A 144,179-nucleotide genomic window follows, 5' to 3' on the forward strand; every position below is an offset into this window, starting at 1 on the left:
CAACACTAATTCAGTGATTGAATGGTATCATGTTCTAATGCTGAAATAACATTGTGAACCCATGTAAGCACTTCATAATTTTATCTGCAGTTGAACTTGCATTATAATTGAATGTATAACTTTATATTGTATGGATGAAGAGAAGTTTTGCATTTAGAACTAAATCTCATTAATTAGAGAGGTTTTAGCAGTGGTGAAGGCAATGAATAAACAACATTTTTTTCCTTTATTCTGCTTACTTACTTAATGAACCATTACTAGTTTTGAGACATTTAATGGACTATTGGATAGTTCTATTTATCCACTAGATCATACAAGTATCTCTTTCACCACCACCATTCCAAGAAATCAGTCTGTCATCAGACCATCATTTTTTGCATAAACAGGAAAATGCAGGCTATGGTTCATTAAATTAGCAGTAAATTAATTTAAAACTACAAAAGAGGTAACAGGTTGTTTTTTTTATATTCTGGCTATATTTTTGCAATGTTTACTGTACCAGGTACATTCATGACAGTGCCAGGCAGTTACAAAGACTTAAGCAGAGCATTACATTGTATAGAATACTGCAATTGAGTAGGTACTAAATATTTACATCTTATCTAAAACATGTGCGACAAAGTCACAGCCAGTGCCCTGACAGTACTTTTAGAAATTATCATAGTAATACACTACCAGCTTATAGATTGAAAATACTGCTTTCAGAATTTTCTGAGCACAGTTGTGGATTCATCAGAGTGATAACACAAAAATAGCTGTCCCATTCTTCACTCCTACAAAGTTATCAGATTTAAATGATGTCCCACGTAGGCTTCAGCAAAATATGAGTGTATCAACTGAACACTTCCTAATAAAAATATACCTACCACTATTTTATTGCCTCCTAGATGTATTCCATTTCCACAGTTTTAAAAATTCTATTGAGAGCACCATTTCCTGGGGCCACTTACAATGGTACTTCATCATACAGCTATCACTGCTATTTGCCAACATTACACTAAATTCAAATTGTCCATTGTATGAGCCTTGAATCCAAAAAGAAAGTACTGTGCACCACCTATGAGTCCACTCAGATCCACTTATATTGGGTCCTATCCACTGACTGCTGGTCTAGGAGCAGGTGAACCTGATGAGGTAGAGACGGCAGCTGCAGCAGCGGCAGCTGCTGCTGCTTGCCTCTGCAGTTTGTTGTCAGTGGGTGTTGTAGGGAATCCAGGAGGCAGCTCATACAGGCTCCCAGCCTGAGCCTGAAGCCATGCCACCAGCCGTCGAAGCTCATCAAGGGCATTTGCCTAAACACAAGAGGAGACACTTGATTACTCTACACTTTAGCTACTCTGAGTACTGTCCTTTCACTCTATGTGTGTGTGTGTGTGTGTGTGTGTGTGTGTGTGTGTGTGAGAGAGAGAGAGAGAGAGAGAGAGAGAGAGAGAGAGAGAGAGAGAGAGAGAGAGGGGGAGGAATGGATGCAGATGTAAATGTTGTTATCATGTGCAGATGTACAATGTATGCACTTGTGTAGCTTCAGACTGCACTGTGTATCTTCAGAACAACTATTTACATTTTTGATGCCAGTTCAGTAGTGAGACATTTGCAAGTAATATGCGCCGAATTTATGATTTCACATCCAACAACAATGTATGCAAAAAGCTATGACATCAAAAGTAAGCTATTAGTTACTGCTGATACAGTCCAGACAAATATGGGTAGGATTGTGAAAGTCTTACTCTTCTCTTGAAACTTCATTCACTCATTCATTCATTCAAGGAGAGGTATGCATTAACAAAAGACAAGGAAATCATAGAAACATAATCTTTCACCTTTGTTAACAATAAACTATCACTGAATTGCTCAATGTTATTTGTGGTTACGCCAGCTAAATGTAAGTAAACGTTATAAATAAATCTGCTACTTTGGGGAAAAAACTGGTGCTTCCCCAGTTACATTACACAGCTGCTGTTTATCCCCAATTGGTAGCTTTTGTATGTGCTTGATTACATTGATATTTTTCAAAGAAATACTTACATTCATAAATACAGTGTCCAGTGTCCAGTGGCCTGTTCATAATATGTTACTTTACAATGAGTACTGCTACTTCCCATTTGGCTAACAGAACATTTCAGTCCTTGGATCAAGATAAACAAATAATTTGCAGAAGGGATGACTAATAAGGTATGTTTCTAGTTTTTAACTACGTGGGATTTCCAGTTTTTTGCTTTATGTTAGATGGAAGCCTGTTGAATACCTTGCATCAGAGTACACAACACTACTCTGAACCCTCCACAAGGAAGCAAAGTCTACATTAAAATTACTTATGGTGTCTTTTACTGTGTTTGTGCTGATCCAGTTGAGCTGAAACTGATTTTCACTGACAATAACAAAAATTAGTAGCACATTTATCTACTTTACTGCTCACTTCTGCTGGATAAAATACTTTATTTACTTTAGATACACTGCCCCAGACTTCCTTGAGATAAGAGGATCTGAAAGTATTATTAATGAGTCAAGACTTTCGTGTTTAGGTCAGTACAATGAGAGATATTTCTACAGGCAATACTTCAGCAAATGAGATTAGTTTATCTATGTATTGGTTCCATTTTAATGTGTTGGCAATTACACCCCAAAAATTTTACTCATAGTATTCCATTTTATATGTGATCTTAAATGTCTACTTCTGCTATTAACAGCTCATTATTGCTTATATGAGTTTTCTGGAGATTAAGGCTTAAACCATTATCTTTGAACCACTTGTAGGCCCAGCCAACTACCATATGAGCAATGCCTTCTAAGTTTCAGTTTGGGACTATAATTAATATGTTTGTGTCACCAGCAAGAAAACAAATGTAGTTTTTGAATTGCTCTTTTAAGTTGTTGGAAAACATTTTTGTAAGTCAGGAATAAGAGTGGGTTCAGTACTGACTCTTTTGGCATCCCACACATTATGTTCCCCTTCCTGAGGTTAGTTTCGCACCTATGACATACGCTGTTCACATGATCCTATACTTTCTTTTATGAAGATAAGACTCCACCCATACAAGATACTATAAAACATTTTTTTCTAAGTAGAATTTTGTGATTCACACACTCAAAGGCTTTAGAAAGGTCACAAAAAAAAAAAAAAAAAAAAAAAAAACACCCTGAGAGGCAATCAACAAAGTCTTCTCAGATTAATTAATCCATATACAGCATGCTATATAGGTCACTTTCTCAAAATCTTTTGAATAGACTGAGAGACTTGAAGGAATGCAAAGGTTTGTAATTAGAGGTGTTCTATTTATAGGTAATTATTGCTATGGTATGCTGAAATCTTTTGGGATATATTCTTTGACCCATTGATTACACAAAGAGCAAGTGTGGTCTTACCAAGCCAGCACAATATTTTAATATTGTACTACAAACACAGTCATATGTAGCAGAATTACTACATTTTAGTGACCTTATGAATACTGTAATCTCCTTGAAGGTTATGTTTTTTGAAAATAATATATGTTGATAGTTCATGTAGTGTCTGTGTAAATAAATTTAGTGCAGTTGTATTCTATTTATTACTGGGTTTAATATTTGCTGCCATTGAATTTGTTTGACAGTGTTTTAAATATATCAATACATAAAGTAAGGGAAAGGCCTTTTGCCTTTCTCCTATTTTATTTATTCTTCCATTCAGGAATCTCTATTATTGTTGCACATTGTCAATTTGGCTCTCTTCCATCCCATACTCTTTAACTTTTCTTTACCCATCTACAATCAATTTTTGCTTTTCCATTATTTTACATATTCTTCCACCCAGGAATTTCCATTATTTTTAAATGTGTCACCATTTCTGCAAGAGCTATACTGTGAGTACTCAATTTCATTTGTACTGCTATTATAGGTTGTTTCTTTTTCAATAGTCTTCTGGTAGGTTTCTGTCTTACTTGTAGTGTTTTAATTTTTGACTGTATTACATGTATTTCACCTTTCTTCAATAACAGATTGGAGGATTTTAGAACAATAAGGTTCTCTGAATTAAACAAAACTTGCTCATCCTAGGATTAGATACTATAATACTAGAAGTTGCGCATCCCTTATAATCGCTTCTATTCAATTTTACCCTTGTTTATTTTAGGGGAACACAAGACAGTTCTCTAGAAACATGTCTAAGAAAGAGAAAATTTTTCCATATACACTATCTGCTTTATAAATCTCTTGCCAGCATTATTCTTGTTATTTCTCTCTAAATTCTGTGGTGGCATTATTATTTACACTTTTGGGACACAACACTTTTCTACTATGACCTGGGGCTAAAAGGTCATTAATTTTTATTGTTAACTTTTGACCATCATTGGCTACGATTTGACGTTTGAATTACTGAAAATTGTCAGGGGAGAAACAAATTGTCAAAGACTGTTGTACTATGTCTTTCAGTCCTTGTGGTGAATTTTATTGTGGTAAATAATACAAAACTAAATTTAACCAACTTGAAGTGCCCTCAATGAGTACTATCTGATAGAAAATTGACATTAAAGATTCAACAAACAATGGTTTCTCAGTTTGATCTGCTTATGTCATTAAAATTACTTCTAATTCCTTTATGAAGGTTAAGACATTTCATGCTGGTGGCCTTCCAACTGTCTGATCTACAAGCATGTGTGTTTCATGAGCCAGTATTGTGTCACAGCATTCAAAGAGTTTTCAACACAATATTCATTGACCAGAAGGGTGTGGGACTTCACACAATTTTTTTTTTTTTGCATGTACAACCACTCATCTTTTCTTTTACTGGTACTATAGTAGTCCAATATTAGCTTATGGCCATTAAGTTGGATATGTTCAGTTTCAGTAATTTCCTCATCAAGCTATGATATTCACTACGTATATGCTGACTTTACATTTGTCCTTTCATTCTTCTGTGAAGATTATGAGAGTCGAACTTTTATATCAATGAGCCTTCAAAAGTTGTAACTGAAGGCACCAAATATGTTTTCTTTAATATCTATGGTTTTGTCCAGGCGACAATAGTTTGTTTTCCAAGTATCTGTTTCAAGTGTACTGTATTTGTCGTGCAATTCTGTCTTAGAGGTAAATTTACCCACTGCTTTGGTTAGCCTGTTTCCTGCACCCCTACAATTGTTGCAGGATCTTTTTTTTGAAGGGCCTTCCCCAAAGACCTCAATCACGAGTGACACTACTAAGCCCTCCACTTGGTTTAAAAATATTAGTTACCTGGTAATCATTTCCTAGAGAGTTTTGTAACAATTCTGTCATTCCCCTCCAGTGATTCTGGCTACACAATAAGACAATCTTAAGACTTTGGTTCCTAGCCTTAACTTACACTTCGAGTCCTGTACTTGTCAGACTGCTTCTAAATTTTTGAGTGTCTGGATGTTTTTGTCCACAGTATCCAAATCATGGAAGCTATTAGTAATAGTAACCTGTAACTATCAGACTTCTCAGTCCCCTGGAACACTTCACTGATTTAAAAGATTTTACTGTTATCCACACTTACGGTCTATGATTGACATTACTACTGCAACTTGCAGCTCACAGTCATGCTAATTCAACTTGTGCTACTGCCAAAGCAGTTCAAAGTTGCAAGATAAGGTGCTATTTTTCCTGTATTGCGTAGCATTAGTGATGGTCTCTGGGTCTCTAGAAGTTGCTAGCGTCATTACTCATATTGATTGTAATACAATACCCCATACAAATACTATGCTGCCATTTATCACACTGATTGTCATTTCTAATGATTCTGTGGTGGTTCCTTAAAGCACAACTATATCCTGCCTGTCAAATGTCTACTCTCAGATATGTAAATTTGCAATCTCTCTTTACCCTTACCTTTGCACTCCTAATCCCATGATGACCTCGTGCTATTAACGTCAAAAGTTTTAAGAGCACATTCTTTTCTTGCTTGGCTATGATTGGAACATATATCTTCTTCTCAGATATGTAAATTGAAGTCACTTGCTCATGTTCATCCTTATATGATGCAGGCTAATTGGAGGAACTGTCATAGGGATTCCAATCCAGTTTTGACTAATAGATATGCTGACTCATGAGAAACATTTGTGTGTATAATGTATAAATATTTCACACAATTTGTCTGAATTATGATGGATTAAAGTGAAGTTGTTAAAATGACACCATTGCTACCATGTCGACAACCACCATAACTTGAGAGAGAAGCACTGCATTGAGAGAGCAGCAGGCATGGCCAAAGTTTCATCTGGTGTTGTGGTCTAGTGGTGACTGGATCAAATCCCAGCTGGGTCCCTTTTTTTACTCTGTCTTTTAACCTAGCATTTACCTCTCAGTGATATGGAGATATGCATTTCAAAATAAGATGACAATTTCAGACTGCCAATTTCTACTTCTGTCAAATTAGCAATAACAACTTGCACTCTCTTAATGCACTGCAAATTCTTTGTAACAGTGGGCAGTAAGTTAATCAACTTTGAAGTATCATAACAAAAATAACCAATAACAAAAAGGTTATCATCTCATCATCAGGCTATGATACGAGATTTACAGTTTGAAAGAACAAAATATTTTTAACTAATAGTTTTCCTGCAATCATTTTAGAGCAGTTGCATAGTGAAAAAAACATGTGAATCCAAAATATGTGATGTTTTGTTTTTTATGCTATAAGCAAAAACATTTCAGCAACATTACAAACTTTGCTTCATTTACATACAGTACATTCTTCTGGCAACAGCAGATGACTCAACATTCAGCTTTCTGCCTACCTTGAATCAAACCTAGATGTAGATATGGTTTTTTGCATGGCACAGTGAAAACGTCTGCCATAAAGAGTCCTTGACAAAGAATTGTGACAATGAGTTTCAACAGTGCATCACAGTGTGTACTAAGTTTCATAAGTGGAATTGTGTAACATGAGCTAAACATGTACATCATGCTTATTTTTTTCTTTTATCTCTGCCAGCTCTTCCAGCCTCTGATACATATCTCCTTCTCTATCTATATAAATTGAAGTCACTTGCTCACATCTGTCTGTATATGGAGGCTAATCTCAGAAACAGCTGTAGGGATTTTGATCTTGTTTTTACTAAAAGGTAGACTGATTTACAAGGAAGGTTTTGTATGCTGATACCCATTCTCTGTATATATACATTGAAATTGCCTGCTCACTTCTGGCTGTAGATCTGGGCTAATCTCAGAAACGAATTAAGGAATTCTAATTTAGTTTTTACTGCTAGATTGATTCATGAGGAAAGTTCATGTATATGATTTACAAATACTTCGTGGAAATTTGCTGAACTCTGATGAATAAAGCTCACCACTGCTGTGAAACTTTTGTTATGGCCATCTAGCGGTGAATGGTCAAACTTGGAAGTACAGCTCCATGTGCCTTGATGTAGCCACAGCCAAACAGCACCCATGAATGCTGCAGCTGCTTTGATGTACTGACAATAGGTGGTTCATGTTTGGCATGATGCAGTACAGTCAGTGTGGATTTGACTTAATTGTTCACATAGTATATCTTTGGATACTTTGAAATTGTACATAAAACTGGTAAATGGATCTTCACAACTACAGGCTTATAAACATTGAGGGATTTGTGAGCTTCTTGAAGAAGGAAATAGACATTGGCCCGATCTTGACACCTTAAATTCATAGGATGAAATGGGATTCAGAAATTCCTTGTAGATGAAAGCAGATGATTTTGAAAGACTTCTATGGATAGTTGGGGATGCATTTTGGAAAAAGATGACTATTTCATAATGTCAGTGTCAATTTACATTGTTGTTGTTGTTGTTGTCTTCAGTCTTGAGACTGGTTTGATGCAGCTCTCCATGCTACTCTATCCTGTACAAGCTTCTTCATCTCCCAGTACTTACTGCAATCTACATCCTTCTGAATCTGCTTAGTGTATTCTGCATGCCCTCGGGAAAAATTATGGCTGTAGTTTCCCCTTGCTTTCAGCCGTTCACAGTACCAGCACATTAAGGCCGTTTTGGTTAGTGTTACAAGGCCAGATCAGTCAATCATCCAGACTGTTGCCCCTGCAACTACCGAAAAGGCTGCTGCTCCTCTTCAGGAACCACACGTTTGTCTGGCCTCTCAACAGATACCCCTCCATTGTGGTTGCACCTACGGTACGGCCATCTGTATCGCTGAGGCACGCAAGCCTCCCCACCAACGGCAAGATCCATGGTTCATGGGGGTAGGCAATTAGCAATCACAATTCACTCTCATAATTCACTGCACATCCTTCAAACAACAGGCAGTACCGTAACTTCGAAATGCTGCAAGCAATTCATTGTGAACAATTGCACAGCGAAAAAACTTGACATTTAGCAGCAGGGCATGGTGAAAAAGTCAGCCGCTAAGAAGGAATTGTGACAATGAGTCTCAGAAATGAATCATTGTGCACTAAAGTTTACAAGAGGAGTGCTGTCATGGGCTATGTACCTAGATCAAGTGTGGTTTTTTTCTTTTCATTTTCATTTTTTTTCTTTGTGGCCTTCAGACATGATCACTCAGCCAGCCTCAGATATATGATACACTACAAATTAAAAGATGTATAATAACACATACACACACATACAGCCATGAGTCACACAGAAAACTTACGTTGCTTGTAATGTATTAATTTCATCACATTATGTGTAAACGGACTGAACTACGATGAACTGAAGTCCCCTGCCATGTATATGAAGTCTGGTCCCTACTGTAGGGATTTTGACATGGTTTCCATTAGTAGATAGACTGAGACATGAGGAATGCTTCTGTACATCATTATTACCTCTACAATGGACAAGTCATCTGGCCATAGATACATAGTGTTACATGTGCAAAGCTGAGGTGGGTTGCTAGTATTCCATAAATTGGTGACCTAAATTGAAGCTTCACAGTTTCATATGCCACCGCTGACTTCATTGTAATTAGCACTGGTGAACCAGAAGGAGCAGGAAATTGGTTGTGGTCTTTCCGAAGACACCACTTCTGTATTACCATAACATGACTTCAGAGGACCATGATAATCTTGATCAAGATAGTCACATGAAAATTGGAGCTCAACTCCTCTGAATACCAGTTGGTAAGGAAGATAAAGCAGGGACAGAAATTTGCAGAGGTCAAAGTTTTGGAGTAGGGTAGGGTTGGGCTGATATATTGTGAAGGAGTCAATGGGCTTTATGGACTAGTGAAGAAAAGTGAAGTGGAGTACTCCAGATTTTCGAAACAGAATTTTAAAAATACAGCATTTTTGAAACAGTTTAAGGAGATTGATTTTAAGCCATCATCATCATAATGTGCGCCCCCCCCCCCCCCCCCTCCCCCATCTGCCTGTGCTATTCCCTTTTGGCTGTGGCTCTGTTTCCATTTTCCCACAGGCTTATGAGTATACAAGCATACTCCACTAGAAAAAGTGTGATATATACCACAGTCTACCTGATAAAACTGGCATTTATTATTCTTCTTGCTTCTGATTCTTCAGATGTACTAAGAGAAAAAAGGTTGCTTTTAAAATTATTAATTTGCCTCAATCTCTCAAATTTTAGTGTTTTGATACCTAAATAACAGATAAAACAATGGGGAATAAAATATGTTTTGAATATTCTGTGATACAGAATCGTCCGCAGCTCGTGGTCGTGCGATAGCGTTCTCGCTTCCCGCGCCCGGGTTCCCGGGTTCGATTCCCGGCGGGGTCAGGGATTTTCTCTGCCTCGTGATGACCGGGTGTTGTATGCTGTCCTTAGGTTAGTTAGGTTTAAGTAGTTCTAAGTTCTAGGGGACTGATGACCATAGATGTTAAGTCCCATAGTGCTCAGAGCCATTTGAACCATTTTTGATATAGAATCTCAGACTTTTAGTGCAGTCATTCACATAATCCAAAACACTTTAGTTGCATCAACTGCCAGTGCCTTTTGATAAGCATTTCAACAGATTTTTCACCTTGAACAAATGATCATATGAACAGCCATTTCATTTCTTTGAACCTGATTTTGAAGCATCTTTCCAGCCTGTTTTGAATAATAGACCGAAAGCAATGGGTTACACATATTTTTTGCAGGCAAACTTTTTAATAGATTTATCTGACATTCTATTAACTCCATCAATGAATCAAATAAATGAATGAACTCTGTCATTTGGCTCATTTATTAAACTCTGTAGAAAATTTTGGTCTGTACTCCAACATATACACTGAATGGGCAAAATGAGCTTAATAGTGCATTGGTCGACAAAGAATGCAATACAGCGGCAGTTCTGCATGGCGTGGATTCAAAAAAACTTCGGAAAGTTTCTGGAGGTATATGCCACCATACATCTACGCGCAAAATCAGGCAATCAGTTTAAATTACAGACAAACAGTTTTTGTGTACAGAGGTGGCGCCTACTAATACCATACTAGATGTGTCATGTTGGGTTCAGATCAAGCGAATTTCATGGCCATGACAACCTCATAAGTTCACTATCAAGCTCCTCAAACTGGCCTTGTGACATGGATGGTTAGTGTTCTGAAATATGCCACTGCCATCAGGAAAGACATCAATTGTCAAGGGATGTAAGTGGTCTGCAATAATGTTTATGCAGTTCACAACTGTCAGTGTGCCTTCGGTTCCTGTCACGGGTCCCATGAAAGCCTAGGTGAATTGGGCAGTCATTTGCCTTGACAATAGTGTATCTAGACACAACCACTGATCTTATGTAACAAGAAATGTGATACATTTGTGCATTCAACACATCTGCATTGATTCACCATCCTGTACCCATTGCAATAATTACTGATAATGTCATTAGGAGAACATAGGGATTTTATGCTGTGGACCACCATATTTAACAAGTGCACTGAATGATGTGCTCTGAAGCACTTATGCTGGCAGCAGCACTATACTCTCTAGTCAGATCTGCCACAGATTGCCACTCTTCCTACTTTATGGAATGGGAAGCCTCTGACCTCAATATTCTTTGATAAGGCATGGACATCTACCACTACATCACCTACCTGGCCTTAACCACTTTCCCTTGATCCTCAAGACAACATAAAGTGAAAAGAAACTAGTTTCACCTTTTCCCAGACCCCTGTTCCAAGGTGCTGGGCCATAACAATCCGCTCTTTGTCAACGTCACTTATGTCAGTGTATTTCCCCATTTGCTAGAATGATTTCCCATTTGCCTCTGCTCTGTTTGTATACTTTCATTACTAAATCGCATGCCTGCAATGCTGCCAAACAACATTCAAACTCTTGGTGGGCTGTGGTCCTAACATTTTGACTCATTGATATGTGTTGCCTTGATTAGGCAAGTAAAGATACATGGCTAACGAGCAGCCTCAAGTAGTTTTTGATTTATGCTTTACTCAGTTAATATTAAGGCTTTTTCCTATTTATGTACATTATGTTGTATTGCATCAGTTTTTTTACTATTTTAGTTACAATGTTTTATTTATGTATGCTTCCTGGATGCATTTTTTTATTACTAATATTTTGTTGTTTATACAACTCTTCTTGCATTGAATTTCACATTTTTAATTATGTTTATCATATCCAAAAATGAGTCAGACAAATCAGTAACTAAAAACTATTCTCATGGAAAGAAAAAACAGTGTAAAGCAGTATGTGAAAATTTGTAAAAGGCTACTAAATATTTCAGTGCACAGTGCATTTGAAAAGGCAGAAGAAGATGCACATGTAAAATTGAGGCTGTGTATCATAACAGAAATCCTGGCAACTCATGGACAGAGCAGGACTTTGTTTCAAGATTTTCTCAAGGTATATTACACTGAAAGATAATTTTTACTGATCATTTATGTTTTAAACGTAATAAAGGTCTGTCATGAACAATTTCTAAAAATTCCCTAATTATTGGTAAATAATTCCTGAACCAGTGCTAATCAAATAAAATGTTGCGTTCCTATACCAGTCAGTCACAAGTACCAGCAGTAGACTAAGCATGAACACGGAAACTACCAGTTTGAAGGGTTAAAACAGTGTACCAGACTGAGACTCAAATTCTGAACCTTAGTTTTTGCAGACACGTTTCTTACCAACTTAGCAGTCCAGTCACAGCTTAACACACACTCTATTAGTTTAAATTGTCCCATTCCCTCTCTCCTACTTTCAAACTTCACACAGGCTTTCCTGCATACACTGCTGTACAAGCAATGTCTTCTAGTCAACACACTGATAGGTACTTCAGTCTTTGTGGGACTCTATATTTTATATTCTCCTGTTTCCCTTTTATGAGTGGTTGCATCAACAAGGCATAGCCTTTTGAAGAAATGAATGTGTTTAGTTTTCTCCCATGGTGCAGTTTGTTAATATTGACCATGCTTTATTTTCAGCAGGTAATACTCCATCTATATAATGGAATATGATTAATACTATTAACATTTTCTTTTTCTGAGCAAAATTTTATAGTCTACATCTACATCTACATCTACATTCATACTCCGCAAGCCACCTGACGGTGTGTGGCGGAGGGTACCTCGAGTACCTCTATCGGTTCTCCCATCTATTCCATTCTCGTATTGTTCGTGGAAAGAAGGATTGTCGGTATGCCTCTGTGTGGGCTCTAATCTCTCTGATTTTATCCTCATGGTCTCTTCGCGAGATATACGTAGGAGGGAGCAATATACTGCTTGACTCTTCGGTGAAGGTATGTTCTCGAAACTTTGACAAAAGCCCGTACCGAGCTACTGAGCGTCTCTCCTGCAGAGTCTTCCACTGGAGTTTATCTATCATCTCCGTAACGCTTTCGCGATTACTAAATGATCCTGTAACGAAGCGTGCTGCTCTCCGTTGGATCTTCTCTATATCTTCTATCAACCCTACCTGGTACGGATCCCACACTGCTGAGCAGTATTCAAGCAGTGGGCGAACAAGCGTACTGTAACCTACTTCCTTTGTTTTCGGATTGCATTTCCTTAGGATTCTTCCAATGAATCTCAGTCTGACATCTGCTTGACCGACGATCAACATTATATGATCATTCCATTTTAAATCACTCCTAATGCGTACTCCCAGATAATTTATGGTATTAACTGCTTCCAGTTGCTGACCTGCTATTTTGTAGCTAAATGATAAAGGATTTATCTTTCTGTGTATTCACAGCACATTACACTTGTCTACATTGAGATTCAGTTGCCATTCCCTGCACCATGCGTCAATTCGCTGCAGATCCTCCTGCATTTCAGTACAATTTTCCATTGTTGCAACCTCTCGATACACCACAGCATCATCCGCAAAAAGCCTCAGTGAACTTCCAATGTCATCCACAAGGTCATTTATGTATATTGTGAATAGCAACGGTCCTATGACACTCCCCTGCAGCACACCTGAAATCACTCTTACTTCGGAAGACTTCTCTCCATTGAGAATGACATGCTGCGTCCTGTTATTTAGGAACTCCTCAATCCAATCACACAATTGGTCTGATAGTCCATATGCTCTTACTTTGTTCATTAAATGACTGTGGGGAACTGTATCGAACGCCTTGCGGAAGTCAAGAAACACGACATCTACCTGTGAACCCGTATCTATGGCCCTCTGAGTCTCGTGGACGAATAGCGCTTGCTGGGTTTCACATGACCGTCTTTCTCGAAACCCATGCTGATTCCTACAGAGTAGATTTCTAGTCTCCAGAAAAGTCATTATACTCGAACACAATACGTGTTCCAAAATTCTACAACTGATTGACGTTAGAGATATAGGTCTATAGTTCTGCACATTTGCTCGACGTCCCTTCTTGAAAACGGGGATGACCTGTGCCCTTTTCCAATCCTTTGGAACGCTACGCTCTTCTAGAGACCTACGGTACACCGCTGCAAGAAGGGGGGCAAGTTTCTTCACGTACTCTGTGTAAAATTGAACTGGTATCCCATCAGGTCCAGAGGCCTTTCCTCTTTTGAGCGATTTTAATTGTTTCTCTATCCCTCTGTCGTCTATTTCGATATCTACCATTTTGTCATCTGTGCGACAATCTAGAGAAGGAACTACAGTGCAATCTTCCTCTGTGAAACAAATTTGGAAAAAGACATTTAGTATTTCGGCCTTTAGTCTGTCATCCTCTGTTTCAGTACCATTTTGGTCACAGAGTGTCTGGACATTTTGTTTTGATCCACCTACCGCTTTGACATAAGACCAAAATTTCTTAGGATTTTCTGCCAAGTCAGTACATAGAACTTTACTTTCGAATTCATTGAACGCCTCTCGCATAGCCCTCCTCACACTACATTTCGCTTCACGTAATTTTTGTTTGTCTGCAAGGCTTTGGCTATGTTTATGTTTGCTGTGAAGTTCCCTTTGCTTCCGCAGCAGTTTTCTAACTCTGTTGTTGTACCACGGTGGCTCTTTTCCATCTCTTACGATCTTGCTTGGCACATACTCATCTAACGCATTATGTACGACGGTTTTGAACTTTGTCCACTGATCCTCAACACTATCTGTACTTGAGACAAAACTTTTGTGTTGAGCCAACAGGTACTCTGAAATCTGCTTTTTGTCACTTTTTCTAATTCCTATTTACGGCTGAAATCATTGATGCCGTAACCGCTTTATGATCGCTGATTCCCTGTTCTGCGTTAACTTTTTCAAATAGTTCGGGTCTGTTTGTCACCAGAAGGTCTAATATGTTATCGCCACGAGTCGGTTCTCTGTTTAACTGCTCAAGGTAGTTTTCAGATAAAGCATTTAAAAAAATTTCACTGGATTCTTTGTCCCTGCCACCCGTTATGAACGTCTGAGTCTCCCAGTCTATATCCGGCAAATTAAAATCTCCACCCAGAACTATAACATGGTGGGGAAATCTACTCGAAATATTTTCCAAATTATCCTTCAGGTGCTCAGCCACAACAGCTGCTGAGCCAGGGGGCCTATAGAGACATCCAATTACCATGTCTGAGCCTGCTTTAACTGTGACCTTCACCCAAATCATTTCACATTTCGGATCTCCGTCAATTTCCTTCGATACTATTGCACTTCTTATCGCTATAAACACGCCTCCCCCTTCACTGTCCAGCCTGTCTCTGCGGTATACATTCCAATCTGAGTTTAGGATTTCATTACTATTTACATCTGGTTTCAGCCAATTGGTGTGGATAGTCCACATAATCAAAGGCAATAGTGCATACAAACAAATATTTTTTGTGGCTTATCTCTGCCAGAACTTCACATGTGAGGCATTTAATGATTTTATATATGAAATATCAGACTAGGAGATACAGTAGTCCTGCTCTGAAAAATAAGACAGCATCATATTGAACCAAAAATTCTCAAGAATTTTTTATATAGCTGGATGGAGTCAGATGAGCCTGTAAGCGAAGATGAATTGCTGTATCTCAATTCTGATATATAATACCATGATAGCATATTCTCTCTATCAGAAAGTGTGTTCTTAGACACTGACTGGTTACAAAGATTACTTTGTGATTGCCCTTTCAAGCAAGCACAAAGATTTTAAGGTCCTGATACAAACACTGACATAACCAGAAGTATTATCACTAGATAATCTCCTTATCTACAACTTCTGTCCCCTTGCATTCATCAGTAGCAGTATCAGAAACTTCATCTGCTGATGACTTTCCATCAGTGGCTCAAGACTTCTCATCAGTATTAGACCCTCCACAATCTTCAGCACTGCAAGCACCACCTGATGTGTCTTCACCATAATCAGTATTAACAGAGGTATGAAGAAGAAGCGCAAGAACCAGGAGACGCATAGCACTACAGGGTTATTGGTACCCAGCCTCAATTACAGAACTAACTTAAGTCAGAAACCTGCAGGAAGACGTCCTATAATCTCTAATTGCAATTTACAACAATACAGTGGCATCAGAACAAAGAGTTTAGGACACAGAAAACTTTGTATTTTTCACCAAAAAGTAATGGGCCTAAGAGACAAACTGAACCAGTTGTCTGTCTGCTTTAATTACCATGATACAATAGACAATGCCCATATATTATGTTTTGCTGAACACCATTTGAAGGAAAGGACTGAAATTATGTAACTATACAAGTACAGATTAGCAGCTTATTACACTAGGAATACAATCAATAAAGGTAGAATAATAATGTGTGTTAAAAATAATATTGAAAAAAGTATTGTGTTGGTCAACCCTTTGAGGCTTGCTGCATTTAACTCTATGTTAATACCCTGGCTATTTATGTGATTACTGTTTACAGACCTCCTTCAGGAAAACTTAGTATATTCATGAAGCAAGTAGAATCACTTATAACTCACGTGTTCTCAAAAACCAAGGAAATAATCATGCTTCATGACTTCAATGTAAATTTTTGTACTTTTAATAATGATAGAGCAGATTTTGAGAATGTAATGAGCTCTTTTAACATGAGGATTGTTGTTGACTTTTCCAAAAGAGTGACAAAGGACTGCACAGGTCTCATTGACAAGATTTTTGTAGCCAGTAACAAAACTGATAACATATGTGTTACAAAAATCTGAAATGGCCTTTCTGGCCATGGTGGGCAGCTGTTGAAAATTCAACATGTATGTCCTGCTAACAACAATAATTTTTATTAATAAATCTTTTAGACTAATCAACAGTGAGAATCTGGAAACCTTCAGCAGATATTTGCATCTGCTACAATGGGGCACAGCATATAAGGCTAAAAATGTCAACAACAAATTTAACCTATTCCTAAATGAATTTATTATCCTTTTTGAAGCTGTATTTCCTAAAAGAATGTCAAAAAATCCCAGCCTAAGTGATTACAGGAGACAATGGTTTACTAAGGGAATCAAAACAGACTGTAAAACAAAGAGAATGCTTTTTTTTCACTCAGAAATTCTAACAAACCCCAGGATACGGAGCACCACAAATTATAGTGTCATATCCTAAAGAATGTAATTTAAAAAAATCAAAGAGCATGTTTGTTAAATCTGAAACTGACAGTTCAAATGATAAATTAAAAACAGTATGGAAAGTGGTCGAAAGGGAGACAGGAAAAATTTCAGAAGATACAGTGTCGAAATGTGTCATAATGGAAGTATGGTAGATGATGATGATATAACTGACAATATCTTCAACAACCATTTTTTGATAGAGTGGATCAAACTGGTTGTAAAGGGTCTATGCTTGAAGCCACTAACCTCCTACAAAAAGCAGTGCAGAATGAAATTAGTCAGATGTGTATACTCTATTTTACAATTAATGAGACTGAGAAGGTTGAAAGCCAAATGAAAAATAAAAATTCCATTGGTGTGGATAATATGTCTATGAAATTACTGTAGCACTGCTGCAAATTTATTCTTAATGTTCTCTGTCACATATATAATGAGTCTATAAATCAAAGTACTGATTCAAATATGCAATTGTTAAACCATTGTTCAAACAAGGTGGTAAAGCTGAGGTTTCCAACTAACAGCCAATTTAAATGCTAACAAGTCTTTCCAAAATCCTAAAGAAATTTGTGTTCAAGAGAATCATAGATCATCTTAATAAACATAAAAACCCCAGTACAAATCAGTTTGGATTCCAAAAGGGCATTTCACCTGAACTTGCCATTTTATCACTTGTCAAACAACTCCTCAAATCCATAAATGATGAAATTTCAGCAGATGGAATTTTTTGTGATCTGTCTAAAGTATTTGACACCATAGATCACAAAATTCTATTTACAAGGCTGAGCATTATGGCTTAAATGGTAAAGTAAGGATGTGGCTCGAGTCAAATCTAGAGGTCACAAGGCAGAAGGTAATATTGAATAATTCTGCAGTGCCACCTGTCTGCTCTGATTCAGATACAGTGACATGTGGAGTACCACAGGGCTCAGTGCTTGGTCCTGTATTTTGCTAATCTTCATCAATGATTTGCGATAGTATTTGACACAAAAAGCACACTTCTCCTTATTTGCAGATGACACACCCAGTGTGATTGACAAAGCACCCAACTGCACAAGATAACTCTGTGACCACTACATTCAAAGAAGTTCTTCATTGGTTCATTTCAAACGATCTGTACCTCATTGTTAACAAGACTCAAACATTCAGATTCAAACAGCAAACAAAAAGTTGGAAAATATTGAAACAAAATGTGGTGACAAAGAAATGTTATGAGCTGATTCTTCCGAATTCCTGGGATACACACTAATATCAATCTAAACTGGTCAGTTCATATCACTGGCCTATGTAAAAGACGGAATTCAGCAGCATTTGCCATTTGCTCAGTTGAATCTGTTTGTGACTTGGAAACAATCAAAGTTGCATATTTTGGATATTTCCATTCACTTATTGTGTTCTTGGGAAACCAATCATGAGCAAATAAAGTCTTTATTGCACAAAAGAGAGTCATCAGAGTACGGATAGAGTGCACTCTAGATGCTCTTGCAGAAAAACAGTTAGGGATCCTCCCCATGCCATGCTAGTACATTTTTTCACTAATGTGCTTTGTGAACAATAATCATACAATTTACAGAACAAATACTGAATACTATGATCATGATACAAGAAGTAAACATGATCTTCACAAAGATATAAAAAATCTCAGCATGTTAAAGAAAGCAGTACATTATTCATGTATAAAAGTATACAATAAACTTTGAGTTTGGTCTAACAGTCACTGGGGATAAGACTAAATACAAAAACTGCTAAAATGTTATCTTTTGAATAGTTCTTTCTATTCTTTACAGGAATTTTTGACAGTGTGTAATAACTAGTGGAATGTGTTTAACTTTAAGCATTCCTATAAGAAATGACTATTAGAAATTCCTATAAGAAATGTCACACTGAAATATCAATTGTTGAAAGAATGCTTTTTATATGAATACAGTGTAAGCCTATAATTTTTTTGTGTAACCATCTGTGTTCTTATTTGAACACTTGAACCTGATGTATCAATTTACATTTGATTTAGATTGTAAGCCTCATGACCATTTACATATGGTTATTACTGTAATAATGTGACAAAGTCTACATCCCAGTGATACAATCACATCAAGGATCCATGGAACTCATAAATAAATAATGAAATAAAAATAAGTCCTTATTCCTCATATTTTTGTAAGTAATGTCTGCCTGTGGTGTAAACTGAATTTGTCAAAGTATGTTTGATACACTCCTACTTGGTTATTTATTAGCAAGGGCAATGTTTGCTGCTGCTCCTTTTCATGACTAATGACGTCCCCCTCCCCCTCCCCGTCCTTCTCTCTCAATACCTTTATCTTTCTTGTAATGTCCTTTTCCTTTTTTATTTCCTCTTTATGCCAGCAATAAGGAATAAAACTATGAGTGGGTACAACACAAGGGAAGTTCTGGCCAAAACTTGTAGTGGTCTGGTTTGGCTGATGATTATAAACCAGCTGACACCAAATCTACAGAACAAGAGCTTCTTCTTCAATATTTAAATGATAATGGTGAAAAGAAGAGACAAAGCAGAAATTAAAACAGAAAGAGTATTGACACTGGGACAACAGAGCCTCAAAGTAGAGGAATCAAATAAAAATCATGCAATGAAACAGAAAGAAAGAGAATGTAACAATGTAAACTCTTAAGTAGGAGGCTACCACTCATTAAAAAAATTAAGCATATAACAGTGGGCTAGATAAACATAATTTGGAACTAGTGACATGAAATGCAAGAATAGTTATTAAAACAACAAATATAAGGAATGAGAAAAAAATAAATCCATGATGAATGCATAAATAAGACGTTAGTAGCTGAAATAGTATTAGTACTGTATGATTTCCATGGACCTGAATGAATTCATCAAAGATGAGTGTTCATTAAGGATTTGAGGATATTCACCAAAATATACAAATTTAGGAGGCACTTTAAGAAAATACTAAACGCCATTTCTGGAAGAGCAGGAATTTTTCAGAACATTTACAGTTACTACCTCAAGCACATTGTCTTTGTTATTATTTGTATATCATTGACCATTTTTACCCTTTACAAACTTAATTATGTCCACAATGCATTAACTGTATACAATAACTGTGAATATCAGTTCAAGCTGATTTACAACTTTATCAGAACATGTAAGGTTTGTTGTTTCTTGTTTCAAACTAAAGACAATTTTGCAAACCCTTTTTTATTGTACATTGGATCCATAATTTTTAATGGTTACAAGTAAATAGCATGCATCAATATTTTTTGTTTTTCTGTGTAGTGATTCAGTAAAAAAAAAAAAAAAAAAACTAATTCTTCTTCGGAAAATAAGGCAACTCTCATGAATAACTGGTGTGAAAATGGGTTCTCAACTGCAAGAAGAGAACCAAAGTGTGTGAACAACAACCAGTTTATGGCCAAAAACCAATTTGAGATTCTTTCCCCGAGTGAAGCAAATGGAGTGGAAAGTAAAAACAAACCTTTAAAACAATTATAAAGTAAGATCTCTAATAAACAAAGATTAAAACAACACTGGTTAGAAATTATGATGGGCAAGTACTTCATATGTCAAAAGATAGAAACAGCATCAAAAACACAAGCCGCCCCCCCCCCCCCCCCCCCCCAACAGCAAAAGCAGTAGCTTCATCAGAGGTAATACCATCAACAACAAACAATACAGACATGGAAGCTTCATTGGCAAATTCAGTATCAACACTAGCAGCAGCTTCATAGTCATCAATAGCAGCGCAGCATCACAAATTAATGGAGTAGCACACATGGGAAAAGGGTGCCCCTTCCCATCTGCTGAATTCCTTAAATGCAGGTGTGAGGAAAAAGAAGCCACCAAGATAAGTAGCAGTGACTACAAGGTCAAGAAGGCAGGACACAAAGTAATACCAAAAACGTACAATCAATCGGGAAAGGGGGGGGGGGGGGGGGGGGGGGGGATGGAGGAAGAAAAAAAGAAAATGAAATAGAATCAGAACTGAAACTAAATTTGATTTTTGGATATTTGATCAAAATGTTCAATATGCTAAAAAAGCAGAGGATGAAGAAGTCATATGTGCTGCTGAGGTAGAAAATATTTTCGTAATGACAGAGCATGGACCGATTGAAAATGAAGTTGTTGTTGTTGTGGTCTTCAGTTCTGAGACTGGTTTGATGCAGCTCTCCATGCAACTCTATCCTGTGCAAGCTTCTTCATCTCCAAGTACCTACTGCAACCTACATCCTTCTGTATCTATTTGGTGTGTTCATCTCTTGGTCTCCCTCTACGATTTTTACCCTCCACGCTGCCCTCCAATAACAAATTGGTGATCCCATGATGCCTCAGAACATGTCCTACCAACCGATCCCTTCTTCTAGTCAAGTTGTGCCACAAACTCCTCTTCTCTCCAATTTATTCAATACCTCCTCATTAGTTATGTGATCTACCCATCTAATCTTCAGCATTCTTCTGTAGCACCACATTTCGAAAGCTTCTATTCTCTTCTTGTCTAAACTATTTATCGTCCATGTTTCATTCCCATACATGACTACACTCAATACAAATACTTTCAGAAACGACTTCCTGACACTTAAATCAGTACTTGATGTTAACAAATTTCTCTTCTTCAGAAACTCTTTCCTTGCCATTGCCAGTCTACATTTTATATCCTCTCTACTTCGACCGTCATCAGTTATTTTGCTCCCCAAATAGCAAAACTCCTTTACTACTTTAAGTGTCTCATTTCCTAGTCTAATTCCCTCAGCATCACCTGACTTAGTTCGACTACATTCCATTATCCTCATTTTGCTTTTGTTGATGTTCATCTTATACCCTCCTTTCAAGACACTGTCCATTCCGTTCAGCTGCTCTTCCAAGTCTTTTGCTGTCTCTGACAGAATTACAATGTCATCGGTGAACCTCAAAGTTTTTATTTCTTCTCCATGAATTTTAATACCTACTCCAAATTTTTCTTTTGATGCCTTCACTGTTTACTCAATATAGAGATTGAATAACATCGGGGAGAAACTACAACCCTGTCTCACTCCCTTCCCAACCACTGCTTCCCTTTGATGTCCCTTGATTCTTATAACTGCCATCTGGTTTCTGTACAAATTCTAAATAGCTTTTCGCTCCCTGTATTTTACCCCTGCCACCTTCAGAATTTGAAAGAGAGTATTCCAGTCATTATCATCAAAAGATTTCTCTAAGTCTACAAATGCTAGAAACGTAGGTTTGCCTTTCCTTAATCTAGCTTCTAAGATAAATTGTAGGGTCAGTATTGCCTCACGTGTTCTGATATTTCTATGGATCTTCCCCGAGGTCGGCTTCTGCTACTTTTTCCATTCGTCTGTAAAGAATTCGCGTTAGTATTTTGCAGCCGTGACTTATTAAACTGATAGTTCATTAATTTTCACATCTGTCAACATCTGCTTTCTTTGGGATTGGAATTATTATATTCTTCTTGAAGTCTGAGGGTATTTCACCTGTTTCATACATCTTGCTCACCAGATGGTAGAGTTTTGTCAGGACTGGCTCTCCCAAGGCTGTCAGTAGTTCTAATGCAATGTTGGAGGGAGGGAATGAAGTAAAGATGTACAATTTACTGGGTTAGAAAAGTGTCATACTTTTGCAGAACTGAACACAAAAGTGGTCCACCACTGTAACTGAGGGATTAGGTTGTCTGACTGTCATGTCGAGGACCCATGCTAAATTCTTGGTACTGCCATGGATTTTTCCATGATGGGAGGACTGGAACGATGGGCCCTCAGCATCATAATGCCAATTGATGAACTATGTGATTCAGAGGTAGTGGTTCCTGTGCCTGAAAGTTGACAACGGCTGAGAGAGCAGTGTGCTGACCCGTGTTCCTCCATACCACATCCATGTGATTCCACATGGCAGAGGGCAACAAGGTGGCCACCTAACATTATGTGGCCTTCAGGATTCGATCGTGGAGTTTAGTCTTTTTAGAACATAAAAGTGGTGAGTTAACATTTCATGGGGGTAGCGGCATTAAGTCAGTGTGTTCAATGGCTAATAAAAATTTGTAAAGAAATGTGTTGTTAAGTAGCAGTAATTCAAACAAATTTTCAGAAGGGAAGATCTAGGATAAAAGATTTTGTTACAGAACTTGAGAGTATTTCTTGATAAAACTATTATAGAATGTCCATACTTAATAGTAGCTGATAATGTAAACAAAAATACCTGTACATTGAAAAGGAGCAGTGGTACAATATGTTTTCATCATATTGTAAATACACATAGTATGAAGCTGCATATAAACAGCTCACAAGGTGCACTGAATCATCAGACACATTAATAGAGTGTGTTTTTTACAAAACTTATTCTTAAATAAATCAAAATGTAATTAATACACTCATTTCAGATCACAATGATCAGTTAATTGAGCTACAGGATAAGAACATAGAAATTGGTGAAGTAGTTGTAGAGTGTAGGCTCACCTATGCTAGAAGTCTCAACATACTGAATATGTTATTCACATCAGAACACTAGAAGATTGTCTACAAAAATAATATAGAAGAAATCAGAAAAACTTTCATTTCACCTTTAAATAACCTTATAACTACAACTTGTACAAATGTCTAAAGAAACATAAATGTACGTCTTAGTAAGATTTGGACAGAGAACATAGATGATAGATTGGAACGGTAGAGAGACAGCTTGAAGGTGGTTCGTTGAACCCTCTGTCAAGCACTTTATTGTGAATAACAGAGTAATCATTTAGATGTAGATGTAGAACATTTAAATGATTTATATGGAAGATATCTGGAATTTAACAGTCAAGCAAACTGTGTGATGTACAAATGTAGGAAGGAAGAAAGTATCAGGATAAGGCAAGTAAAATCCAGACATTATAAACATCAAATTGGAATCTCTTCAAATTTGTTTATAAGACAGTTGGGTCATAGATAAATACAAACAATAATTAGTCTCATGTAATGCCTCCTGACATATCAGTGGATCAATCAATAAAAGTATGCATACGTCCAGTGGGGTCACCAATTGTGGCGTGAAGTGATATATCAACTGGTGCCAGATTTAAGGACTTGTCAAGGATCATCTTGGCTTCACTTGTCTTAATTGCTGATGTGCACTACATGCTTTCTGGTGGCTTTATTTATGATGATCTTGTGATAATTGGCTATTTTCTGGAGACTGATTTTTCAGTGTCCAAGAGCAATTCCTATTCTCTACCAAGCCCTTCTATATACCATGGCTTGATACTTGCCACTCAATTTCTTGCTAGTCTTTGAGGATGACTTTAGTAACTTGCCATTGAACAGTAGAGCTTTGACCTAGTCTGACTTACTTTTGTGATTTGAATTGCTCCCTGGACTGCTGTACTCTAATATGCTTAAGATGACTCTATCAAGCTTTCCACTTTTAGAAAAATGGAAACAAGTACTTTCTCACAATGCATCTATTCCAGTAAAGCATGAATCCTGAGTTTCTAAAATTGTGGCAACAGCAACAACAACTGCAGCCACAGCAACAGTTACAATAACAGTGGGAACTCCAGCAACAGCAGCTGTATGAATAGTAGTGGGATTTCCACCAACAAAAGCAGGAATTCCTGTTACAACTGTAAGAAAACCAACAACAGGCTGCAGGTGCAGTTTCCTCACCCATTCATTTGCTTTGACACAGAAAAGGAGAGATGAAAGATATATTTATGTCATTTTGTTCTTCACTGCAAGGCAAGTCAAGTAACTGACTGGAATGCTTGTGTGCGCTCTTACTGTTGTGTGGAAATGAACTGTATGAAGTGGTGCAAAAACTAGACAGACCCTTGAACCCCAGTGATTTGTGCTTTTCTGATGTTTATGGTTTCCTGTTTCTGATGTTTATGGTTTCCTGGCTGACTATTACGGTCACCAAATCCATGTAGTTATAACTAGGCTCAAGTTTAATCAATGTGCTAAGCAATGTTTAAGTCATACACAGCATGAGCTGCTTACTTGCAAGGTTTAGCATGCAAGTGTTGTTTTCTCTGTAAACAGTGTGGCACATCATATGTGGAATCCTTAATGCCTGATATAATTATACATCTTGCTCCTGATAAAGAAGTTAGTGTGAAGGCTTTAGCATCATCTGATCCAATCATGAGTGATGTGCCAAAAATTTCCGGAGCTCATGAAGTAACTGCATCAGCACAAGCTATGTCTCATGGTTCCTCTGTGTCAGCATTTTTTGTAGTATTAGTTGCTGTTGTGCTCTATGATCCAGTCAACATCATCATCCAATTTCCTGAGCACATGTTTGTCGGGTAGTCCGATTTAACAGTCATTGCAGTAGTTAACTATCTAACATCCTTGTCATTGGTAAATGCACAAAAAACAGAAGTGTTATGTGCACTGTCAGTGTTCCCCAAAATGAGCAGAAGGTAATACACCAATTTTCTCCCTGTCATTGTTAACGTGTCCCAGGAAAGTTCATGCTGTCAAATTGTGTCCAGATAGTGTCTCACAATATCAGTGGCATCACTGCCTTTCTGTGACACCATCTGTTTTGCTTGTCTCAGACCAGTCCATCTAGCCAGTGTAACCCTCGGCTGGCATGCGTCAATAACATCAGTCACCAGTGGGCTGCACACTGTCTTCCTGGTGCCTGTAGCAACAGGAGATGGGATGAAGAAGCCCATGTTGCAACTAGGGTAACAACAGGTTTTCATTTGGACACAGGTGTTGCTGTGTCTCTGATTTATGAGGACACATATGAGAACATTGGCTTACCACAGCTGAGGTTCCCTCAGTACAGAGTGATAACATACAATGACCAGTTGATTCTGCTGTGGGGTCAGATCATAGTCCGTGCTAAGTATAAAAAGGCAGCTTGGCAATTGACCCTGCGAGTAGTCAACTCTTGGATGACAACTAACATATTTGGCTAGACACTTGTGTGCTTTTTGGTTTTCAAATTAAGGGCCAAGTGAATACAGTTTCAATTGCAGTACCTTTCACAGAATTGATGTGTTATGTATGCAATATAACCAACTGTTTGAACCTACATTAGGTTGTACAATAGGGTTCCAGGCCCATGTATCCTTAAAGCTACAGGCAGTCCCTGTGTTTTGTAGGGCTTTTCCAGTGTCTTTCACCATGCATGAGCAAGATAAAACAGGACCAGATAAGTTGTGAAGTGTGGGAGTTATATTTCTAGTATTATCTAGCTAGTAGGCTATGCAGATAGTCATAGTTAAGAAACAAAGTGGGTCATTTAGAATTTGTGGTGATTTTAAGTCTAGTGTTAATGCTAAAGCAAATGTCGATCTATGTCCAGTTTCTTGGCTGGAGGAATTGTTGGAAAAATTGGCTGGGGGTCATTATTTTTCAGAGAGAGTTCTCATTGATAGCTCCTTTCAATCAATATGTCAATTGGGATATATTGTTCGAGAAGGTTGGGGTTGCAAGGGCTCCCTTGATATTTCTGAGATATCTTGAGCAACTGATTCAAAGTATCCTAAACTGTGTTAGTTATTTAGATGACTTGCTAATTACTGGGACCTTACGAGAACAGCAACAGTGCAACATTCAGATGATGTTTGTATGGCTCCAGGCCCATGGTCTACATTGTCACCTCAATAATTTAGTTTCTTTGAGCTAAGTGTCAAGTATCTCGGAAACATATTAAGAAAAGATGGCTCATGTCCACATAGGATTAAGTGGATGCAGTCACTAACTTACCAGCTCCTAAGAACCTCAAAGGACTAGTCGTTCCTTGACAAAGTAAATTTTTATGTGAAGTTCATTCCCAACATGGTCCAGATTTCCCAGCCACTTAATCAACTGTGTAAAAAAAGGTTTTAAATTTGCTTGATCAGAGGCATGCCAAAGGCTTTTGTTACATATTAAATACATGTTTCGAGCTGATAAATAAATAAATTTAAAAAATGCCTTAGTTTGGCCCCTAGCTTAGCAACATTCCATCCTGGCAAATGTTTAATGCTTGCCACTGATGTTTCATATTATGATATCAGAGCCATGCTGTCCCACAAACACTCTGACAGCACATAACTTCCCAATATATTTGCAACTAAAACATTAAATTTGGCACAGAGGAATTATTTGTAAACTGAGAAAAAGGTGATGCCTATCAATATGGTGTCAGGAAGTTTCAGAGGAATTATTTGTAAATTGAGAAAGAGGCAATGCCTATCAATATGCTGTAAGGAAGTTTTGTATGTATCTCTATGGTACCAAGTTCCACCTGATCTCCGATCTCGAGCCCCTTATTTTAATGTTCAGTCCCCATTTGAAACTTCCCAATAAGAAAGTGCAGCAGCTGCAACAGTGGGCATTATTCCTAAGTAACTATATCTAAAACATCCATTATCAGCCCACCATACAGCACACAAATGTTGATGCACTTTCTGGTATGGTCCGGATGCAGAGTTTGACATCCATGAAGTGCTATGTTTTGCCTTAGATGCAAACCAGTGACACACTGTTGAAGAATTCCTGACTATGGCATGCAAAGTAGCAGCAGCAACATGCTGTGATCTGTTACTCTGCTGTATGGTGGGGTTGGTCAGAACACCAGCATAAGAGCAACAACTGGAAATGGTGTACCTATTTTTCCTTACTGCACAGGCTTAAGGCCACTGAGTGTATTATTTAGTTAGCTAGATATGATTCTGAATGCTGGGTGGTAGTTTCTCCTGCTCTTTGGCTGCACATGCTGAAACTTCCCCACACTGACATTGGGGAATGTGCAGAATGAAGGCAATGGTGCGGCATCAAGTTTATTGGCATAGCCTTGATGCTGCCATGGAACCCAAAATCCAGAACTACCAGGCCTGCAGCCATAATCAGTCAGCCCCAGCACAATGTTTCGACTCTAAGCAGTGCCTTGATTACTGCTGCCAAAAGGCGCATGTTGATTTCACTGGACCATTCCAGGGAGCAATTTGGATGATGTGGCATGGGTGGCTATCATTACCACAGAAGCTACCATCTGTGCCCTATCCATCATGTTTGCAATAGAGGGTGCACCTTCCAACATGATTTCTGACAATGGCTTTCAATTCACAACATCAGCATTTCAGGATTTTTGTAAATGCAACAACACTGAACATCTGAGCACCGCTCGTTTTCATCCTGCAACCAATTTAGAATCCTTGCCTATGGTCAGGCCTTCAAGACACAGATGCACAACATAAAGATGGCACCCAACCATGGGAAAGCATTCACCAGCTTCCTCTTCACCTACTGATCCACCCCTGTAAATCGATGTAGTCCAGTTGAAATGACACATGGGTGCAGATCCTGCACATTCTTTGACCTGTTGTACCCAGCTCCATGACCCCACCACTTAAACACACAGCAGTATCATGGCATGGACCTCCATATCTGGCCTTGCACATTCAGTGAGGATCCTGGATGGACCAAAGGCTTTTTCATCAACACTAGGGGGTGGCCAGTCAGGAGCTCTATCAGTCATCAAAATCTGCAACAAGGCATCCCCCTTCCCCTCAGCCAGTATCTGGGCATGACTTAAATGCAACCACGTCAACGATAAGCCTGCCACCTACCACTATAATGTCTGCCCTCATGTTCAGTGTCAACAGGGTGTCAATAATGAGCAACAATGAAAGCCAACAGAGGTGGAGCCATGTCCACTCCCTAGGCCACTTTCAGCTCCCACCAATACCACTGACACACTCAGCACATAACCAACAGAGGTGGGTCCTTTTTACCTCAGGTGCCCATGGAGGCTGAATTGTTGTCTCCATCACCTCCGCAGTTGGAACCGATTCCCCTGCAGGCAATCCCAAGCTGCACTCTTGAACCCATTGATCAGTGATCCCACTGATTGCGCCAGCATCTGACGCAGCGAATCATGTCGACGTTTCATGAGAGCCTTTGCCAGGCTTCCAGCATCTCTCTCTCTCACCGTTCTTTGATGAAGGACTTTAATCTGGTTTAGTGCCTAGCAGAGATTTGGATTTCCTGCCCAGTATAAGTATGGATATGGAGAACAGGTCAGAGATACTCGGGCTACGTACTTGAGTCGCAGGTTGCTCCTATGTGAGGTACTGCCATGGCAAGCATGTCATGTGGGATCATCCACTGACATAAAATTGCCTGTAAATACCCTGGCCCAACACTTGTCAATCAGTCTCTTGCTAGTCTTTGAAGTCATTATTTATACACCATTGAACAGTACAGTTTTGACCTTACCAGATTTATTTTTGTGATTTGTATTGCTCCCTGGACTTTTGTATATGCTTAAAATGGCCTTGCTATGCTTTTGAAATGTTTAGAAATGTGGCAATGAGCACTTTCTCACTGCCCAACTATCCCTGTGAAGCATGGATTCTGAGTTTCTAAAATTGTGGCAACAGCAGTTGCAGATGCGACAGCAACAACGACTGCAGCAGCAGTAACAGCTATAAAAACAAAGGGAGCTACAGCAGCAGCAACAGCAACAGCAGCTGTACGAACACCAGTGGGACTTCCACCAGTAACCTTTCAAAAATTTCTGGAACAAACTATTGCAAATATTCCACAGCACATCAATTACCAATATGATGTAGTGGTGACAAGAAGAACTTAGGGCAAGGATATACTGAATATCTGGCAAGTATTTTCAGTTCTTTTGAAAACCACTTACTGTTGAACTTGTCAAAAAGCTCCTATTTCATCCTACTATTAAGCATATACAACAGCCAGGATTGTGTTAAACTGGTGTCATAGAATGCGGCAGTCATTTCCCATATTCCAGTTCCAAAGAACATAAATGATTTGCAGATTTTTAAGGGAAAGGTTGCATATTATGACTGATATGCCTCAATTTGTGACAATAACCCATCCACTGAATTAACTGTGGAGAAAAGGAATCCCTTTCCATTGAGAAAAAGAATCCCTTTCCAGTGGTCTGAGGATTGTCACCATACATTTCTTATGATGAAGCAATGCCTGCTCCACGCCTAACCTTGTATCGGTCTTATTTACCACTTGTGTTAGCCACAGATATGTCACCGAGATGTCTAGGAATGGCCTATCATGTTTTCCTTTAAGATGCTGACTACAGTACAAGAAAATTATTCACAGTTAGAGAAGGAGGCACTGGAAATTATATTTGGTACCCAGATGTTCTGCAGTTTCCTCTATGACAACAAATTTCAGTGGGTTACATATCATAAGCTGTTGTTGTCCATATTTGGCTTAAGTCAAAGTTGACAGGACAGACATTTCTGAGGTTATGATACTGGGCTCTTTTCTTATCAAATTACTTTTCTGATATTCTCCCTTGCTTCCTCATCATATTTATAAGTTTGTCGGTCTCCTTGCGGAGAGTGGTTTCTACTTTTATTAAAGTGATTCCTGTAGGTATTTCATGGGTTCCTAGCACTTTGTAATTTTATTGACACTTGACTAGCTTCAATACTCCCAGTTACTTGGGTTCTTCCATCTTTCGTCCAGCAGTATAAAAGGGTGGTGTCTCATTCCCAGTGGGATTACGTTCTGAAATTTCATTAAAATATTCTTGCCATCCAGCCAGACTACCTTGTTTAACTGTCAGCAAATTTCTCTCTTTAGTCTTACACACTGTTACTTTAGGTCCATATTCATGAGTTTCTGCTTTAATTTTCTTATAAAATTTCCTGTTTCATTCCTACAGTAATGTTCTTCCATCTCTACCTTTCTCTCCTTTCATTGTGTATTAGTCTGCCTCCATAACTGAGTGGCCAGTGCACTGACTGCCATGCACCGGGCCCACATTTAACTCCCAGCCACGTCAGAGATTTTATATGCTCATGGATTGGGTGTTGTGGCATCTTCATCTTGCATTTGGTGGCCAAACAACCCTAGATGGGGCTCCTGGCCAATAATGCCATATGATCATTTCTGTTCTGTTCTTTTTTTTTTTTTTTCATTGTATATTGCTGTCCCATTACCTGTCTGCTGTATTCATCATCATACCAGTCTTCATTTCTGAATTTGCTTGATTCCCTCATTATTTCATGTGTCATTACCAGAATACCATTTTAACAGAGTTCCTTCTGTATCTAAAATGGCATGCTCTACTGAGAAACCATTACATAATTTCCGAAACTCAAACCTATCAGAATTAAACAAGAAAAATTACCCTTTTGGAATATTATATAATCCTGACACAAGCCCTTTGATTGTGCAGGCAGTAAAATTCTCCTATGGAAACTAAAATTATATGATTTTAATGCTTTCTCCTCGAATGGATGGAGTCATCTTTTCACAATAGAAAATAGAGAGTCGCATTAGCACATGATATGACATGAATAAGATTAAGTTCAGAATGGGGAGACATTAAATACTGGACTCTGCAAGCCTACATAAATGATTTATCTGGGACATTAGAGGACTTTTAAAATATGACCATGTTTACTGATGAGACAAGTATGTCGATAAAGTTCTCAAACACACCCATACCAGACACAGCTATGACAATAATAAAACAAGCTTATGACTGGTTAACATCTACCAAACTAACTCATAATCTTATAAAAATCTTACCATGCAATTCCAAACAAATCAAAATGACCTACAGCTACCAGAAGTAGAGATTAGTGAGCATAGAACACTGGTGGTGCAGAAAAAAAGAGGAGAGGCGAAAATGGCCCAGAATTCTTCTGGTAAAGTAGGTTAAGTTTTCAAAATGAAGATTCAATTTATATGAAATGGAAAGTTTACAGCAATGTGTGTTTTCATTTGTGACAATGAGACATTGACTTCACGTGGAATTCATTCAAAACCTGTGGTTTTCTCAGTGGATAAAAGAACCTTTTTAGGAACCTTGCCATTATCACTTGAGTGTGCTGCAGTCAGCTGCAGTAATGACAGGTCTAGAACAGAAGCCTGTATTAAAGTGATGCTTTACAAATCAGTGAAGAGATCTAGCACATGTTGCAAGTTCAATCACTTCAGTCTTGCTGACTCCCGTATTTTCACTCCTTTGGAGACTGAGTGATAGAGTATTCAGACAACCCAAGAAGTTCCAACTCAGTCTGACAGTACAGGGAATAAGGTGCAAGCTAAGTGTTTGGAAGAAAAATTTTAAAAACCAAAGAAGTAGCAGTGATAGGAAGAGTATGTCAGCATTGGTTCAGAGCTCTTTGCGAACTGATCACCAGGTAAATATTATTTTTAAGCCAGGTTCAGGACTCAATGACATCACCTTTGACTTAGCCTCCTCGGCCAAGGATCTTGGAAAAAAAGATGATGTAATAATAGTAGGGGGGTGCAAGTAATGGTGTAACAGTTTAGACTAATTTATTACCCCACACATCACTCTTTTGTTTACAGTTCCATTCTTATTGCAACATTGCCACTTTGGCTTTCTGTATTATTGGTACCGACTGTGCTTCTGCATTGTGCAAGCACATGCTAAGCAGCAACCATTATTTCCATAGGTACAATCCAGTTGAGGTTGAAATCTACTCTATGAAAATATAAATGATACTTTTCTTATTTGTCATCATAAAGTGGTTTTCTTTGTTTTAGACAGAATGGAGCAACATTTGAAGGATGATCAGATTTTGGAGTTATTGTTAGCTAGTGAAGATTCTGATTCATTGGATACACCAGATTCTTTTCAAGTTGTGGCCAAGTCTAGTGACTACAAAACAGAAATATCTGATCACGAAACTGATGATGAAATACAGGACAATGAAGAGGCAGAGGAAGAGAATGTTCATTGAGAAAACCAAGAAATAGTAAGACAGTCTGGGTATCTTTATGGAAAAACCATTATAAATAAGAATAGCAAGATAGTGCATCAAGATGTATAAAAATTTTTGGCATAGCACTGACCAAAGCAAATATCAAAGAGAGGAAAATGAATTCCAAGATTTTTTCTAGGGACACACAGATGAAAAAGAATAATGGCCTTTGCAAAAAATTTGAAAATGACAGCAGAGTTGACATATCTGTGGTGCAAGTTGAGGCTGGACCGAGTCAGCTAAAAAGTCATAAATGTCATATGTATGTGCACACATTAAAGACACAACAGCTACCAGAACATGTTCTAAATGTCAAAAATATGTTTTCCATTGACAAAAATGTATGTCTTAAGGATACAGGGTACTTTTCTGGCTCAATATTACGTAAAAATCAACACTTATTTCTTTCAGGCACTGTTTATAATGTATGTGTTTTACAGGTTTTTTGTTGATATCAGGTACTGCAGCACACTTTTTAAACAAATTAGAAGTATTTTGAATATTTTGGAACCTGCTTAGGGTTATTACAAAAATTACAAAGAAATTGATGCAATTTTTTTCCCAAAATGCTTCCTCAAATTGAGGTACCATTTAATCAAATGTTATACATTTGAAGGAGACCAAATTTTTATCAGATATGCATGACATGATGGCTGAGGTACTAGACCTATTTAATTCCACATATTATGTGTATTACAAGAATAAAAAATATTGCATCTTAAATGTTAATTTTTATAATTTATTTCCTAATAAAAACGTTATTTTTTCTATAATTTACTTGATTCTGCAGTAAAGATTAGGTCTACTACATAAGTATGGACTATTGCAAGTTACAGAAAAAAATCAGAGCAATGCTTTATAAACTTTAGGAAATATTTGAACCCTGAGGTTAGGTTAGGTTACGTTGGGTTAGGTTTCGGAAAAATACAACTAGCAGGAAATTGTGAATGAGGATATGAGTCCAATTAAGCTGTGCCTCAGAACATTCCTAAAGCTTAGTCTTCATCTTGAAGCATTTCGTCATCTTCAAGCTTCCTCTTGACATTCCTTTTAGCACATCTTGCTTCTTTTGTAACTTGAAGAGCGAATCTTTCAGCTTCATGCACCCATTACTGAAACATATCACTGCATCTAGTACACAAACTTTAATTGCATTTAGTCCTACAAAAATGTTCTTGGGTAATCTTTCCCATATGCAATGGTTGAAACTTTCATTTGTATTCTGAGAGCCCCCATGAAGACACTTACTAAGAAAATTCATTCATAACAGGCTCAGGAAGAGAATGCTTATAATGGTATATTTGACCACTTTCTTTTGCTTTTTGGTAAACACACCAAAAATCTCCTCCTTTACGGCCAAGTCCGTGAACAGGATGGTCATCTGTGGACAACATATGAAAGTAGGTAGCCCATACAGATTTTCTCATTGCTGTAACATCATTCAGAGGTGCAGTTCATCTAATGGCCAGTCTGTAATAATGCTGAAGGAGGTCTATTTCAGTTTCTGTCAAACTGCCTCGGCCAGACAGAGATTTTCTATCAGATAGACCAATGTCCCTGGTGCCTCTAATATTTACAGTTTCTTCTACTGCACGTTTCATAGATGCTTTATACACAACTGTCAAGGCACCTAAAAGTATTTTTATGTTCTTACTGAACTACTGGGAGGAGGAGGAAGGTCCATCAAACAACAAAACGTTTGAGCAGCCCCTTTTCCTTTTCCTATTGCATGCACTGCATAGACTAACTTCAAATTCACATCATATGAATTATGCACAATGTTCCAAGTCATTTTTGAGGTAGATTTATTGCAGGATCTACACAGAACAACTAATTTTGACGCTAAACCCTTCCTGCTACTTTGTTGTTCAGTTATTTCCAGACAGCCTACACCATCCCATTGTTTACATTTCGCCACTTCCTTTATCAAAGAAGATAAGATGCCCACATCATCAACAACAAATCCACTACAAACAGTGTCACTCTTAGCACAAAAATTGAATAACTAGGTGGTGTGCCATGTGGGAGTTTCTTCCCTGAAGAACTGATACATAGGTCACTTTCAACAGTGTGGCTTGCTTGATTTGTGAACTGGTGACCATGGAATTTACTTTTATTGAATTTCTTGGTGAGTGGCATACTTCATATTTATTGCACACTAAAGGATACGTACTTCCACAAATATATGTAACACTTGGGCTACAAACATTCAGTAACACGTGAACAAACTGTTTCAGTGTAACAAAAGTAAATACAAGCAAAGATAATCATTTAAAGACTCTAAAAACCTGCACTGTTACCAACATATACAATGTATCATATGTATAATTGCTGGAAACACAAAGTTCACAGTTCTTTTCGAAATAATACTGGTTTTTGTAACAGAAATAAAGGGGACATGGCGGCATACATGACCGTAACTTTAAAATCTGGCATATATAGGTCATTTTTCATTTGAAACACTATAATATATATATCAATGTAATCAGGAAAGACTATAGAATTTAATAAAGTCATAAAAAATTTTCGATTTTTCAACCATTTATAAGTACCCTGTATCCTTAACTGTGATGAATGAAAATAAGTGCTTGGATGATTTGTCATTTTTACTGAAAGTCATTGTTTGTTTTTTCTTTATAGTTTACTTAACTGATAACTATCTGATCTCAAAACATGCTTCTGAACATTGTTGAAGAAGATTTTCATACTTAAGTTAGTTCCAAAAACCCCGTTTAAGAAGCCAATGTTAATGTAAGAGCCTTAATTGTTGGTAAGATCATATCTTCTTTTCTTCATATAGAGTGATTTTTCATAAATAGAAGCTTTTCTTTTATTGATCCCTTAACCAGCAGTTTATGGAAAAGCAGAAGTTAATAAGTTGGTTGGTGACTTTTTTTGTTTTTTTTTGTCAGAAACTTCACCATGACCTTAATAATGTCAGTCTAAATAGTGAGAGTAGTTAAGGGTTAATTATATAGTTGAGGATTGCATGAGGCACATGAGGCAGATGAAAATACTCCTCACATTAAAATGAACATTGTCAGTTTTGAATGGAATGATAAGATTTGGGTGGTGCATGGGATGTGTTAATTCAGAACTTGGATTAAGCTTTATTTTTAATTTACTCAATCAAATTTAGACAGCATAAGTGTGAATAGCACCAAGCAATATAGGGATAATGCATTGCTAATACAGTGTATAGATTAGGTTTCTAAGATTTCTTTGTCTTTTGCTAATGTATACCTTGACTTATTCCATGCCCCATAAAGTTCTCATGGTTGATGTGATCTACAGAGCATGATGAATGAATGAATTGGGATTATTACACTTATTACACATTTACTCTCTAGTGATATTTTTAGTTAACAATAAGAGTGAATTTAGGATGAACTGTGAAACTCAAAATCACAGCAATAGAAGTAAAAATAGTTCCCATCTAGATTGCATATGGTTCTGAATGGATTTTTATATTCTGCTACAGAAGTCGATTGCCAGTTGCTGACAGGCATCTGATAGCAAGTTGTTAACCCCCAGATATTCAAAAACAAAGCACAAGAGTACTTTATCGCTCAGTCATTCTATAATTTATCACACTATTTAGGTGTTACAACCATGTGTGGGTCTTAGCCTCTTCAACAAGTTTCCTCCACTATGCCCCCTCCAGCACAGTTCTCTACTGTTCTCAAACTCTGAGAGATTTTATATCTTCTTCCACATTGTCTATCCCCTTCTTTTGTGGCCTTCCACTCTGTCTTCTTCCAGTTGGCTTCTATTCAAAAACCTATTTAGTTGTTTATCCAGCACCCATCCTAAGGACTTGTTCAAGCCAAGCTGTTCTCTTATTTCTTATCATTCTTACAATGTCAGCTCCTTGTATGAGGTGATCCACCTCAGTGTTCATTCTCGATCTCCAGAAACCATTGTTATCCAGAACTGTACCATAGATCTTGTGCAGAACCCTGCATTCAGGTATCTTGAGGTGCTGCTGATCAGCATGTTTCATATCTGTAGGTTACAACTGGCCCAACCATTAGCTCATAAATTTGAAGTTTCTGCTAGCTATTAATATTAGATCCCATGTAGTCAAAGTTCTGCACACGTTCAAGACTGATACCAGCTGCTTATAGTTTATCCAAGTTATTATTTTCCTTCCTGGTGATATTCACACTTTTAGTCCTCTTCTCATTAATAGCAAGGCCTCTAGGTAGGATGGCTTCTTTCAACTCACCTATTTTCTCTCTAGGGAAACTTTTCTTCTACTACAAGTTACTGCATCATCAGCATATGCACATATCTGGGCTGATTTTGCATGTATGTAACCAGATATTTGAAGCTTTTGATGGCTGCTTCAAGAGTTAGACTAAAAAACATTGTAAAGAGGGCTGTCTTGACTTCTTTACTAATGCTAATTTACTGAGTTCTCCATCCATTTGCACTGCAGCCTTGCAGCCAGCCGATGTTGCTCAGTTAAGTGAAACATACTTAGATGGTATACCAAGCAGTAGCAAATCATCCAGCATTTCTTCCAAATCAAGACTATCTATAGCCTGGTTGAAGTCTACATAGAGGTTATGAAGCTTAATATTATGCTCAAATGCCTTTTCATGTATTTGCCTCAGCACAAATATCTGATCTGTTGTTGACCTATTAGGCCTTTCAGAAGCATGTTTGATAAGGCTACGTGATGAAACAAACGTAATAAAAGTATGAGGGTTGCACAGTTTGCTTCTGTGAATAAGTTAAAAGACAGTAAGCACCTGTTTCCCAAGGAAAATATCTACAAAGGAACTGGAAAAAAGCAGGAACAAATGAAGCAAACCAAACAGACCATATTCCGTTAATGAAGACGTGGGCATCTCGTATGTAAAATGTGCACATTTTTGGTTTGCTCCTTAGAAAAGGAGCTTGCTGCAATTCTGACCATTATCTAGTAGGAGCCAAAATGAGGCAGAAACTTGCTATGGCTGCCAAAGGGAGTAGTACCAGAATAAAGACATGGAATTGTAGAACAACTGAAAGATAGGTCTACTGTTCAAAGACTGTTAGAACTGATCGTGACTGGAGTTACAAATGAAAGACGGTGAACTATTAAAATTACCATTCTGACAATAGCATATGAAATACTGGGGAAAACAAGCAGATTAAGATACAAAGGCTAGTATGATGATTAATGCAGACAGGCAGTGGAAGAGAAAAATGGAAGCAAGACTGGAATGCTTAAACTGAAAGACTAGATCAAATCAGGCATTATACAGGGTGAGTCACTAACTATTGCCACCAAGAATAACTCCAAAAGTATGATAGGAGCTGAAAAGTTTGGGGGACAAAAGGTGCATGGGACAATGGGGGCCATAGTATGATGTTGGTTTTTTGTTGCTAGGTGGGGTCGCTTCAGACATATGAAGGTCAACTTTTTTTTTTTTTTTTTTTAAATGAGATGCTATAGTTTGGTATTTATTTTTTGATAGCAGCTATCCAGACAAATCCAATGATGTGTACCAGTAAGGTCTTTGAAGGTCAACAAAGGTCAAAAAGGTGGCATGAATGTCCATTTACAGAAGGTGTTCGAAGTGATGACCATTGGTATCAACGCAGTGCTGCAATCTTTTTATAATGGATTGAGTTGTATTCCTTATCACATCGGCACTTATCGAAGCACATGCTCTGACAATTTTCTCTTCATATCTTCAGGTGTAGTTGGAACGTCTTTATAAACAATGTCTTTTACGAATCCCCACAAGAAAAAAATCCAGAAGCATCAAGTCTGGCGAACAAGCCGGCCATGACACATCTCCTCTGTGTCCAATCCAATGATTTGGGAATTGTCTCAACAACTAATTTCTAGCCATCACGAAAAATGTGCTGGATACCCATCGTGTCGATACCACATTCTGTTCCTTGTTCCTAAAGGTATTTCTTCCAATAACAAACCTAATGCTTCTTGCAGGAATGTGGTGTACTTCTTACCATTAAGATTTCCTTCAATGAAATAGGGGTCTATTATTCTGTCCTCCAGAATCCCACATCATACATTCACCGACCATGGTTTTTGGTGTGCAACTTGCCACAGCCAACATGGATTTTCAGTTGCCCAATAATGCATGCTATGCAAATTAACATTTCCCTGGTTCATGAATGTAGCCTCGTCAGTAAATAAAATCAAATTAATAAATGTGTCATTCCTCTGAATCTTAAGTTGAGCCCATCAGCAGAATTCAATGTGATGCATACAATCTGTACCAATTAATTCTTGGTGGAGACTGATATGGTAAGGATGATATTTATGGTGATGCAGAACATGAACAACACTGCTCTGGTTCACGCCAGATTCCCTTGCGATTTGACGTGAACTAACACAAGGAGCTCGAACCACAGTGGCAAGAGTACCAACTTCTATTTCCTCATTAGTAACTTTCCTTTGCCGGATATGTTAAAGCTCCAATTGTTCTCAATTTATCATACACATATTTAAATGTATGACATGTAGAGTGAGTACATTGAGGATATCTTTCAGCATATATGAGAAGGATATTGACTTGTTCTTTGAAAGAATACTTTGTGCACATTTTCTCGATTCAATGATACTAGTCTTACCATTCCTATTAGTGTTGTATTGCAAAACCATTGAATGACGTTTACATGTCAATGGCATGTGAGATGGATATGCTGTATTCAGTGAATATTTACTATTTGCACAATATATTTACTATATTTAGTATTTGCACTATATATGAGAGAGAACTGTCAGAGCATGTGCTTTGATAAGTGCTGAAGTGATAAGATTGCCACTCAATCCATGAAAGAAGATTGCAGCACTGCATTGATAACAATGGTCATCACTTTGAACACTTTCTGTAAATGGATGTTCATCCCACCTTTTTGACCTTTGTTGACCTTCAAAGACCTTACACATAATTGGATTTGTCTCGATAGCTGCTATCAGAAAATAAGTACCAAACTATAGCATCCCATTTAAAAAACAAAGCCCACCTTTTATCTCTGACATGACCTCACCTAGCAACAAAAACACCAATGCCATATTATGGCCCCCCATTGTCCCACGCAACATTTGTCCCACAAACTTTTCAGCAACTATCATACTTCCAGTGTTATTCTAGATAGCAATAGGTAGTGACTCACCTTGTATCATGAAAAGAGTACAGAGGCAGCAAGCATATGCAGGAGAAAAAAAGGGAAGCATAAGGATAAAGATAGAAGAGCTGAAAGATCACTATCAAAGGAATGAGAGCAGAATGTTTTATAAGAAAGTTAAAGAAGGAACTCAAGAATACAGACTGAAAATAAAAGCATGTAAGGACAAAGAGTAGAATTTTCTGACAATAAGCAAGATGTTCTGGATAGGTGGAGAGCATAATTCAAGGGGATTCTGGAAGGGAATTCTACCAGGTGTGTGCAGCCACTCTGCTGCACTGCAGATCCAAAGATAGAAGAGTCCATATTGGAGGAGATACAGAAAGTTGTGCGCTGTCTAAAAAACTATAAAGCACCAGAAATGATGGACTAACAGCAGAATTGTTGAAAAATGAGTGAATTGGTCTCCATAAGCGAATACACAAATTTATCAAATTAATATGGGATCAGAGATGAATCCCAGACCTTATGGGTAATCCAACTGATCCATAAGAAATGAGACAACACTTCTTGCTGAATTACCAAGGAATTAACCTGTTGAATCTAACTTATAAGGTTTTCTCTAGTATTATCAATAATAGGCTAGTTCCATATGCAGGAGAGATTCTGGAGGAATATCAGCATGGATTTTGGCCTAGTAGATCAACGCTATTTAAAACTCATCAGTGGAAATTCTGGTTACAACTAATGTTCTAATTAAACAGGTTTCTAGCTTTTCCATTATTAGCTATAGTTGTCTTTGCAGTCAGTGGTTTCATGAATGCTTTACATGAATGTGACACATGAAGTAATAGATAAAAATGGCAGCTGTGTAGTTTTGGTGGAGGAACAGTGTCTCTTGTCTGAAGTAACCGCTTTACAGAAGTAGACTACAGTGGCAGCTTCTCCCTGTTCTGCAGACTTGACTCATTGTACAGCCTTGAATAATCTCTTTCATAATGGAATTAATACAACGTGATGTGAATAAATGAATGACTGAGATGTAGGTATGGAATTACTAGGCATGTCAGGAAAACAAACAAGAGAGCAAGAGATAATTGCAATGAAAATGAAGTACAAGCAGGCAGGATAACTAAACAGGAAAGTAGATGGAAGATGGACCTAGAACGTTTGAGAAGGTGACCTAGTGGAAAGAGGAAGATGACATTAAGCAGCATGCAGCAGCAGCATGAATGCATACTGCTGAAAACCTTTATCTAGGGAAAAACGTAGAGGAAGCCTTTACACAGAAGTGGATGTCAAATGGCATATAACCAACATAGAGACAGATTGAGAGGCCAGCACTTACCTCCAGGAGACGAAAATTCTGCTACTGGTGATAAAAATTTTCAAAATAGAAAATAGTAATTCTATATGCATGTCTTTTCAGCTATAGTAAGATTTTGTCCTCCTAAAAGTAAGTACCATACAACTCAGCCCCCTTATTATTTTAGCTATACAGCATCACAACCAAGCACATAGATCACACAAAACATATCAGTGAAAGCATGAGAAATTTCTCTAAGATGTGAATAAAAAGCAAATAAGAATAATGCTGTAGAAAGTTGTCAGAAGGGCAATGGAGACTTTTAATCACATTTTGTCTCCTATGTACTCGTAACTTAAGCAAACACGGAATATGAAAATTACATTATGAGATGAAGAATGAAATACATAACACATGTTGTGCATGAGAATATCCTAGGATTAGCAGAAAGAACAAAATAAAATATCACAGATAAGCAATTCTCGTGACTTAAATACATTATCATGTGAGTGGATTCTTCCAAATTTTAAATAAAATCAGGGTGTTTCTAAAAATATATTGGATTAAATTTAGACAAAATGTTTCATAGGGCATATGTTCCGCAGCGTGTCAGTAATTGTGAGGTATGGGTGCCGTAAAAATGTGGCACAGATATCCCTATTGCAACATACTGCAGTGACAGATTTTCTGTAACAACACCTGTACAACCTCATATGAAGTACAAAAAATGTGCCCCTGCAGTGTACCTCATCATTTGGTTCACAGCGGATGAGATCTTAGTCAACTTCAGTTTGAGTGTAATTTGCTTTTTTTAACTACACCTATCAAAGACAATACTGGTTCCCATGAGCTCACTGAAGTTAAGCACTGGCAGGCTTGGCTAGCACTCGGATGGGTCACCATCTGGGTCTGCTGAGTGCTGTTGGCAAGCAGGGTGTACTCAGCCCTTGTGAAACCAACTGAGGGGCTACTTGATTGAGAACTACTGCCGCCAGTCACGAAAACTGACAACGGCTGGGAGAGTGGTGTGCTGACCACATTCCCCTCTGTATCTGCATCTGGTGATGCCTAAGGGTTGAGGGTGACATGGTGGCCATTCAGTATCATTGGGCGTGCAAGGCCTTTTCAGACAGTGTTTGTTTGTTTTTATACAAGACAATGGGACCCAGAACTGAAATCTCATGCATTTATGTGTTTAGTCTCCTTATATTAACTTACAGGGTGTCTGGTTATGGAGTCACACAAAAAAATTAATGACATGAATGATCTGAAAAAGTTATGTTAATACCTGTAGAGCTGTTCAAGTGGATATGGGTATCATCAACCTGCACCAATTATAAAAGCATGTTTTAATGCAGAGTGAAGATTTTGTGATTTTGTTTATTAATATGGAATTAAAGCAAAGATCAATATTGAGGTTAACTTTATAGCTATTATTCATCATAGTTCTGGTCAAAGAAAACCATCATAATGACCAGGAGAGCGGTGTGCTGACCACACGTCCCTCCTATCTGCATCCTCATCTGAGGATGATACGGTGGTCGGATGGTCCCGTTGGACCACTTGTGGCCTGAAGACGGAGTGAGTGCTATTAGTCATAGTTTCATTGAAGTTGCTTTTGCACTCCATTATTAAAATAAGCCAGTTCCAAAAGGACTAGTCTGATAAAGAATCTGTACAGTGGTGATTCTTGGCAATACTTCGCATACATGAAACATTGCCAACACTCACATCAAGCATAAAAATGTTAGGACTGACTGTGACTTTGAGCAGAACCCTTTGACTCTGTATGCCACATATGAAAATACCAAACAGGTAATTACATTGAAGAGAAAAAACTTCCATGAACACATACATGAGTTGTGTAAATATTTTTCCCAGAAACTAAGGTGTGGGGTTTTGTGTATGTGCTTGTGGGAACACTGTATACCAACACAGATGAAAGTTTCAGATTTACAAATTGCACCAGCCATCCAAAAAATTATGAGACAGGTTTTATTCCTTGTGTATAAGTGATGTCACCATAGTAACTGTGGTGGCAGCTCTAACTAACAACTGTAAATAACAGATGTGCATTTGACTATTCAGTTTTTAAGTACACGTTGTGTGTTCATATTATGTCAACATTGCTGTATCACAAATCACAATGGAATAACACATCTAAATCAAGTGTTCAAGGCATTCTCCAGAATGTTTTGAAATAGAAGAAAGTGTGTGTACAAAGTTTGTCCTGCACTCCTTGACTCCTGAACAAAAACAGTGTTGCATTGACACCTACTGTGACTGACTGCAATGCAAAAAGCAGACAATTTTTTCTATAAAAAATCATCATGGGTGATGAGATGTGGTGCTATAAACACGAAATTACCATAAAAACATGAAGTGCAGAAATTCACATGGAGGATCAACACTTGGACAGCTTAAGAGACATTTAAGCCAGTGAGATGTGTAAGTTGAGCAATATGCCAAAGAAAGACTTTTCTCACATTTTCACATTGTACAAATTTCCTACACATTATAGTCACGTAGAGGGAGACTATGTTGAACACTTGAAGCATTAAAGTTACCATCTTAACTTTTCTCTATTTTTTATTAATCCAATCTGAAAACTTTTTAGACTTACAGGGTAGATCATAAATTATCGTATTATAAGCACAGTGCTGCCAGCAACATAGAATAACTAGGTACAGATCTTAGGCTATTAGGACTGAGGGCTTTTTTTAATTATAAATCTGAGAAGAACTTTTTTTGTGATATTTCTGGTCTCATCACAACCACTCATTTTATCATGGGAACAAGGGTTTTTAATTTATGGGGTAGGGTGCTTAATGAAACAGAACAAATTCTACTATCAAGAACAAAAAGAAATAACAAAAGTTATCTTGTTAATTTGTGTACACTAAAGCTATTGTTAGCATTGCTTATTGTTCTTCTACATGTGGAATGAATTCAAATCTGTGTGTAAACTGAATTGCTACGTGTCTGTTTGCAAGACATCATTTGACCATTCATAAAAAATTTTTTGGTTGACTATGAAAACAGTTTTATTATGTCTGCAAGTCATGAATTAAGGGTATGTACCACTAGGTATCTAAAGGCCTTATTTACAAGTCAATTAAACTTCTAATCACAGACCTGCATTAGTATATAGTTTTTAGCCAATAGTAGAGTGGCTATCTTGGACAGCTTCCGGACTGATGGTGAATGTGCATAGGGGATGACACTACGAAGTTCATCCAAGGCATCATTAAGATCATGCATCCGCCGTCGCTCACGTGCATTGATGTTCAGCCGCACCAGCTTTCCCTGGCGGGCTTTGGCTTTGTTGGCAGCCCCAGAGGAGACACCTACACCATTATTGGGGATCCCTGGAATGTTCCCACGTTGTTGCTGTTGATTTTGGTGTTGCTGATGGTGATGTGACCTACAAACATACAAATTTTAATGAAATAGTATATTATTAAATTATCTTTGTGTTTCTAAACAGTGAACACTAAAATAGCTTAAAACTATGGAAGTGAAGTTTTCATTCTAAAGAAAGTCTATACTTCGTGGAAACTTTTATTTCATTTATGAGCTCTTTGTAACAAGTTCACATGTTTCAAAGATAAAAATTAGTATGATATCCCACAGTTCAAATTTATATGTAAGATAAAATCACCAGATGTCAGTTCAGAGAAAATCAGCAGATGTCTCCTCAGGTTTAAATATTAACTGAAAACAGTATGATGCAAGAATATATGGCACTTACGCTGATTATATTCTAAGAACGTCTTTAAATAGTATAACAATGGAAATATTGGGGATAATCACTCATTGTATAGTTCTGGGACTGAATGGCAGACATGCCCATGAATGAGACTGAGCTCACTGCAAAGTTTTCAGGCCAAGTCCTCCATCAGAGTTAAAAGACCAATAGTCACAAATACTCAGACACACAAACAGACACTGAAGGGAGAAGAGAGTGATTTCTTAATATAGGATACTAGGATACTAGGTATCTCCTAGATGGAGATGTCATAACTCCTGCATTGATTTTTTAAAAATGCAACAGTACACTTTTTTAACAAAATTTGAAAGGTCTTGAAACGAAGAGTATAGTGATACAAACCTTGTTAATGTTAGCCTTCAAACTTTTTCAAAATATCAGGGAAATTGTAAGGCAAGGTGGCTGGAAGGAACTATTATGGTACAAACATCAACAAGAGGGGCACTCATGCTATAATCTGTCATTTTACCAAGCTTTTTGACTGCTATTTCCTTCCACAAAAGCTGCTCCCTAAAACATAAGGATGTACGTACATTTGAAAGAGTTTTCCTAAACCCCTTCCAATCCTCAAGAAATTAGTTATAACTCCATTTACAATAATCTTAGCTGAATCTGTATTTAAATTGTATGAAGTAAGGCCAAGAGGAAATATGTGTTACCTTAGTAGTGTAACTCTACCTTGTTGCTGACAGTAGCTGATGCTAGCTGCTGTGGCTTTTAGTTGTAGAACACCATCTGAGTCTTTTTGTGAAAGGATTAAATCCCAGATATAACAAGCACTGTAATGCTGTACCCATATTTTAAACAGCGTTTGAATGCCATTAAAAAGTATACCATTCCATTTAAAAAAAAAACCTACTTGTATAAATATTTCTGTTGCTAAGAAAATTACATAACCTGTGTGTACCATCATTTCTGAAAAACCTCATTTTGTTATCTGGCAATGGTCATGAAATAAAGGGTTGCTGCACCTGTTGCAACAACATGTGTTATTTCATATGTTGCACTGCCTTTCATGTTGCAGAATTTACCACCGGAGGAGCTGGAGTGGGTGGCAAAAAGACAAAAACCAAGAACAATGGAGGAAAAAAATCAAAATTTCATGAACAAAGCAAGGATTATTTGGAAAATTATTAGGTATTGAAGCAATAAGCTCAATAATGTACATGATATTCATTTCCATGATGACAATAGCTGCAAGAGAGATTGTGTGTAATAAAAATCATTGGCTGCTAAATTCAGTGAATTATTCCTAACAGTACTTGAAAACCCAGGAACAAGAAAGCACCTATCAAAGGCACATCTGCTAAACTTGCTTTGTCAAGCATGCATACTCCACCACAGCAGATGCCAAATCCTCTGTCAGAGAGATGACAAAAATCAAGTCACCACAAAATAGTAGCTCTCTGGCAGACAAGATATTAAGATCATCTGATGACTTGGTAGTGCCATTAGCAAGTTATCTATGAAAAACGACGAGTGAAGACTGTAAGTCTGAAATATGAAGTAGTAACACCAATTTATAAATGTGGAGCTAAGCAACTGATCTCTGATTATAAACCCATCTTCTTCCTCCCCTGTTCTCAAAAAGTGTCAATAAGGAAATTTACAGAAGAATACTGAACCATCTTTCTGAAAATAGTTTTCAACAATAACTCAGGTTGGCTACCATAAAGATTTCTATACTGAGAAAAACAATATACAGGGTGAATCATCTAAAACCTTCACCACAAATATTGTGGAAATTGGAAGTGCTATTGATGTACGGTTTTCACAGAATGAATTGGTAGCCAGGGGCTCATATTGTCAGCCAATCAACAGATAGCAATTATACTTAGAAAGTATTTTTTGTCCAGACATATACTTTTTTAAATGGAACTATGCCTATTGATTTAAAAAACTAAAAATTAGGCAAATTAAAATGTCAGTGGTGTTTGTCACAGGATTCTAGTACAATTCATTTTTGAGATATCATAGTTTGAAAAGTTTCCACAATGATACTTGTTTGTGCCATTCAACTGGCATAGCTGCTAAGTACGATGTTGTTATGTTTGCTTACAGTGTTCTTATGTATTCCTTGAGAGCACTGCAACTTGCCAGTCAGTTACGGTGTGGTAGTCCAACCAGTACTTCATGAGTGGACGATGGGATTTACCAATGCAGAGAAAGCTGACATGCTCATGGTGTATGGGGAATGTAGGAAGAATGCAGTTAATTTTTGTACAGTGTATGTGGCAAGATATCCCAGTACATGTCAGCCATCTTGGCAATTATTTATCAGCCTCTTAAACAAGTTATGTGAAAGCGATAGTGTAACACCTAGACAACATAACAGAAGGGAAAAAAGAAAAATGTCGTGTGACTAGGGCCTCCCGTCAGGTAGACCGTTTGCCGGGTGCAAGTCTTTCGATTTGATGCCATTTCAGTGACTTGCGTGTTGATGGGGATGAAATGAATAACAGAAGGAAACAAGTGACAACAGAAGAAGGAGGCAATGAATGTTCTTGCTGCTGTAGCAGTTGATCCAGATGTTATCTCCTGTGCAATCGCACAAGGAAGTGGCATGAGTCAGGCAAGTGTCCTGTGCATTCTCCATTGACAAAGGTTGCATCTCTGTCACATCTCTCTCTATCAAGAGCTGCATGCAAATGACTGTGAGAATCATGGTAACTTCTGTGTATTGGTTTTAAGACAGGCTACTTGAGATGTATCATGTATCTAGTTTAGCGATGAAGCCACATTTGTCAGTCATGAACAGGTAAACCATAGAAACATGCATTATTGGCCCATTAAGCTTCATCAAGTGGAATGTCAGTGTCCATGGAATGTAAATGTGTGGTGTGGGATAGTGAACCATCAACTCATAGGCCCATTTTTCATACACACAACACTGAACACACGTAAGTATCGCAGCCTCCTAACAGACCATCTTCTACAGTTACTAGAAGACATTTCTCTGCAGACTAAGAGGAACCTCTGGTACAAACATGATGGCTGTGCACCCCATAGTGCACAAAGTACTGCAGAATGTCTTCACAGATTGTTTCCAAATTGTTAGATTGGATGCAGAGGACCTGTAACTTGACTGGTACGTTCCCCAAATTTGACACCTGTAGACTTTTTTCTGTGGAGAAAGCTGAAAGACATTGTTTAGAAGGACATATATACTACACCCTATGATATTCAATGACATATTACTGCAGCCTGCTTGGACATGACCGCTGAAATGCTAGCACGTGTGCAACAATGGTTCCATACCAGAATGTTCAAATGTGTGTGAATTCCTAAGGGACCAAACTGCTCAGGTCATCGGGCCCTAGACTTACACACTACTTAAACTAACATATACTAAGAACAACACATGCACACCCATGCCTGAGGGAGGACTCGAACCTCCAGCGGGAGGGGCCGCATACCAGAATGGAAGCGTGTATTGCTGCTGCTGGTGGACAGTTTGAAAACAACCTGTAATGGTCAATTGATCCATAATTGGTCAGAATCCACACAACATTCTATGCACTTGTGGTTTTCTTTAGTGTAAGCTACCATGGGTATTGTACAAGTGTTGGTGTGACAATTTTTCAAAATAGTATATCTCCTAAATTACTTGCACTTGGCTCCTGCAACCAACACCTCTAACGTTCTAATTTACCCTACATTCAGTTTGTTAATGTCAATAGGTATTGTTCCATTTAAAAAGTGTATGTTTTCTAAAAAAATGCACTTCCTAAGTGTTATTACAATCTGTTGATTGGTTAACAATATGAGCCCCTGACTACCAATCCATTCTGTGAAAACCGCACATTAACAGCACTTTCCATTTCCGCACTATTTTTGGTGGAAGTTTTACAATCTCATGAAGTAAATTCTAGCAGAACTAAAATAAACTGTTGGCATTTTCTGAGGCCATACCAAGGCCTTTGATTGGGCAGGTATGGCTAAAATGGTATGGCTAATGTGGTATTCTTTTATTTTGTTTTTGAATATTTTTGGATTTTCAGTTTCCTGCAAAATGTCTCCTGGCAACCTGTTATAATATTTTGGAGCAGAGTATAAAATTCTTATCTTATTAATAGAAAACAGAGGGTCACATTAACAAATGACACAACATGAATAAGATTAAATTCAGAGTGGAGCATTGCAACATGACTTCGAAGGGGTGACAAACTGTTCTTGCATTGAACAGCAGATTGACATCATAGAGAGGGAAGCAGTTGTCAGCCTGAAGTTCAGGTACCGTAGAGCAAGAAGACATATTCCAAGTTCAAAACCACTTATTTAACATGCTGGCAAAGAGGAACATTCCAGCCAGCACTCCTGAAACCCAAAGTTGTCAAATCAGGGCTTCTGAAGAACCTTGTTAAACAAGAAAATTGGGACAAATGAAGTCTTTATCGCTCATTGGTTACACCCTGCCATTCCATTCTGCTGTGAGTTCTGGGATGAGAGTGCTTCTTTTGGAGAAATACTAACCAGCCAGCTCACATATATACACCCCTCTCCACCCCCTCCCCCAAGTCAGATTCTCATTTTCAGATGTTAATTGTATACAACAGTATCCATGTGCAGTCTGTGCCAGCTGATGACCATGAGATAAAGACCACTCGCAGTACAATATGACGCAACTATTCGCCATCCTCAGACTTTGCTGCCAGTAGCTACAGGCCCCCAGCTGAGCTGAAGTCTGCATGGTGTCAGATTGGTGCCTCTGCATCACTGGATCACATGCTGGGTGACTACCTTCTGTTGTCAGCCCCCTTTCTTGTGGACAGTGCATTCAAGCCTAGGCCAACTTGCTACTCAGCTACATGGTTGCTATCATCCAACCTGTAGGGGCCTCTGTTGGTGCAGATCACCACCTGGACAGACACACACCATCATATTCTGTCATGCTGGGCTCCAAAGTTTAAACACTGTCTATCTTGTTGTGTTGTTGCTGTGGCCATGGAGCAGCCAAGCTACAAGAAACTGCCATTGTCATCCCTCACTGATGGCACAGTGCTTCTGTCAAGCCTCTATGAATGTGCAGATGTCAGGAGCTGCAGCTTCCCATACATGTCACCTGACAGGTAGGCAAATCACTGATGCTGGCATGCTGCACACCTGTGGCCTCCTATGTCATGAGGTGAACTACCTTCTCTTCAGCTGTGGCTCCATCCTTGTAATTGACATGAATAAAAAACTATTATAAACAGGGATGTTTTGCTGGTGGTTCACCATATGATTCCAGTCACCACCATACCTGCAGCCAACATCCGGGCAGGGAATGGCACTCTATCCTGATTTGCCATAAGCTGATTAACTTTTTACTTCAGGGTCATGTCCCAACCCCTGCATTTTGGCATCAGAAGTGGCTACCAACCGTGGAGGAAAAATTGGGTTCTGAGAGCTCTACATTTGGATGTCAGAAGTATTTCGATGTCGACAGCTGCCATTCATTGTGAGAATTCTCCAGCTATGACATCACCTCAGCTCTGAGTTGCATCTTTGACAGTACTAATATGTTGACGGAACTTGTTATTTTTATTGCCTCTTATATTCCTGTGCTAAGACGTAGGAATATGGAGGTACAGTTTTGAAAGCAGAAGGATGTGCTGATTTGCCTCAGTTCAAGAGTAACACTAGAGAAGACTATTTATGGCCAGTGGGATGCAAGCAGTGTAATTCTCGGTCAGTACCTGTGACATGTAGTATGTGCTGCTGTTATGGGCTTGAGACACACCAATGTTCAGAGGTGAAATGGTTGCTCATTCATCATTTGAATTATTTCTATTCTTTTGTGTGTTCTTTGCTGTATCTTTTTTTTTATGGATAAAGTTTTCACTGATGGCATGTGTCTAATTGTATTCATATGTGCAGTGTGAAGAAAGATAGTGTTCTGAAAAGCATAAAAATGTGGGTTAGTTTAGAATGGGCAATGTATAACATGGTGAACAAGGAGTATGGCTCATCATTGTGAAGCTTGTAAAGTAGTAAGTATGAGCAGCCATTAAGGTGGAAAGATACCACAGGGGGCTACTCTGGACGAAATGTTACAAATTTTAGTGGCCCAAGTACCATGGTTACAAGCAGAAAGTGTAAGTATGTCTAGGAAAGTAAAGGCTGTGGGAGCAGACCAGGCAGCTATAAAAGAGAAAGTAAAAGTTGAGGAAAGGAACATAGTTTGCACAGTAGAATTACTCCAGAGTATGGGGAGAAAAAGCAGCAGGAGTGGGACAATTGGTTGGTTGAAAACAGGCACATGTATGGTTTAAGATGGCTCAGGGCCAATGCCTACTGCACAGTCTCTCTTAACTCAAGTGTCATTAAAATGTCAAGAAGTGTGTATGCCCTGACTAGTATCAATAATGCAGATAATAAGATTAAAACTATATGGGATGTTGTCAAATGGGAGACAGGACAGGTAGCTGCTGTAGAAGATACCACAACAATTCAACTAAATGACTAATGTTGTGACTGATAATTCACAAGTTGTGAGCACTTTTAACCATCACTTTCTAAATGTAGCAGCAAAAATGTGATTAAATAGTTCAGTTGAAGAAGCAAGGGAATATATTTAAAAAAGTTATTCTACAAAACTTTAAGCAACTACAAGTAGTGATAAAAATTCTAAAAAAACAAAAGCTCATATGATGTTGATGGAATTTCAAATGAATTATTAAAAGTTGTTCTAACTTAATAAGTAACGTCCTTAGTGACAGGGTCAGTAATAGAACGTTTTTGCACACAAACAAGTTATCATTTGGCATCCCACCCTCCTTCCCTATTTTCCCTTGTACACTTTCACTCATGTCAGTTTCCACCACCAATTGTGATATGCACTGTATACAAATCTTGCATTTCAGCACTGCTGATGCTCCTCTCAATTGGATGCCCCAAATGGCTGTTACTAATTGTGATACATCCTGTACAGAAATCTTACAGTAACAGCACCTCTGGCACACCTCTTGGCTTGGCACCCCAAGCAGTGGCTTGTGTCACATGTGCCTTAAAACAGCCCTGCTTAGTGATATACACAATGAATCACTGGCATAGGGACATTTTTCACACTGGTTAAAATATGCAATTGTTAAATCTCTTCATAAGAAAGGTGGCAAGAAAGACTTAAATAATTGTCATTCAATCTCCTTATTTACATACTTTTCCAAAATCTTCAGAAAAGTAATGTACACAAGAGAAGTTGCACATTCAGGTTGAAACAATTTACTTAGAATATCACACTTCGATTCTAGAAGGTTTGCTCATCTGAGAATGCTATTTATACATTCACTCATCAAAAATTACACGCATTATATAATAAAATATCAACATTTGGAATTTTTTTGGTATCTTTCCAAGGGATCTAATTGGTTAGATCATGTTACACTCCTATAAAAACTCAAGTTTTATGGAATTGATGGATGTATGCACAGGTGGTTTTGAATCATACTTAACAAACGGAAAGCAAAATGTTGTGCTTAATAATTCAAATGAAGTTGGAAGTGTAAAAATGTTTAGTGTGATGGGAGAAACTACAAAGGGAGTTCCTTAGAATTCAGTTTTAAGTCCACTCCTATTTCTTATATAATGTGTAGGGAAACAATGTAACCAAAAGTGTAGGGCAGAAAGGCAGCATCAAATGAAGGGATTTGAGTGTAGGAACTAGAGGTCACAGCTGTATATTTACGGCACTACATGCATCAACATCAGTTTCAGCTTTGTGACAGTCTTCAAGTCAGAAACTTGTTTGTTTGCCAGATGTAAACAAACTGCACTCTACACACTGTCGCCAGGTGGAACTGATGTACAATGCAGAACACTGGTTTTAAGTACCCTTTCAACATACTCATTTCATACAGTGGACCAAGTAGAGTAAGTGTTGTGAAGCAGGAATACGAAATATGGTTTCACATGGAATAGCTAAGTGACATGCACTAAGCATATAGCACTGCTTATAGCAATGCAATGGCGGCTCATAGGATTTACCGGGAATGTTATCCACATCACAGAGTGACTCAGAATCATAATTTTTTGTCAGTTGACAGATGTATGAGAGAGATCTTTGTGGGCTAATAAGTATGATACAGGCAGGAGATGGACTATTTGTACAACTGAGTTTGACAAAGATGTGTTACATTGCATACAGCAAGACCAAATGGCAAGAACCAGATGAATCGCTCATGAACTTGACATGGACTATCGTCATGTATGGCATGTCTTTCATGAGACTGGTCTACATCCTTTCCAGTGACAAAAGGTACAAGCCGTAGGTCCAGGTGACTTCCCTAGGTGTCTGGAATTTGTTGATTTGTCCCTACAATGAGTAGCACGACAGTCACATATGATGTTTACTGACAAGGCCTGCTTCACCCATGAAGGCATTTACAATTCACAACAGCCACATCTGAGCACTGCAGAATCCTTATGCAACATATATCCTTGGTCACCAAGAGCAATTAACTGTAAACATGCATGTGGGAATTGCGGATGACTTGCTCATTAGCTCCCACATGCTACCTCAAAGACTGAATGCTCACACACATTTACAGTCTGCCTCTTTGAGAAAAATGGTACTGTGTAGTACAGCCTTTAAACACAAAGATGTACATAAAATGACATGGACATCTCCAGATGGAAATACTTTTAAGCAAACTGATCATTCCTTAATACATAAAAGACATACATCCAACATAACTGGTGTTAGAAGCTATAGGGTCACTAATGTTCTCTCTGATCATTGCCTTGTTATAACAGCAATAAGAAGCTGAATATCTAATGCAAGGAAGATCTCTTTCAAGAAAATTTCATGTTCATAAGCTCAAGGAGTTCAAGATCATTCAAATATTTTCTGACCTTCTCAAGGAGAACATGGCATACATTCCTGACAGTGAGAGAATTGAGAAAATATGGAAGAACCTAGAAGACACTCTTACAAAATCTGCTGATGAGGGTATAGAAGAATAGATCAAGCCATACGCAATGGCTGGTCTGATGAAAACTAGACACAATTAACAGCAATTAAAAATGAGATCTACAGGAGAATGCAAATGGTAAACCAAACCTGAAGATATGTAGAAGATTATAGAACTGCAAGAAGAGAAGAAAAGAGGTTACTCAAAAACAGAAAGAGAGAGAATGACAGGAAAGAACTGAAAGAAATGCAACAGCTATAAAGGATGACTGAGGTGAGAGCTTTTTATCAAAAGTCATATAAGAGCTGATAGGATTTCCAGTCTAGGACAAATTTATGTAGCAATTTAGGTGTGCAGTGAAGAAGAAATATTTATATAGCACTTCAGGTGTGTAGTGATGAAGAAATATATGAAAGATGAGCTCATCGTTTTGATGAACAGCTGAATGAGGGTTTAGCTGAGAACCAAGGAACCTTGGAACCTTACCCTGTGTAAATACAAGGAACTCAGAAACAGAGAAACCAGCACAAACTGCTGAGAAAGTGGAGGCTGCCATCAGCAAGATACAGATAGTAAGACCCCAGGAATGGACCTAATACAAGCAGAACTCCTAAAAAATGCTGTAAAGGAATTTTTTAAACTTTTCCATGAGCTTGTAATTAAAATTTAGATAGATGAAAGTATTGCTGATAAATGGAACAAGAGTATCATATTCACAAGTCATAAGAAAGGCCACACCATGGAGTGTTCTAACAATAGGGAATTTGCTATTACCTATTGCATATAAAATATTCTCGAGCATTCTCTTTTGTAGGCTTGCACCCAATGTTGAAAATAATGTTAGTGACTGTCAAGGAAGATCTACTGTTGATCAGGTTTCACGATATGGCTGATACTAGAAAAGTGTAAAGAATTTGGGACAGATACACATCAACTCTTTATAGACTTCAGATTAGCCTATGGCAGTATTGACAGAAAGGAGCTGTATATAACAATGGAAGAGCGAGAGATTTCTAATAAATTTATTTCCTTAGTAAAAAGCAGCTATGGAAAACACTTGGTGGACTCAGATTTAAATACATAATATGTTACAAAGTCCTGTGATCACAAAAAATGGAGCAAAGCAAAGAGGTACATTACCCTAGTTTCTATTTAATATAGCTTAAAAATGTTGCAACAGATGCAGGCATCAGTACAAGACAGAGTGTTCTCTATAAATCCAATCAGGTGGTGGCATATGCAACTGATATTGATATAATTGTACGAATGCATAGGACAGTGAAAGAAGACTTAACAAGCCTACTGGGATGATAAATCTACAGGCACATGAAGTGAAAACTAAGTATAAGGCCGTAACTAAGAAAGATTATCATAATGAACATCATTCGTAAAACTGGTTCATGTAAGTTTAATGTTGTGTGTGGTAAACTATAAAAATGATATCAGCTGCAAAATCCAAAAATTAATATTGTCCATTGACAAGCACTACCATGCCCTCATAAATAAATAAAAAAAAAATAAAGTTATAATGTATTAAGCTTTATTGTTAGTGAGGCCAGTGGTAACGTACAGTGCTCAAGTATGGACATTAACAGAATTTGATGAAAAGCAACTTCATATATCTGAAAGAAAGATATTGAGAAAAATTCATGGGCTAGTGGAAGAAAATGATTTCTGGAGTAGAAGATTCAGTTGTGAATTATATAAGGTATATAATGATACAGACATTTTCAGCTATGTTAAGATTAAAAGGCTGGAATGGACAGGGTATGTACTAGGAGCTAATGACAGATTGATTAAAAAGATACTCAACCCAGAGCCTGAAGGAAATGGGAGAGTTGATAGACCAAAGCTAAGGTGGGAGGAATGTGTCAGAGATGAGATAAGTAAAACTGGGATTCACAATTGGAAGTATTTGGCACTGAATAGGAAAGAATGCAATAATCTTCTACAGAAGGCCAAGGTTCACAAATGGTTGTCATGCCAATGATTATGATAATGATGATGGTGGTGGTGGTGGTGATGGTGGTGGTGATGGTGGTTGTGATGATGATGCTGCGTATGAACTAGACCACATGCTCATTTTCATTTTGTAGCTTTTAGAGTTGTGACATTAGAAGACCTAAAAGACTGTATACCAGGTCAGTAGGAAGGCAGTGGGGTTTCAGAACCAAAAAAATGTGCATACCGACCATTCATTGGAATGTGGCAGATGGAGGTCTAGAATGTGAAAATGGGGGCCATGTCCCCTCACATCCTCTTCCCTTGTCTATACTGCTTTTATGTTTCCTATATTTAATTTCATGTCACACAAAAGAGAAAGTTATTAGCTAATAAGCATAAAGAGTACAAATTTTCTGAAGAGTTCTTACTTTCCCGGTCCCAAATAATCCCACACACCATTAATTGTGAGTTCTTTTAAAAGGGGTTGGATGTCAAACTGGCCAAATGGGTGCAGAAGAGGCACCACAGAATATTTTAATTCCCACTGTCCTGAATATAGGTTTGATGGCTTCCCCTACAAAATATGCATGTCTGAATTGTGAAATACAGTGTCGTGCGATAGAAGAATGCTGTGTGAAGAGGCGTGCCACTGCACTTTGGCACACTTAAGACCAAATAACATGACTTACTTTCCTCGAACATATATTTCTTATAGGCCTATATCAAACTCTTCAGAAAAATATACGCTACAAAATGAACACATTTTTGAAAAATCGATGTTTTTAAAATGTTTGACATCCTATCTCAAGCACTTGAGGGGGAAGGGCGGGACGCCACTATCAAGTTTTTGTCCTGGTTTGGAAACATCGTAGATGCCAGACTGCTTAAGGGTAGGCCCTACTCACCCATAAAAGTCTCACGGAGGAGTCTGGGAATTAATTAAATTAACATACTTTAATGGACTTGTGAAAATTATCAGTATTGAGGTAGGAGTTTATAATAAATAAATGAAGGAAAATCCACCACAAAAATTCCCTCTTATCACTTTGAAACTGCAGATCACATGTGCGTTTCTTTGTCTCTGTGTACAAATTGGAAAAAAAATCACTGGTTGGACTGCACACGTTTTACGTTCGTCACCAGAAGAATAATGTGTGGTGGCGTAGGTATGGCATGAAAGGAGGGAAGAGGAGGGAGTGTCAGAATACTGCCTCTTCTCACATTAAGTTTATCACACTGTCTTCACATTCTTTAAATGTTGGATTTTTGTTACTATGGGGCAGAACGAAAGTTTGTCCATTGCTGTAGCACCAAGCCAGATCAGTCATGCCGGCAACTGTTGGGCATTGTGGGCCAGTGTGGGTGTATGTCATTGTCCAATGGACCGCATGTGGCTTGTGCTTACATAGCCATGAGACTAAACTGCTCACAGAAAGATTTGCATCACCTGCTTATTGATAAAAAAAATTATTCAGATAGTTAAAGGAGATGAAACTTCATTTTGATGACGGACTGGAACTTGATAGTAGGAAAAGGAAGAGAAGGAAAAATAGTAGGTGAATATGGACTGGGGGAAAGGAATGAAAGAGGAAGCTGTCCGGTAGAATTTTGCACGGAGCATAACATTTAATCATCGCTAACACTTGATTTAAGAACCATAAAAGGCTGTGTATGTAGAAGAGACCTGGAGGTAGTGGAAGGTTTCATATTAATTATTTAATGGTTAGAAAGAGATTTAGGAACCATATTTTAAGTTGTAAGACATTTGCTGGGGCAGATGTGGACTCTGACCCCAATTTATTGGTTATGAACTATAGATTAAAACTGAAGAAATTACAAAAAGGTAGGAAATTAAGGAGATGGGATCTGGATAATTTGAAAGGACCAGAGATTGCTCATAGTTTTAGAGGGGATTAAAACTGAAAAAATTGAAAAAAGGTAGGAAATTAAGGAGATGGGACCTGGATAATTTGAAAGGAACAGAGGTTGCTTAGAGTTTCAGAGGGACCAGGTTGACTAGAACAGTGGAAAGGAATACAGTAGAAAAATAATGGGTAGCTTTAAGAGATGAAATAGGGAAGGCAGCAGAGGATTACATAGGTAAAAAGACAAGGCCTGGAAGAAACCCTTGGCTAGTGCAAGATATTTTGAATTTAATTGATGAAATAAGAAAATTTAAAAATGCAGCAAATATAGCGTGAGAAAGGTAATACGCATGTTTTAAGAATGAGACTGACAGGAAGTGAAAAATGGCTAAGCACAAATGTCTAAAGGACAAATGTAAGGATGTTGAAGTGTATTTCACAAGGGAAAAGTTAGATACCACCTACAGGAAAATTAAAGTGCCCTCTGAGGAAAAGACAGGCAGCTGTATGAATATCAACAGCTCAGATGGAAAACCATTCTTAAGGAAAAATCGAAATTTTTTATGACTTTATTAAATTCCATAGTCTTTCCTGATTTTTATATATATATATATATATATATATATATATATATCAATATAATGGAAGGAAACATTCCACGTGGGAAAAATTATATATAAAAACAAAGATGAGGTGACTTACCGAACAAAAGCGCTGGCAGGTCGATAGACACACAAACAAACACAAACATACACACAAAATTCAAGCTTTCGCAACAAACTGTTGCCTCATCAGGAAAGAGGGAAGGAGAGGGGAAGACGAAAGGAAGTGGGTTTTAAGGGAGAGGGTAAGGAGTCATTCCAATCCCGGGAGCGGAAAGACTTACCTTAGGGGGAAAAAAGGACAGGTATACACTCGTACACACGCACATATCCATCCACACATACAGACACAACTGTATGTGTGGATGGATATGTGCGTGTGTACGAGTGTATACCTGTCCTTTTTTCCCCCTAAGGTAAGTCTTTCCGCTCCCGGGATTGGAATGACTCCTTACCCTCTCCCTTAAAACCCACTTCCTTTCGTCTTCCCCTCTCCTTCCCTCTTTCCTGATGAGGCAACAGTTTGTTGCGAAAGCTTGAATTTTGTGTGTATGTTTGTGTTTGTTTGTGTGTCTATCGACCTGCCAGCGCTTTTGTTCGGTAAGTCACCTCATCTTTGTTTTTTTATATATATATATATATATATATATATATATATATATATATATATATATATATATATATATATATATATACCAAAGATGAGGTGACTTACCGAATGAAAGCGCTGGCAGATCGATAGACACACAAACATACACACAAAATTCAAGCTTTCGCAACATTCTGTTGCCTCATCAGGAAAGAGGGAAGGAGAGGGAAAGACAGAAGGAAGTGGGTTTTAAGGGTGAGGGTAAGGAGTCATTCCAATCCTGGGAGCGGAAAGACTTACCTTGGGGGAAAAAAGGACAGGTATACACTCGCACACACACACATATCCATCCACACATACAGACACAAGCAGACATATATACCTGTCCTTTTTTCCCCCAAGGTTAGTCTTTCCGCTCACGGGATTGGAATGACTCCTTACCCTCACCCTTAAAACCCACTTCCTTCCGTCTTTCCCTCTCCTTCCCTCTTTCCTGATGAGGCAACAGTTTGTTGCGAAAGCTTGAATTTTGTGTGTATGCTTGTGTTTGTTTGTGTGTCTATCCTCCTGCCAGCAATTTCGTTCGGTAAGTCACCTCATCTTTATTTTTATATATAATTTTTCCCACGTGGAATGTTTCCCTCTATTATATATATGTATGTATGTGTGTGTATATATATATATATATATATATATATATATATATATATATATATATATATATATATATATGAAAAATGACCTATATATACCAAATTTTAAAGCTCCACTCATGTATGCCACCATGCCCCCTTTATTTCTGTTACAGAAACCAGTATTATTTCAAAAAGAACTGGGACCTTATGTTTCCAGAGATTAGATGTATGATACATTATATATTTTGGTAACAGTGCAGGTTTCAAGTGTCTGTAAATGATTATCTCTGCTAGTATTTATTTTTGTTTCACTGATGCACTTTTTCCACGTGTTAGTAAATGTTTGTTGCACAAGGGCTACATACATTTGTGGATGTGTATATCCTTTAGTGCGCAATAAATACGAACTTTGCCACACATCTAGAAATTCAGTAAAAGGAAATTCCGTGGTAACCAGTTCACAAACAAAGCAAGCTACACAGTTGATAGTAACCTATGTATTAGTTCTTCAGGGAAGAAACTCCCATGTGGCATGCTGCCTGGTGATTCAAATTTTTGTGTTAACAATAACGCTGTTTGTGGTGGATTTGTTATTGCTGATGTGGGCATCGTATCTTATTTGATAAAGGAAGTGGTGAAACGTAATCAATGTGACGGTGTAGGCTGTCTGTAAATAACTGAACAACAAAGTAGCAGAAAGGGTTTAGCGCCAAAATTAATTGTTCTATTCAGATCCTGCAATAAATCTACCTTGAAATTGACTTTGAACATTGTGCATAATTCATATGATGTGAATTTGAAGTTAGTGTATGCAGTGAGTGCAATAAGAAAAGGATAAAAGGCTGTTCAAACATTTTGTGGTTTGATGGACCTTCCTCCTCCTCCCAGTAGGTACAGCAAGTACATAAAAATACTTTTAGGTGGCTTGACGTTTGTGTCTAAATCATCTATGAAACGTGCATTAGAAGAAACTGTAAATATTAGTGGAACCAGGGGCATTGCTGTTGCACTTGATGGGACATGGCAATATCGAGGACATTGTTTGTTGAATGGTGTTGTAAGTGCTACTTCTCTGAAGAATGGAAAAGTTGTTGATGCTGAGTGCTTATCTAAGTATTGCCACATCTGCCATGGTAACACTGAAGGAAATATTGAACATCAGTGTTCTAAGAATTATGATGGTTACAGTGGAGGTATGTAGTGTGATGGAGCTCTAAAAATATTTCAGAGGTCGGTGCCCGTTTATAACATTAGATATACGAAGTACCTAGGTGATGGGGACTCTAATTCTTTCAATAAAATTAATGAGTTCAATGTTTATGGTGATACTGAGGTAACAAAACTGGAGTGTTGTGGACATGTGCAAAAGAGGATGGGTGCTAGACTGAGGAAGCTATGAAGAGAAATGAAAGAAAAGATGTTATCTGATGGAAAATCTCTGTCTGACTGAGGCAGATTGACAGAAACTGAAATAGACATTTGTCAGACTTATTATGGGCTGGCCATTAGACGAACTGCACCTCTGAATGATGTTACAGCAATGAGAAAAGCTGTATGGGCCACCTACTTTCATAAGTTGTCCACAGATGCCCACCCTGTTCACAGACTTTGCCCTAAAGGAGCAGCTTATTGGTGTGGTTACCAAAAGCAAAAGAAAGTGGTCAAATTTACCATCATAAGCATTTTCTTCCTGAGCCTGTTATGAATGAAATTTTTAGAGACCTGAGTGACCCTGTTTTGCTTAGTAAATGTCTTCATGGGGGCACTCAGAATATAAATGAAAGTTTCAACCACTTCATATGGGAAAGATTACCCAAGAATGTTTTTGTTGGACTAAATACATTAAAAGTTGGTGTACTAGATACAGTGATATGTGTTCAATGATGGAGTGACAGGAAGGTTGTAAGTCCTGACAAATTTAGGCATAGAATGTGGCTCTAATATGGGTAATCAATTGCATGTGTGTGACAGACAACGGGTGCATGAAGCTGAAAGATGCGCTCTTCAAGTTACCAAAGGAGCAAGAAGTGCTAAAAGGAATGCCAAGAGAAAGGTTGAAGATGAAGAAATGCTGCAGGATGAAAACTATGCTACAGGGATGTTCTGAGGTGCAGTTTAATTGGACTCATATCTTCATTCGCAATTTCCCGCAAGTTTTACTTTCCAGAAGTCAGGTACAAGTATTTCCTAAAGTTTATAAATCATTGCTCTAATTTTTTTCTATAGCTTGCAATAGTCCATACTTAAATAGTAGACCTAAGCTTAATTGCAGAATCAACAAAATTATAGAAAAATAACATTTTATTAGGAAAAAAATTATAAAAATTAAAATGTAAATTGTGATTATTTTTATCCTTGTAACATACATAATAGGTGGAATTAAATAGGTCTAGTACCTCAGCCATCAAGTCATGCATATCTGGTAAAAATTTGGTCTCCTTCTAACGTATAACATTGGATTAAATGGTACCTCAATGTGAGGAACCATTTTGGGGAAAAAATGCATCAATTTCTTTGTCATTTTTTTAAATAACCCTAAGCAGTTTCAGAAATATTCAAAATACTTCTAATTTGTTTAGAAAGTGTTCTGCTTTATCTGATTTCAACAAAACATCTGTAAGACATATATAAACATATTATAAATAGTTCCTGAAAGAAATAGGTGTTGATTTTTACATAATATTAAACTGGAAAAGTACCCTGTATCCTTAAGCAAAGAAAGGAAAGCTGAAAAGTGGAAGGAGTATATCAAGGGTATATACAAGGGATATGAACTTAAAGCCAATATGATACAAAAGAAAGTGGATATAGACGACATGAGATTGGAGCTATGATACTGCGACAAAAATTTGACACAGCTGTGAAAGATCTAAGTCAAAACAAGTCCCCGTCAGTAGATGATATTCCATCAGAATTACTGATAGCCATGACAAAACTCTTCTTCCATCTGGTGTGCAATATGTATAGGACAAGCGAAATACCCTCGTACTTCAAGAAGAATATAGTAATTCCAGTTCCAAAGAAATCAACTGCTGATAGTTGTGAAAATTACCGAACTATTAGTTTAATAAGTCATGGTTGCAAAATACTAAGACAAATTCTTGATAGAAGAATGGAGAAAATGGCAGAAGCCAACCTCGGGGAAGATTAGATTGGTTTCCGGAGAAATGTAGGGACATGTGAGGCAACACCAACATTACGACTTATCTTAGAAAATAGGTTAAGGAAAGACAAAACTACATTTATATCATCTGTAGTCTCAGAGAAAGGTGTTGACAATGTTGACTGGAACACTCTCTTTGAAATTCTGAAGGTAACAGGGGTAAAATACAGGGAGCGAAGGGCTATTTACAACTTGTACAGAAACCAGACAGCAGTTGTAGAGTTGAGGGGCATGAAAGGGGAACACTGACTAAGAAGGCAGTGAGACAGGGTTGTGGCCTATCCCCGATGGTACTCAATCTGTACATTGAAGAAGCAGTAAAGGAAACCAAAGAAAAGTGTGGAGTAGGACTTAAAGTTCAGGGAAAATAAATAAAAACTTTTGAGATTTGCCAATGACATTGTAATTCTGTTAGAGGCTGTCAAGGACTTGGAAAAGCAGTTGAACAGAATGGGCAGTGTCTTGAAAGGAGGATAAAGGATGAACATCAACAAAAGCAAAACAAGGACAATGGAATGTAGTCGAATTAAATCAGGTGATGCTAAGGGAGTTAGATTAGTGAACAAGATACTTAAAGCAGTAGATGAATTTTGCTATTTAGGCAGCAAAATAACTGATGATGGGAGAAATAGAGAGAATATAAAATGTAGATTGGCAACTGCAAGAAAAAAGTTTCTGAAGAAGAGACATTTGTTAACATAGAATATAGATTTAAACGTTAGGAAGTGTTTTCTGAAGGTATTTGTTTGGAGTGTAGTAGTCATGTATGGAAGTGAAACATGGACGATAAACAGTTTAGACAAAAAGACAATAGAAGCTTTCCAAACATGGTGCTACAGAAGAATATTGAAGATTAGGTGAGTCGATCAGATAACATATGAGGAGGTACTGAATAGGGCGGGGGTATTGGTCGATAGGACACAGACTTCAACGGACCACCAATTTAGTGGCTACTGAAAGGAAGTGTGGGAGTTAAAAATCGTAGATGGGACCAAGAGATGAATATAGTAAGCAGACGGAGAAGGAGCTGCATCAAACCAGTCTTCAACAACTGTAATAAACATTCTGATGGACATAGCTATTTTTTTTTTAACTGCAATGTGTAGGTTTTCTGCTAAAACTGACTGCTCCGAAAAAGAAAACGCTACGCTACACTGTGAAAATGTGCGGTTTCGTTTTCTGTGTCACTGCCACTTTTAATTACTGGGTAAATTGTTTCTCCTACACATACTGTTTCTCCTTATACATATATATTTTTTTAAATGTATACACAACTATATGCTATTCTGTTTACTTCCTCACAGTTGCTTTTAACATAAAACAGGAAAGTTGCATTTATGGCTTACCGGCTTATGATTATAATACTACCACGAAATCTGAATCGTCTGAAACTTTGTAATCCTACCCCTTCTTAGATTAAAACTATGCAAAATACTGTCCTCAAAGAACCAGCAGTAAGAAAGGTCTCTCTCATATCCAGTACACCAATGATCCCATCCGATGTACACATTCATGTTAAGTGACTTCAGTTCCGAATAAAAGTTCATTTGTAATAACAATAAACAAGGCTGAAGCTCAGAGGGAGAAAGGTGAAAAGCAGATTGACAAAGAGGGGCGAGAGAGGAAATGGACTTAGAGAGGGGGGAGGAAGGGAGTATCAGAGGAAGGGGGAGGAGGAGGTGGTGAGAGATTGAGGGGGTGGAGAGGAAGGAGATGGACAGAGAAATGGGGGAGGGGGATGTGGACAAAAAGAGAGGAGGGTGGAGGAGATGCGCAGAGGGAGGAGAGAGAAGGAGATTAGCATGTATGTCCAATTCCCATAAATATTCAGCAATTGTTAAGTGTTGCCGGGTTTGCTAGTGTAATTATAATCACACGGTTATTCAACAACACCTAGACAAAACCGTTACACTTCTTCGAAACACTAGAACTAGTGCGTTTATTTCGTTACAGTACTGATTGCACAGTGTGAGCCGAGCCGCTGCAATGTTGGTGTAGCTTAGCTGAACACATAGAAATAATAAGCGCATTATGTTCATCTACATCTACCTGATTATTCTGATATTCACAACAAAGTGCGTGTCAGAGGGTTCAATGAACCACCTTCAAGCTGTCTCTCTACCGTCCCATTCTCGAACGGCGTGCGGGAAGAACGAGCACTTAAATTTTTCTGTGCGAGCCCTGATTTGTCTTAGTTTATCTTGATGATCATGTCTCCCTATGAAGGTGGGTGCCAACATAATGTTTCCGCAATCGGAGGAGAAAATTGGTGATAGAAATTTTGTGAGAAGATCCCGTCGCAACGAAAATCGCCTTTGTTTTAATGATTGCCACTTCAATTCACGTATCATGTCTGTGGCACTATCTTCCCTATTTCGCGACAATACAAAACGGGCTGGCCTTCTTTGAACTTTTTCGATGTCATCCGTCAGTACCACTTGATGCGGATCCCAACCGCACAGCAATACTCCAGAATATGGCGGGCAAGCATGGTGTAAGCAGTCTCTTTAGTAGACCTGTTGCACCATCTAAGTGTTCTTACAATGAATCGCAGTCTTCGGTTTGCTCTATCCACAACATTATCTATGTGATCGTTCCAATTTAGGTTATTTGTAATTGTAATACTTAAATATTTAGTTGAATTTACAGCCTTCAGATTTGTGTGACTTATCGCTTAATCGAAATTTAGCGGATTTCTTTTAGTACTCATGTAAATAACTTCACACTTTTCTTTCTTTAAGGTTCATCACCACTTTTCGCACCACACAGATATCTAAGTCATTTTGCAATTCGTTTTGGTCGTCTGACGACTTTACAAGACGGTAAACGACAGTATCATCTGCAAACAATCTAAGGGGGCTACTCAGATTGTCTCTTATGTCGTTAATATAGATCAGGAACAAAAGAGGACCTATAACACTTCCTTGGAGATACGCCGGATATTACTTCTCTTTTACTCGATGACTATCTATCTATTACAACGAACTGTGAGGTTTCTGACAGCAAAGCACGAATCCAGTCGCATAACTGAGGCGATATTCCATAGGCATGCGGTTTGATTAGAAGACACTTGTGAGGAAGGGTGTCGAAAGTCTTCCAGAAATCTAAAAATATGGTATCAATTTGGCATCCCCTGTCGATAACACTCATTACTTCATGAGCATAAAGAGCTAATTGTGTTTCACAACAACGGTATTTTCTGAATACGTGCTGTGTGTCAATAAATCGTTTTCTTCGAGGTAATTTATTAATAATGTTCGAACACAGTTTATGTTCCAAAACACCACTGCAAATCGACGTTAGTGATATGGGCCTGTAATTCAGCGAATTACTCCTATTTCCCTCTATTGGGTACTGGTGTGACAGAGCAATTTTCCAGTCTTTAGATACGGAACTTCCTATGAGCGAGCGGTTGTATGTAATTGCTAAATATGGAGATATTGTATCAACATACTCCTAAAGAAACCTGACTGGTATACAATCTGGACCGGAGGCCTTGCCTTATTTAAGTGATTTAAGCTGCTTTGGTATACCGAGGATATCTTCTTCTATGTTTCTCATCTTGGCAGTTGTTTTTGATTGAAATTTAGGAATATTTACGTCATCTTCTTTGGTGCAGGAGTTTCGGAAAACCGTGTTTAATAACTCTGCTTTAGTGGAACTGTCATCAGTGTCTTCACCGTTGTCATCGCGCAGTGAAGATATTTATTGCCACTATTGTGCTTTATGTTTCACAAGAATCTCTTTGGGTTTCTGCCAGATTCCGAGACTCAGTTTAGTTGTGGAAATTATTAAAGCATCTCCCATTGAAGTACGCGCTATATTTCTAACTTATGCTAAACTTTGCCAATCTTGGAGATTTTGCGTTCTGTTAAATTTGGGATGCTTCTGTCGTTGCTTCTGCAACAGCGATCTGACCCGTTTTGCGCACCATGGGGGATCAGTACCATCACTTATTAATTTATGTGGTATATATCTCTCGATTGCCGACAATACTGTCTCTCTGAAATTTAATCGGGCATTGTGAGCCCATCCGAACCAATGTGCGTGTAGCTTAGCTGAGCATAGAGGGACTTGAGCGTGCGCGGCTGTTGGTCACGGGTCGTGTGCGTGTTTTTCTGCCACAACAGATATAAAGTAGCTTCGGAGGGGTATGTAATAACAGAGAGTAACGGGGTGTATCAATAATAGTACGTTATTGTTTTACTCACTCTACGGGAGTAGAAAGTGCGTGAAGTTTCCAGGTAGTATCTAAGTATAGTAATATAATATAGAGCTTTGTCTAGATGTTCCATAAAAGAGCCACTGTCCAAGCCGTTTTCTGCGAGTCATTTCTTAGAAAAAAAAAGGAGATAATGAAAAATGGACGGCCAACTTGGGAACTACCGTCATGGTTCCCGCGCGGGGAGGCGTGCAGTCTAGGGCGTCTTGTCACGGTTCGCGCGGCTCCCGCCGTCGGAGGTTCGAGTCCTCCCTCGGGCATAGGTATGTGTGTTGTCCTTAGCTTAAGTTAGTTTAAGTTAGATTACTTAGTGCGTAAGCCTAGGGACCAATGACCTCAACAGTTTGGTCCCATAGTCCTTACCACACATTTCCAAATTTTTTCTGTCATGGTTGACGAAACGTCAACTGTGGCAAATGGAACACAGTTTTCTGTTGTCCGGCGTTATATATATGAAGGAGGGATAAACAAAAGATTCTTTGACTCCTGTGATGTAAGTACTGAGGAACACACTAACGCTTCTGGAGAACTTACCCGGCACTTCTTATCAGAATTCGGATGTAATGAAAAACTGACTGCACAAACGTTTGACAGTGCGGCGGCTTTGGTGGGAAATCTAAAGGTGGCGAAGCAACAATCAGTCACACATGCTGAAGCCATACTTTTTCATTGTTACGCCCACGTACTAAACCTCTTTTGTCTCAAACCGTCAGCAAAAAACCGGAGTGTCGAATATTTTCTAGTTCGTTTAATGAATATGCAGCTTGCTTTTCAAGATTAAATTTTGGAAATTCCTTCGACGCCATTTGATTGAAAAATTAGCTGACTAGCGTACAGTACAGAAGAGTTCAGAAATAAAACCATGAGCGAACTTGCAAAACTACTGAGCACTAATACCATGCTAAACAAAAGTTTTCAGCATCTTAATATGTTATAACCGCTGTGAGTATGTCTTCAGTAGAAAGGTCGTTTCAGCGCTGAAGGGAATCAAAAGCTGCTGTAGAAATTCTGTTGATGATGCGAGATTGTCCCATTTTGGAATTATTTCAGTCGAAGCTCGCCTACTAGGAGAACTCAGAAGGTTCAAATGGCTCTGAGCACTATGGGACTTAACATCTGAGGTCATCAGTCCCCTAGAACTTAGAACTACTTAAACCTAACTAACCTAAGGACATCACACACAACCATGCCCGAGGTAGGATTCGAACCGTAGCGGTCGCTCGGTTCCAGACTGTAGCGCCTAGAACCCCTCGGCTACTCCGGCCGGCTATGTCTAATAATTTATATATATATATATATATATATATATATATATATATATATATATATATATATATATATAATGAAATTATATAATATGTAATATAACATTATATAAACTGCTTCGGCTATCTGATGGTCACCGCACGCCACTGACTAACCGCATACTTGCTGACGTGAAGCATAACTTTTATCGCTCTCCAACTGTAGATCATGTACATTCTTAATTTGGGGGCAAGGGGAAGGCACGAACCATTGTGCGTAGTGGTGGAAATTTAAAGCACTGTTGAAATTATTACAGAAATGCGTCATAACTGGTAGACAAAATACTACAAATAAGTACACATTATACCTGAATTCAAAATCAGTGTAAGGAACAGAAAATGGGACTGCACAAGCATATCAAATTAATTAGATTACCATATCACTAACTTTAATCTGAAGCGGTCAGTGTCTGGGACAAGATATACCAAAAAATGACTTTTTGAAGAGTTTTGTTAACAAATTGGCGCAAATAATCTCACACTATAGTACTAGGGAATAATTTCGTATTAATGAGTTGCAGACCAAATTGGAACGGAGTGTGTAAGTAAAAGTCTTTTGTCAGTTTAGTGGATTTAGTAAATTAGAGTTATGTCGAATGTATTCTTCAAACATTCGAAAATACACACAATTTTATACCAGTGATTATTCTTTCCAGTGTTTTTAAAACACTCCACAATCTTGCGCACATAATTCTTAACACTGTTAGCACTTTCATTTCGCATAAAAACTGGCTGTGCGAGGCGGGGCTTTTGGTAATGTGGGGACCATAGCATGTGTTACATGTGCTGATAGATAAACCGCATATGATGCCAGTGCTTGACTTGAGAATGTCAGTGCCATGATGGAGTGGTGTATTGTGGCTTTCGAGGCCTTTGTGATTTTGGGGACAAGTGTGGATAGGTGCCCCTAAGGTTTTTAGAAGTGGGAGCTGCACAGTTTTTAGAAGTTGGAGCTGCGTATGTCAGAGACTAAGAGGAAGATACTGGAGAGAAGAGGATACTGCCCGGAAGATTTGTTCGTGCATAAGATCTGTAGCGTAGTCGTGGGAGAGGAATGTTTGGATGAGGTTGTCGGTGTAGACGTTGAAGGGTACAGTAGTGTAGCGGATACATTTGCCACAGATACCTAGGTTATATGGAAGGGAATGTTTGGTGTGGAAAGAGTGGCAGCTGTCAAAGTACAGGTATTGTGGCTCATTAGTAAGTTTAATATAGAGTAAAGTTGGGATGTAAGCTTTACTGAGGGGAAGGTCAACACCGAGGAAGTTGGCTTCGGATTTAGAAGAGGACCAGGTGGATTTTAGTAGGAAAAAGAAGTTACGGTGTTGCAGAAAGCGAAGGAGTGCAGACCACAAAGATGCCCTCGATAAACCTGCAGCAGGCCAGGGGTCCAAATTCTCGATCTTGAGGCTGAGCTTTTAAGGCGGACTGTGGAGTGTTCACGCACCTCTGGGCACAAGGCGAATGCAGGAATAAATGTGCAATTCTTCTCTCCTGAACTTGTAACACATATGAACCAGCACGGTATGCTCGTCTGTTGGGCCAGTGGCTGATTTTCCTCTAAAGTCCGGAAAAGCACAGAGGGTAGCTATGTTAGTCTTTAGAAGCTCCAACGGTAGGCGGGTGTTGGGGCTTCTCTGGGTAAAAGTAGGCGGATCAGGAAAGAAGGCCTACGTGCACTCAGTGTGCTTTCCAAGAGATCTCGTCAGAGATGTGGAGGAGGATCTGCTGGCGGCTATAGAATGTACTGAGTGTAACCGGCTGCAAATCGTATCTCATGTCAGCACGAACGTCGCTTACCGCCAAGCTTGTTTCCTTTAGACCAGTTGCTCCCAATCTTTGTGAGAACATTACCTCTGAGCGTCATCAGATATTAGCTGTTACCCCCTTCAGCCCTTCCCCCTTCATCGACAACATTAGTGCCTAACTAAACTTTGGTATGAAAAATAATTTTCTTTGAATACTTTTTTTAATGACGAAATATTAATGATTTTCTTGTGTTCGTGTGAGTTTTATTAAACCACAAGCTTATGAATCAATGAGGCAATTGGTACTGTTTATTTATAGCAACCTTTGCGATTGATACTTACAATTCCTTCTCCGGAAAGAAGGCTAACTTTCCACACTGATCGCAGGCGCTTGTTACGAATCACGCTTCCTCTGGATTCCTCTCCCTAACGACATTTGTTTCACTCACACCCTAAACCATTATCTAAAATCAAGTTAAAGTGTATGCTGTATATATTCAAAATCAAGTTAAAATGTGTACACTATACTTATTGTTTGTAAATCACTTGGTTGCTAGACTCCCAATTTCTATTAGTCAGAAGTAACAAGACTTCAGGCTGCTAGTGTTTGCGTCCTACCGCTGCCACTAAATAACAACAATAATAATAATGTGTTGGGCTCACACCAATTTAGTCGCTATTGCATAGTTATTTTTGTGTTGTGCTGTCAGTCAGTTTACGTATTCATTGTGAAATGAATAATGAAGCAATTCCTGATCCATTGTGAGATATTTAAGCACATGTGATGCATATGTCTCGATTTTACTGTCGTAAGTGCATGGCATGAAGTACAAAGTATGTGTGATGGGTTGACTATGTGAGGAAGACGTTGATCAAACGTTTCTTTCACAAGCTCCTGTTTCACAAGATACTGTTAGTATTTCGGGAAATCGGGGGGGGGGGGGGGGTAGGGGGGGCAGGGGGGCGGGACAGTGGACAAGTATGGGTAGGATTCGCATTCTGAGGGTTCCATACAAACTTAATTATGTATACAGATAATAATAATAATTTCGTGTGGGCCAATAGCCTGGCGCAAGTCTTTCTGTTGGATGCCACTTTGGCGATTTGCGTGTCCCTAAAATCCCCCGTGCTCCGACCAGGGAAAGGGGACCTACAGTTTAATGTGGAATCCGAAAAACGCATTTTTTTTTTGTGATTTCTCACAATGGTGAGAGCTGCGGTTAGATTAAGACCGAAAAACTTTTGATCCGACCGAGATTCGATGCCAGGACGTTTCGATTTCCAGGCATACGTTTTAACACTTTTGTTTCTCCAACGTGCAATTTTAAATTTACAGTGCACGATGCACACCACTTTTTTTACTTTATTTTTTTTAAAAAAAGGCGCAACCGTCCTTTTTCCTCTAGTCCTGTTCCACTTCAGGCCTTGGCCTCCAACACCCATACTACCCCAAAACTTATCTAACCTACAAACAAAAACAGTATCTAATGACCGAGCGTGTTAGAGCAGTGGTTAAGAAATGGTTCAAATGGCTCTGAGCACTATGGGACTTAACATCTGTGGTCATCAGTCCCCTAGAACTTAGAACTACTTAAACCTAACTAACCTAGGGACATCACACACATCCATGCCCGAGGTAGGATTCGAACCTGCGACCGTAGCAGTCCCGCGGTTCCGGACTGCACGGCCACCACGGCCGGCAGTGGTTAACACACTGGACCCGTATTCAGGACGGCGGTTCAAACCCGCGTCCGACCATCCTGATTTAGGTTTTCCATGATTTCCCTAATCGCTTCAGGCAAATGCCGGAGGGAAACTTTGAAGCACGACCGACTTCCTTCCCCATCCTTACCTAATTTCGATGGAACCGATGACCTCTCTTTTTGGTCCCCTCCCACAAACCAACCAATCATCAACCAGCCAGTATCTAATGCCACTGCCACTTTCAGCCTAAAAGCTGTAACGGTCAAATTGGTGTCTGTTCCTTCAGACATGCAAGCACATAACGCGAAGATACAGACACTGTATAAACACAGACGGTGTAACCATCAATGACGTATCCATACCTCGACCTGCTAAAATAACGATAAAATATTTGTCTCCCCCTATGCGGGAGTCATGAAATGTGAGAGAGTAATAGTTGTGAACTCCGCGAAATACGGCAGTTTGGATCTATCCTGGAGGTGTGCTCGGGTAGCCGTAGTTGTTAAAGCGACCGCTTGTGATAAATGGAAAATGTGGGTTCGAGTTCTGGGCCGATATAGACGTGCTTGTGTCGCAGACATCTGACGTCAATCCAGATTCGCAAAATGTGAATCCATTTCGTTAGATGATGTGAACGGGGGATGTTGCACTGTTAGTATTATTGACAATTCATGTGCGTGCGCGACGCGTACCGATACGCTACAATGGTATAAATCTTGAGGCGGAAGCAACATAGATTCCTGAATGTACATTACAGGAACGGTCATCGTCAAATATAGTGCACATTTGTTGCAAGGAATATGAAATTTAATTAAGTCTGTTGTAAAACAAAGTAATGTGTGGAACAAATGATCTTCAAAACATTTAGTAAAAGTTCCTGATTGTGTCTCATTTTCGATTTAAATACAAATGCAAATACTGTTCTTAATCAAATAATCACACTTCGTCGGGTAATTACAGTGTTATACTATTGAGATTGCTGGGGGTGGCAGCACTTTGAAACAGAGAACGGCAGACAAGGAATATTCTGAATGGTGCCAGCTTTTAACTATCAGTACTTGGGGGTAGTCAGCCAACTTACAAGCCCTTGCTATAGCTACTAGCCTACTGTGGGGCTCGTAACACCCTGCTTGATGTAGGTTACCAATTAATAATAAGATCGGTACGTATGTGGCTCGAGGTGCCGCCACACAGTGTAAGTATTGGCTCTGGAGCAAAAAGGTTAGACGACCACTAACCTGTAACCTTAAATTATTTACACCGCCAAGGGACCGTAGACCATAGTATGTGACATAAATTCCACTTGATACCTATACCAGTTCCTGAGAAAAAGGGTCTTAACAGTCGGACAGATAGAGAGACAGACGGACGACAAAGAGATCCTATAAGGGGTTTGTTTAAACCATAATAAACGTAACTGTTTGTAATCTATGTAATCAGTAGCGCAGTCTCATGATGTAGTGATAATAGCAATGGTACTTAAAAAATAATTTGGTTTCGTGGCCGAAACACAATCGAACACTTTTCATTTTTATCGTTTATAAAATTTCATTCTACCCCTCAGGGAGTAAATTAACCGTGGGTTTGGAACCACTGATTTAGTAAGTGTTAGGTGAACTGATGATGTCAGCTAGCCTTGCACGAGTGGGAGCACGATCCACCATTTGCAGCATTATACACAAAATTGATCGCAGCCCTATGGTCTGGAGACAGTGGCGGATACATATGGGGGGGGGGGGGGGTGCACGCCTCCCCCTTGCGGGGCCGGCCGCATTTGCCACCCGCGCCGAGTCGAGCGACATGTTGCTGTTATTCAATTCGCAGCTGATATCGGAACAGTTTGCAAAGTTCTTAAAGAAATACAGTGTTGGAGGGATAGAACAACGGCTGCCAGAGCCAATATCCTCCTCCTTCGAGCTCTCTCTAATTGAGAGTTTATTATCACTCTGTTTACACTGAGTGACATTATGAGCATAACATATCCAGTCAGCAAAATCTTACAAGACACTAGCTTGGACGTCGCGATGGCAAAAACAAAATTTGATTCGACGCTGAAGGTGTACGACGGCATGAGAGCTAATGCTGATAGCCACCTTGCTCGTATTGTTGAAGAGGCGAAGGCAGTTATGGAAGAGTTGGACGTGGAGATGAGTGTTCTTCGTCTTACAGGCAGACAAAGACACAGGGAAAACTGCGATCATATTGGGAAAGAATTATTTTTATTCCAACACTGGACCATGTTACGACTGGCATGAGAGAACGTTTTGCTGAAGAAAATATTTATCATTTAAAATTCAACATACTTTTGCCGTCACAACTACTGAAACATGACGGTAATGATCTGGCACATAAATTGAATCAGTGCTTAACTGAAATACCGTTCTTTGAAGAAGAATCAATCTTTGTGATTAAAAAGAGACTAATGGGAGAGATTCTTCAATACAAGCAAACGAGCATAGACGCCCAAGATCGTGGTTCTGTTATGCAAGCGTTGTCTGTTTGTCCTACATCTGATTGTCCTACTTTACACACGCTGTACAAAATATTTGCTTGTTACCCGCGTCGGTTGCTACAGTAGAAAGAAGTTTTCCCAACATTGCGGCGTTCAAAGACATGGCTGAGGTCGACAATGAAGGAGGATCGACTTAATGGTTTAGCTCTGTTGAACACTCACCCTGACACTGATTGCCCTATTGATGATGCAATTAACCAATTTGCCAGGAAGAATAGGCGCATATAATTCATCATTTACGGAAGAGAACCACAATTGTAACTTTTTTATATCATAAGATGGCATTTTCTTGTATATGTGTATAACCAGTTTAAATAAAACTTTCTTAAACTTTGCACGTGACTAGATTATTTTTTTATTACGGTAAAAGTAAAGGTAGCTCAACATATGTTTAGCGCCCCCCTTGAGGTTTTTCTGTATCCGCCACTGTCTGGAGATGAGTGGAAGGCCTAAACCACAGGCCCAAGAGATTTGTAAGCTGCTACACGGGTAGCAAAGTACATGTTCCGTGAATTGTTTTAAAAACTTCTTCATACTGTTAATGGTGTATCACCTGCCGTAATCGGAGAAATTCATCCGCGCTTACACTAAAAAGAGAACTTTCGTCCTTGTAGATAGGAATGAGAAAAATTAATGTGATACTGCTGCAGCAATCAGCATCCGTGGTAAGGTCACCAAATTAGTTTCGCTTATTAAAACTGATAACGCCACAATAAATTACGAACAGACAGCCGGCTCTAGCAGGAAGCGAACACCAGCGAAAGCCAAAGATAAGCTACACGCCAATGGTGGCGGCACATTTTTTTGCCGTAAATTACCCGAGTATGTCCAAGGAGGTTCCTAATCTGAAATAACATAGGTGAAGGTAAGCTCAAATGTGGGTCAAATATGGTAAGTGGACAGATACTTTTACAGATTATCTGGCTATGGAGCCTTAGGGAACAGAGCTTCAGAGAAAAACGTCGCGAATAAGTTTTCTGATCCTGCTATTGTAACTGGAAGAGATTTCAATCATGCAATTAAAACTGGTTGCAGAAACAGGGCTTTTGTGAGATTGTCGAAAATGTCTTATCTGAAAATTACTTCGGGTAGTTAGAAAAACGACTCGGGAGGACAACGTGTTCGATTTCCGAGTAACAGATCTGAACCTATGGAAAAATTTAACACAGAGGTGGGCTTCAGCTATATAAGACTCTTACAGCATCAATTGGTTAAGTGTTGCAATAAATTTTAGGAAAGGTAAAAAAAAACCACAGTAATCAATTTCAAGATTATGAATGGTCAGTACCAAATATTCAGCTATGGGGACAGCGACTTGAAACATAAATTGATTAAAAAAAACGTTGTACAACATATCGTAGACTTGTTATACCAAGCAAGGTTTGGTGGCTTCGAAAGACCCGTCTTGGTTCGACAGCTAATAAGTTGCTGCGAAAGTTAACAGACCTCGATCACAGCTTTAACCGAAATCACAACTTTGTTGACGAACAAAGGTTGAACGAAGCAAAAATGAGCGTACGGAGAGCAATGCGAGAAGCGTTCAATGAATTAGAAAGTAAATTTTGGTATTGCGTAAAATCAGTCAAATATTGTCAGTTCAGTCACTCAATGAGCGCAATGACACTGAAACGGAAGATCTACATCTACAACTACATGGATACTCGGAAAATCACATTTAAGTGCCTGGCAGAGAGCTTATCGAACCACTTTCACAATTCTCTATTATTCCAATCCCCTATAGCGCGCGGAAAGAAAGAAAACGTTTATCTTTCCGTACGAGCTCTGATTTCCATTATTTTATCGTGATGATTGTTTCTCCCTATGTAGGTCGGCGTCAAAAAAAATTTTCACATTCAGAGGAGAAAGGAGAGAATTTAGTGAGAAGATTCCTCCGCAACAAAATATGCCTTTGTTTTAGTAATGTCCGTCCCAAATCCTGTATCATTTCAGTGACACTCTCTCCCCTGTTTCTCGACAATACAAAACGTGCTGCTCTTCTCTGGACTTTCTCGATGTGCTCCGTCAATCCTATCTGGTAAGGATCCCACACTGCGCAGCAGTATTCTGAAAGAGGACAGACAAGCGTGGTGTAGGCAGTCTCCTTAGTAGACCTGTTACATTTTCTAAGAGTCCTGCCAATAAAACGCAATCTTTGGTTAGTCTTCTCCTCAGAATTTTCTATGTGCTCTTTCCAGTTAACATTGTTCATAATTGTAATTCCTAGGTATTTAATTGAATTTACGGCCTTTAGATTTGACTGATTTATCGTGTAACCGAAGTTAACGGATTCCTTTTAGCACTCATGTGGATGATCTCGCACTTTTCGTTATTTAGAGTCAATTGCCAATCTTCGCACCATACAGATATCTTTTCTAAATCGTTTTGCAATTTGCTTTGATCTTCTGATGACTTTATTAGTCGATAAACGAGAGCGTCATCTGTAAACAACCTAAGACGGCTGCTCAGATTGTTTCCCAAATCGTTTATATAGATACGGAGCAGAAAAAGGGCCTATAACACTACCTTGGGGAACGCTAGAAATCACTTCTGTTTTACTCGATGACTTTCCGTCAATTACTACTATCTGTGACCCCTCTGACAAGAAATCACGAATCCAGTCACATAACTGAGACGATATTCCATAAGCACGCAATTTCACTACAAACCGCTTGTGTGGCACAGTGTCAAAAGCCTTCCAGAAAACCAGAAATACGGAATCAATCTGAAATCCCTTGTCAGTAGGACTCAACACATCGTGTGAGTAAAGAGCTAGTTGTGCTTCACAAGAACGATGTTTTCTAAATCGGTGTTGACAGTTTGTCAATAGACCGTTTTCTTCTAGGTAATTCACAATGTTCGAAAACTACGAGCACATACGTTCCAAAATCCTGCTGCAGATCGACGATAATGATATGGGCCTGTAACTAGTGGATTACCTTTCTTGAATATTGGTGTGACCTGTGCAACTTTTCAGTCGTTGGGTACGAATCTTTCGTCGAGCGAATGGTTGTATATGATTGTTAAGTATGGAGATATTGCATCAGCATACTCTCAAAAGAACCTACTTGATATACAGTCTGGTCAAGAAGACTTGCTTGTGTTAAGTGATTTAAGTTGCGTCACTACACCCAGAATATCTGCTTCTACGTTACTCATGTTGGCAGCTGTTGTTGATTCGAATTCTGGAATATTTACTTCGCCTTCTTTGGTGAAGGGATTTCGGAAGGCTGTGTTTAGTAACTATGCTTTGGCAGCACTTTCTTCATAGTATCTCCGCTGCTATCGCACAGGGAAGGCATTGGTTGTGTCTTACTGCTAGCATACGAGCAGAATCTCTTTGGATTTTTTACCAGGTTTCGTTGTGAAAACTGTTATAAGCGTCTCGCCTTGAAGTCCGCGATAAATTTCGAGCTTCTGTAAAAGATCGCCAATGTTGGAGATTTTGCGTCTGTTCAAATTTGACATGTTTTTTTCGTTGTTTCTGACAAAGAGGAGGTCGAAATATTGAATTCAGTTTTCAGAAATTGCTTCGTTGCGGAAGATCTGAGTAGTGTTCCTATTTTCAGTCACCGGATAAATGCAGCAATAGCATATACTGAGATAAGCGATCACGCAATAGAAAATGAACTAAAATCGCTGAACAAAAGAAAGGAATATTGGTGTTTAACGTTATGTATACATCGAGGTCATTAGAGACGGAGCACAAGCTCGAAGTGAGAAAGGGTTGAGAAGGAAATTGGCTATGCCCTTTCAAGGCTTTTGCCGTAAGCCGTAAGCAATTTAGGGAAATCATGGAAAACCTTAATATGGATGGCCAGGAATCGCTGTACAGTGAAAACGCATGACTATGCATCACTATTTCCAGTTCAGAACGGAGCTTTATATTCTGATACAAAAATCTATAAAAGGTTAACAGTAGGTATCAGACATTAATCTAAAAACCTAGAGATATCAAACAACAACGTTAGACAATACTAGTACCTCATTACCTACTCTTACAATTTATCTAAAGATTTGGATTGAGGTACAGTCTTTGTCTTCTAGGGGTGTGCTATAGCTCCCTATATATCGCTCCCGTAGGGACAGCAAAGCACAGATTACACTAATTACAGTGCAGACTGAAGGATTTATTTAGTCGTTTCTCCCCTGTTCCTCTTTGCGAAATGAACGGAAAAAATCCTAATATGTGGTTCAATGGAAATTATTCTCTGCTATGCAGTTCAAAATGGTTAGCGGAATATGGATGTAGAACTAATTGACCGTGTTATTGACAATGCTCTCATGATTAGGGAATGGTAAGGACTATAACGCACTAGGGAGCCTTGTTGCAGTAGCCTGGCTAAGGCAGCCAAAATGTTGAGCAACCGGGTTAGACAGCCAGCTTTAGCAGCCAGCTGACGGTCAGTCGTGAAAAGGCATGACTGTGTATCACTATTCCCAGTCCAAACTAGAGCTTTATATTCTGTTGCAAAAATGCTTTATATTCTGATACAACAAAAATCTGCCTTGGTTGATGGTGTGCGGGCAAGCTTTGAGAGACTGCGAGAAACTTTAAGGTAGTATCAACTGAACTGTTGGAAATTAAACTTTCGTGTGAAATGCAAATAATTGGTTGCCCCAGTCGTTTCGGTCTCGCCGGTTTTTGTGTGCTGCTCGCATTCTAAATTCCCGTAGCGCTTGGAGCATTAAAACTTTTCACCTTTAGGAGAGCAAATTGTCTTTTGAGTTATCCGAGCAGAGTGTGACACAGACGAGCCTGCAGGTTGCGTTGTTGTATTCGACCACGAACGGCACCTGTGCAGTGCCCTCAGTACTTTGTGTCAGTCGTGATTCTAACAGCTGTGGGTGCATTATGTCAGCATGAAGTGAATTAAAACGTGGGCAAATTGTTGGGGTTCGTATGGTGGGTGTTCCCGTAACCAAGGTTACCGAAGTGTTTGGTGCTTCAAAAGGCACCACACTGAAGATTTATACTGCATGCAGGGAAATCGAGAAAACATCATCTGGTAATTCACAAAGCGGATTAAAGAGTGTGTCGAGTGATTGTGACAGACGGCCATTGAGGACGACTGAGACAGAAAATAAAGGACGAAAGCTGCAAAAGTCACTGCAGAACTGAATGTCGCGCTCGCAGACCCTCTTAGCACCAAAACAGCACGAAAGGAGCTCCATAAGCAGAAAATAACAGGGCCAGCTGGAAATCCAAAACAACTGATCAGTGATGCAAATTCCAATAACAGGAAAAGGTAGTGCCGAAGCCATAAAACCTGGACTATGAAGTAATGGAAGAAAGTCATTTGGTCGGATGAGTCTTGTTTCGCACTTTTCCAACTTCTGGCCGAGTTCACGTCCCAAGAGTGAAACGTGGTGTGGTTTTGGTGATAATTTGGGCAGCCATATCGTGGTATTCGATGGGACCCATGGGTTCTATGGAGGGCAGCAATACTGCCAAGGATTATGTAACCATTTTGGCTGGCTGATCACGCTCATCACATTACAAACCTTTGTTCCCTAACGGTGATGCTGTGTTGCAAGGTGACAGCGCACATGTCCAGACAGCTCGCATTGTCGCATTTTCCCTGGTCACGAGTCACCAGATCTCAGTATTATTGAGTCTTTGTGATCTACTTCGGAAAGAAGGGTGATTGTTGCTATCCACTTCCATCATCGTGACATTATGCCATTATTTTGCAGGAAAACTGAGATAAGATTCCCTTGAAAACAATACAGAACCTGTCTTATCCATTCCGAGACGTCTGTAAGGTGCTTTGACTGCCAACGGCTTCCCTATACCGTATTACGCATAGTGATGTGTTTCTTGTGTTTCGATATTTCTGTTCACCCCAGGGTGACTTCCACAAACGTTCAAACAACCCCAAAGCGACGTTTATGATGCTGAGACAACTAATTTAATACGGTATATGATACCATATGAGGAAGTATTGAGTAGAATTGGGGAGAAGAGGAGCTGGTGGCACAACTTGACAAAAAGAAGGGACCGGTTGGTAGGACGTGTTCTGAGGCATCAAGGGATCACAAATTTAGCATTGGAGGGCAGCGTGGAGGGTAAAAATCGTAGAGGGAGACCAAGAGATGAATACACTAAGCAGATTCAGAAGGATGTAGGTTGCAGTAAGTACTGGGAGATGAAGAAGCTTGCACAGGATAGAGTAGCATGGAGAGCTGCATCAAACCAGTCTCAGGACTGAAGACCACAACAACAACAATCATACATAGGGCCGGAAATGTGAAATACCCCAAAAATTGATGACAAGTGTTGAATATGTGACATCACCAGATGAAGTAAATCGCGGCACGTGATGCGATTGGTCTTGTCGATCCTGCCATTGTCGAGAGGAGGCAGTGCTACACATCACTCCACTAGGCTACTCTGTTTTTCGAGCACCTTTTGTAAATGTTGGCTGTTGTAAACGTAGAAGTTACAATATTACTACACTCGCTGTAACCAAGTAAAAACTGTTATTATTTTTTATTTCTCTCCTTTTGTCCCTTCTTTTTTATTTACATACTTTATTTCGTAAAGAAAACGTAGGTCATTTATTGGTGGCGGTGCAGTTCGGAAGCTTATACTTGTTTACTTACAACGCAATACAGTATGTTTTTGTTGTACTGTACTCTGCAATTAACCAGCGGAGACCGCGAGACAGGTACGCAAAATAATAAATCTTACATCAATATAAACACATAACTGTGCAACACTATACAAAAGAACACTGCCTGACAGACGCAAGTTTCGAAACCTGAGCCGCAAGCGCTAAACTCGCGGGCGGTGTCACGGAGACACACCAAGTTGAATATTTGACTTCAGTTGGGGTCATCAGGTGCGACAGACCGACAAGTTGCACCGCTTCACCTTCGGAGAGGTACGTCATCTAGTGACATGAGGTCTTGAACATTTGTCATCCACTTTTGCGGTATTTCCCGACATTTGAGGCCCCACGTCTCTATGGTAATTACTTGTCTCAGTGTCACCTACGTCGCTTCGGGGGTTTTCAAACGTTAATAAGAATCCAGTATATATAAAAACTGGTAGGGAAAAAATGAATACATCCTTTTAGAGGTTTACAATTAGCTCAAAATTTATTGCTGCAACAGTGCTCATGAAGTTCATTAGATAGTTACATTTACAGATCAACAGCGCAAGTGGTTCTGAGGTACCGGGTATCGACCCATGCTGAAACACCCATATTAGTACGTGGTGTAGCCTCCATGGGCGGCAGTGCAAGTGCTGATTCTGGCGTTCAGTCGATCGTACAGGTGGCGAATACTGCCCTGGGTTACGTTGTGCCACGCCTGCTACAACTGCTCACGTATGTCTTTGTTGGTTAATGAGTCACAGGAGTAACTTCTCGTGCCATCTTATCCCACACTTGCTCCATTGGAGACAAGCCCGGAGATCGTGTTGGCCAGGGAAGTTGTTGCACGTCTTGCAGAGCATGTTGTGGTTACCGAGCAGTATGTGGGCGAACATTATCCTGTTGGAACAACACATCACCTTTCTGTTGCAAGAACAGAAAAAAACAGGCCTAACAAAATTATGCATGTTCTTAGCGCTGGTTAGCGACCCTTCCAGAAACACCAAAGGTGAACGAGAGTTGTAAATTACCGCACCCCAGACCAGAAGGCCTGGGATAGGGTTAGTGTATTTTGGACGAATGCAGTCTATGAGACAGCACTGACCAGATACACGTCGTATGCGCTAACGACAGTCACTTGCGTTAGGCAGAAGCTGCTTTCTTCGCTGAAGATCACGGCGCGGCATTCCACATCTTCCAAGTGTTCCTCTGACGGCACCAGTCGGAGTGCGCACGTCGGTGCTGTGGCGTAGTGGAAGACGGGCTAGAGGTGTTTGCGACCTAGTCCTACTGCTAATAACCGGTTCGCCACAGTTCGTGTTGACACGTCTGGGTTCACAAGCTCTCTTATCTGTGCTGTGGTAGCTGTACGATCTGCCATTACTGTACTTACAATACCACGATCCTGGCGGGCGTCTGTGCTGCGTGGACGTCCAGAACCTTGTCTACGGGTGTGAGAATGTTCACGTGATCACTGATACCAGCATCATTACACAACTGACGCAGCATGTCCAACTCGTGTGACAATTCTCCGAAAAGATCATCCCGACACTAGGAAGGCCACAGTCTGGACCTTTCGTGGCTGTAGGAAACACGAGTGCGTCTTTGTGGCATGGATGTCTGCTTGCTTCACACGTTTGCACCACACTGAGCCTTCCGGTTGTGAGCATCGTTTATTAAAGGGTAGACACAGATGGCGATCTAGTAGATTATCAGTAAACCTGCTGTCCCCCAGGTGGCATATGCCATTCTCGGCTCACAATCGACGTCGTCTTTGCAGATGTACTACTTTTTCCGGCAGTGTATATGTAATAAATAGTGAACTTTTAATTTTCGCCGTACTCTCTCACTCCCTTAAAGTAGAAAGAGTTTGATTTTCAGCGACCACGAGTTGAAAGAGAACTGCAAATTGCGAGTATGTCGGTTAAAACTATTTCTAGGTTGCTCATGTCGTAATTTATAGGCCTTGACAACACCGCTGTAGGACCAATAAACCTCTGCCACCCCACAAGCCAAATGATTTACAAATGAATATTATCCTTCACGACAAGTGCGCGACGCCAAGTTGCGAATCGAACGAAGGAAAACTCAGTGTTTTCGGCTGGGAGATTTTTCAACATCCTGCCTACAGTCCGGACTTAGCACGAAGCAACTCTCGTCTCCTCTTCAAGGTGAAGGCCTGGCTGGCTACTCAGCATTTCACGACTTACGATGAGTTCAAGGATGCTGTCAAGAACTGGCGGGAGCACTAGGTGATACTATTCTTTGATGAAGAGATGAGGAAGCTGGTGTCACTGTAGGAGAAATGTTTGTACTTGGGTGGCGATTATGTGGAGAGCTAATGTCAATATGTAGGCACGAACTATATATAAAAATTATCTTTTTTAAAATACCCAATTGGAAGTTAATTTATGAATAGCTCTGGTAATATTCCTCCCGCAACACCCAGTACAGTTGGGTACTACCCGCTCCTGTCTGCCTGTATCGTACCTGCGCGCCGCGGCGGGGCTGTTCTCGTCGGGCGCGCCGTGGTGAGAGGCGAGCAGCCCGTGCGCCAGCGGATGCTGCTGTGCTGGCGGCGGGTGGTGGGGCGGCACCACCGACGTCTGCGGCTGCGGGGGTGGCGGGGGCGGGAAGTAGAATCCGGGCACCGCGCCCAGCGGCGTGCGCCGGCCCGCGACCGCCCCCGCCACCGACACCGCGTCGCCGCCCTCGCCGCCGAAGCCGAACACGCCCGTCGCCTCCATGGACGCCTCGGCTCCCCTGGCCTGTCTGAAACAAGACGCCTTCTGTAACTGGCAGCCTGCCCGTAAAGCGCAACCCTGCTGCGAGTCACATCTCTACATCTATATTCTCTGTATAAACTTTATACCAAGGGCACATTTTTGTATCTCATACATGCAGGTTTTTTTCACGTAACGGTTCACGAATGGAGCCCGGGAACCGTGACTGCTTATACGCCTATATGGGTGCATTAGTATGTGATTACAGATGCAGTATTCTTTGGTTTCCGAAAGATGTTTTACTTAGTACCGAAAATAGTCATCTTATTATTACCGAAAATAGTCATATGAGGTATCAAGCGAAATTTGTAACTGAACTGAGGATTGCTTGGTACGGAGGACGCAGTATGTTCGATGAAGAGACATCGATAAATGAAGTAACTTCAGGTGTGCATTGGAACCCTTGCTATTCATGTAGTATATTAACGAACTCGCAGACAACACTGATAATAACCTCAGATTTTCCTCAGGTGATGTAGTTATCTATGAGGGCGTCCTGAAAAGTAACGCTTCAGAATTTTTAATGTGAAAACACTTGAGGGTTTTTAAATAAAACAAACGCTATTAACATTCTACATCTTTATTCTTCATGTCCATATATCTGCAGCCCTATGCCGCGTGAGGCTTCGACTTGCAGCGTGCAACATGCCGATGTGCAACGCAACTGTGTCGTTGTGTGAGAAACAGCCTCCTGTAATAGAGTTCCGAATTCGAATATTTCGTCCGCATATGGAGCACCCTCTCCTTCAGCATAACAATGGCAGAGCATATGCGAGCGCTGCTACATCTGCAACAATCCGACACCTTGGGTTCGTTGTCGTCGAACATCCTCCATAAAGTCCTGACTTGGCCCCATCCGATTTTCATGTTTCCAAAATTTCTAGAGCACCTCAGATTGCTCCACAATGTGATGAACAGGCGCAAGTAGACGTGAGGTTGTGGCTCCGCCAACAAAGTCAAACATTCCACAGTGACGGTATCAACAAACTGATCTCAAGATTGGAGAAATGTCTTCGTCGACAGGGTGAATATGTTAAGAAATAAATATGTAGGCACGAAGGATAAAGATATAGAATTATAATAACGTTGTTGTATTTAAAATAGCTTTAATAGTTTACACACAAAAATTAGGAGTCATTACTTTTCAGCACGCTCAAATGTAATGGGCATTGTATGAAAAAACTGCACAGATATTCAGTCGAATCTTGATAAGATTTCAAAGTGGTGTAAAGATTAGCAACTCACTTTCAATGTTCAGAAACTTAAAATCGCGCACTTCACAAAAATGTAAATTATAATAAAAAAAGCGGACAAGTGCGAGTAGGAATCGCGCTTTGAGGGTTCCATAAAAACTTATATTTATAGATAGTTCATCTACAGGTTCTGATGAGCGAGTTCGCGAGTATCAAAACCTGTCACATAAATGGCCTTTTCTTTTGATTGCGCAGGCATAGAAGCTTAAATCTTTTACACTGGCAGGGACCGTAGACCTTACCATTTGACATAAATTTCAACTTGATATCTCTACGAGTTTCTGAGAAAAAGCTCTTAACAGACGGACAGAGAGACGAACAACAAAGTGGTCATATAAGACTTGTGTTTTTACCAACTAATGTACGCAATCCAAAAATACTCTATGATTACAATATCAACGAGTAACAATAAATTGGAATCGGCCAACTCATACAAATACCTGGGTGTTAACAATTTGTAGGGATATGGAATGGAACTATAACAAAGACTCAGTCGTAGTTAAGCAGGTGATACTCTTCGGTTCATCGGTAGAATTCTAGGGACATGCAGTAAGGCTACAAAGGAAACTACTAATAAAACACTCCTGCGCCCCACCGCAGCATATTGCTTTACTGCATGAGACTCGTACCAGATAGAACTAACAGGGGGTAATGAACGTATACGAAGAAGGTCAGCACGAATGGTCACAGGTTTGTTTGGACCATGGGGCAGCGTCACGGAGAAGCTGAAGAAAATGGCAGGCGCTTGAAAATCACCGCAAATTATCCTGAGAAGGCTTACTAACAAAATTTTCTGTGATCAGTTTAGTTGATGAATACCCTACTTCAAGCGCGCACAGAGGCGTTTAAAGAACAGCTTTTTCCGAGGTGTTTAAACAACAACTTTTGTCGCGCTCCATTCTTGAATGGAACAGGAAGAAATCCTGCTAACTGGAACAATGTGGAGTAACCTCTTCCATGCGCTTCACAGTGATTTACAGGGCTTGGTATTTGGTCCTATACTATTTTCATTGTGTGTCAATAATGTGTCTCACCTAGTGCAGATATCTCATGCAGGCTGATTAACTTCAGTTGTATGTAAGTGCAAAACCAATAAACCTGAAGACAGCTACCGAGAATTTCTATACCGACCTGTTTGCACTATCAAAATGGGTGCAGGATAGCCATACCAAACCCATTCTCGTCATTCTAGGCTCATTAGCCCGAAATATAGGGAATCCTTATCATCTTTAACCATAAATGGGACAAATATCAACTTCTCTCCCTCAGCAAAGACGGTAGGAGTAATAATAGATGAAAATCTGAATTGAACTGTAAACGTAACTGAAATGTGCAAGAAGATAGCACCTCACCATGCTCCAGAGAAAAACTGTTCCCTCTTGACCTGAAAAAAGAAACCTTGCTCAAATACTTATACTTCCAATTATTGATTACAGCGATGTTATCTGAGGAAAGCTCAAGGTGCCCGAAACTGGTTATGAATGCCTGTATCCGTAATATCTGTGCTGTTCAATCTCTGATTATGTTTCACCGTCGTATGCACAGCTATCCTGGCTGGGTGCATACAGTAGCACAGATTCCGGTACCCTCTGTGTTCTCTACTGTCTTATCAAATTCCATCATGTCTCTCCTCGACCTTCACGTCCTTGTCTGAACAACACGGCAGAAACACCCGTTCCCATCAGAGCAAAATCCTTTCTATCCCACTGCATCGCACAGCCACTTCCTTGAAGTCATTCTATCGAGAAGGAACCCGACTCTGCTATAACCACCGCATTATACTGGAGAGCTCAATAATATCTCAAGCTTCAGAAGACGATGTAAGACGCAGAATTCTAGAAGCGATACAAAATAGGAGAATCACTTAAAATGAGCGAAGATGTATGGAAGACTTAACAGATTTTTCTAAGAAGGCTGTGCGGCCATTATGCAGCCACCATCGTATGTCTCGCGGTGAGATCATGAGAGTAAGGTGGGAGAGATTGGGGCAAGTACAGAGTCATTTTCTTCTCACTCAATACGCAAATGGAATAGGGAAGAAAATCGATAACATGTACCGTGCGCTACGCACTGTTTGGTGACTTGTGGAGTACATTTATACATTGCCGAAAAAAAATACAACACACTTTATCAGTAACAGTTTTCTGTTGCACCAGGATAGAATGTGTGCATACTGAGGAGTTGTAGCTGCAGTGGGTATGGATGTATTACCCAGCTGTGACGTATGAAAATTTGGCTGAAATGGTTAAGGTGACTGCTCGTAATAAACGGGCAATCCGGATTGAAGTCCGGTCTGGCACAAATTTTCATATGCCAGTTGCGTAATACATCTATATCCAGTGCAGCTGATGTCATGGAATTCGCATGGATAATTTGGAGTATTATTTCATACAGCTGCTGATCGTCAGATGCTAAGTATGTTGAGGTTAGTAATTCATTTGTCACGATCAAAGACGATCAGATGGCGCTCAGTAGACCTGTCTGTCCATCCTCTGTTTTGACTCTTCAGGCAATAACTGTGCAGAGATTAGAGGTGAACAGTGTCTGCAATATTCATTTTAGGGTGCAGTCATGCCCTACGGAGGAGTACGTACTACTGTTGAATAGCTTCAGCCGTTTGAACGGAGTCGGATTGTGGGCTTGCAGGACGTATTGACGGATTGCTTCTCAAGTTGACTATTATGTATCGGCGTGTGCCGCTGCCTTCAACAGCGGTCTGTGGAGCATGCCTACACCTGTAGACCGGGTTCTGCCACGTCCGAATAGTACAGACGCACGTCAAGATAGACGCATTGAGCAGTAGTGGCCGACCGAACATCATCCGGGGACGAAGTCAGTACACACGTTGTACCAGCTGTGCCATCATCTCTGTGTCATCAGTGATTTTTGTATGTTGAACAACCAAACGTTTCGTTTGCAGATGACGAACTATCAGTGCAGACACCATACAGATGGTTCTGCGAAACTACAATGGAGAGAAGTCTTCCGAAGTAAGAGTGATTTCAGGTGTGCCGCAGGGGAGTGTCGTAGGACCGTTGCTATTCACAATATACATAAATGACCTTGTGGATGACATCGGAAGTTCACTGAGACTTTTTGCTGATGATGGTGTGGTATATCGAGAGGTTGTAACAATGGAAAATTGTACTGAAATGCAGGAGGATCTGCAGCGAATTGACGCATGGTGCAGGGTATGGCAATTGAATCTCAATGTAGCCAAGTGTAATGTGCTACGAATACATAGGAAGATAGATCCCTTATCATTTAGCTACAATATAGCAGGTAAGCAACTGGAAGCAGTTAATTCCATAAATTATCTGGGAGTACGCATTAGGAGTGATTTAAAATGGAATGTTCATATAGAGTTGATCGTTGGTAAAGCAGATGCCAGACTGAGATTCATTGGAAGAATCCTAAGGAAATGCAATCCGAAAACAAAGGAAGTAGGTTACAGTACGCTTGTTCACCCACTGCTTGAATACTGCTCAGCAGTGTGGGATCCGTACCAGATAGGGTTGATAGAAGAGATAGAGAAGATCCAACGGAGAGCAGCGCGCTTCGTTACAGGATCATTTAGTTATCGCGAAAGCGTTACGGAGATGATGGATAAACTCCAGTGGAAGACTCTGCAGGAGAGACGCTCAGTAGCTCGGTACGGGCTTTTGTTGAAGTTTCGAGAACACACGTTCACCGAAGAGTCAGCTCCCTCCTACGTATATCTCGCGAAGAGACCATGCGGATAAAATCAGAGAGATTAGAGCCCACACAGAAGCTTACGAACAATACGAGACTGGAATAGAAGGGAGAGCCGATAGAGGTACTCAAAGTACCCTCCTTGCGGAGTATGGATGTAGATGTAGAGAAGCTAAAATGTGTTCTTTTTTACAGTTTCAGTTAAAAGCCCACTGGTGATGTACAGGGGTGCCGAAACATGTTTGGGTAACAAGAAAATGTTTTGCATAAAAGGCGGAACCTATATCCAACAGTTTAAACTGCAAACACGGAAAAACATACAAGAGATGTAAATTCAAAAGATGAATAGTGCTATGCTGGATAATACTCGTAGATTCCACGCTGAAACCCGGGTTTGCAAATTCCTAAGCAGAGCAGGTTTTTAAGAAATGTGATGTCTTTCTTAGAGGGTCTGCTTTTTGAAGATTACACTCTCTTTCAATCAAATAAAGCTGCGACCAACTGTGCCGCTCTTTCCTGTGGACCTATGTGCCCTGCTATATAGCCCACGCAATTGAGCACTATTCCAGCATCGGGCCAACACGTATTCTATTCTGCAAGCAGTCTCTTTTGCAGGCCAACTACAATTTCCTGAGATCGCACCAATCAACTGAGACCCATAATTTCCCTTCCTACAGCTGAACTTATGTGATCGTCGCACTTCTTATCTATCCACGTTTTACTTCCACATATTCGTAAAACATTATTAACTTATGACTCACTAGATTAATAATCAAAGGGCTGTTGCGTTTTGAGAAGTGCACAATGTTACATTTCTCTGTATCGTAGCTGGCTGATGTCTTGGTAAGATCTCACTTGATGTTACTACAAATTCTATCACGTGAACCTTCCTCACAAAATAACACAGTTCCTATCTGCGATAAAACTGTATTTACAAGTAACAGTCCTACCATCTGTTGCTAGAGGAGTAAAACTTTATGTTATATTGTGCTATGATCAAAAATGGCTCTGAGTACTATGGGACTCAACTGCTGAGGTCATTAGTCCACTAGAACTTAGAACTAGTTAAACCTAACTAACCTAAGGACATCACAAACATCCATGCCCGAGGCAGGATTCGAACCTGCGACCGTAGCGGTCGTGCGGTTCCAGACTGCAGCGCCTTTAACCGCGCGGCCACTTCGGCCGGCTGTGCTATGATCACGGTTTGCTTTGGACGTGTTTCTATCTAGCAGTCAGTATCATCGGAGACCATGTTTCCACCCGAGCGGCAAAATGAAGTGTCGAAAAAGAAAAGAAAAAAATTAAGTAGCCGAGCGCTCGCGTCAAAATATGTGTGCAAAGTTATGTCATATGCATTAGAATTCACTGTGAAATTTAGGCTGTTGTTTTAGGTTCCTGCTTAACCAGCACGTCGGAAATCGGGTCTTTTTGAGAAAATAGAAAAATATTTTTGAAACCGTCATTTTAAAAGGCATTGCCGTGAGTGAATGAGCGCTCGGTTAGGTCTCCCCACCATTTTCCCAGCAGCATAAACATACAAGCTATAAATGTCGTACACATACTAGTGATATAGGTAGAATCAACGAAAAAACCGGAAGAAAGCTTCTGCTACATAACATGAAATAATCACTATTGCAACATACATTTAATTCTTCTACAACCCGTCTTACAGTTAGTGCTGGTTCAGCTGTGCGACTTGCATTTTTGCTACATGTTATATTACAAAAATAAATATGTTAAGTCAATCAATTCTCTCTACGGGGTACATCCTTCTCTTCGTTAAGTAAAAATGACGAAAGTCGCTGAAAATAATGTCTTTTTGGAGGCGATATCTGTTTTTCTGTCCGAGGTGTGCAACCCGCATACATAACATCAGAGAAGAGAGGAGATTCTAATCAACCGTTATTATCGTACTGCAACCAAAAGAATATTAACATAACAGAGTAAAGAGTTTTTAAAAAAAAAAAAAAAGACAGCTGGTGCCAGCGGAAGCAGACTGCCATTTGAACAAATATGGAAATAAGACATAAAACTGTCTGATAACGGTACACTATCGAAACATGTGTACTGAGAAGGGAAAATAATGCGAAGAACCTTTTTTTTCTCAAGACAGTAACCTCAAATAAAAATACCAAATAAATTCGTTATTAAGAGAATTATGACAAAAAATACTGAACTTTAGTCTTCCAAAAGGATCGTCAAAGAAAAAAAATTAATTATCTTAGTTATATGTTGGAATCTGTATAAAAATATTATCTTTAATTGTCCTATGATTCGTCCATTCCTGCTCAAGTAAGTGCCAGTTAGGAAAAAGACCTTCACGAGAAACTGAATAGTATCTCAGCATAAAATTCGGCATTTGTTGCAGACTGTACAAGATGTTCATATAATTAGCAGAACACAGGCTACTGCTTGTTTTGAAAATGACACGCATTATTTCAGATGAAAACAAACAGCGAAACCTTTCATGACGTATTAAAAAGCGTGCAAATCTCAATATCTCAGGATCTGTCACATGCCTACTTTACAGCAATAAAAAGAAAGTAACAGAGCCCAATATAGACGGAAAGCGGAACCTACAGATACCTCTTGCATCACATGAATGAATATATCATCAGCAAATTGCTAACTTTACCAATATGCGTTCCACAGCACATATTCATTAACGCTACTTTTTACCTAAAGACAAAACTGCCGTATACGCACAGCTACGTTTTTAACTCTTACCAAAAAACAAAGAGCCGTGACAGATGTGCTGAAGAGGTTGTAGAAGCACGACAGCCCTCAGAAAGCTCTGGCGCCGGTGAGTCACGTGCGTCCCCCAAAAGCAGCCAGCTGCGCTTCTCGTTCGAGATCGATGGATGCCGAACTCTTTGTTTGCATCATATGTTTTTCGTTCATCTCTCTTTGCTTAGATGGTGTCCTAACCCAAGGCGCACTTCCAAAAAAACTAACTTATTGATAGTGCCCAAGCATTTTTCAGCAAGACAAAAAAAAAAATTCATATGTAAACAGCAGGGCTAATTTACCACACAGTTTTTTTATTATTATTTTGCATATAACTTAGTGACAGTACTCACTTCGTATGTAGACTGATGTGTCACGTAGTCTGCTGTTTATTGACGTTAAGAGATAGCAGTGGTCGTTATTCACTGCATCATACCAACAATGATACAACAATAACAACTATGGCTGACAGCACTAACTGATGTTATGCTCAGAAGTTGTCACGCTGAATTTTCAACTCACAGACAGCACACCTTCCACCCGATACAGTGCAGTCAGCAGCATTTGCCGAAACAGAATAAGAAACAGCGCAAAATTCCGTATTTACAAAAATCGCGCACTTTCGACTTGTTGTCGGAACAGAATTTTTGTCACTCACCGATGCGGACGCGTCGAAGCGATCCTGCTAGACGCGTGCTGCAGCGTCACCTTCTTTGGTCCAAGCGCCCTCCGCGAGATTGTTCATGCACCCTCCGCCAGATGTCATACAAGTGGCATTAGGAACTGGTCGCAGGATACCAAAGGCTTTTATGGTAATTTGTCGCTTTATAATTTTCACATACTACATACTATCTAGGAAGGTGTGTAAGAAATTGTTTTGGCTGCTCGTTGTCTGAAAAAAAAAATGACTCTGTTCGGAAATAGGCTGTTGCGTTACAGTGTATACGCTAGATAGCAGCACCGTCGTTAATAGCGAGAACTCCCGATAGATGGCGACTGTCGTGGACGCCGCGGCGCTTGCGGAGGAAGAGAGGTCAAGGGTCGGGTTCTGGTAGCTGGGCGACACAATAGCAGCATTATCACTGGTACGGCGACGGCGCGGCCGCACAAAAGAGAGCGACGGAGAACAAAGGACCACTGACGGGATGGAGGGAGGGCGGTTGCCACGGTGACGCAGCTTCCCGCAGCGTGCTGCCCTCTGCCAGTAGGGTGGTGGCTCCAGCGCTCTTCCAGTATTTATGCGCCTTATCTGTCTACTTCGTTCTGCGTCGCCAGACGAGACCGAAGCACAGAACGCAGGTTACGGAGAAAAATGTGTGTTGGGGGAATACTAAAGCGACCCCAGCAGGCTCGTAGGAGAGAAGTCCTAACATGTCATCCCGTAAACAGACGCCTCTCCTTCCACCGTTTGTATGCTGAATGGGCAATCTGTCATGTTCTCTTTCCCTCGTAGAGAAAGCGCGCGGCGCGCCGCATCCTCAATGATTCGTCCCCTCTTTTTCTTGTTTTAGCAAGGTACTTTGGTACTGACATGCAGTCTAGCTTATGAATTTATGAAAGGAAATTGGTTCAATTTTTTTCTTTTTCGACTTGTGTTTTCGGACATAAGATTCTTCCGTCGTAGCAATGAATCCAGCGAGAAGCAGCATCCTACTCCATAAAATGCCATTCAGAAAGGTGTAACAAAGAAAATCGATACCAATCTATGGATCCTACCATGTCTCGATCGCAACTGGTAGTTTTATAAAATAGCTAACCTGCATTCAATTAGTTTTTTTTTACATGACCACTAATAACTGTAACACAGAATAGATACGTGAACAACAGCTGTGAATATTAATTTCAGAAGCTTTTCTATTGCGCAAGAAATGAAAATACACATGTCAAAAAAAGTTTTGCGTCACCTCGGTTCCGAGAGTTCCGGAACCTGTACAGACAATTGGAATAGAGATTAACATAAACAACATTCCCGCCCTTTTTATTGCTTATGAAAACCACACACTGCACGTTGTACCACCAGACAGCGAGACCTTCAGAGGTGGTGGTCCATATTGGTACACACACCGGTACCTCAGATACCCAGTAACACGTCCTCTTGCATTGCCTGTATTCGTCGTGGCATACTATCCGCATGTTCATCAAGGCACTGTTGATCCAGATTGTCCCACTCCTCAACGGTAATTCGGCGTAGATCCCTCAGAGAGTTTGGTGGGTCCCGTCGTTCATAAACCGCCCTTTTCACTCTATCCCAGGCATGTTCGATAGGGTTCATTGTCTGGGAAATTGCTGGCCACTCTAGTGTAGCGATGTCGTTATCCTGAAGGAAGTCATTCACAAGATGTGCACGATGGGAGCGCAAATTGTCGTCCATGAAAACGAATGCCTCGCCAATGTGCTGCCGATATGGTTGCACTACCGGTCGGAGGATGGCATTCACGTATCGTACAGCCGTTACGGCGCCTTCCATGACCACCAGCGGCGTACGCCGGCCCCACATAATGCCACTCCAAAACAGTAGGGAACCTCCACTGCTGCAATCGCTGGACAGTGTGTCTATGGCGTTCAGTCTGACCGGTTTGCCTCGAAACACGCCTTCGACGATTGTCTGGTTGAGGCATAACGTGATGCCAATCCTGAGCGGTCCATTTGGCATGTTGTTGGGCCAAACCGTACTGCGCTGTACGGTGTCGTGATTGCAAAGATGGGCCTCGCCATGGGCGTCGGGAGTGGAGTTGCGCACCATGCAGCCTATTGCGCACTGTTTCAGTCGTAACACGACGTCCTCTGGCTGCACGAAAAGCATTATTCAACATGGTGGTGCTGCTGTCAACGTTCCTCCGAGCCTTAATCCGTAGGTAGCAGTCATCCACTGCAGTAGTAGCCCTTGTGCGGCCTGAGCGACAGTTCCTGTCTCTCTGTATCTCCTCCATGTCCGAACAACGTCGCTTTGGTTCTCTCCGAGACGTCTGGACACTTCCCTTTTTGAGAGCCCTTCCTGGCACAAAGTAACAGTGCGGACGCGATCGAACCGCGGTATTGACCGTCTAGGCATTTCTGAACTACAGAAAACGCGAGCCGTGTACCTCCTTCCTGGTGGAATGACTGGAACTGATCGGCTGTCGGACCCCCTCTGTCTAGTAGGCGCAGCACGTGCATGGTTGTTTACATCTTTGGGCGAGTTTAGTGACATCTCTGAACTGTCAAAGGGACTGTGTCTGTGATACAACATCCACAGTCAACGTCTATCTTGAGGAGTTCTGTGTAAATATGATGTCATGAATAGCAGTACAGTTAATCCCTTGTGAGAGACATCGAAGTACCCCATTGTTAAGCGCATTGGATCAGCAGCTCATGATCACAGCGATTTTCGTGGATACAGTTTTTGTATCATCTCTATCTCAAGTTCACCCACTTGTGCTAAGGTCGTTCGTACGTGTTTTTGCACTTTTGTACCCTTAATCAGCGGCTAGAATCGTATTAATGCAATTATCAATTAATTGAATAGTTATAATGACATTTAGTTTCATTTAATATTTTGATGGAAGCCTTTGTCAGTACACCTATGTGAGTTCCGGTACCCATATTTCATCCTTAATTGGGTCACTCCTGTCTAAGTCAGATATTTGATTAGTTATCCGTTGCGCGACTTTGCTCCCCGTGGCATCATATGAAATGGAAAACAATCTATTCACTGTACACGTCATGCTGAACAGACACCTCACAAAATGTCAATAAAAGTACTTAAAAGCTTGGTTTGGACAACACGTTCAATGAGGAGCTGCAAGTATATTTACGTAAAGAGTTGGAAAGTCATCGCAATTTGAAATAATATTGATGCATGGGAATACGGATTCATTAGTACGTTTGATTAAGGAGTCGAATACGCGGAAGTACCCTGGTCAAAACTGTAGGGCAATGCCCTTAATCAGTAGTGATGAAAATGTTTGTGGATAATGTGGTAATCGCTAATGTTTCTAAACGGACAAACTACGGCTTCAAGGTGTGTACTGGTAAGCTATTCTTCTGACAAATGAGCTGACTTGTCATCGTCTTGCATGCTCTGTAAAAGTCATCGGCACGTGGCTGGAAGCAGACGATGTCGTACATCTACGCACGGTCTATCAACTTCCATAAATTTCGAGGAGATTTGTGATGTGGCTAACCATGACATGTGCTCGATAGCGTTGGTACCTGGAGGCCATGACGCTCGATGCTCACTATTATGTTCGTCAAAAGCAGTACAGGAGAATGAGTGCGTCAGGAGAGATCAGTGTCTTTGAACGTGGACAAGCCGTTGGAAGTCACCTGAGTAACAAATCCACGGGGACATTTCATCCATTCCAAAGCTGCCCGAATCTGCTGTTGGTGATGTGATTGTGAAGTGGAAACGGGAAGGAACAACCAGAGCTAAAACAAGACCAGGGAGACCTCGTGTACTGACGAACGGGGACCGCCGAGCATTACAGAGGCTGTTTGTAAAGAATAACTTGTGAATTCTACAGTGCTACCAGCAGTCTAGCTAGCGCAATGACTGTACGCAGGGAATTAAAAAGAATGGGGTGTAATGGTCCAGCAGCTGCTCAGAAACCTACATGTTTCTGCAGTCAGTGTTAAGTGATTTCTGAGGTGGTGTTTAGGAGCGAAGCCACTGGACAGTGGATGAGAAGGAACGAGTGGTTCACAGTGACGAATCGAGCTATGCCCTGTAGTAATCCGATGGAAGGGGGTGAGTTTGGCGAGTGCCTGGAGAAGATGATGGTGATGTTTGGTTTGTGGGGCGTTCAACTGCGCGGTCATTAGCGCCCATACAAAGTCCCAATTTTTTCACAGTCCAATTTTTATCACAGTCCAATTTAGCCACTGTCACGAATGATGAGGATGATGATGAAATGATGAGGACAACACAAACAACCAGTCATCGGGCCTGCTTGGAGAACGTTACCTGCCATCATGTGTACGGCCCACACTGAAGCACGGAAGAGCTGGTATTACAGTATGGCGGTGATTTTTGTGGTTACAGTATGATTCTCTTATTGCGCTTAAGCAAAGGTTAAATGCGGAAGGATATGGACAGATTTTACAGCATTATGTACTGCGTACAGTAGCGGAACAGTTCAGAGATGATGAATGTTTGTATCAGCATTACACGGCACCCTGAATACGGTCTGCTTGAAGTAGGTGTACATACTTTACAACATTAATGCAAAGCTGGGAATAGCACTAATTAGAATTCAAGAAGCTTGCGAGACCGAAGCTAATTCCGATTGACAAGTCCATTACGCCCTACCGAATTAGCTACTCGCACATATAACGACAGTCACTATGCTGCTCTCCCATGCAGGATTAGACACGAACCGCCAGGATAGTTTTGGATCTGCCGGGAATAGGTCACACGATTTCTGCAAGACAAAAATAAGGCTAATATCACAGTCACGACCAGTTGACCACAAGCGACAATTTATCGCAACACTGAGACAGTACACAACTATATAATCAACATCATCAACTTACCGACGTTTGGTTGAATGATGGCGTATGACGCCCCATAAGCTTTGTGCAACTCACTCATCTTTGTCTAAGTCTGTAGACATTGTCACCATCAAAATATGCTTTGAAGCACAAATTAAAAGCACTGCTTACGCGACTGTACGTATTCAGAATGAGTCAACATCAAATGAACAAATACACTTCTTGTGATGTAACTAAGATGGACATACATTCCACCACGATCAAGGCCCGATGCGTTCTCTTCTACACAATGGTCTATCGGCTCTGTTTATAACTTTGTGGACTTCTGTGACGTCAGAGAACCAACTTTACTAATAATTTTCCTATAAAAATTGTAGTGTCCTACATCGATTTCTCCAGAGAAAACTCGACCGGAACACTATCTGAAATAAATCTTCCTTAATTCATACTATTTTGTGTTTTTTCGGGTGAACTAACTTTATTTTCCCAGCTACCCATACCTTGAACTCATCCATGTGTTTGTTGCCAAGAGGTTTCCGCTCCCGCAAATTGCGTCAACCATTTAGCTTTTCGCCTTCGTATTCTTACGCCGGTTTCCCGAAAACTTTCCGAAGCTGCGCTCTAAATCCACCATGATGACTTGGCGTCCTTGGGCACTCATTCGGCTCACCACGCGACAATGGATGTCTCCAGTCTCCACGCACTACCACCAATTCTGATTTCAGTATGTAAAACTGAAATATTTCGTGATCCACAAATCTGTTCACCGTGCGGTTTTCACCAACCGCTCTTAAATAATCGACCGCATCCATTACGCCTCCTGTTATAACCTGTACTCCTATTACTAAATTCTTATGCTTCCAGAACCAAGTACGTTGGGAATGAGTGAGGTCAGTAATTGCACCCATCACTGCCACACCTCAACCTTGTCATAAAGTATGATCTGTGAGGCAATGGTTGTGAAGAATAACACTCCTGAAATGGACTGGCCTGCGCAGATTTCTGACCTGATTCTAATGGAACGAACACCTTTGGGATGAATTAAAACGTACATTTCGCTCCAGACCCCACAGTACAACATCAATACTTTCCCTGATTTCGGATCTTGAGAAAGAGTGCGCTGCAAATCTTCCACACACATTCAGAGGTCTCATTGATAGTGTACCCAGTAGAGCTCAAGCTGTCATAAAGGTGAAGCATGTACATGCCTCATATTAATGTCTATTAATAAGTTCCAGATAATTGTCGTCAGACTGTGTACATCATTGTCATATGCCTCAATATTGTCACATCTGGTGCTGTTCGCTGTTTCTGAGTACTCATTTCTAGCCAGTTTCATTCCTTTATCTTTGCTGCTGTATCAGCAGTTCCCCCTATTAGCAGCTCCTGTTGTCAACAATTTACTTATCTACTTTTTCCCTTATTTGTGTTTCATTCCATTCACCTCGCATGGGCAGGGAGAGGACTTCATTCAGCGAGGTTTAAAATACGTACAGTTATTAAAAAAATTAAAAGGAATCAACCTGGGATGAGTCGTTGTCGCTCAGAGCTATTTGGAGTGTAATGGGCCATTGCTAGCCATCTGCAACATTAATATATTTGTTTCGGGAAGAGAATCTAACCAGCCTCATTCACTTCAACTTCAGAAGGTAGTCTACAAAAGGTACCCCTTTCAAGCCACGCAACTCAGTGGAAGGCAGGGTAACCAATCCCAGTGGAAGTTGGGTCAATCTGTGCCGGGGGCTCTAAGGATTACGAGCTTGGCAGTATCTTTGTCAGTGTGAAACATCACGGACCCAATACAGCAATGTTTCAACTGGGGGACATGGAGGAAAGTTCAGCAAATGCTATTACTGCAGGAGGTAATCAAACTACCACCACTTTCAACGATGCAAGGAGGATCTTGGATTCTGGGGACCCCGAACAAACATGCTTGGAGATATTGGAGACTCCCAGATAAAAGATCGACCACAAACAGGAGTACTTTCAACGTGAACGGCTCCTGAAAGTTGCCATACTGACACGCCTCACCGAAATACTTTCAGAACATCTGATCACATTATCAGCTGTTCGGGAAAGAAGATTAACTGATGGATACGCTTGTGAGTCTCAGAATTACAGGATCGTCAAAGGTAAACTTGGCAAGCGTGTAGTGAGAACTACCCATTATCTTGGCACTAGGTTTGTTGTCGACAAAATATTCCTAGATTACGTCATAAAATTTTCCTCCCCTAACTGCCGAATCTCAACCCTCGCTTTCCGAAGTATGAACCAAATTTACACCATCGTAAATTTGCGTGTTCCAGTCAATGAGACACACAAAAAAGACCCAGACGGAACAAATGAATTCTGGGAGGAACTGGAAAACCTCATATGTAAGATTCCTGAGAAGCATACTGTCATCTTGCTCGGTGATTTCGGGACACAAAACTCTACAGAAAGAAAATTCAAAAACATTGTTATGGAATAGAAAGATTCATAGAACTTTTCAAGGCATTCAATACAGACCTGAAACCAACGGCCTTCAAGCACTTGCTCAGTAAATAAAAAAAAGTGGGCGTTGAGTACAAAATAGATATGTGTCTGTCGCAAAGAAATCACAAAGGGAGATTCAGAACATCAAAGTTTTGAGACGTGCAAACCTCGAATCAGATCATTAACTCTCAAAGACCAAGGTTATGCTTCACCCAACTAACACTAAGAGAGCCAATCAGCCAGTTCGACACAGAGAAATTCAGATATAACAACGAGGTCGCTCAAAAGCTGCAGTTCCAAGAGCCAGATAACGCAGCAATACGCAAGAAGCACCAGTGAAGACAACTAACAAAACAGCTCCACGAACAATACCGAAGAAACATTCGGGGGTGGACCTGCGCATGTGATGTGGTTTTGAGACAAATGCAGCTTGCATGGCAAAAATAGGAGTCACAGAAGAACGAAGAAAAATGGACGAAATTCCTGGATGCGAGAAAACACGCTGCTAAAACTGTCCGCAGGGTAAAACGTATGTTCGACAAGAAGCACCTAGTGCAGATTGAGGATGACTTTTAGAAGGGCAACATCTGAGGCTCCTACAAGACTTCCAAACGACATCTCAGTGAATGCAACAGCCTAAGTCTGTGCCTCAAAGGCCCCGTTGGTGAAGTTGCCTCCAGAATCTAGTTTCAAGTACGAAAACAGCACACACATCTATCCTGATTCATCACCTCCTACGAGAGAAAAATTAAACAGACCATATTTTCATTCGAGAACAACAAGGCATTAAGCGAAGACTCGATAATTGCCGAAACGAGGAAGAACGCATGAAACAAGACTACAGATAAACCAGCTGAGAGAATCCGCAACATCTGGGAAACTGAGGGACTTACATGTGGTTCATCCATTTCGCGTAGATAATTACCATGGCATCGCTCTTCTCTTAATAACTTACAAGATTCTTGCGAAATAACTTTCGACAAGGGCAGAAAGAAGTTGCACTTACAACTTGGTGAATACCAAGGAGAGTAGCAAGGAAGATTCACGAAAGGACGTTCATGTACGGAACAGATCATGTATTTTAAATGTGTTCTTCTTAATGAAAATATTTTAATGCCATTCTTGTAACTACAAGAAAGTGCGTGTCTTTGTCACCAAACGCGTTTCGTTGCGAAGACGGTATTAAAGTACCTTCAATAATTAAAAAGCCACTACGGACAATATAGTCTCCATAAACGAAATGTTCTTTATTATTTGAAACGTAGAAGTAAGAACTTCATAATTATCTACTTATATTTCAGAAAGGCATTGGATTCGACTGATCGAAAAACTCTTCTCGAAGTCGTCAAAGAATTTGGCTTAGATGACAAAACAAGGGCTGTCATCCAAAGTCCCTCATTGACACCACCTCCAATGTCTATAGTTGAAGTTTCAGATACTTTTGAAGTCAGGTCGAAAATGAAGAGCAAGAGGTGAAATATACCTCTAATTTTCAAATGAGTACCTGAAAAAGTGATTCGTGAGTGGAGAAAAGGATTGAGTGGCAAAGGTGTTGAAAACGAAGTCAATCTAGGCTATAGAAACTTGAATTTTACCGTTGACTTTCTGCCTTTCTAGATGACCTAGTAATTTCTTTCTGATTTGCTGGACACAGCTGCAGAACAAACCAATGAACCGGAGGCACAAGTAGCAAACGCGGGACTCCAGATCCTCTTAGAGCAAAGTGAATTTATTACAAATCACAAATTACCACCTGGAGTACTAGGTGTAGAAAAATGGGGAAATTTAAACATCTCGGGCAGTGGACGGAGCCAAACACCTCTGAGAAAGAAGCCTTTGTATCACGGATGAGAGCAATGGAAATAACGCATCAACTAATCAAATATGCCTACAAGAAAAACTAATATCGACTGACGCCAATATAAGACATTACAGTAAAATAGTAAGACCGAAGGCCCTATTTGCCGCAGATTCCATGTTATGAGCAGAAAGGGTCTGATAGAGAAATTGCAAATAAGAAAATGGTAGATCTTGAGGAAAATCCTAAGCTCGATCAAAGGAAGTGTTGATTTCAGGAGATGGCACAACCAAGAACTCTACAGACATGTAAAAAAGATCACAGACCCATTCGCAGGAGGAGGATTGTTTTCAATGACGACGTTGCACTTATGAGTCCTACGAGGTTGAGCAGCCGGATATTCCATTACTTTCTCAACAAGAAAACCAAGGAGGCGAGGTTCACCGAGATGGAAAAAGACTTGGGGATAAGACTGGAGGATATCCATAAACGCATTCCGTACGAGAGTAAAATCAAAGAGCACTTTGGATTCCAAGAAATGCCAAAACTAAAACTTAGTATCATCACCGAATGCGCACGTCGATATCGGGATGAACGCTCCAGTTTTGGCTGTTCAGAGCCGTTTGGTTTTACGGCCGAGCTGTGAGCGACGAGGACTCCGCATCAGTTGGCAAGACCGTCTGGTGGCCCAAGCTAGGAGGACAGTGCATGCGGTTTCCCCGTCCAGTTGTGGTGACGTAGACGAAGCTGTCCGGTGGCCTGCGTTACTATTCGCACATAGTTACACGCTGTCTCATGGTTCTTTCCATCGATTTACTATTGTGGTGTTGTTTGTACGTTGTTGACGATTCTCTTTCCTTTCAAGTTTGGATTCTTCTACATTTGTCATTTCGGGTTTGTGTACGGTTGGCTGTCGTCGACTCGGCCCGATCGGCCACTCGCCGTTTTCTCAGAATCCACCTCGTGGCACTCTTACACCAGGGTAGTGCGTTACAAAGTAAAAATTGGCAAGAAATGGATTGAGGCGAGGAATGAATACTGGGCTAAATTCGAAGCCCAGGTGCAAGTAAAAGCAAAAGTGCAGTTGAAATAGAATGGTCCTGAGAGAGCCAATACCAAAAGAAAAAGAAAAAGTGTTAAATACATGTGATTTGTAAGCTTAATTAATCCTGAATTTCTTGGGGTTTTTCTTAAAGTATGAGAATCATTTTTTGATTAGTGCATAAATAAAATTGCTGTAGCATCTCCCACTGGTCATTGGCGTTATTGATGGTACTAGCACGCCACGGGGCTCTTAGAAAGTAGGAACGGATTAGCTACGGGATGTGCTGATTTGAGAAGGAAGTGAGTAATAAGTGATTAGTATTACCATGGGAGATTGTTTTCGGCAAGATGTGGGGGACAGAGGGGGAAATGGTAGATAAGAGGATAAGAGAACCCCTAACCAAGCTGTTGGAAAGGGAGGGAGCAGAGTGTCGAGAAGAGGAGCACTGTCATGGAGACGACAACAAGTATTCTCCTCAATCTGGAAGAAAGGATGGATCTCTGGCCGGATTACATGGTCAGGTACGGGATGGTAGTTAAAATTTTATTGGGATAAGATGCAGGGAGCATATAAGGCTAAGGTTGAGAGGGAACTGCTTTTACACGGGGCTCGCAAGACTGGATTTCGTAAACCAATTTCCCAGTATCGCTTCAGAGTGGTGATATAAATACTTCAAAATCGATTCCGGAAACCCGCTTCTAGTTGCCGGTTTCCCAATTCCGCAATCGATTTTCGCTTCCACATAAACGCAACCTGTTTTGGAATGTGCTTGGGTTGTTAAGTAACATCTTGTTTTCAGAATATTCAGTTAATATGTGCAGTGACAGAGAAGCAGAAATATCAGACTAAGCTTAAAGCTGTCTACCTGGAATATTTAAGCGAAGAGAAATAACGGTTGTGTTGACTGAATTAGGATCTGGATGAGCTGTTTTTCAACTGAGCTAACAAATCCGCTCCAAACTTTAACATGTAGATATGACAGTGAAAAACGGTTTCGGAAATTCGGTTTTCGTCTTTCGGAGGATGTGTCGTACGTAAATGTGAATGTCGCGTCCAGCAGTAGTGAAATGGTGGCAGTAATTTGACGAAGGCCTCGCAGATGTGCGAGATGCTGACCAGGAAGTCCAGATCTTGTACCATGCAATTTTCATCTTTTCGGTAAGGTGGAAGAACATCTGGGAGAAATAGATATTTCCACGATTAAAACGTTCAGACAGCGGTTCTCAAATGATCCCGTGACCAAGGAGCGGATTTCTATCGTTGATGAGCAGAACGATGGGCACAACGCCTCGGCCTTTGTTTATTAATGACTATGCTGAAAAATAGTGTCGTGTATCTGAGTCACCATGAAGTGTTGTGCAGCGGTCCATAAAACTTACTTGGCACGGCATCATGTATGTAACTTACTTTTTGAAGTACCTTCGTGTATCAAGTTTATGAACCAACGACCAAGTAAAGCTATGAGGTAGTTATAGTGGATGGAGAGAATGGAAGGTTCAGAACTGCAAAAAGGATCAAGCAAGGAGAATCCATTTTAACAACACTAATTTCTGCAGCCTTGGAAGAGGTTTTCGTTTTAAGAATGGAATGGTTAAAATAGTTACACATCAACGGATGTTATCTGAATTACCTTCAATTCGCGGATAGTATGGCTTCATGTAGACAGGAACAAAGAAGGAATGAAACCTAAACCTCGTGTTGACGGTAAGGTCATTACAGACCAGCACATCCTCGGACTGGGAAAGGCTGGTGAAGAAATTACCGTGTACTTGTGAGGATCCTGTGTTGCTACATGTCAAGTTATTTTTCATTGTGTGCAACATTCAAGAGTAAACTAATCGATCGGTTTCGTCACAGTGACTGTGTTGCAGCTAGCTCTGATTTAGCCGGGCAGAATTCCAAAGTAATGGCTGCCCGCTGACAATGTTTTGAATAATGTCTGATTGTTGTTGATGGGTGAGAGCCCTTAGAGCGGCAGTCGAGCAAGGATTTAGTCTAAGGGACCGAGGCTAGCGGGTGAGCTGAGACGACGAGCGGGCTGGCACTGCGCGTATGAAATTGGTAATTCGTTTGGAATATGATTATCCGCGCCGCGTTTGTTCACTTCAGACTTTCAGTGTGAGAAAATTGATGTCGTATGCTGGCATGTGGATTGCTGCTAAACTGCGCATATTTAAAAGTTTTTTGCTTCCGTGGGGATCCACAGCCACTACGTGTTTAATAAAAGTATACGTTGTCCTTTGTAGGCAGTATTGAGCTATACTAAAATCGTGTTATTTGCTAATTTCGTCCGTGAGCCATTATGAAGCACCTGAAATAAACGAACGTGGAAGAGCGTCATATGTCTGCATAGATCGTAATGTGTAAATAAAGCGTTCTGTAGCTCTTATTAACGAAGCCAGATTTACAGTGCAATAACGTTACTTACATTTGTTATGTCATGTATTACATACCGTGCTCATCACATTCTTTTATGTTGCAAACGTGAAACCAGAAGTCAAACTCCATCGTAACATACTCTAAGTGCTGCAGCATGACAACCAAAACAGTTGTCAAAAATGCACTTATTTCCAAACATTGTAAACCTGTTGACAGCCATGTGCAATTATATTACATTTACTGCTGCGTGGCAGACTTTGTTGGAGTATTGTGTACTCGGTAATCAGCTGCCAAAGGTCAAATGGTTCAAATGGCTCTGAGCACTATGGGACTCAACTGCTGAGGTCATTAGTCCCCTAGAACTTAGAACTAGTTAAACCTAACTAACCTAAGGACATCACAAACATCCATGCCCGAGGCAGGATTCGAACCTGCGACCGTAGCGGTCTTGCGGTTCCAGACTGCAGCGCCTTTAACCGCACGGCCACTTCGGCCGGCGCCAAAGGTCACTTAAGGCATGTACATTCTTTACAGTACATTAAAATCATGTATGAAAGTATTAATATCATGAAATACGTTGCAAAAATATTGTAAAGTAAGTCATCAGTTACTTAAGGTTACCTACAGATATACAGAGACCAGCTTATTGTATAGACGGATCAGATAGATGATTCATATATACAAGGTGTTTCACCTAACTCTGCCACCTCAAATATCTCTGGAACAACAATAGATGTACACCGAAGGTAGAGCGTGCTGTGGTGATATTGGTATGTTTACGGCAGGATACAGGCGCCAGTGCAGGAAACCCCTACTCTGAGCACAGTACTACATGCGATGCATTACGTCAGAAACTGTGACGCCGTTGCTATCTTTTACAAGCCACATATTTCAGAACTTATGAGGTTTATAAACGTGAAACCAAGTGTGTTACCACTAATTGTACCTCTAGTTGTCATTTACCAACAATAAACATTATGCGCAGGACATCCATCATTCTGATACCGCATTATTTGACACATCATAAAGAAGAGGACCGGTTCAAGTAAGGTACAGCTCAAGAAGGGGCAAAACTTTCCCCCTTTAGGAGTGCCATCAATGATGTATGGGCCGATGATGTGTTGTCATACAATAACCACACCATACATTAACACTCCACAGACGTTGTACGTCAGTCACTTCACTGTTACCGGCAGAGCGTGAGGTGCACGCTTGAGTCTCAGGACGTGCACTAGCTGTGCGCTTCGTTTATTTCAAGCGTCAACTTTGCTTCGCAATATCTCTGGACTTAATTGACGTACTGCGATGCAACCAACGCCATTATTTTTGTGATTTTTCATGCTACTGATTGCATATGAAATAATAGGCGCTGGCCATTTAGAAATACGAAAGTTTGTTTTGAAAATAATATTTCTTCACGTTTTAAAATTTCTTATAGAGTTTGGTTTCCTAAGCCCCTGCCGTACGTTGACGCTGGTAGAAACCGTTTCTGAACATCTATTGTTGTTCCAGAGATATCTGAGGTGGCAGAGTTAGGTGAGACACCCTGTATATGTGGTTAACTGTATAAGTAGTGTTTTCAGCAATAAACAGTAAAGTTCTTAATATGCCAACAATAACCATTCTTAATCGAAGCCGTTGTTATCTGGTTTCTTAAATAATAAATCATTGGAATATGTGTCTTTTAATTATTGGAGTTGGGAGAGGCAGCAGAAAAAGTCTTCAGAACCGGAGCCAGACTGCCAGCATCAACGTATGGTGAGGGAATTTGGATTTTTCAGCAACGCCTCGATTTTAAAGCAACATTGGATGGAAAAAGGAATATAGACAATAACAGTTACTTTGATTATAAACTGAGTGCGCAGTATGTATTTGAATAATGATGTCTAGTGAAACTTAGAATAGTGATGTAATTATTGGAGAGGACAGATTTAATCAGGAGAATGTTTCTGTGGATCTTATTAATGAATCTGAACTAATTGACAGTATACAATATTTAGATGAAGCCGAAAATGAAAAAGTAAGTTTGGTCGTAAATATTGAATCGCGTGAAGCAGGAGCAGACAACAGTCATGTTAATACTGTAGGAGGGAGTGATACGATATTGCAGTTGTTAAAACAAATAAGAGATGATAGTGAAAAAAACTGATAATAATAAAAAAATTGGCTAAAATATTGGATCAAAATATAGCAGATCTTTGTAATGAGTTTCAGGGTCAGTTCATCAGATTTGCGCAGGAATAGGATAAAATGTTGGACCAAAATGTAGTAAATCTTCGTAATGAGTTGCACGGTTACTTCAACAAATTTGCGCAGGAATGTAGAAAATCGCTCTACAAGAAACATGATTTCATGCGAGAAATCATGACACGTTGTCATCTGGTGGGAGCAGAGGTAATTAAGGTACAACAGACCCTAGTAAACACACAGCAGGAAGTCGTGAAACAAGCTCTGCTGGACAAGCGGTAACAAATAACGAGATAAACCGTGCTAAAGATCAGTGTGAAAAAAATAAAAAGTCCGATATCAGAGTAGTATCGATTGTGCAACAACAATGTTCCAATATACAATCAAAAGTGCAGTAACTAGAAGAAACAATGAAGGCGGTCAAAATTTACAATTCAGCATTTTATACGAATATTATTCGGCAAGAAATAGAAATGCTAATGCAAGGAAATAGTGGTGCAGGTTGTTGTACGAATATTATGCTCGGCAAGGACTATTTAAGGTATTTGGTTGACACAAACAATTATATTCACGGACTTTATGAAACTGTTTAAAGTTGTGTTTGCACAAATTCAGAATGAATCAGTAAAAATCAACATTTGTGTGTAACACACAGTGCAGGTGCTAAGGCGTGAGGGTAATGTGAGCCTGGTCATTACTCACATTTACGGAGTTCGAAACAGCATTCCTCCACTAATATTGGTCGCGTGAGAAACAATGATGTATCAAAGAAAAACTATTTTCGTAGCACAATTACCATCGTCACGAAGGGCCAGTGCATCAACTTTCTTCAGAAACATTGGAAACGAACAAGTTATGTGGAAGATCCTATTAGCGACGATAATTTGTATGTCAAATTCGACGAAATTTGATATTTTCTGTTTTCTATTCCTTGACGTGCCTTAGATTGTCCTGAATATTTTGGTATATCGCACACTAAGAACTAAAAATTTTAAGACTTTCAAATAACGTTTTTAAACCTGACATGCAACTAACAATTTCACCACCTCGTATACACTGCCAGTGTTGAACAGCCATATCTCGGCAACCACGTAGTCTAAAATGCTGTGAATTGCCCATTTTGATACTTGTCTTGCGTCTCAAAAAATTGGCATTTCGAAAAAGGAAATCAGTCCTCTTTTTGTGGCGCTAGTTTGTTAGAAAATAATGTGTTAGCCAGCAATTTCTGTAGTGAACTTGAATATAACGTTGTTTCATACGGAATAAATCGACTAAGCTTAAAAGAAGCTCAAATTTGCGGTTTCAAAAATGTGAGCTCTTAATTTGCGCCTGAAGTTGTAGAAGAAACATGCGCAAACAATTAATGGAGCGTAAATAAACAAAGTTTCTGAAGTGACCATGCCCTGTAATGGAGGGAAGCTGAAATTTCTGGTAATGTAAATGCATGTGCAAATTAACTTTCTCTTCCTTTGATAGTAATGGAGGCAATAAAACCTATATTCAAAGGTTTGACAAATTCAGAGGTACTGAACAAACGTTTGCATGAGAACACCCAAAATATGAAGGTTTCATCAACGATGATGTGAGGTGCCTTGTGCCGGCCGAATAATGTTTTTGTTGGCCCTGAGATTCTAATGTTAGTAGTGTCTGATGCTGTAACAACGTTTAACAGTAGGATCTGTAAGTCTAAAGGTTTCAGAGAAGTTATGGTTGAGATTAGGGCAAAACACAACTAGAGGACTGTGAGATCTGGATGTGCTTCTTGTGCGCTGAGGAGAGTTTGCTACTCGGCAAATAACGCCTGTCTTGGAATCAACAAAACTACAATCAACTGTGGTACAGTGACATGCGAAGAGATGAACACTAGCGAAATTATGTGAGCGATGATGATCCGTTTCGAAATGACGAAAGGAACGAATATGATTTTGGTAGACAGAACCAACAGGTAGTAGACGATAGAATAGCTCGGTATCGTCAACCGCTCTGAGATATGGACAGCAGACACCGACACAAGAGCGATTACTGGTAAACTAAAATTAATTTCGATGGGATCCTCTCCGGAACACTCGAATAGTGTAGAGGGTCAAATGTGAGATTACAAATGATTAGATGCGAAACTGAAGACATTAAAGCTGAACTACTAAGAGAAGATGTGCAAATTATAGATGAGGCTTTGAATCCAGTGACTGAACTCACTGTAAATGGTCGGAAAATTACAGCAGTTTTAGATTCTGCCATTTCCTGCCTTACCTACATTAATAAAGAATAGCTCAGTTTGGTCAAGGGGAACCGATCAACAAGAAGCGTTTGATGTGTGCGGACAGACCATAAGGCACCGTCTTTTCTTCTTCTTTTTCACTGTAAATTATTGCATAATCATTATGATAGATGGGCTCTCGCCCTTCAGGAATTCAATTTTTAGATACAGTACATTCCAGGGAAACAAAAGTAATAGCTGATGCTTTGTCACGTCTTCTGCAACATTTGAAATATATTTATACCGAAACACAATGTGAAAAGGAAATCGAGATTAATTTCATAAGAAGAGTAGAGGGGGACTAAAAAGTTCGTAAGTTTTTACGTAATATCAGAGCAGAGCAAGAAGCAGATGAGATATTAAAAATGATAAAGACAATATATAAAGATGAAGTGGAGATTAAAATTCGACAATATTACTTAACTGATAATGATGTCGTTTATCAAAGAACAAACTCAGATTCATGGAGGCATTCCATACCAGAATATGTTGTCGATGATCTGTTCAAATATATTCATAACAGTTTCGCACAGTTTCATCCAAGGAAATGTATACAATAACTTCAAAAACAAGTGATTTTTGATAACATGTCTTGATGAGTGCAAAGAACTATTAAAGAATGTGAGTTATGTCAGCGTACCAAATGTTCTCAATATTTTCCCTCAGATGATGTCATTGGTTTTGATCCTTTTGATCCCTTCCAACGTATCATAGGCTTTCTCGCCAATCTTGATTGTGTTGGAATTATTTTTAAAATCTGTTCGCTTCTTTTCATTGTGAAAAGCTAACAGGAAGGTCATAGTTAAAAAATCAAAGGAGACTACGCTGACGAAAAATAAATCGCAACACCAAGAGGGAGTTGTGCAACATAAAGAAAGTTGGTAGCCGTGTTTCTACATCTAAAATATGATGTCTATTCAAATTTCGCTCCTGTCGCATAAGAGTGGCGCTAGTAAAGCTACTATGAGGATCCAGATCATGTTTGCTTTAAATACAGTCACTATCCGACGGCGGCGTTAGTTACCTTTAAGATTGGACGTTGTGGGTTTATGTTAGTCAAGAATGCCTTTAAGGCGACAAAGATGCCATTTAAACACCTCACTGAGTTTGAACGACTTCATGTAATATGGCTACGAGAAGCTGGATGTTGCTTCTGCGATACTGCAGAAAGACTTGCCAGGAATATAGCCACTATACATGATTGCTGGCAGCGGCGGTCACAAGAATGTACGGTCGCAAGAAGGCCGGGCTCCGGATGTGCACAAGGCACTGCCGAGAGGGAAGATGCCCATCTTGTTTGGCGTAGGGCTTTGGAACATTTCATTGACCCTAAACCACCACCATTTGCGACTTCAGTGGTGTCAAGTGAGAGCTCATTGGAGGGCAGGGTGGAGGTCTGTTGTGTTTTCTTAGGAAAGCTGGTTCTGTTCGGTGCCAGTGATAGCTGTGGGCTGGTTACAAGGAGGCCAACCGAGGGCCCACAGCCAACCAATCTGCGTTCTAGACACATTGGAGTTACGGTCTGGGATGTGATTTCGTAAGACAGCTGGAGCACTCTTGTGGTTATCCCAGGCCCCTGACTGCAAATTTGTACGTCAGTCTCGTGATTGTGCTGCCATTTATGAACGGCATTCCAGGATAACTCTTGCTCACATACGGCTGCTGTAACCCAACATGCTCTACAGAGTGTCGATATGTTGCCTTGAGCTGCTTGATCACCATATCTATCTCCAGTGGAGCACATGTGGAACACCGTCGGACGACAATTCCAATGTCATCCACAAACAGCATTAATCGTCCCTATATTGACCGACCAAGTGCAACAGTCATGGAGCTCTATCCCACAAATAGAGATCAAATGATGCAAATGACTGTAAGCACTACGGGACTTAACACCTGAGGTCATCAGTCCCCTAGATTTAGAACTACTTAAACCTAACTAACTTAAGGACAACACACACATCGATGCCCGAGGCAGGATTCGAACCTGCGACCGTAGCAGCAGCGCGGTTACGAACTGAAGCGCCTAGAACCGCTCGGCCACAGCGCCTGCAAATTGAGATCAGGCGCGTGTACAACACAATGAACACACGGTTGCATGCTTACATTCAACATTCTGGTGGTTACGACGTTACGAGGGCTGTTCGGAAAGTAAGGCCCGATCAAACGCGGAATACAAACCACAGCGAAAATCCGATGAAGCTTTGCATAGATGTGTTGGGCAGTGTCTCTAGTATGACCGTCGATGGCATCACGTCGTTCTTGTCACTTCCGAGCTCACCGCGAGCACGTAAAGTTGCCTATAGAATAATGTCTTCCACCAAATATGAAGACCTCGTGAGAGATTTCGCCTGGTGTTATGCAACGCACATAACATAATAGTCATGTGTTTCCATGTTCATGACGACTCTCGACCGCACGCTGCAGGGGCAGTGAAGATGCTCCTGCAGCGTTTTCAATGAGAAGTGTTTGATCATCCATGATACAGCTTGTAATTCGCTCCCCCCTGAGATTCACCTCTGTTCTCAAGAACAGCTGGCTTTGTAGACAATATTTTCGCACAGTCAACGAGTTGTAGACCAGCGTAGAGGATTGGCGGAAAGCACAGGCGGTTGCCTTCTGTGACAAGGGTATTGGAAAGGTGGTACAAAGTTACGACACATGTCCTAAGTTGGAGCGGGAGGGTGTAGGTAACTGTTGCAAATAAAACCTTTTTGATTTTCATTGTGGTTTCCATTTCGCGACCGATAGGACCTTACTTCCGAATACCGCTCATATTAATGTACCAGCATCCCATATTTGCAGTGGCTTGCCTCGTACTTACATTAAGCTTGTCAAGTCTTCGATCGAAGCACTCGAATAATAAGTTCACGGCATCCAATACTAATGGCGCCAGTATGCTAGTATCGGTACATCTGGTTATTTACACATGAAGTGGATATGGGGCCTGAAGTCGGCATATTGAAATGCCGAAACTGGTAGTCAAAATGATATAAATAGCTACTCAAAACGTTTGCTGTTTGGCGATTTTCCTTGGTAAATACTCGACCAGCCGCTATCCTATATCCACGATGGGTCAACGGAGGGGGAAAGCTACCGTTAGTGAAAGGCCTTCAGTGAAGTTAAAACACGTTAAAACCAAAAGCAACATATATTGAGGTAGTCCTGTCGCACAATTACATTTTCTCACTCATAATTACTGGCGATTTGACAAGCGGACTTCCTGCTGTAGGCCATGTCTGACACATGAAAAACACATCAAGAAGTTCAATAAAGACAACGAAATCGAAAACTAGAGAGGCAGGGGGAAGGGGAGGGGGCTGGGTGGAGCTAACTGCGATAGCTGAACTTCGACAATGTGAGATGCAGGTTACGGGAATCGAAATGCATTAGCAGAGACAGGGGCAGGATGCTGAAGCTTACTGCATTACTGCAGATAGACTTACACTGCTGAATGTGAGCGCAGTTATTGGTGTGACTGCATAAGAGCAACCATTCTATTTTCTACAATTGACTGAGTTAATTAAGGAATTTTTTAATTACGTAGTTGATAGGTTTGTGCTTGATACCAATAAATTCGTCGTCTCATAAGCAACATGAGTCTGTAATCGGATTTTATGGATTAATTTTATTTCATTCTGTCTGTTTGTTTTCCGGTACAGAGAAGGGAACTGGTGGTGGCTTCGTTATGTGCTGTGTATGCCAACGAAAAATTTATGTGGCTTACAGCTGCCCACTCCATGGTACCAGCTGCGGTTCTGTCCTTTTCGGGAATCAGAAGTCCTTGCTAACCAATGCATACATCAGTACTGACCAAATATCAAATATGTACACTCACAAACGAAAAATAACTAAGACAAGGAAAATGAAGTAATCTTTATACAATTAAAAGCAACAGTTACTCAGGGACTAATTCATTATAGTTCGCACTTAACAAGAAGAAAAACTTATTTCTATTACAAAGCTGGAACGACATTCCACTGGCGGCTCTTGATACTCAGGGAGAATTTTATTTACAGGTGAAATTTGACTTTGACCAAATAAATACCAGTATGAAGTTTTACAGAATTCGTGTGATTTTAATTAACTCACTACTTTTTTTGTACTATTCTTTGTAGACAGTTTGTCCCAGGAGGGACGCTCATTCCAAAAACTGATGCTACGCTTATCTTATTGCTCACTGAGCACTAAACTTATCAGACCCCATGGACAATTTGTACTCCAGAATATGAATGTCCCATAGCAGGTATGTTTGCTTAGTAACAGTTTTGGTGGACTTTCAATTCCTGAGGTGCGCTTTTTAGTCATATCAGTTCCCTCTAGCAGACTGGGGTGGGGGAGGGGAAGGGGCTAGCTACCCTGGAATGGTCAGTTGTGCGGCCTTAGCAGAGTTGGGGAGGGGTGCCATCAGGTATTAAGCACAGCCCGGCCCATTGACTAGGGAAGGCCATGGCCATTGACCTTCCAGAGGGGTCTGAACGACGGCAACCAGTTCCAGCGGACGGCTATTGTCTGTCGTCTCGCTGGGCATTGTTGCCAGTGTGACAGGCAGTGTAATATAACCGCTCATGTTTCAACGAGCTGTCTGCACTTTCCCTGCGGCCTGAGGCGCCCGCTCACCCCCAGCTGCCGTCGTCTGAACTAACCAGTTCTTATCACTGCCTCAGTCCAGCAGATGACTGACTGGCTGGGCATCTCAGAAGGAAACACCTGCGACACACTACCGTGATGGTTCAGTTGAAGGTTAATCTTGCTGAAGCTCCAGGATAATTTACACAGTAACATAGCTTATATTAAAAAGTGCTCGACACAAAATAATTGTAATGAAGTAATTAGGAATTACGTTTTTCTTTTTCCAGCGATCTCCTTCTTCCTCACATAGGTGCAGCCTCAGTTAGTGAATGGTTTTTGTACTCTTGCCTTTACCTGAAACAGTATGCATCTCAGGATTATCATTAAAAAAAATCAATCTTACGTATTTCACTGGTCAACCGTCGTGAGTGTTCATGTCTGGGAGTGTGAGTTAGTGGGCGTGTCAACAGTGTACTAGCTTTGTGGCCAATGGGACTGCTTACCAAGTTGCGAGGGTGCGAGGGCGTCATGTTTGCAGATCGATCCGCAAATCCAATCTGTCTATGGAAAGTATTAGTGTGTGTGTGTGGGGGGGGGAGGGGGGGGGAAGCAGGGGCGGGGAGGGGAGAGGGTTATCTGAGCACCAGTCAAAGTAGACAGCATGACAGGCACTTGTCAAGGTGCTCCTGTCACAGGGGAACAGACTTGCACTGTTACTACCTTTGTGATATTCTAATCCACTATGGTAGAAGTCCACATGCTGTACTGAATCACTCCTCAGCTACTTCAGAAAACTGTCTTCTACCGAGGCCTTACTTCCTTTACACTTTGTCCTCATCTACTAACTTCCAATGCTGGACAATTCTTTATCCAACTACAGGATTGTACATGAGTAACAACAAGAAAAAATAAGTATATAATCCTAAACAGACACATAATCAAGAACACAAATGAATACTTAATTTTAAAAATCTGAGAAGGTGAAGAAAATTGCTGGCCATGTGAGAATATAATGACAATAACACCCGAAAATGAGAATAGGACATGAATCTAAAAGCGTGAAGGTTCTAGCTGATAAGCAGCTTATCATTACTGATTGTCTGTATGCCTTTTCGTGCCCCAGTATCCGGGGCAGCGGCTAAGTAGGAGTGATAGACCTGTACCTCTTTGACGCTAAAGGGACCATCCTATAACAGAATTTGGCAGTTTCCTTTTCAGTCAGGTGCGATTTATGATGGTTTCTTACCATCACTGCATGTCCCTCCTTGATGGTAGGTTTCTTGGCAGTTCTATGGTATCTTGCCTCCCTCAAAGCCCTCATTGGCCTACTCTGTCTTAAAAACATTGCTAGTTTGGTTTGAATATCTTGCCATTGCTCTTGTAGGAATAACTAACGACATTTAGGCTGGGGTAAGGCCGGTACAGCTGTGAATTAAGTTATTTACAATTTCTTCAAATTGGGGGATTTATTCAACCCATCACCAATGTTAAGTAGAACATTGTATTTGGGTCGGCTTCGCAATTCCCTTGAGGAAACATGCAACGTGGTTTGCTGCCTCATGGTATACACTCATCCGGTGTGTTGTTACAGCCCGCTGACCTGTCTCAGTGACCCAGATATGAGTAGTGAACTGGTTTGTGTCAGTTTTCTGGAATGATCTCAGTGGAGGAAGTGGGCCGGCCGCTGTGGCCGAGCCGTTCTAGGAGCTTCAGTCCGGAACCGCAGTTTCGAGTCCTGCCTCGGGCATGGTTGTGTGTGATATGCTTAGGTTAGTTAGGTCTAAGTAGTTTTTAGTTAGGGGACTGATGACCTCAGGTGTTAAGTCCCATAGTGCTTAGAGCCATTTGAACCATTTTTTTGAAGGAAGCGGCCATCACTGGTGGCGCTCTTACGCTGATATTCTGCAGGGGTGCATACCACATCGTTAACTCTGTGCTTCTGTCCTCTATTACACGCAAATTGTACTGACAAGACACTCCTGTCGTTCTGTTTCGACTGCTGGCGGTTACTACTTTGTTTCCATTCCGACTGTTCATTTGCTCGACGGGATTTGTTCTGGTTTTGACCATAACTAATTGGTGACCAATTATTTATTTAATCCCTCATGAGTAGGTATTCGATGATCCCTTTCTTCTTGAAAATCATCTAAAGTCCTCAAAATTTCGAGGAACTGCTCGATGCTGATAACGGAAATAGTTCACAGTTGTCGCCCTGCCCTTTTCATTCACTGGTTCAAATGGATCTAAGCACTATGGGACTTAACATCTGAGGTCATCAGTCCCCTAGATTTAGAACTACTTAAAACTAACTAATCTAAGGACGTCACACACAACCATGCCCGAGGCAGGATTCGAACCTGCGACCGTAGCGGTCGCGCGGTTCCAGACTGAAGCGCCTAGAACCGCTCGGTCACAGAGGCCGGCCCATTCACTGGTAGATTAATGAAATCATCTCCTCTGGTCCATGGAGGCACCAGGTGTCACATTGTTGACACCTCGCACTGGAAGATTTCGCTGCGCCTCTTGCCATTACAACTGTATCTCAGGTGTGTCATTAAAGAGTGTGTAAGATTTTTGCTGATTTGCCCAGTTTCAGTAGTGCGCCAAAGAATCCCTACTCACTTGTGTGAAGCCCACACAGTAGCGTCACGCTTTTTGCCACTATAAACTATCCTGAGAGATGAGATGCTGTCCAAATGCTTGCATGAATTGTCGGTTACTGTTATTTACAGATTCGTACCCATCACAAAAATTCTAATAAGAATCAACAGTGTGAATTGAGACTACTAAACTGTTCCCAGTTTGGAGGTGAAATTTGGACTGGAGGGTGCGAAGACTGTAAATGGTCGGTATGCTGGATTTAGTGGCTCTGCCCTGCCTAAGTTTTGTGAGGAAACTCCCACAGGAACTGTTGTTTCCCTGTCTGATGTGCTGAACGACTCTACTTGACTCGCTTCCCTCACTCCTGGAACGACTACGGCAATGGAAACAAGATTTAACAGTGCTGCCGTTGGATGCGGGCTGAAACTGACCTGCTTACTTGCGTGGGTGTGTTAATGAAGCCGCTTTTAGTGCCACCAGTTCCATTGCACCCCTGATGTTGCTACGTGGTAACAATGACGTTCCTGTTCCAGAAACGGAATTCTGCCAGTCAACCGTTCCGCATTGCAAATTATCACTAATCTTACTAGCCTTATCTCTAGTTTGGCATACTGCGCCGCAGTCCTTTCGGCAACTTCCGATTGAAACTGCTCTAATTTTCCATTTCGTAACTCTATCCATGTCTCTACAAGCTGAAAACAATTTGGTGTACCACGAAAGAACAGTGCTCATCCCTCCCACTCTTTCTCTCAGCGACTCGAGTGTAGTTTTCTGCCCATCTATTTGGTTAGCAGTGTTAGTCAAGTGTTCATCAATTCCCTGAAATTCCTCGTGTACAGAACTTAATTTTATTTCCAAATTTTGCCATACTTCCTCATTTTGTGTTCAGATGTGTGTGAAATAGTATGGGACTTAACTGCTAAGGTCATCAGTCCCTAAACTTACACACTACTTAACCTAAATTATCCTAGGACAAACACACACATCCATGCCCGAGGGAGGACTCGACCCTCCGGAGGGACCAGCCGCACAGTCCACAACTGCAGCGCCCAGACCGCTCGGCTAATCCCGCGCGGCTTCCTCATTTTCCTCAAGGTTTTATCCTGCACCTCTCCCTGCTTCTGAAGATCAGAGGCTGAGTATCTAGACGGCAAGTAAATTCCTAAATTCCTCATTATGTATCTGAAGGACTTCAGCGAAAGAATAGTTCACAGATTCAAGAGCTCGTGGCAACGGATATAGCTCGGTATTTATTTCTGAACTTAATTTTCTGCTTTTGGCTTCTAATGATGCTCGTAACTCTGCAACCAGAGAATCTAATTTTGCATCTAATTTGCACTCTGGGAATCTAATTTGGCCATCTGGGAATTAATTTTCCATTTTGTGCTGCCATGGCGGCCGGCAGCGGACCCAACATAGCTTGCATGTCATTACTGACATCAGTCAGTTGCAGAGCGGTACTTGCCTTGCATGTTGGTGTCTCTGCAACTGGCAGTGTCGACTGCCGTGCGTCAGTTCCCTTGATGTGTGTGTGATGTGGGGCAACTGCATCAGCGTTGGAAGCTGAGAGGCCGGCAGTGCTCGGTTCGGGCGATGCAGCGTGCCGTCGATAGCCGTGAATTGCGCAATAAAAGCACTCTGTCTTACTGGGACGTTGGTGATGCCCACCCCACCACTCCGTTGGTCGTTAACCTAACACAGGTAGCTGTCGGATTCTGCGAAGGCCAAGAGTTGGGCCAAATTGCCATGTGGGACATCCTAACAGTCTTCTTCGTCGTCAGCCAAACCGTCTGCCCAGTTTCACAACTTCTCCTTCTTTGCTGCTCGTTTGCGAATTGGCACGAAAGAAAAGAAAAGTCTCTCCAGAAAACTCCAGGTTAATCAGAAAAATGCGGTCGATACCTACAGTGCGGCTAGTGGCAAACCGATTGTTCTCCTGTTACCGCTAGTGGCTCAGCCTAATACGACCAACAACTAACTTGACTGAAACTTTCTGGCAGATTAAAACTGTGTGTCGGACCGAGACTCGAACTCGGGATCTTTGCCTTTCGCGGACAAGTGCTCTACCAACCGAGCTACCCGAGCACGACTCACGGCCCGTCCTCACAGCTTTACTTCTGGCAGAACCTCGTCTCATACCTTCCAAACTTTACAGAAGCTCTCCTGCGAATCCTGCAGAGCTAGCGCTCCTGAAAGAAAGGGTATTGCGGAGACATGGCTTAGCCACAGCTTGGGGGATGTTTCCAGAATTAGAATTTCACTTTGCTGCGCAGTGTGCGCTGATATGAGGACGGGGAGTAAGTCGTGCTTGGGTAGCTCAGTTGGTAGAGCACTTGCCTGCGAAGGCAAGGGTCCCGAGTTCGAGCCTTGGATCCAGCACACAATTTTAATCTGCCAGAAAGTTTCATATCAGCGCACACTCCGCTACAAAGTGAAATTCTCATTCTGGAAACCTCCCCCAGGCTGTGGCTAAGCCATGTCTCCGCAATATCCTTTCTTTCAGGAGTGCTAGTTGTGCAGGGTTCGCAGGAGAGCTTCTGTAAAGTTTGTAAGGTAGGAGACGAGGTTCTGGCAAAAGTAAAACTGTGAGGACAGGGCGTGAATCATGCTTGGGTAGCTCAGTTGGTAGAGCATTTGCCCGCGAAGGCAAAGGTCCCGAGTTCGAGTCTCGATCCGGCACACAGTTTTTAATCTGCCAGAAAGTTTCATATCAGCGCACACTCCGCTGCAGAGTGAAATTCTCATTCTGTCAACTAACTTGATTGCCTATAAACGTGGCGGACAGTTCATGAATAGGTCAGGCTAGTTATTTCTGCAATAGTAAACATAGACAGCAACAGTCCTTCCGTGTCCGACACATTCTGTAGTACGGGAAATGTATTCGCAGTAGCGGATACGGGCAACCTTCAACTATGGAATATGATGACGACATTGAACATTTGTACCGGACTAGTACTCGAACCCGAATTTCTCGTTTCTCGGTTTAAGGGGGTAGAGCAGGGTGAAGCTCGATTTTGGAACCGATATTCAAGATTTTGTTTTTAAATTTAAAAAAAAAAACAAATTACAAAACTGACTTTAGACCTTTACTGATCATCGTTAATGTCGTATTAAGCATTTTTTCAAAATAAAAAATCTTTCACCCAGAGGACGCTACACGACATCGATGAAACGCCTTTGCGGAGTGCGAGGGCGGTTGGTGGGAGCTCTGAACGCCACAATTATCGATCTATAACAAAGTTTTTAAAAAACTGCTTTGAAACTAACGAAATTGGCTACCGTAGTACGTAACATTACTAAAAAAAAGTTTTTGACAAAATGGCGGCACTCTGAAATCAAGGTCAGTTTATTTCGACAAAAAGGTTGTTATAAAAACGAACACCAGAAATCGAAATTATAATACATCGCAAAAATTCTACGTGGAAGAAACGCTACTCACAAGTTACAAAAATGTGTAATGTAGGTGCATATGTATTCATGAGTTATAGCTCCCGACAACTTGGCAAACGTTGCTTTGAAAATATAAGCGTTTAAAGTTTCAATTTATGTTTTCTTAATACCGAAGTTGAACAAACCTTTAATCGCCAGTGCCAGCACCATACAGTTGGCCTTCTTTCCGCCGGTGTCGAAACACACTCATTTTGACGAAATTGTATCGATTAACTGGCTTCCGCTTGCGAATTGAAGCGTTTTTTGCACGACTGGGAGTACTTTTCGAACCTATTCTATCCGTGTAAGTACGTTTGCTTGTCATTTTAAAGCACTCCCGTTTTACTTCGTATAAGAAGCAAGTGAAATGACGAAATATGCAGAAGCGAGACAAGCATTTGCTTTCAGCCGTTTACCGTAAATGAATCATGTTACGAAGAGAAATCTTGAGAGCAGTATTTTAGTTGATGCTAATGCCCCTCCGAAACCAACAGGTTGCAGAGGAGCACTCGGTTGCGCCAGACTCCCATGCAGTAATTCGCAGTTTTAACATTCTTTAACACCGGCGGAAAAATGCTACTATCGGAGCACAAAAAAGGCGAATCTGCTCGTCTTTATTAAAAGACTCTGACTGAAAAGTGGTTTACCAGCTGCCTCATCCTACCTTCCTCAGCACTTTACAATTTTTTTTGCAAGGTATTGGTATGCGAACATAATCGCGCTCTTTTTAAAATTCAACTCACCTCTCACTCCCACAAGCTGCCCTAACTGTAACTCGCTCACACCCGTTATTCATTGCCGTGAGTCTCTCATGACCATCCGGTAATTTCCAAGAATGATTGCCTATCGAAGTAGGAGGGGCCCAAACGATACATATCGAACGTGAGATAGTAAATCGATTATGAAAGTCTCGTAGCGCGCCATATGACCAATTATTTGTGATCGACATTTTTATCAGTTTTCCGTCGTTTCTTCAGTTCGTGTGCCATACCATCCCCCCCACCTAATTATTTGTAATTTGATTGGGAAACCTACACGATTTCTGTTGGTAGCGCGTGTAATGTCTGCTGTTTCTCACGTTTCTTCTGCGGAATGTCTGACATGGAAAACTCTAGTTCCATGCATATCCAGCATAGACAAATGTTTGACTTTTTGCCGCAAATATGGACTTCTGCCAGACGAGGAAAGGAGGGACTGTGTTGACTGTGGTGCTGCGAAATCTGTAAAACTTCGTAAGACGAGTGTCGACACTGAGATACCCTTACAATTTCATTGCGAAATTTGCGGAAGGCGAACCACCATCAGGAAAAATACGTGGTCGGATCCTCCAAATTATCGTTTCAGACGAGCGTAATTCTTCTGTCGTGCTGGATTCGAGATTACACGTTGCAAGCCGCAGCATCAGAAACTGAGTTATCGGCAAATACCGTGTGTGACTATTTCGGGTTTGCCGAGAAGTCTGTTACGTGGTAGTGACAAAGGACAATGTGCCAATTGGTGGACCGAATAAAACAGTAGAAGTAGACGAATCTCATATTGCTAGATGAAAGAACCAGAGAGGACGACCTTCTAAAAGTGAAGTAGATCATATTTGAGTTTTCAGTGGGATAGAAAGAGAGTCCCGCAAGTGTTTCGTTGTGTGGGTATTGTCCCGAGGCAAGATGACTTTAGTGGGTCTCACACTTCATACTGCCTGGAACAAGAGTCGTCACAGACGGGTTTCAGTCGTATAAGAGTCTGAAAAAAATGGTTCAAATGGCTCTGAGCACTATGGGACTTAACTGCTGTGGTCATCAGTCCCCTAGAACTTAGAACTACTCAAACCTAACTAACCTAAGGACATCACACACATCCATGCCCGAGGCAGGATTCGAACCTGCGACCGTAGCGGTCACGCGGCTCCAGACTGTAGCGCCCAGAACCGCACGGCCACTCCGGCCGGCTTAAGACTCTGAAAGCTGAAGGGTTGGACCACGAATTCGTGAACCATTCTGTGGAGTTCGTCCCTTCGGATGACGCCAGTGTCCACACCCTGAATATAGAACGGCTGTGGAAGTCTGTCAAGTCTACCGTAAAAAGAGAAAGGCTTTCAGGACAAAGGGACGAACTGTACTTGTTCCAGTACCTATACTTCCACAACTTGCGTTTGCAGGGGAAAGTCGACGCATGCGACACTCTACCGATATTCCTGCGCGATATTGGCAGAATTTACCCTGACTACGGGAAAAAAGGAATTGCCCCTGTAGCTTATACATCACACGGACAGTCACAAGACGACAACACCGACGACGAGTAAGGTAAGTCGTCTCCTTTCAATTTACAAGTGCTTCTGTAACACTTTTCTTTTGTCTTTCCTGTAGTGACAACTTGAAAATACTCATAACGCGCGCCACAAGACTTTCATAATCTATATACTATCGCACGTTCGATATGTATCGTTTGGACCCCTCCAACTTTTATAGGCAATCATTGTTGGAAATTTGGTAAGCGTTTTGTCGCATACATACCTATTTATGGCACACTTTATATGAATGAATGTTAAAAAATAGGCTCTCTAAGAAACAATTTAACTCAATAAAAAATTTAGGCTAAAAAGTTGCACCCATGTCCACACCCTTAACCATTTTGGACTGTCCGTGCATGCTTCATGGCCAGACTCAAACCTGCTCTCCTACACTAACTGTAATCTCCGTAATGGGGAGACATTTAATCTAAAGTCACTAGTCAGGTATCGGCGGATAAGCACAATATTGCAGTGTCTGTGTTTGTAAGAAGTAAGATGCAATGTTTCTTCGCACATGCATGTGTGAAGTTAAACATGTTAAATGGAAAACAAGAGAGAGAAAGAGAGGGAGGGAGAGAGAGAGAGGGAGGGGGCGGGCGGGGTTGGAGCTAATTGTGATAACAGAACCTCGAAAATGTGAAATGCAAGTCACGGGAATCGAAATGCGTTAGGAGAAACAGGGGTACGTTGAAGCTTACTACATTACTGGTATCACGGTGCTGAATGCGAGCGAAGCATTAGTGTGTGACTGCACGAGAGCAACTATTGTATTTGCTGCAAGCTCCCGATCATCACTTATGTAACTCGGCAGCTATGTGATCTGTACATGGTTTGCTTCCAAGATGATGTGGACTCAGCCGTGTGCTAAGAGAGTAACTTCTGCATTCCAGCTACTCACGAAGCGACGTATCTAACAACGTCAAGTGACTGTGTACGACTGGGGCCCAGAGGCCGTTTCTGGATGCATTTGTTACCTTGGGCGCCACCATCAGTATGCTTCCACAGGAGGCAAAGAGGTACCCCTAGCCGGTATAACCAGGTCGAGGAGATGCTAACAGTTCCTGTGGCCTCAGACTGGCTGTGCGGTTCGGTTGTTTGAAGTTCTGATTGCAGTGTCTGTTTGGGTGCCAGTTCTTCGAGCGCACAGACATTCGTGCTGGCGCGTCCTCTGGTCAAGTTTGAGCATAACGGCTCAAATTTTAAGAAAACTCGCCATACTGAAAGATTTTAATATTAATGGCACGATGAATGACATCAGTGGCTCGATTTAACTAGCGAACTTTTTAATTTCACAATTAATAAGTCTATGCTTGATGCCAATGAACTAGTCATCTATTCAGCGACATGAATCTGTAATCGGATTTCCTGGATTGCTTTTATTTCACTCTCTCTTTTTGTTTTCTGGTTCGGGGAAGGGCAGTCTTGGTGGCTTTGCCACCTGCTTTGTCTGCCCACGAAAAGTCTATGAGTTTCACGTGTGGGTTCCAGCCTACATCAGTAAGGCAATGCATAAAATATCGGGAAACCGAGAGCTGTCAAATGATTAAGAGAAAGGAGCATATTGGAAATAACAATTAGGAATCGGGGAGCGTTTAAAACCAGACCAGGAAAAGAGGCAGGACATGTTTAAATACTATGTAAATGGAAGGTGAAGGGAGGGGGGAAATAAAAGGAAAGAGAAGGAATTCACGATGTCATCTGCACCGGGACTTTATGCCGAGTAAGCGGATAGGAGTGAAAATGTGTGTCGGACTAGGATTCGAACCCATGATCTCCTGCTTACTAAGCAGCTGTGTTAACCACCGCACCAGCCGGACACAGTGTTTATCGTTATTATGTGGACTATACCGGCATGCCCTCGGCGACCAACGCTCCTACCTAGTGCCACATATCTGCAGTCCCCATCCATATTTCTCTTGCTCACCATTTTGAGATTCCAGCAGTAGGTCTAACGTGATTGAGGTTCCAGCAAGAGATCTAATGTGGTTGTGCATCCGCACTGAAGGTGATAGCTTCATAGTCCATTGAAGCGAATCAGTTACATGAATGCGTGATGTCTGTACATTCAGACATCTCCGAAAGAACAGACACTACCCAAAAATCTGCAACTGTGATACCAATTATGTAAATTGAATATGGAGGGGCGGGAGATAGAAAAAGAAAAGGTAAAGAATTTATAATCACGTTCGACCTCCTGTGGGAATCTCAAAGTAGAGAGTAAGAGGGAATGGATGCCGACTGCGGATAGGTGGTGCTATGTAAGTCGACCAAAGAGCGTACCGAGACAGTCGGCGCAAGTGCGATAAATGCCGTCTACGGATGGCACAAACGTTAACGCACCTACCAAGTAAGCAGGACAGCGCAGGTTCGAATCCCAGTCCGGCGCACATTTTCGTTCATCGCCGCGAGTCCACATAAAGTCCCGATGCAGCTGGCATAATGAGTATCTTCCCTTTCCTTTCATTTCTTCTCCAACCCCCCCTACGCACATTAAATTTGTGTAATATATATCACAGCTGCAGATTCTGCGTTGTGTCTATTCTTTCGGACATGTCGGAAAGAATGGACATCACGTATTCATATAAGTGTTTAGATATGTCTATTTAGTATCATGACTTGCACATTATTCTGTTCATGAACGAGCACCCACCAAAGTCAATGTGGATCTGTTGAAATTCTCATTAGGCTGTTCCTTCAGTGCATATCGTTAAAAGCCTAGTCCGTTACTGTGTTATAATTCTATACGGCATTGTGTAAGAAACGTTCCATCATTGTAGGATAGTACAGAAGGACGACAGTCCAGATTTACCATGTTTCGATAATCTGAAGAATGGCATTATATCTTCTTTCGCAGTATTACTTTGTTTGAAACCAGAGCTGTCGAAAGTACCACAGATGCTGACAGCCTTCTTCAGTGGCACAATAACTGAATTAACAGCTTATAAGGGTTGTTACTTGACATTTCGGAAAAAAGAAACTCGAGGATGTTTGCTAATCATCGTCTCATACTTTAAATATTTGGTGTCTACTGTAGTCTGAGCACAATCATCTCTTGAGTGTACCGAAACTACTGCTTATGTAGCAGTCGATGAGATTACTAGCACTGAACAGAACTTCGTAGTGTGGGGCGAGGAGTGGCAGTGCCAGAAAAGTAAAACTGTCTCCAACCCGTAGGCTGGCTGAGTATCACAATGTTCTACCAGGCAGGATCATACAGGGGGTGACATGCTGTTGGCTTCCTCTGACATGTTAAATAACTTAACTAGCCAGTTATAGGGAGACCTAGTATCCGACCCAGGGTGCAACATTTTTCACTTGCAATATTATTATTGTTATAATTATTTTTATTATTATTCTTACTATTATTATCATTAATTGTATGACAGTTACACATGACTTTAGAAATACAATTTACAAATTTACAGACATACATTTATATAATTGATAACTTCTTTTGTAGTATCCAAGAAGTCTGAGAGGGGTTTCCAGCGTAAGAATCTCAACAGAGCGTCTGAGAGTTTGTCTTGGAAAGCCGCGGATGCACTCCGCAGTGGTAATCTTTCCCCATCTGCATAGTAGATCACCGCATCTTTCGTAGTTAGTCCTGATCCTGTTGAGCGTTCTCCATGTCCTCCATAGCAGACAAAGTTTCCATGGTTTGGTTGTTGGCTCTGAGAAAGCTATCGATCTCTGGTGGAGTGTTATTATACCGTTCTTGCTCTAATGCTTCGTGATGATTGAAATTACGGTTCACCAAGCTGCTAGCTGTTCTGAGGGGTGGCTCTATGAGGAATGGAGTCTGTTGATTAGGGTAGCATATATGTTCATATGAATGGCAGCCGCTGGTTGTTGCATATTTTCTTATACTCCCTCAGAAGAGTTTTCTTTCTTCACAAGTTAGGTGGTGTAAAGCGGCTCAGGGACGGTAGCTGGAATAATGGAGTTGATTTAACTGTATCACCAGCAGTTCGCATTGTTTGATTTAGGTGTGTATGTAACAGATTCGTATGGCTGCTGTTTATCCAGGCAGGGCTGCAAACTTTTGCCACTGAGTAACAAAAGCCAAGGGCAGATGATCAAGAGGTCGAAGTTGCACAACCCCATGTTGTGCCATATAAGTTTTGCAGAATGTTATTTCTTGCCCTCAATTTAGCAACAGTCTTTGTTAGATGCTGCTCAAATAGCAGCATTTTGTCAAATATAGCTCCAAGTTACAGTGCGTATTTCATATGGGCCAGGTAATTACCGTCGAAAAATACGTCCAGTTCATGGCAGGCTAAGATATTACACAGATGAAAGTAAGTTGATTCAGTTTTGTTAGTGTTCGGTTGAAATCCCCATTTACCAAGAATTGCCCCATTATACTTATGTTAATATATCTTCAATGACATCCCTTTGTTTGTGCTGTGTTGCTATCACCCAGTCATCAGCATAAACAAACTTCCCATATTGAGTGGTTGGCATATCTGCTACATAAAAGCTACATAGGTCGGAGCTAGGACTAAATCTTGAGAAAGGCCATTGTCGAGGGTCTTCTGGTCACTAGTTGTGTTACCTACAACTTCCTGAGATGGACTGTCGGTCATCATATTGTTAAGAAGTTGTGCTACCCTCTGCAGAATATTACGTGGTGCAGCTGATACTCGTAGATGGCATCCTGCCTCCACACGGTGTAATAAGATGCAGACAGGTCAGTAGATACAACAGAGGTCTTTAATTGTTTCTGACATCCATCTTCTGTGTAAGTTGTCAATGAAAGTACTTGATCCATACAGCTATGGTTTCGTCGGAATCCTTCCTGTTCAACTGGAATCTTTCCAAGCATCTCAATACATATTCTGTTATACAGTAGCCTCTTCAAGTAATTAATTTGTACGTCACACTCGGAAGTGCATAGGACGATAACTTTGAAGTTTGTTGCTGGATTTATCTGGTTACAAGATAGGCCCTACCAATGGTCATCGTCTGTTTCGTAAGTCGTGGAATCGATCCGTGCTGTAGAATGTTGGAAAAAAATGTTTGTAACATATTTACCACAGTGCAGAAGGAATTCTGGACGTATACCATCTAAACCTGGAGCTTTACCTGATTTAATGTCTTGTAAAGCATTGAAATAAACGATAAAAAGCGACAAGTGTCCGAATCTCATACTGTTTGGGGATGATGAAATACATAACATCAGATTTGGTTAAGCAAAAAGGCACTCGCCGCAGGTTCACGAGAGTGACTGCGGGTTTGTGCGAAGGCATGATGAAAACTACTCGGCTAGCAGTGAGCAATTGTTGTTAGGTAAAAAATGCATTTTTTTGGACTCAGCCCCTTTTATGTCAATACATTTTCCCCAACGTTTTCAAGAGGGCAGACTTCATTCCTGAAGTGCAATAGTGAAAAAACTACGCTGTACCCATCCACTGCTGCCATTGCCTAATCATTCAATTCAAAATATTTTCCGGGCACAAACTGCTTTAAATGTGGAAATAAGTGAGGGGGGGGGGGGGGGGAGGCAGGTGGTGCTAATTCTAGTGAATATGATGTTTGTCCCAATAATACCAATAATTCCGTGGTTACGTTATTTTTCATTGTTCTGATGATTTTTTTTAACTTTGCAATTTTCGTCTCTCTTCATGTATTTTTTAATCGGTGTGGCTTAAAAGACCTTCGTAATATTTGCTAGATATTGTTTTACGCTTAGAAAGACAGTAAATAAGAATAATTCCGTGTACATCTCAGAAAACGCCGGGCACCAGCTCTGGCAGATGATCTTCAGCTGTTTTTTAATGCTGGGCCACCAGCCTCTAGGGGTCTCCTTTGTTTGCTGTTTCGTCACTGGCGTGAGATGGTGTAAACATACCTCATTCAGAGTAAAAAACCTACACAAAGAATCCATTGATTTCTACTTAAAATGATAGGAATATTGCTGAAAAATAGTTTCCCGTATCAGTAACGGAAGGAAGGTCGGAGTTTCGACGTTCTGTATAGGTCATTACGTTGAACATGCTCTGTTTGTAAAGGATGGATATTAGCCGACTTTCTGTCAGCATTCATCGTTACACAGCTTTCTCATAATTAAATATAACGTAAAATACACCGAACTGTTCCTTATCCGACAGTCGTCGATTAAAATTTTATGCACTATATCTACTTTTTTATCTGTGGTTGCAGTTTTGGAGCGCCCTTCACGTGAATCATTTTCAAGAGGGGAATAACACTTTTTGCCTCACTCATCCGTTTCCAGTTGTTGAAAACAAAGCAAAATGCACCTTTCAAAATTTCCTCAACATCCATCGAAATCATGCTACCAGTAAACCGACCAAAACATTACGGTGTTGTAATTTATTAATTTCAACGAAACACACCAATACAAATTGCATTACAAAGTAGTGTATATAAAATTCAGTTTCGCACTTGTCTTACCGTATTTTGCAAGATGGGCCAACGTACTAAAAATAAAATTTAATGATGTCAGTTTCATCTCTATAGCATCCCGAGAAATGTTTAAAACATCGCACTTGAACTGTGATGCTGATGCGTAGATGGAGGCCCATCTACAAAACACCAACATACTGCATACGGAGTGATAGTGAATAGAGCTAGTAATCGTACAATCACCTGGAAAGCCTTTTAAAAACCGTAGTAAAATGTTACGATAACCACAAGTGGGTGTGAATGACGTACAAAACTATGCCTTGTTTAGGTACGTAAATATGCTATCAATGATGGAATATTATTGTTGAACGAGAAAAACTCTCCATCTTCACGTGTTTCGAACAGAAAATTTTTAATAATAAATGTATACCTGTGCAACGAATACTAAGAGTAACAAAGACTATATCATGTCATGGAATTTCTATATACACTCCTGGAAATTGAAATAAGAACACCGTGAATTCATTGTTCCAGGAAGGGGAAACTTTATTGACACATTCCTGGGGTCAGATACATCACATGATCACACTGACAGAACCACAGGCACATAGACACAGGCAACGGAGCATGCACAATGTCGGCACTAGTACAGTGTATATCCACCTTTCGCAGCAATGCAGGCTGCTATTCTCCCATGGAGACGATCGTAGAGATGCTGGATGTAGTCCTGTGGAACGGCTTGCCATGCCATTTCCACCTGGCGCCTCAGTTGGACCAGCGTTCGTGCTGGACGTGCAGACCGCGTGAGACGGCGCTTCATCCAGTCCCAAACATGCTCAATGGGGGACAGATCCGGAGATCTTGCTGGCCAGGGTAGTTGACTTACACCTTCTAGAGAACGTTGGGTGGCACGGGATACATGCGGACGTGCATTGTCCTGTTGGAACAGCAAGTTCCCTTGCCGGTCTAGGAATGGTAGAACGATGGGTTCGATGACGGTTTGGATGTACCGTGCACTATTCAGTGTCCACTCGACGATCACCAGTGGTGTACGGCCAGTGTAGGAGATCGCTCCCCACACCATGATGCCGGGTGTTGGCCCTGTGTGCCTCGGTCGTATGCAGTCCTGATTGTGGCGCTCACCTGCACGGCGCCAAACACGCATACGACCATCATTGGCACCAAGGCAGAAGCGACTCTCATCGCTGAAGACGACACGTCTCCATTCGTCCCTCCATTCACGCTTGTCGCGACACCACTGGAGGCGGGCTGCACGATGTTGGGGCGTGAGCGGAAGACGACCTACCGGTGTGCGGGACCGTAGCCCAGCTTCATGGAGACGGTTGCGAATGGTCCTCGCCGATACCCCAGGAGCAACAGTGTCCCTAATTTGCTGGGAAGTGGCGGTGCGGTCCCCTACGGCACTGCGTAAGATCCTACGGTCTTAGCGTGCATCCGTGCGTCGCTGCGGTCCGGTCCCAAGTCGACGGGCACGTGCACCTTCCGCCGACCACTGGCGACAACATCGATGTACTGTGGAGACCTCACGCCCCACGTGTTGAGCAATTCGGCGGTACGTCCACCCGGCCTCCCGCATGCCCACTATACGCCCTCGCTCAAAGTCCGTCAACTACACATACGGTCACGTCCACGCTGTCGCGGCATGCTACCAGTGTTAAAGACTGCGATGGAGCTCCGTATGCCACGGCAAACTGGCTGACACTGACGGCAGCGGTGCACAAATGCTGCGCAGCTAGCGCCATTCGACGGCCAACACCGCGGTTCCTGGTGTGTCCGCTGTGCCTTGCGTGTGATCATTGCTTGTACAGCCCTCTCGCAGTGTCCGGAGCAAGTATGGTGGGTCTGACACACCGGCGTCAATGTGTTCTTTTTTCCATTTCCAGGAGTGTAATTGGACGGGTAAAATGATCACTGTCGTGTCAGCACTCAGCTGTCGAACCTACTAGACACTTTTGTGCGCGGTTGCTTCTGAACACACGATTTTGTTAATTGTTCGGAAGTTTTTTCAGAATATATGTATAAAAAGTATTTGTCCTTTTAATCTCATTTCATACCTCTACTTCCATAATTAATTATCGCTAGAATTAGTTTTATGACTGGCCATCTGCCATTCGTTTGGCAGCCATTAAGTGAAATATAATTAGTCACATGATTTATGGGCTTCACACACAAGGTAACAGAAAAAATTCTTTACATATTTTTGCTATTAGGAAAAGAAAATATTTTTTGCAGAAAAGCTTTCACTAAATATAAATGACAAACGCAAATATAATAAATAATAATACAAAGCTCAGGCTTGCGTATGAGTGAATCTCTGACTGGTTAAACTCTTTGTTTTCACTCCTGTAAACATTATTCAAATCATAATTAACAGTATAAAAGTTCAGTGTTTAACAAAGAATTTACTTGACGTTGAGAATAATAATGCAACTACATAGGTGATTGTATCATGTCTCTCTGTGCAAAAACCTACAGTTTTAAACAAACCATGCGTATTTTTGAGCTAGCTGTGTGTGTTGAAACGGCTCTGAGCACTATGCGACTTAACTTCTGAGGTCATCAGTCGCCTAGAACTTAGAACTAATTAAACCTAACCAACCTAAGGACATCACACACATCCATGCCCGAGGCAGGATTCGAACCTGCGACCGTAGCGGTCACGCGGTTCCAGACTGAAGCGCCTTTAACCGCACGGCCACATCGGCCGGCTGTGTGTGTTGACAACATAAGTAAATAGCTACAACCCAGCCTACTACCTTTACTCAGAATTATTCGCCTACGTAGCGACATTCATGATTGTTAGCGCATAGTTTAGCCGCTACTACGATTGTGTGAAACAAACGTGACTTCAGGACTTATAAATATTTTCATCCACGATTCAAAATGTGACAAAATCGATACCTTTGTATAAAAAAAGGAGAGAGATGATATATAATACTTTTTTTTTTTGGTCATCAGTCTACTGACTGGTTTGATGCGGCCCGCCACGAATTCCTTTCCTGTGCTAACCTCTTCATCTCAGAGTAGCACTTGCAACCTACGTCCTCAATTATTTGCTTGACGTATTCCAATCTCAGTCTTCCTCTTCAGTTTTTGCCCTCTACAGCTCCCTCTAGTACCATGGAAGTCATTCCCTCATGTCTTAGCAGATGTCCTATCATCCTGTCCCTTCTCCTTCTCAGTGTTTTCCACATATTCTTTTCCTCTCCGATTCTGCGTAGAACCTCCTCATTCCTTACCTTATCAGTCCACCTAATTTTCAACATTCGTCTATAGCACCACATCTCAAATGCTTCGATTCTATTCTGTTCCGGTTTTCCCACAGTCCATGTTTCACTACCATACAATGCTGTACTCCAGACGCACATCCTCAGAAATTTCTTCCTCAAATTAAGGCCGGTATTTGATATTAGTAGACTTCTCTTGGCCAGAAATGCATTTTTTGCCATAGCGAGTCTGCTTTTGATGTCCTCCTTGCTCCGTCCGTCATTGGTTATTTTACTGCCATGGTAGCAGAATTCCTTAACTTCATTGACTTCGTGACCATCAATCCTGATGTTAAGTTTCTCGTTGTTCTCATTTCTACTACTTCTCATTACCTTCGTCTTTCTCCGATTTACTCTCAAACCATACTGTGTACTCATTAGACTGTTCATTCCGTTCAGCAGATCATTTAATTCTCCTTCACTTTCACTCAGGATAGCAATGTCATCAGCGAGTAGTATCATTGATATCCTTTCACCTTGTATTTTAATTCCACTCCTGAACCTTTCTTTTATTTCCATCATTGCTTCCATCATTGTACAGATTGAAGAGTAGGGGCGAAAGGCTACAGCCTTGTCTTACACCCTTCTTAATACGAGCACTTCGTTCTTGATCGTCCACTCTTATTATTCCCTCTTGGTTGTTGTACATATTGTATATGAAGCGTCTCTCCCTATAGCTTACCCCTACTTTTTTCAGAATCTCGAACAGCTTGCACCAGTTTATATTGTCGAACGCTTTTTCGACAAATCCTATGAAAGTGTCTTGATTTTTCTTTAGCCTTGCTTCCATTATTAGCCGTAACGTCAGAATTGCCTCTCTCGTCCCTTTACTTTTCCTAAAGCCAAACTGATCGTCACCTAGCGCATTCTCAATTTTCTTTTCCATTCTTCTATATATTATTCTTATAAGCAGCTTCGATGCACGAGCTGTTAAGCTGATTGTGCGATAATTCTCGCACTTGTCAGCTCTTGCCGTCTTCGGAATTATGTGGATGATGCTTTTCCGAAAGTCAGATGGTACATCGCCAGACTCATATATTCTACACACCAACGTGAATAGTCGTTTTGTTGCCACTTCCCCAATGATTTTAGAAATTCTGATGGAATGTTATCTATCCATTCTGCCTTATTTGACCGTAAGTCCTCCAAAGCTCTTTTAAATTCCGATTCTAATACTGGATCCCCTATCTCTTCTAAATCGACTCCTGTTTCTTCTTCTATCACATCAGACAAGTCTTCACACTCATAGAGTCTTTCAATGTATTCTTTCCACCTATCTGCTCTCTCCTCTGCATTTAACAGTGGAATTCCCGTTGCACTCTTAATGTTACCACCGTTGCTTTTAATGTCACCAAAGGTTGTTTTGACTTTCCTGTATGCTGAGTCTGTCCTTCCGACAATCATATCTTTTTCGATGTCTTCACATTTTTCCTGCAGCCATTTCGTCTTAGCTTCCGTGCATTTCCTATTTATTTCATTCCTCAGCGACTTGTATTTCTGTATTCCTGATTTTCCCGGAACATGTTTGTACTTCCTCCTTTCATCAATCAACTGAAGTATTTCTTCTGTTACCCATGGTTTCTTCGCAACTACCTTCTTTGTACCTATGTTTTCCTTCCCAACTTCTGTGACTGCCCTTTTTAGAGATGTCCATTCCTCTTCAACTGTACTGCCTACTGCGCTATTCCTTGTTGCTGTATCTATAGCGTTAGAGAACTTCAAACGTATCTCGTCATTCCTTAGTACTTCCGTATCCCACTTCTTTGCATATTGATTCTTCCTGACTAATGTCTTGAACTTCAGCATACCCTTCATCACTACTATATTGTGATCTGAGTCTATATCTGCTCCTGGGTACGCCTTACAATCCAGTATCTGATTTCGGAATCTCTGTCTGACCATGATGTAATCTAATTGAAATCTTCCCGTATCTCCCGGCCTTTTCCAGGTATACCTCCTCCTCTTGTGATTCTTGAACAGGGTATTCGCTATTACTAGCTGAAACTTGTTACAGAACTCAATTAGTCTTTCTCCTCTTTCATTCCTTGTCCCAAGCCCATATTCTCCTGTAACCTTTTCTTCTACTCCTTCCCCTACAACTGCATTCCAGTCGCCCATGACTATTAGATTTTCGTCCCCCTTTACATACTGCATTACCTTTTCAATATCCTCATACGCTTTCTCTATCTGTTCATCTTCAGCTTGCGACGTCGGCATGTATACCTGCACTATCGTTGTCGGTGTTGGTCTGCTGTCGATTGTGATTAGAACAACCCCGTCACTGAACTGTTCACAGTAACACACCCTCTGCCCTACCTTCCTATTCATAACGAATCGTACACCTGTTATACCATTTTCTACTACTGTTGATATTACCCGATACTCATCTGACCAGAAATCCTTGTCTTCCTTCCACTTTACTTCACTGACCCCTATTATATCTAGATTGAGCCTTTGCATTTCCCTTTTCAGATTTTCTAGTTTCCCTACCACGTTCAAGCTTCTGACATTCCACGCCCCGACTCGTAGAACGTTATCCTTTCGTAGATTATTCAATCTTTTTCTCATGGTAACCTCCCCCTTGGCAGTCCCCTCCCGGAGATCCGAATGGGGGACTATTCCGGAATCTTTTGCCAATGGAGAGATCATCATGACACTTTTTCAATTACAGGCCACATGTCCTGTGGATACACGTTACGTGTCTTTAATGCAGTGGTTTCCATTGCCTTCTGCATCCCCATGTCGTTGATCATTGCTGATTCTTCCGCCTTTAGGGGCAATTTCCCACCCCTAGGACAAGAGAGTGCCCTGAACCTCTATCCGCTCCTCCGCCCTCTTTGACAAGGCCGTTGGAAGTCTTCGGCCGCCAATGCTGATTATTTATCAAAATTTAGGCAGTGGCGGTGATCGAACCCGGGACCGAAGACGTTTTGATTATGACTCAAAGACGCTACCCCTAGACCACGGGTACCCTGGCAGATAGATAATATACCACTGGATAAATATACAAAGCACGGCAAACTCAGCAGGATCAGACAGACAGCTGCAGCAAATGGCTATGACGACATACACAAATTCATGCAGTAACGGAAAAACGGTAATAAACCAACTGCTATACATAAAACAGGAAAGAAAGTGAGTGCCTGCTTTTGTAAGCAATCTATTTTATAAAATATCTGATATTTATAGGGCGCACAAAATTAACATCGCTTTCACAACCCTTAACAAACTACAACATACATCGCGGAAGAACATAAGCACACGGGCATTTAAACCCACATAAACAAGCAGTTACAAAGTGGTGTATAGCTCATACAAAGCACTCTATGTGGGCCGAACTGAGAGACTTTCCAGAAAGATACAACAACACATAAACGCCTACCACACAAACAATTATGCTAAATCACCAATATGCACCTAGCAGTTATTGAACAACAAAGCCTTGCAGAACTTGTTAGGAAAAAATACGCCGTGGGTGTGGATGGCTGAATGCCAATTTGCATACGATAATATTAAGGAGGCTCTGATTCATTCAGAAATATGAAATCACCCCGACATAGCAAAGGAGTTTTGTCTAGCGACAGATGGATCATTCGAGGTCCAGCCGTGTATTCCCGCAGTGCGAGAAGGCGTATTCAGCAACGAAAATCAAAGCATTAGCAGTGAATTGGACATAAAAAAAGTTTCACTACTATGTGCATTGCAAAAGAATAAAAGATTTTTGTGATCATCAGTCAATAAACTTTTTGCTCACATGGAAAGCTGTTACATGCGAGAATAGCTTATTGGGCTCTATTCCTACAAGAATGTGATATCGAAATAAATCATATAAAAGTCAGCGCCAGTGTGGTAGCTGATGCACTACCGCGTCTGTCTCAGAGGCTTCCAAATTTACAAACTCGCAGAACAAGCTGCGAGTTACAGTGTTCTGCTAACCAAACTCTGTCAAATGTACGGCAGTATAGATGTATGTGTAGGAATATAAATAGTCCACAAAATGAAGATGAGAAATGGAAACCCATCATTCAGAAAATAAAAACTAATCCGAATAGTGAAGTGACTAAATAGTCTGGAATTGAAAATGACATCCTCTTTCACTGTAAAGAGAGTGATGAGGATAGGCGGTCTGTCAGCGTCCCTTCTAATTCAAGACAGTATTTAATTTAGTACACTCGTAGAGTTTGGGGTAATCTCGGAATAGACAAATGCACCAGAAAAGTTGCAGGTTATTATTACTTCCCAAATCCAAAATGGATGGTACACCAGCTCATACGGACTTGTACAATTTGCCAAAAAACCAAACATGTGAATATTTCCACAAATATTGCACTGCATCCCATAATACTCACAAAACCCCTCGAGCTCACATCAGTTGATGTCAATGGTCCCCAACCAACATCTTGTGATAGAGCTAAACATTTGGTAGCAGTCTATAACGTTTTCTCGATGTACTGAAAGTTGTACCCCAGAAGAACCACTACAGCAGCTCCTATTATACCAAAATTACTTACTGATTATTTGACAAATGTCGTCTGACAATACGTCCTACTTCCCCAGTGCTAAATTGAAAGGTTTCTTGAAGGAACAGAATGTTAAACAGGTATTAATACCAAGAATTCATCCGCAAAGTAGCCCGGAAAATAGCCCGTGTTCGAGGAATTTAACTGCCTTATGTGAACCGAACCGACAACCCTAGACAACATACAAGATGTGTAAACTATGTGCGTGAATTTTAGAAAATACACAACGATTCGCCACATTCTTCCACTGTGGACACCACAGCGGGGATTATGTTAGCTGCTAACGAAGAGAATGAATGGACAACCCTGATACATAAACTAGTCAGAGTAGAAGTAACTGGGGAGGCAAAGATCAGACAAACTTTAATTAAGTCAACTTAAGAAGCAGAAAAATACAAAAGGAAGTCTGATAATAACGCAAAGAGAGTAAGAGATAATGGAATTAGAGAATTAGTGTTCCTACAAACCCATCCCAAGGCTTCACGCCTTAAAAGATGGAACAAAATATGGCAACTTTTGTACACTGGTCCCTGCAAGATTGTAGAGATAACCCGTGGGAGCAGCTAAAGGCTGGCACAAGCTGACATTATGACCGTTAAATATCTGTACCCATATAAAAACTTGAAAAAAATTATGGAATAACTTGCAGAAAGAAGTGTTAGATTTCTCTATGATAATGTTTGTTTTATTTTTATATTTATTGTTGTTCATCATGTAAACATCACTAGTACGTAAGTAGTAGATAGTAGATTTTTATGTTGTGTTGTTGTGGTCTTCAGTCCTGAGACTGGTTTGATGCAGCTCTCCATGCTACTCTATCCTGTGCAAGCTTTTTCATCTCCCAGTACCTACTGCAACCTACATCCTTCTGAATCTGCTTAGTGTATTCATCTCTTGGTCTCCCTCTACGATTTTTACCCTCCACGCTGCCCTCCAATACTAAATTGGTGATCCCTTGATGCCTCAGAACATGTCCTACCAACCGATCCCTTCTTCTGGTCAAGTTGTGCCACAAACTTCTCTTCTCCCCAATCCTATTCAATACTTCCCCATTCGTTACGTGATCTACCCATCTAATCTTCAGCATTCTTCTGTAGCACCACATTTCGAAAGCTTCTATTCTCTTCTTGTCCAAACTATTTATCGTCCATGTCTCACTTCCATACATGGCTACACTCCATACGAATACTTTCAGAAATGACTTCCTGACACTTAAATCAATACTGGATGTTAACAAATTTCTCTTCTTCAGAAACGCTTTCCTTGCCATTGCCAGCCTACATTTTATATCCTCTCTACTTCGACCATCATCAGTTATTTTGCTCCCCAAATAGCAAAACTCCTTTACTACTTTAAGTGTCTCATTTCCTAATCTAATACCCTCAACATCACCCGACTTAATTCGACTACATTCCATTATCTTCGTTTTGCTTTTGTTGATGTTCATCTTATATCCTCCCTTCAAGACACCATCCATTCCGTTCAACTGCTCTTCCAAGTCCTTTGCTGTCTCTGACAGAATTACAATGTCATCGGCGAACCTCAAAGTTTTTATTTCTTCTCCATGGACCTTAATACCTACTCCGAATTTTTCTTTTGTTTCCTTTACTGCTTGCTCAATATACAGATTGAACAACATCGGGGAGAGGCTACAACCCTGTCTTACTCCCTTCCCAACCACTGCTTCCCTTTCATGTCCCTCGACTCTTATAACTGCCATCTGGTTTCTGTACAAATTGTAAATAGTCTTTCGCTCCCTGTATTTTACCCCTGCCACCTTTAGAATTTGAAAGAGAGTATTCCAGTCAACATTGTCAAAAGCTTTCTCTAAGTCTACAAATGCTAGAAACGTAGGTTTGCCTTTCCTTAATCTTTCTTCTAAGATAAGTCGTAAGGTCAGTATTGCCTCACGTGTTCCAGTGTTTCTACGGAATCCAAACTGATCTTCCCCGAGGTTGGCTTCTACTAGTTTTTCCATTCGTCTGTAAAGAATTCGTGTTAGTATTTTGCAGCTGTGACTTATTAAGCTGATAGTTCGGTAATTTTCACATCTGTCAACACCTGCTTTCTTTGGGATTGGAATTATTATATTCTTCTTGAAGTCTGAGGGTATTTCGCCTGTTTCATACATCTTGCTCACCAGATGGTAGAGTTTTGTCAGGACTGGCTCTCCCACGGCCGTCAGTAGTTCCAATGGAATATTGTCTACTCCGGGGGCCTTGTTTCGACTCAGGTCTTTCAGTGCTCTGTCAAACTCTTCATGCAGTATCATATCTCCCATTTCATCTTCATCTACATCCTCTTCCATTTCCATAATATTGTCCTCAAGTACATCGCCCTTGTATAGACCCTCTATATACTCCTTCCACCTTTCTGCTTTCCCTTCTTTGCTTAGAACTGGGTTTCCATCTGAGCTCTTGATATTCATACAAGTCGTTCTCTTATCTCCAAAGGACTCTTTAATTTTCCTGTAGGCGGTATCTATCTTACCCCTAGTGAGACAGGCCTCTACATCCTTACATTTGTCCTCTAGCCATCCCTGCTTAGCCATTTTGCACTTCCTGTCGATCTCATTTTTGAGACGTTTGTATTCCTTTTTGCCTGTTTCACTTACTGCATTTTTATATTTTCTCCTTTCATCAATTAAATTCAATATTTCTTCTGTTACCCAAGGATTTCTACTAGCCCTCGTCTTTTTACCTACTTGATCCTCTGCTGCCTTCACTACTTCGTCCCTCAAAGCTACCCATTCTTCTTCTACTGTATTTATTTCCCCCATTCCTGTCAATTGCTCCCTTATGCTCTCCCTGAATCTCTGTACAACCTCTGGTTCTTTTAGTTTATCCAGGTCCCATCTCCTTAAATTCCCACCTTTTTGCAGTTTCTTCAGTTTTAATCTACAGGTCATAACCAATAGATTGTGGTCAGAGTCCACATCTGCCCCTGGAAATGTCTTACAATTTAAAACCTGGTTCCTAAATCTCTGTCTTACCATTATATAATCTATCTGATACCTTTTAGTATCTCCAGGGTTCTTCCATGTATACAACATTTTTATGTTATGTAACATTTTAAATGTAGTTGTTAATAGAATTCCCAACGCGCAACTACAACAGAAATCAGTCTACACAAATAATGTATATTGCATTTAAGAATTTAATCGAAAAAGATTTTCAAACCTTTTTAATTATGTCTCTTGTATGATATTCTGAACAGGGATAGAACATCATTAATTGCTATTTGCTTGAAACGAGAATTGCTGATAGATAATCTATCCTTTAATTCAAATTCTTTTTCTTAAAAATTTCAATGAGAATACCAATATACATATATTTTATTTTAATATGTAAACCTAGAATATAAGAACCTCAGGGTAAGTTTCATTTTGTACACACAATTAAACAATGATTCATTATTTACTAAAATGTCCTTGTATGCCCTGACAGACATTACAAGATGCCCCGTGGATTGAAACTTGCTGGCAGATTAAAACTGTAGGCCGGACCGAGCTCGAACTCGGGACCTTTTCCTTTCGCGGGCAAGTGCTCTACCATCTGAGCTACCCAAGCACGACTCACGCCAACTCCTCACAGCTTTACTTCTGCCGGTACCTCGTCTCCTACCTTCCAAACTTGACAGAAGCTCTCCTGCAAAAAAGTAGAGAACTTGCCCGCGAAAGGCAAAGGTCCCGAGTTCGAGTCGGTCCGGCACACAGTTTTAATCTGCCAGGAAGTTTCGTATTAGCGCACACTCCGCTGCGGAGTAAAAATCTCATTCTGGAAACAGCCCCCAGGCTGTGGCTAAGACATGTCTCCGTTGTTCTGCAACGTTTGCAGGAGAGCTTCTGTAAAGTTTGGAAAGTAGGAAACGAGGTACTGGCAGAAACTGTGAGGACGGGGCGTGAGTCGTGCTTGGCTAGCTCAGATGGTTACCGCCGGCTCCCACGCCAGACACGTGCTCTGCTGCAGGACAACAAACTGCGTCGCTTGGATATGCTCCTCAGAACACGTTATGTCAACACCTATCTTGTCTCAAAACTGAACTATTTTGCGCATATCCTCCCCTTGACGGCTACGATGGCCGACAGATTTCAAGCAGCATATGGACATTTCGTAAGCACTGGTCTGGTTTTTAAAGTCCGATAAGCCACCCTGACACTGCCGCAGCGGGCGGGCGGTATCGGTTTAGTTCATGTATATAACTGTGCGCGATCGCTTTATCTCAACACTATGCGTCGCACGTGGACGTCTGCCCACGCCACTCTGACGGGCACCCTGATAGAGGAAGTGGCTCCACACTCTCTGCATCCCCCGGTTTCTGTAGGACACATTTCACCGGCACTCACCCACATCAGAGAGTTCTTGATTGACTTCAGCTACTTACGGTCAGAACTTCCGACGACACGGAAGCACAGCACGAAAGACTATTATCGCCTCTATCAACAGCAGCAACCTGTAAATACGGTCGCCCACAGACATCCTGAAGTTGCCTGGAACACGGTGTGGCGAGCGGTACACACGCCTTTTCTACCTACGACGATGCGTTCATTGTGGTACGTGGTTGTGAATGGGAAGTTCGCTACTCATCAGAGGCTACATTCCATACATCTGACAGACGACCCCTTATGTCAGACATGCTCAGTCGCTGACAGGGATGCATACCGCCTGACGTGTGACGCGACCAGCGAGTGCTGGCTACTGACGCAGCGCATGCTGGCATTACTCTTGCGGCGATTGCCGGAGTCTATCTCCCCTGATGATATATTGCACCCCGACGGAGTATACTTTCCATCAACCAGGACGAACGCCGTTAACTGACTAAAAGGTATGGCCCTTTACTACATATTTTGCGATGCTCCCAAAGGCACAATCGACTTTTGGTCCCTACTGATGACGACACATGCAGCTTTCAGCCACCACCCGAAGTACAGAACTCGTTTCGCAAATTATTTAGGTTCATTATTTGCGGATCCTCCTGCTCACTGGGGCGTTCCGGGTATGCGACGCTGAAAATGAAGAAGAATCCTGGAGCACATTGATCCTCTACGGACGGAATAGGGGGGAACCCTTCCCAACAGACGAGAAGACGACTCGGACGCTCGGCTACGGCAGTTGTAGGATCTTTCTTTGTAATGAAACAAAAATAAATCTATAAATACAATACAAAATGAAATTTAAAAAGAATTAAAAATGTTCTAAAAATTAAAGAAAGAAATAAATAAAACAACATCGACAAACCCACTACACCCTCTTCCTGATCCTTCGATCCTCGAATTCGAACACGTTGCTTGAGCGTGGCGGCGGGATGGCCAGGCTTCGGATGTCGACCCCTGCCCTACACGTCGTCCTGCTCCTGCAGCGGTTCCCTAAAAACAAAAAAAAAAAAACAAAAAAAGCCTTGCCCTCAAAAGGCAAGGGTCCCGAGTTCGAGTCTCGGTCCGGCACACAGTTTTAACCTTCCAGGAAGTTTCATATCAGCGCACACTCCGCTGCAGAGTGAAAATCTCATTTGCCCCATGGATGATCAGAGTCTGAATTGCTTTGAGGTAAAAGTTTTTCTTACCGGATCTAATGGCAGTTTTGCTGATTAGTTTTCACTTTTCTAATGTTGTCCCAGCAACAACATTATTCGCAATTAGGCACAGGGAACTTGCTTTCGTGAGTAAACAGGAACATGCACTTGTGTTCTCTCACATGTGATTGTATTCTTGAACATGAAAAATGATACACTGGCCATTATTTTGTAAAGGTCAACCCAGAAACTTGATTGGCAGAATCCAGACGGTCAATTGGTCAGGGAACACAGAGTGGAGAGATACATATGTAAGCTTATGTGAGCACATTACGTATCCAGAAAATATTATATACACATCTGTATGATTACAAAATGCGACAATAAAGTACAGATGACTAATATACGTATATCATGGAATTATGAACTGTATGTAAAAAGATGTCATAAGTGACGTAAGAAAAACTGTATGTTCGAATTATAAAGAACCAACAGTGCTAGTGTCAGTGACATGTGAACAAACTCAAAAGCGAGGAAATTTTCCGTTGAGTGTGATGCATTAAAAACTTGCAGTGCAGCAGATGTGTTGAGACTTGCAGAACAGACTGTTAGAGCGACAGCGCAACACTAATTCGTAAACCTTTGGGTAACGGCGTTGCTAAAAATAAATTATGAAAGCCTTTTAATGCAAAATAAACATTTCCGCGGCTCATATGGCAGTGCAGATATTTGCAGCCGCCATTGAGTACTTCTATTGCGAATAATCTTCATAGAGACTGTGAAAACTGTGAAACTAATGTTCAATGTTTTCAGAGCAATAACTAATTTTAAATATGTGATCGAATGCCTTGAACTGGATCCAGCTGGTGCGATATTTCTACAATTAACCTGTACAAACATCATAAAACTTCACAAACAAATGTGATAAACATTTCTATGTGACACTAACAGTGTATTATTATGCGTGGGAGCTTTCCAGTGGATATTATGTCATAAAGAAATTCTGATGCCACTCTGGAAATTTTCTTGTTCGCAGTTCTGCATGAGCTGTTCCCAAGGTAAGGAAGAAGCAGTGATAAGCTTTTGCAGCCGGTCCGGATGCTGTGTTCCTAACTTCAGTCTCACCGCCAATGGCTGCTCACTGCGCGTTCGCTCTCCAGGAGGGCTACAGACCCAGTCACCAGCGGGGCAGACGGCTTCTTCCAGATCATCAACGACACACGGTGACGTCCGGATTTTAAAACTTGTTGTTAATATATTAATCTTGTATATTAAGAACTTAGAACAACGAATTATATTGTATAACGACTTGAACATTACTATCTCGTCAAAAACATATCAACGACAAAACATTTAAAATGAACTATATTGTGCTAGTGAGCACTGAACAGCTCAACAAATTTATGAGTAGCTAATAAAACTTTACTTGTAACTTACTGAGCAAATGAACTATATACCTTGCTATTGTGGGAAAAAATTAAAACATTTTATGATTCGTTAATCAAAGTATAATTATCCACTACCTTGCACATTGATTACACACTGTGCCAGGTGGCACTGAACAAGTTAACCATTTTAATGAATCCTTCGTCAAAAATTTTACAGTCCTGGAGCTTTGGAAATTAAACCCACACGAGGAAGCAGTTACAAAATGGTGCGTAGTTCATACAAAGCTCTCTATTAGGGGCAAACTGAGAGACTTCCCAAGAAGATACAACACATAAACGCCTACCACACAAACAATTATGCTAAATCATCAATATGCACATACAGTGAGTACACTGGCCACACATTCCATGGTATCAGGAACGATCTTCATGTATTACATGAAATGATCAGAGGACACAAAATGCACTTATACGAATAACCAGAAACGTGGAAAAGTACATGGTAACGGGAAGCTCAGCGACAAACTAAAAAGTAATAATGTAAATCTCTTAATAAGTTTCTTCAATGTGAAATGCTTGTTTTATGAATATAAATGGACTAAGTTACCTGAAAAGCGTCATTAACTATGCTGAGTAACCAATAAATACTAAATATGCTATACAAATTTACCCTAGCACAAATATGCTTATAAATATTAAATTTTTATTGTATGTACTATCGTAGCAAATGACAGAAGTTTTATTTTGGCAGTTAAGAGTTTTCGAATACAGACAACTGACTGTGTAAATATTAGATCCTTGTGTTGTGTATATTCTTGTGCTTTTTGTGCCAGACAAATACATATTCACCAGTGATGTAAGTAAAAATATCAGTGTGATGATTTAGATACACAACTCCCTTAAGTTACACACTGAAAGAAATTAATCTAGATAAATAAGATAATTCTCACTTATTTTTCTGTCTCTTTTTTAATTCGACTATAAGTTTCGATCACTCTGGGTATTCTTCAGATCTAAGTAATTGCATCAGCAACCCATCTTGCCTACTCAGAACAACAGAACAGAGTACTATACTCTGATATATTGCTCTGAGTAGATAAGACAGGTTGCTAATGCAGTTACTTCGATCTGAAGATGATGCAGAGTGATCGAAACATATAATTGAACTAAAAAAGTGTGCAATTGACACGGAACAGTAAATGAGAATAATTTTAAATACCTACTGTATACAGTTGCTGAATTCTCTCAAGACGGTTATGTCAACAATGGTGATAAATTAATCTTTCTGTACAGAGATATATTTCACACCCAGCAAATAAACCTCAAGCTCCAAAATAATTTATAATTAAAAATTAACCTTCATGTATCTGTAAAGTACCAGTTGACGGCAGCATACTACGGAATCACAAAGTACTAATGGATATCAGTAAAAAGGGACTGAAATAGAAAAATTATTTTATAAATTGTGTTGGTATCTTTCGACTGTCAGCAGAAAGGGGAAGGGTTTTTAAATGTTTTAAAACTGTTATTGCTACTAAACAGTTACGATGAATCTTGTGAAATGTTGTGAAAAGTCCTGAGGGATTAAAAACTGATGTCAGTGTTCGACTACTGATTCGGCACATCGTTTCAATCTGTCAGGAATTTTAGTTCAGCAATTGGCAGTAATTAAAAAAGTAACTAGCTTCCCGGTACATCTCAGGAGACTACAT

At 40.5% G+C, this 144,179-nt stretch overlaps 1 protein-coding gene across 2 annotated transcripts; it reads right to left on the reverse strand.

Moving 5' to 3' along the window:
- Positions 1 to 463: 463 nt before the first annotated feature.
- LOC126484020 (class E basic helix-loop-helix protein 23) lies at positions 464 to 91,585 on the reverse strand. Of its 2 annotated transcripts, XM_050107345.1 has the most exons (4): positions 91,253 to 91,585; positions 82,931 to 83,212; positions 44,032 to 44,320; positions 464 to 1,292 (listed from the first exon to the last, which is right to left on the reverse strand). In XM_050107345.1, exons 2-4 carry the CDS (start codon positions 83,185 to 83,187, stop codon positions 1,092 to 1,094), a joined length of 747 nt encoding a protein of 248 aa, XP_049963302.1. In that variant the 5' UTR covers positions 83,188 to 83,212; positions 91,253 to 91,585; the 3' UTR covers positions 464 to 1,091. The 2 variants fall into 2 exon arrangements, with proteins under 2 accessions (XP_049963302.1, XP_049963303.1); XM_050107346.1 differs by lacking the exons at positions 82,931 to 83,212; positions 91,253 to 91,585 and adding an exon at positions 45,325 to 46,094.
- Positions 91,586 to 144,179: the final 52,594 nt, after the last annotated feature.

Source organism: Schistocerca serialis, chromosome 6, assembly GCF_023864345.2.
Source record: "Schistocerca serialis cubense isolate TAMUIC-IGC-003099 chromosome 6, iqSchSeri2.2, whole genome shotgun sequence".
NCBI lineage: Eukaryota > Metazoa > Arthropoda > Insecta > Orthoptera > Acrididae > Schistocerca > Schistocerca serialis.

Excerpts from the sequence above, each read along its gene's own strand:
- LOC126484020 (XM_050107345.1), bottom strand. The coding sequence starts at position 83,187 with ATGGAGGCGACGGGCGTGTTCGGCTTCGGCGGCGAGGGCGGCGACGCG. Across the intron at positions 44,321-82,930 it reads AGCCCCGCCGCGGCGCGCAG|GTCACATCACCATCAGCAAC; the intron begins GTACGATACAGG and ends GTATGTTTGTAG. Across the intron at positions 1,293-44,031 it reads AAAACTATATACTAATGCAG|GCAAATGCCCTTGATGAGCT; the intron begins GTCTGTGATTAG and ends TCTTGTGTTTAG.